The sequence below is a fragment of the Leptodactylus fuscus genome, chromosome 1, assembly GCF_031893055.1.
Source record: "Leptodactylus fuscus isolate aLepFus1 chromosome 1, aLepFus1.hap2, whole genome shotgun sequence".
In the NCBI taxonomy this organism is placed as follows: Eukaryota; Metazoa; Chordata; class Amphibia; order Anura; family Leptodactylidae; genus Leptodactylus; species Leptodactylus fuscus.
In genome coordinates, this window is record NC_134265.1 from 143898256 (window position 1) to 144042434 (window position 144179).

The 144179-nt window shown below is 42.7% G+C and overlaps 1 protein-coding gene across 1 annotated transcript; it reads left to right on the top strand.

Annotated features, from left to right (window-relative positions):
• Positions 1-22464: 22464 nt before the first annotated feature.
• On the top strand, positions 22465-110389 carry LOC142209117 (G-protein coupled receptor 54-like). Its single transcript, XM_075278060.1, has 5 exons — positions 22465-22756; positions 73466-73590; positions 80856-80991; positions 85212-85450; positions 110029-110389. Exons 1-5 carry the CDS (start codon positions 22465-22467, stop codon positions 110377-110379), a joined length of 1143 nt encoding a protein of 380 aa, XP_075134161.1. The 3' UTR covers positions 110380-110389.
• The last annotated feature ends 33790 nt before the right edge of the window (positions 110390-144179 follow it).

Here is a 144179-nt window from a genome sequence, read left to right on the forward strand (position 1 = left end):
GGTTATAAATACCCTCATTTCTTGCTACTGGTATATAGTGCCATTGTCTGACTGGGAATTCAAAGAATATATTGGGGTTACAAATACCCTCATTTCTTGCTACTGCCATATAGTGCCAGTTTCTGACTGGTAATTCAAAGAATATATTGGGGTTACGTGCACCCACAATTTTTGCTACTGGTATATAGTGCCATTGTCTGACTGGGAATTCAAAGAATATATTGGGGTTACAAATACCCTAATTTCTTGCTACTGGTATATAGTGCCATTGTCTGACTGGGAATTCAAAGAATATATTGGGGTTACAAATACCCTCATTTCTTGCTACTGCCATATAGTGCCAGTTTCTGACTGGTAATTCAAAGAATATATTGGGGTTATAAATACCCTCATTTCTTGCTACTGGTATATAGTGCCATTGTCTGACTGGGAATTCAAAGAATATATTGGGGTTACAAATACCCTCATTTCTTGCTACTGCCATATAGTGCCAGTTTCTGACTGGTAATTCAAAGAATATATTGGGGTTATAAATACCCTCATTTCTTGCTACTGGTATATAGTGCCATTGTCTGACTGGGAATTCAAAGAATATATTGGGGTTATAAATACCCTCATTTCTTGCTACTGGTATATAGTGCCATTGTCTGACTGGGAATTCAAAGAATATATTGGGGTTACAAATACCCTCATTTCTTGCTACTGCCATATAGTGCCAGTTTCTGACTGGTAATTCAAAGAATATATTGGGGTTATAAATACCCTCATTTCTTGCTACTGGTATATAGTGCCATTGTCTGACTGGGAATTCAAAGAATATATTGGGGTTACAAATACCCTCATTTCTTGCTACTGCCATATAGTGCCAGTTTCTGACTGGTAATTCAAAGAATATATTGGGGTTACGTGCACCCACAATTTTTGCTACTGGTATATAGTGCCATTGTCTCACTGGGAATTCAAAGAATATATTGGGGTTACAAATACCCTCATTTCTTGCTACTGGTATATAGTGCCATTGTCTGACTGGGAATTCAAAGAATATATTGGGATTATAAATACCCTCATTTCTTGCTACTGGTATATAGTGCCATTGTCTGACTGGGAATTCAAAGAATATATTGGGGTTACAAATACCCTCATTTCTTGCTACTGCCATATAGTGCCAGTTTCTGACTGGGAATTCAAAGAATATATTGGGGTTACAAATACCCTCATTTCTTGCTACTGCCATATAGTGCCAGTTTCTGACTGGTAATTCAAAGAATATATTAGGGTTATAAATACCCTCATTTCTTGCTACTGCCATATAGTGCCAGTTTCTGACTGGTAATTCAAAGAATATATTGGGGTTACATGCACCCACAATTTTTGCTACTGGTATATACTGCCATTGTCTCACTGGGAATTCAAAGAATATATTGGGGTTACAAATACCCTAATTTCTTGCTACTGGTATATAGTGCCATTGTCTGACTGGGAATTCAAAGAATATATTGGGGTTACAAATACCCTCATTTCTTGCTACTGCCATATAGTGCCAGTTTCTGACTGGTAATTCAAAGAATATATTGGGGTTATAAATACCCTCATTTCTTGCTACTGGTATATAGTGCCATTGTCTGACTGGGAATTCAAAGAATATATTGGGGTTACAAATACCCTCATTTCTTGCTACTGCCATATAGTGCCAGTTTCTGACTGGTAATTCAAAGAATATATTGGGGTTACGTGCACCCACAATTTTTGCTACTGGTATATAGTGCCATTGTCTCACTGGGAATTCAAAGAATATATTGGGGTTACAAATACCCTCATTTCTTGCTACTGGTATATAGTGCCATTGTCTGACTGGGAATTCAAAGAATATATTGGGGTTATAAATACCCTCATTTCTTGCTACTGGTATATAGTGCCATTGTCTGACTGGGAATTCAAAGAATATATTGGGGTTACAAATACCCTCATTTCTTGCTACTGCCATATAGTGCCAGTTTCTGACTGGTAATTCAAAGAATATATTGGGGTTACGTGCACCCACAATTTTTGCTACTGGTATATAGTGCCATTGTCTCACTGGGAATTCAAAGAATATATTGGGGTTACAAATACCCTCATTTCTTGCTACTGGTATATAGTGCCATTGTCTGACTGGGAATTCAAAGAATATATTGGGGTTACAAATACCCTCATTTCTTGCTACTGCCATATAGTGCCAGTTTCTGACTGGTAATTCAAAGAATATATTGGGGTTATAAATACCCTCATTTCTTGCTACTGGTATATAGTGCCATTGTCTGACTGGGAATTCAAAGAATATATTGGGGTTATAAATACCCTCATTTCTTGCTACTGGTATATAGTGCCATTGTCTGACTGGGAATTCAAAGAATATATTGGGGTTATAAATACCCTCATTTCTTGCTACTGGTATATAGTGCCATTGTCTGACTGGGAATTCAAAGAATATATTGGGGTTATAAATACCCTCATTTCTTGCTACTGCCATATAGTGCCAGTTTCTGACTGGTAATTCAAAGAATATATTGGGGTTATAAATACCCTCATTTCTTGCTACTGGTATATAGTGCCATTGTCTGACTGGGAATTCAAAGAATATATTGGGGTTACAAATACCCTCATTTCTTGCTACTGCCATATAGTGCCAGTTTCTGACTGGTAATTCAAAGAATATATTGGGGTTACGTGCACCCACAATTTTTGCTACTGGTATATAGTGCCATTGTCTCACTGGGAATTCAAAGAATATATTGGGGTTACAAATACCCTCATTTCTTGCTACTAGTATATAGTGCCATTGTCTGACTGGGAATTCAAAGAATATATTGGGGTTATAAATACCCTCATTTCTTGCTACTGGTATATAGTGCCATTGTCTGACTGGGAATTCAAAGAATATATTGGGGTTACAAATACCCTCATTTCTTGCTACTGCCATATAGTGCCAGTTTCTGACTGGTAATTCAAAGAATATATTGGGGTTATAAATACCCTCATTTCTTGCTACTGCCATATAGTGCCAGTTTCTGACTGGTAATTCAAAGAATATATTGGGGTTACATGCACCCACAATTTTTGCTACTGGTATATACTGCCATTGTCTCACTGGGAATTCAAAGAATATATTGGGGTTACAAATACCCTCATTTCTTGCTACTGGTATATAGTGCCATTGTCTGACTGGGAATTCAAAGAATATATTGGGGTTACAAATACCCTCATTTCTTGCTACTGGTATATAGTGCCATTGTCTGACTGGGAATTCAAAGAATATATTGGGGTTATAAATACCCTCATTTCTTGCTACTGCCATATAGTGCCAGTTTCTGACTGGTAATTCAAAGAATATATTGGGGTTATAAATACCCTCATTTCTTGCTACTGGTATATAGTGCCATTGTCTGACTGGGAATTCAAAGAATATATTGGGGTTACAAATACCCTCATTTCTTGCTACTGCCATATAGTGCCAGTTTCTGACTGGTAATTCAAAGAATATATTGGGGTTACGTGCACCCACAATTTTTGCTACTGGTATATAGTGCCATTGTCTGACTGGGAATTCAAAGAATATATTGGGGTTACAAATACCCTAATTTCTTGCTACTGGTATATAGTGCCATTGTCTGACTGGGAATTCAAAGAATATATTGGGGTTACAAATACCCTCATTTCTTGCTACTGCCATATAGTGCCAGTTTCTGACTGGTAATTCAAAGAATATATTGGGGTTATAAATACCCTCATTTCTTGCTACTGGTATATAGTGCCATTGTCTGACTGGGAATTCAAAGAATATATTGGGGTTACAAATACCCTCATTTCTTGCTACTGCCATATAGTGCCAGTTTCTGACTGGTAATTCAAAGAATATATTGGGGTTACGTGCACCCACAATTTTTGCTACTGGTATATAGTGCCATTGTCTCACTGGGAATTCAAAGAATATATTGGGGTTACAAATACCCTCATTTCTTGCTACTGGTATATAGTGCCATTGTCTGACTGGGAATTCAAAGAATATATTGGGGTTATAAATACCCTCATTTCTTGCTACTGGTATATAGTGCCATTGTCTGACTGGGAATTCAAAGAATATATTGGGGTTACAAATACCCTCATTTCTTGCTACTGCCATATAGTGCCAGTTTCTGACTGGTAATTCAAAGAATATATTGGGGTTATAAATACCCTCATTTCTTGCTACTGCCATATAGTGCCAGTTTCTGACTGGTAATTCAAAGAATATATTGGGGTTACATGCACCCACAATTTTTGCTACTGGTATATAGTGCCATTGTCTCACTGGGAATTCAAAGAATATATTGGGGTTACAAATACCCTCATTTCTTGCTACTGGTATATAGTGCCATTGTCTGACTGGGAATTCAAAGAATATATTGGGGTTACAAATACCCTCATTTCTTGCTACTGGTATATAGTGCCATTGTCTGACTGGGAATTCAAAGAATATATTGGGGTTATAAATACCCTCATTTCTTGCTACTACCATATAGTGCCAGTTTCTGACTGGTAATTCAAAGAATATATTGGGGTTATAAATACCCTCATTTCTTGCTACTGGTATATAGTGCCATTGTCTGACTGGGAATTCAAAGAATATATTGGGGTTACAAATACCCTCATTTCTTGCTACTGCCATATAGTGCCAGTTTCTGACTGGTAATTCAAAGAATATATTGGGGTTACGTGCACCCACAATTTTTTCTACTGGTATATAGTGCCATTGTCTGACTGGGAATTCAAAGAATATATTGGGGTTACAAATACCCTAATTTCTTGCTACTGGTATATAGTGCCATTGTCTGACTGGGAATTCAAAGAATATATTGGGGTTATAAATACCCTCATTTCTTGCTACTGGTATATAGTGCCATTGTCTGACTGGGAATTCAAAGAATATATTGGGGTTACAAATACCCTCATTTCTTGCTACTGCCATATAGTGCCAGTTTCTGACTGGTAATTCAAAGAATATATTGGGGTTACGTGCACCCACAATTTTTGCTACTGGTATATAGTGCCATTGTCTCACTGGGAATTCAAAGAATATATTGGGGTTACAAATACCCTCATTTCTTGCTACTGGTATATAGTGCCATTGTCTGACTGGGAATTCAAAGAATATATTGGGGTTACAAATACCCTCATTTCTTGCTACTGCCATATAGTGCCAGTTTCTGACTGGTAATTCAAAGAATATATTGGGGTTATAAATACCCTCATTTCTTGCTACTGGTATATAGTGCCATTGTCTGACTGGGAATTCAAAGAATATATTGGGGTTATAAATACCCTCATTTCTTGCTACTGGTATATAGTGCCATTGTCTGACTGGGAATTCAAAGAATATATTGGGGTTATAAATACCCTCATTTCTTGCTACTGGTATATAGTGCCATTGTCTGACTGGGAATTCAAAGAATATATTGGGGTTATAAATACCCTCATTTCTTGCTACTGCCATATAGTGCCAGTTTCTGACTGGTAATTCAAAGAATATATTGGGGTTATAAATACCCTCATTTCTTGCTACTGGTATATAGTGCCATTGTCTGACTGGGAATTCAAAGAATATATTGGGGTTACAAATACCCTCATTTCTTGCTACTGCCATATAGTGCCAGTTTCTGACTGGTAATTCAAAGAATATATTGGGGTTACGTGCACCCACAATTTTTGCTACTGGTATATAGTGCCATTGTCTCACTGGGAATTCAAAGAATATATTGGGGTTACAAATACCCTCATTTCTTGCTACTAGTATATAGTGCCATTGTCTGACTGGGAATTCAAAGAATATATTGGGGTTATAAATACCCTCATTTCTTGCTACTGGTATATAGTGCCATTGTCTGACTGGGAATTCAAAGAATATATTGGGGTTACAAATACCCTCATTTCTTGCTACTGCCATATAGTGCCAGTTTCTGACTGGTAATTCAAAGAATATATTGGGGTTATAAATACCCTCATTTCTTGCTACTGCCATATAGTGCCAGTTTCTGACTGGTAATTCAAAGAATATATTGGGGTTACATGCACCCACAATTTTTGCTACTGGTATATACTGCCATTGTCTCACTGGGAATTCAAAGAATATATTGGGGTTACAAATACCCTCATTTCTTGCTACTGGTATATAGTGCCATTGTCTGACTGGGAATTCAAAGAATATATTGGGGTTACAAATACCCTCATTTCTTGCTACTGGTATATAGTGCCATTGTCTGACTGGGAATTCAAAGAATATATTGGGGTTATAAATACCCTCATTTCTTGCTACTGCCATATAGTGCCAGTTTCTGACTGGTAATTCAAAGAATATATTGGGGTTATAAATACCCTCATTTCTTGCTACTGGTATATAGTGCCATTGTCTGACTGGGAATTCAAAGAATATATTGGGGTTACAAATACCCTCATTTCTTGCTACTGCCATATAGTGCCAGTTTCTGACTGGTAATTCAAAGAATATATTGGGGTTACGTGCACCCACAATTTTTGCTACTGGTATATAGTGCCATTGTCTGACTGGGAATTCAAAGAATATATTGGGGTTACAAATACCCTAATTTCTTGCTACTGGTATATAGTGCCATTGTCTGACTGGGAATTCAAAGAATATATTGGGGTTACAAATACCCTCATTTCTTGCTACTGCCATATAGTGCCAGTTTCTGACTGGTAATTCAAAGAATATATTGGGGTTATAAATACCCTCATTTCTTGCTACTGGTATATAGTGCCATTGTCTGACTGGGAATTCAAAGAATATATTGGGGTTACAAATACCCTCATTTCTTGCTACTGCCATATAGTGCCAGTTTCTGACTGGTAATTCAAAGAATATATTGGGGTTACGTGCACCCACAATTTTTGCTACTGGTATATAGTGCCATTGTCTCACTGGGAATTCAAAGAATATATTGGGGTTACAAATACCCTCATTTCTTGCTACTGGTATATAGTGCCATTGTCTGACTGGGAATTCAAAGAATATATTGGGGTTATAAATACCCTCATTTCTTGCTACTGGTATATAGTGCCATTGTCTGACTGGGAATTCAAAGAATATATTGGGGTTACAAATACCCTCATTTCTTGCTACTGCCATATAGTGCCAGTTTCTGACTGGTAATTCAAAGAATATATTGGGGTTATAAATACCCTCATTTCTTGCTACTGCCATATAGTGCCAGTTTCTGACTGGTAATTCAAAGAATATATTGGGGTTACATGCACCCACAATTTTTGCTACTGGTATATAGTGCCATTGTCTCACTGGGAATTCAAAGAATATATTGGGGTTACAAATACCCTCATTTCTTGCTACTGGTATATAGTGCCATTGTCTGACTGGGAATTCAAAGAATATATTGGGGTTACAAATACCCTCATTTCTTGCTACTGGTATATAGTACCATTGTCTGACTGGGAATTCAAAGAATATATTGGGGTTATAAATACCCTCATTTCTTGCTACTGCCATATAGTGCCAGTTTCTGACTGGTAATTCAAAGAATATATTGGGGTTATAAATACCCTCATTTCTTGCTACTGGTATATAGTGCCATTGTCTGACTGGGAATTCAAAGAATATATTGGGGTTACAAATACCCTCATTTCTTGCTACTGCCATATAGTGCCAGTTTCTGACTGGTAATTCAAAGAATATATTGGGGTTACGTGCACCCACAATTTTTGCTACTGGTATATAGTGCCATTGTCTGACTGGGAATTCAAAGAATATATTGGGGTTACAAATACCCTAATTTCTTGCTACTGGTATATAGTGCCATTGTCTGACTGGGAATTCAAAGAATATATTGGGGTTATAAATACCCTCATTTCTTGCTACTGGTATATAGTGCCATTGTCTGACTGGGAATTCAAAGAATATATTGGGGTTACAAATACCCTCATTTCTTGCTACTGCCATATAGTGCCAGTTTCTGACTGGTAATTCAAAGAATATATTGGGGTTACGTGCACCCACAATTTTTGCTACTGGTATATAGTGCCATTGTCTCACTGGGAATTCAAAGAATATATTGGGGTTACAAATACCCTCATTTCTTGCTACTGGTATATAGTGCCATTGTCTGACTGGGAATTCAAAGAATATATTGGGGTTACAAATACCCTCATTTCTTGCTACTGCCATATAGTGCCAGTTTCTGACTGGTAATTCAAAGAATATATTGGGGTTATAAATACCCTCATTTCTTGCTACTGGTATATAGTGCCATTGTCTGACTGGGAATTCAAAGAATATATTGGGGTTATAAATACCCTCATTTTTTGCTACTGGTATATAGTGCCATTGTCTGACTGGGAATTCAAAGAATATATTGGGGTTATAAATACCCTCATTTCTTGCTACTGGTATATAGTGCCATTGTCTGACTGGGAATTCAAAGAATATATTGGGGTTATAAATACCCTCATTTCTTGCTACTGCCATATAGTGCCAGTTTCTGACTGGTAATTCAAAGAATATATTGGGGTTATAAATACCCTCATTTCTTGCTACTGGTATATAGTGCCATTGTCTGACTGGGAATTCAAAGAATATATTGGGGTTACAAATACCCTCATTTCTTGCTACTGCCATATAGTGCCAGTTTCTGACTGGTAATTCAAAGAATATATTGGGGTTACGTGCACCCACAATTTTTGCTACTGGTATATAGTGCCATTGTCTCACTGGGAATTCAAAGAATATATTGGGGTTACAAATACCCTCATTTCTTGCTACTAGTATATAGTGCCATTGTCTGACTGGGAATTCAAAGAATATATTGGGGTTATAAATACCCTCATTTCTTGCTACTGGTATATAGTGCCATTGTCTGACTGGGAATTCAAAGAATATATTGGGGTTACAAATACCCTCATTTCTTGCTACTGCCATATAGTGCCAGTTTCTGACTGGTAATTCAAAGAATATATTGGGGTTATAAATACCCTCATTTCTTGCTACTGCCATATAGTGCCAGTTTCTGACTGGTAATTCAAAGAATATATTGGGGTTACATGCACCCACAATTTTTGCTACTGGTATATACTGCCATTGTCTCACTGGGAATTCAAAGAATATATTGGGGTTACAAATACCCTCATTTCTTGCTACTGGTATATAGTGCCATTGTCTGACTGGGAATTCAAAGAATATATTGGGGTTACAAATACCCTCATTTCTTGCTACTGGTATATAGTGCCATTGTCTGACTGGGAATTCAAAGAATATATTGGGGTTATAAATACCCTCATTTCTTGCTACTGCCATATAGTGCCAGTTTCTGACTGGTAATTCAAAGAATATATTGGGGTTATAAATACCCTCATTTCTTGCTACTGGTATATAGTGCCATTGTCTGACTGGGAATTCAAAGAATATATTGGGGTTACAAATACCCTCATTTCTTGCTACTGCCATATAGTGCCAGTTTCTGACTGGTAATTCAAAGAATATATTGGGGTTACGTGCACCCACAATTTTTGCTACTGGTATATAGTGCCATTGTCTGACTGGGAATTCAAAGAATATATTGGGGTTACAAATACCCTAATTTCTTGCTACTGGTATATAGTGCCATTGTCTGACTGGGAATTCAAAGAATATATTGGGGTTATAAATACCCTCATTTCTTGCTACTGGTATATAGTGCCATTGTCTGACTGGGAATTCAAAGAATATATTGGGGTTACAAATACCCTCATTTCTTGCTACTGCCATATAGTGCCAGTTTCTGACTGGTAATTCAAAGAATATATTGGGGTTACGTGCACCCACAATTTTTGCTACTGGTATATAGTGCCATTGTCTCACTGGGAATTCAAAGAATATATTGGGGTTACAAATACCCTCATTTCTTGCTACTGGTATATAGTGCCATTGTCTGACTAGGAATTCAAAGAATATATTGGGGTTACAAATACCCTCATTTCTTGCTACTGCCATATAGTGCCAGTTTCTGACTGGGAATTCAAAGAATATATTGGGGTTATAAATACCCTCATTTCTTGCTACTGGTATATAGTGCCATTGTCTGACTGGGAATTCAAAGAATATATTGGGGTTATAAATACCCTCATTTCTTGCTACTGGTATATAGTGCCATTGTCTGACTGGGAATTCAAAGAATATATTGGGGTTATAAATACCCTCATTTCTTGCTACTGGTATATAGTGCCATTGTCTGACTGGGAATTCAAAGAATATATTGGGGTTATAAATACCCTCATTTCTTGCTACTGCCATATAGTGCCAGTCTCTGACTGGTAATTCAAAGAATATATTGGGGTTATAAATACCCTCATTTCTTGCTACTGGTATATAGTGCCATTGTCTGACTGGGAATTCAAAGAATATATTGGGGTTACAAATACCCTCATTTCTTGCTACTGCCATATAGTGCCAGTTTCTGACTGGTAATTCAAAGAATATATTGGGGTTATAAATACCCTCATTTCTTGCTACTGGTATATAGTGCCATTGTCTGACTGGGAATTCAAAGAATATATTGGGGTTACAAATACCCTCATTTCTTGCTACTGCCATATAGTGCCAGTTTCTGACTGGTAATTCAAAGAATATATTGGGGTTACGTGCACCCACAATTTTTGCTACTGGTATATAGTGCCATTGTCTCACTGGGAATTCAAAGAATATATTGGGGTTACAAATACCCTCATTTCTTGCTACTGGTATATAGTGCCATTGTCTGACTGGGAATTCAAAGAATATATTGGGGTTACAAATACCCTCATTTCTTGCTACTGCCATATAGTGCCAGTTTCTGACTGGTAATTCAAAGAATATATTGGGGTTATAAATACCCTCATTTCTTGCTACTGGTATATAGTGCCATTGTCTGACTGGGAATTCAAAGAATATATTGGGGTTACAAATACCCTCATTTCTTGCTACTGCCATATAGTGCCAGTTTCTGACTGGTAATTCAAAGAATATATTGGGGTTACGTGCACCCACAATTTTTGCTACTGGTATATAGTGCCATTGTCTGTCTGGGAATTCAAAGAATATATTGGGGTTACAAATACCCTCATTTCTTGCTACTGGTATATAGTGCCATTGTCTGACTGGGAATTCAAAGAATATATTGGGGTTACAAATACCCTCATTTCTTGCTACTGCCACATAGTGCCAGTTTCTGACTGGTAATTCAAAGAATATATTGGGGTTATAAATACCCTCATTTCTTGCTACTGGTATATAGTGCCATTGTCTGACTGGGAATTCAAAGAATATATTGGGGTTACGTGCACCCACAATTTTTGCTACTGGTATATAGTGCCAATTTCTAACTGGGAATTCAAAATGCGCAAGGCTCCCGGAAAGGGACGTGGACGAGGCCGTGGGCGAGGTCGGGGGAATGGTTCTGGGGAGCAAGGTAGCAGTGAAGCCACAGGGCGTCCCGTGCCTACTCCTGTGGGGCAGCAAGTATTGCGCCACTCCACAGTGCCAGGGTTGCTTGCCACATTAACTAAACTGCAGGGTACAAACCTTAGTAGGCCCGAGAACCAGGAACAGGTCTTGCAATGGCTGTCAGAGAACGCTTACAGCACATTGTCCAGCAGCCAGTCAGACTCTGCCTCCTCTCCTCCTATTACCCAACAGTCTTGTCCTCCTTCCTCCCAAAATTCCCAAGCTTCACAGAACAATAACCCCAACTGTCCCTGCTCCCCAGAGCTGTTCTCCGCTCCTTTCATTGTCCCTCAACCTGCCTCTCCACGTCACGATTCCACGAACCTAACAGAGGAGCATCTGTGTCCAGATGCTCAAACACTAGAGTCTCCTCCATCTCCGTTCGATTTGGTGGTGGATGACCAGCAACCCACCCTCCTCGACGATGATGTGACGCAGTTGCCGTCAGGGCATCCAGTTGACCGGCGCATTGTGCGGGAGGAGGAGATGAGACAGGAGTTGGAAGAGGAAGTGGTGGATGATGAGGACACTGACCCGACCTGGACAGGGGGGATGTCAAGCGGGGAAAGTAGTGTGGATGTTGAGGCAGGTGCAGCACCAAAAAGGGTAGCTAGAGGCAGAGGCAGAGGTCAGCAGCTTAGGCGAAGCCAGGCCACACCCGGAATCTCCCAAGATGTTCCAGTTCGTACCCAGCCCCGAAAAACTCCCACCTCGAGGGCACGTTTCTCGAAGGTGTGGAGTTTTTTCAAGGAATGCGACGAGGACAGATATAGTGTTGTCTGCACTATTTACCTCTCGAAATTGATTAGGGGCTCTGAGAAGAGCAACCTGTCCACCACTTCAGTGCGCCGTCATTTGGAATCCAAGCACTGGAATCAGTGGCAGGCAGCAACGGCAGGACAAAGGCCGCCTGCCGTTCACGCCACTGCCTCTGCCACTGCCACTGCTGACTGTGCTGGCGATGCACTCCAGAGGACGAGCCAGGACACCACTTCATCTGCCTCCGCCACTTTGTTGACTTCTCCCTCATCCTCCCCTGTTCCTGTCTTATCTCCTTCTCCTGCACCATCAAAGGCACCATCAGGCGCTTCTTTACAACAACCCACCATCTCTCAGACATTGGAGCGGCGGCAGAAATACACTGCTAACCACCCACACGCGCAAGCCTTGAACGCCAACATCGCTAAACTGCTGGCCCAGGAGATGTTGGCGTTCCGGCTTGTTGAAACTCCCGCCTTCCTGGACCTGATGGCAACTGCGGCACCTCGCTATGCCGTCCCTAGCCGTCACTACTTCTCCCGGTGTGCCGTCCCCGCCTTGCACCAGCACGTGTCACTCAACATCAGGCGGGCCCTTAGTTCCGCGCTTTGCACAAAGGTCCACTTGACCACCGACGCGTGGACAAGTGCATGCGGACAGGGACGCTACATTTCACTGACGGCACACTGGGTGAATGTAGTTGAGGCTGGGACTGCTTCCCAAACTGGCCCGGTGTACCTCGTCTCCCCGCCTAACATTCCTGGCAGGGACACGAGAAGAACACCCCCCTCCTCCTCCTCCTCTACCGCCTCCTCCTCCGCCACCGCCTCCTCCTCCGCCACCGCCTCCTCCTCCGCTGTTAGATTGACCCCAGCTACGAGTTGGAAACGTTGCAGCACTGGCGTTGGTAGACGTCAGCAGGCTGTGCTGAAGCTGATCAGCTTGGGGGACAGACAGCACACTGCCTCCGAGGTGAGGGATGTCGACAGTAGCCGCTGCTAGCTTAAAATCTCTCCAGCAACGCCTGCATGTGCCACAACACCGGCTTTTGTGCGACGTCCCCACATGCTGGAACTCAACGTTTCAGATGTTGAATAGAGTGGTTGAGCAGCAGAGACCTTTGATGGAATACCAGCTACAAAACCCTAGGGTGCCACAAAGTCAGCTGCCTCAGTTTCACATCCATGAGTGGCCATGGATGAGAGACCTTTGTGACATCCTACGGGTCTTTGAGGAGTCCACAAGGAGGGTGAGCTCTGAGGATGCGATGGTGAGCCTTACAATCCCGCTCTTGTGTGTTCTGAGAGAATCCCTGATTGACATCAGGGATAACTCAGATCACACAGAGGAGTTAGGGATAGCATCCGATCCGTCACAGCTGGAGAGTAGGTCCACACATCTGTCCGCTTCACTGCGTTTAATGGAGGAGGAGGAAGAGGAGGAAGAAGAGTTGTCCGATGATGTGATGGTGATACAGGAGGCTTCCGGGCAACTTCGAATCGTCCCATTGTTGCAGCGCGGATGGGTAGACATGGAGGATGAGGAGGAAATGGAGATTGAACTTTCCGGTGGGGCCAGAGGAGTCATGCCAACTAACACTGTGGCAGACATGGCTGAGTTCATGTTGGGGTGCTTTACAACCGACAAGCGTATTGTCAAAATCATGGAGGACAATCAGTACTGGATCTTTGCTATCCTTGACCCTCGGTATAAAAACAACATCTCGTCTTTTATTCCGGTAGAGGGGAGGGCCAATCGCATCAATGCTTGCCACAGGCAATTGGTGCAGAATATGATGGAGATGTTTCCAGCATGTGACGTTGGCGGCAGGGAGGGCAGTTCCTCCAGTAGGCAACCAAGTTCTCACCGGTCCACACAAACGAGGGGCACACTGTCTAAGGTCTGGGACACCTTGATGGCACCCCCTCGCCAAAGTGCCGCCACGGAGGGTCCTAGTGTCACCAGGTGTGAGAAGTATAGGCGCATGTTGCGGGAATACCTTTCCGACCACAGCCCTGTCCTCTCCGACCCCTCTGCGCCCTACACGTATTGGGTGTCGAAGTTGGACCTGTGGCTTGAACTTGCCCTATATGCCTTGGAGGTGCTGTCCTGTCTTGCCGCCAGCGTCCTATCTGAGAGGGTGTTCAGTGCAGCCGGTGGCATCATCACTGACAAGCGCACCCGTCTGTCAGCTGAGAGTGCCGACCGGCTCACTTTGATAAAAATGAACCACCACTGGATAGAGCCTTCATTTTTGTGCCCACCTGTGTAAAGCACCCCAACATGAAACTCCATGTCTGTACTCAACCTCTCCAATTCCTCCGCATCCTCATACTCATCCACCATAAGCGTTGCACAATTCTGCTAATACTAGGCTCCCTCCACCCTGATTTCCCCCAACTCTGCTGGTTAGAGGCTCCCTCCACCCTGATTTCCACCAACTCTGCTGGTTAGAGGCTCCCTCCACCCTGCTTTCCCACAACTCTGCTGGTTAGAGGCTCCCTCCACCCTGCTTTCCCACAACTCTGCTGGTTAGAGGCTCCCTCCACCCTGCTTTCCCACAACTCTGCTGGTTAGAGGCTCCCTCCACCCTGATTTCCACCAACTCTGCTGGTTAGAGGCTCCCGCCACCCTGCTTTCCCACAACTCTGCTGGTTAGAGGCTCCCTCCACCCTGATTTCCACCAACTCTGCTCGTTAGAGGCTCCCTCCACCATGAATTGGTCCAAACTGGGCTGTTTAGCGGCTCCCTCCACCATGAATTGGTCCAAACTGGGGTTTTTAGAGGCTCCCTCCACCATGAATTGGTCCAAACTGGGCTGTTTAGAGGCTCCCTCCACCATGAATTGGTCCAAACTGGGGTTTTTAGAGGCTCCCTCCACCATGAATTGGTCCAAACTGGGCTGGTTAGAGGCTCCCTCCACCATGAATTTGCCCAAACTGGGCTGTTTAGAGGCTCCCTCCACCATGAATTGGTCCAAACTGGGGTTTTTAGAGGCTCCCTCCACCATGAATTGGTCCCAACTGGGGGTTTTTAGAGGCTCCCTCCACCATGAATTTGCCCAAATTGGGCTGTTTAGAGGCTCCCTCCATCATGAATTGGTCCAAACTGGGGTTTTTAGAGGCTCCCTCCACCATGAATTGGTCCAAACTGGGGTTTTTAGAGGCTCCCTCCACCATGAATTGGTCCAAACTGGGGTTTTTAGAGGCTCCCTCCACCATGAATTTGCCCAAACTGGGCTGTTTAGAGGCTCCCTCCACCATGAATTTGTCCAAACTGGGCTGTTTAGAGGCTCCCTCCACCATGAATTGGTCCAAACTGGGGTTTTTAGAGGCTCCCTCCACCATGAATTGGTCCAAACTGGGGTTTTTTAGAGGCTCCCTCCACCATGAATTTGCCCAAACTGGGCTGTTTAGAGGCTCCCTCCACCATGAATTGGTCCAAACTGGGGTTTTTAGAGGCTCCCTCCACCATGAATTTGCCCAAACTGGGCTGTTTAGAGGCTCCCTCCACCATGAATTTGCCCAAACTGAGCTGTTTAGAGGCTCCCTCCACCATGAATTGGTCCAAACTGGGGTTTTTAGAGGCTCCCTCCACCATGAATTGGTCCAAACTGGGGGTTTTTAGAGGCTCTCTCCACCATGAATTTGCCCAAACTGGGCTGTTTAGAGGCTCCCTCCATCATGAATTGGTCCAAACTGGGGTTTTTAGAGGCTCCCTCCACCATGAATTGGTCCAAACTGGGGTTTTTAGAGGCTCCCTCCACCATGAATTTGCCCAAACTGGGCTGTTTAGAGGCTCCCTCCACCATGAATTTGCCCAAACTGGGCTGTTTAGAGGCTCCCTCCACCATGAATTGGTCCAAACTGGGGTTTTTAGAGGCTCCCTCCACCATGAATTGGTCCAAACTGGGGGTTTTTAGAGGCTCCCTCCACCATGAATTTGCCCAAACTGGGCTGTTTAGAGGCTCCCTCCACCATGAATTGGTCCAAACTGGGGTTTTTAGAGGCTCCCTCCACCATGAATTTGCCCAAACTGGGCTGTTTAGAGGCTCCCTCCACCATGAATTTGCCCAAACTGAGCTGTTTAGAGGCTCCCTCCACCATGAATTGGTCCAAACTGGGGTTTTTAGAGGCTCCCTCCACCATGAATTGGTCCAAACTGGGGGTTTTTAGAGGCTCTCTCCACCATGAATTTGCCCAAACTGGGCTGTTTAGAGGCTCCCTCCATCATGAATTGGTCCAAACTGGGGTTTTTAGAGGCTCCCTCCACCATGAATTGGTCCAAACTGGGGTTTTTAGAGGCTCCCTCCACCATGAATTGGTCCAAACTGGGGGTTTTTAGAGGCTCCCTCCACCATGAATTTGCCCAAACTGGGCTGTTTAGAGGCTCCCTCCACCATGAATTTGCCCAAACTGAGCTGTTTAGAGGCTCCCTCCACCATGAATTGGTCCAAACTGGGGTTTTTAGAGGCTCCCTCCACCATGAATTGGTCCAAACTGGGGGTTTTTAGAGGCTCCTTCCACCATGAATTTGCCCAAACTGGGCTGTTTAGAGGCTCCCTCCATCATGAATTGGTCCAAACTGGGGTTTTTAGAGGCTCCCTCCACCATGAATTGGTCCAAACTGGGGTTTTTAGAGGCTCCCTCCACCATGAATTGGTCCAAACTGGGGTTTTTAGAGGCTCCCTCCACCATGAATTTGCCCAAACTGGGCTGTTTAGAGGCTCCCTCCACCATGAATTTGCCCAAACTGGGCTGTTTAGAGGCTCCCTCCACCATGAATTGGTCCAAACTGGGGTTTTTAGAGGCTCCCTCCACCATGAATTGGTCCAAACTGGGGGTTTTTAGAGGCTCCCTCCACCATGAATTTGCCCAAACTGGGCTGTTTAGAGGCTCCCTCCATCATGAATTGGTCCAAACTGGGGTTTTTAGAGGCTCCCTCCACCATGAACTGGTCCAAACTGGGGTTTTTAGAGGCTCCCTCCACCATGAATTTGCCCAAACTGGGCTGTATAGAGGCTCCCTCCACCATGAATTTGCCCAAACTGAGCTGTTTAGAGGCTCCCTCCACCATGAATTGGTCCAAACTGGGGTTTTTAGAGGCTCCCTCCACCATGAATTGGTCCAAACTGGGGGTTTTTAGAGGCTCCCTCCACCATGAATTTGCCCAAACTGGGCTGTTTAGAGGCTCCCTCCATCATGAATTGGTCCAAACTGGGGTTTTTAGAGGCTCCCTCCACCATGAATTGGTCGAAACTGGGGTTTTTAGAGGCTCCCTCCACCATGAATTGGTCCAAACTGGGGTTTTTAGAGGCTCCCTCCACCATGAATTTGCCCAAACTGGGCTGTTTAGAGGCTCCCTCCACCATGAATTTGCCCAAACTGGGCTGTTTAGAGGCTCCCTCCACCATGAATTGGTCCAAACTGGGGTTTTTAGAGGCTCCCTCCACCATGAATTTGCCCAAACTGGGCTGTTTAGAGGCTCCCTCCATCATGAATTGGTCCAAACTGGGGTTTTTAGAGGCTCCCTCCACCATGAATTGGTCCAAACTGGGGTTTTTAGAGGCTCCCTCCACCATGAATTGGTCCAAACTGGGGTTTTTAGAGGCTCCCTCCACCATGAATTGGTCCAAACTGGGGTTTTTAGAGGCTCCCTCCACCATGAATTTGCCCAAACTCTGCTGGTTAGAGGCTCAATCCACCCTGATTTTCAAAACAAATGTTGGTGCCAACCTCAACTTACTACAAGGGCCAAATTCACTGCTGGTGACAAGCTCTCCTCACTGCAAGTGCCAAATACACGTTTCAAGGTGTTTTCCTACTGTCAGAGAGGTGGTATTGAGTGTGTAAAGTGTGTAGTTGTTAGGCTGTGATGTTGGGGTAATAGAGGGTCTTTGGTGTGTTAGATGCCCCCAGACATGCTTTCCCTGCTTTCCCAGTGTCATTCCATAGGTGTTGGCATCATTTCCTGGGGTGTCATAGTGGACTTGGTGACCCTCCAGACACGGATTTGGGTTTCCCCCTTAACGAGTATCTGTTCCCCATAGACTATAATGGGGTTCGAAACCCGTTCGAACACACGAACATTGAGCGGCTGTTCGAATCGAATTTCGAACCTCGAACATTTTAGTGTTCGCTCATCTCTAATAATTAACCCAGACTCTTTAGGGATGTGTATTCTGTATGCTATTATATTATGTTTGTATGCTATTATGATTGTTTGTAGTGTGGTGTGTAAGATGGTGCCAATTTTGATTTTATATCAAATCCAGTGATTTTTGCAGCATTGTATTTACTACTGTCTATTTATATATTTATATACAGTCCTATGAAAAAGTTTGGGCACCCCTATTAATCTTAATCATTTTTAGTTCTAAATATTTTTGCAAAAGGAGGATGTACTAAATATTAATGTCACTTTTCTGTTGAGGTGCCCATATTTTTGCACCGGTCAAATTTTGGTTTAATGCATATTGCGCATTTTCTGTTAGTACAATAAACCTCATTTCAATCCTGAAATATTACTGTGTCCATCAGTTATTAGATATATCAAACTGAAATGGCTGTTGCAAATACCAAAATATTTAGAACTAAAAATGATTAAGATTAATAGGGGTGCCCAAACTTTTTCATAGGACTGTATATGCTAGCATTACCCGCGACTTCTTCCGCGGCCCCCCACCCCCTGCGTGCCCCACCTGCAGTGCTACCTGGGCCCACCTCCACCCCCGCCTTTGCATTGTGGCCGCAGTGGGCCCTTCCAACCCCAGTGCGCCCATGGACCCCCACCTTGCACCCCGCTGGCCCCCCACTTTTTTCCCTATCCGCTCCAACATTCCCTCGCTCCGTTCTCCCTCCTCAACCCACGACCCTGAGCCCACTTCCCACCTCACCCCATGCCCCCTTTCCTCCCCTCCACCCCCCACCCTGTGCCCCGTTTTTGCCATCTCTCTAACCAACCCCCAACCCACACCTGCGAACCCGGCTCCACCCCACCCCGGGCTCCCCGTGCTCTGAGGTTACAGGGGTGCATGGGGTTGGCAGACCGTGCAGCGCAGCTGCTGCGGCCATGCACGGCACAAGTAGACGGGGATCTGTTGGAGTGCGGCACAGTTACCTGTACCCCTTCTGACCTCCGGGGCCCCGGCGGACTCACCGCTCCATGTCGCGCGCTGGGCTCCAGCGATGCCGGCAGGTGCAGCTTTCAGATGCCAGCATGCACGCCAACATTTTCTTCCTGTGAGTGGGTGCACGCCAGCTTGTGGGTCTATAGCTCCGCCCACGCAGTTCCTGGGACAATCGGAGCCCCGCGCATGACGTGGTGACGTCAGTTCAGGTCCTTCAGCCCTGTTTGTTCTGACCGAAAGTCACTGCTGCTGGTGCAGCTGTCTGCAGAATGTGGGGTGAGGCGGCCGCAATCTATGCCAGCTCCATGCTGCCGGCCGGCATTGCGGCGTTGCTCCGAGCCGGGAGCAGCTGCCATTTTCTCTGGTGGAGACTTTGTCAGTGGTGCTGCCCACGCAAGCCCACCAACGTATCAGGCCGCTTGGCTTCCCCTGCGGCCCTCCTCCAGACTGCAGCCAAGCAATCGGAGCCCCGCTGAAAGACTTGTGATGACGTCATCTCAGGTCCTGCAGCGGAGCCGGAGAGCACACAGCACACAGTATCACACATCAGAGGATTAGATACAAAGCTCAGCACACAGTATCACACATCAGAGGATTAGATACACAGCTCAGCACACAGTATCACACACACACATTAGATACACAGCTCAGCACACACCATTACACAGTAGGGGATTAGATACACAACTCAGCACACAGTATTACACATCAAAGGATGAGATACACAGCTCAGAAACACACCAACACACATCAGGGGATTAGGTACACAGCTCAGCACGCTATATCACACATCAGAGGATTAGATACAGAGTTCAGCACACAGTATTACACATCAGAGGATTAGATACACACCTCAGCACACACCAACACATATCAGAGAATTTGATACACAGTTCAGTACACCTCAGAGGATTAGATTCACAGCTCAGCACACACCATCACACATCAGGAGATTAGATACACAGCTCAGCACACACTATCACACATCAGGGGATTAGATACACAACTCAGCATACACCATCACACATCAGAGATTTACTCCAGGTTTCCACAACAACCCAGCCATTTTTCTTCACTGCTGTAGGTCAGTTTTAAAGGGGCATGGCGCTGAGGATGACAACGTTACACAAGGTCACATACACAGCTTTAATCCATCCAACAACCGATCTCAAGTTTTCACTGATATCCAAACTGAGATACACATGATCACATGACGCTTATGAACATATATTCAAACGACAAGCAAAATACACCAGTGTAAAACTGGGCAATTGTTATGGGGTCACTACATAAATAAACAATGAAATTTTCCCGTGCAAAGCCAGGGCTTCCTGCTAGTCTCTTATATGTATTAAAATGAATTTCTGTCGGAATGTCTGTCTGAATTAGTGCCTGTCTGTCTGTTTTTTATGCATGACCAAATAACTCCATCGATCCTCACCAAATTTGGCACACAGGTATATCAGGTGTCTGGGAAAGTTTTAGACCAGGTCTCAGCTCTCTAGGACATACCGTTCCTGAGATACAGTAATCCCGAAACAATGAACTGCAATACAAGCCTGAAAGTCTTTCACTCGTATCTCAACTACCATACACACAGTCACATGTCCCTTATCAGCCAATAGAACCTTGGACCAATGAAAGAACCAATAGAACCTTGGAGGCACTTAGTCCCCACATGCACACAGCTTTACTCCAGGTTTCCATAGGTTTCCATATTTGCTTGTGCTTCAGTGTGTCCCACCACGGTCCACTCCAGAGGCGTCACTGGTTATTCTGGTGGAAGTCACCACCCAACTTGACCGACATGGACACCAGGGACAGGTAAGCATGTTTTAGTATTTTTTTCTTTCCTTGTAAAAATCTTTAATTCCTGGACAACCCCTTTAAGCTATATTAATATGAGTGTTAATAACAGCTGTGTAACGTCCATTTTTTAACAGACATCGCCTGGCAGCATTAAATTCAATGCAAGAGAATGGGGGATATTGTAGTAGACTGTCAAGATATAGGTCATGTTCTATTTTTGTCCATTTTCAAGGACCCCTTCAACTCATGCATGAGGCATCCATGAAAACAGGTGCCCCTCTGATGCTAAACGGCTGTGATAAATAAATGTTTTTCAGTTATTTTGCACCTCAGTTATGTGAACGTAGCCAATCTCAAAGTCAATTAAAGAGAAGTCGAAGAAAAAGATTATAAAAATTGCTTTAGGCCACCTTCACAAGGGAGGAGTCAGTCTGTGAAATATAGACCTGATGTCAGCTATATTTCCCGGATCAACATTGAGTCAAGACTTTGACTTCATGTGGGCATCCTCACCCCGTGTGAAGAGGACATAATGCAGCTAGGGAGAGATCCTCTCCATATAGATGTCGAAACAAAACTCCTGTTTATGCAAATATACTATCCTGTATTTTAACATGTGTTCATACCACCGAAGTGTATTACAAATCCATTTATTGGAACAGAGAACCAAATGGATTGCACAGGAGGTCAAAGTTGGGTATTTCATAAATATGCTATTCTGAATAGTGCTATGACCTCTAATATTTATATTGAAATTAAGAAACACATAATGAAAGAAGATTAAGAATATTATTGCAATTTAGTGCAGTGAATGCTCATCAGGTGCAAGAATACATGAATACCAGCATTTCTTTTTATTTATGAAGACTTAAAGATATTTTTATTGGGTAATGCCAACATAAGTTACCTTTTCTCAAAGAGGTATAGTGCAAGCATTAGGACCCAGAGGAAGCCTTATGCTTGCGCGCTTTTTTTCATCCTCTTCTCAGGCTCAGGCGCTGTGAAGCAATAAGCAAGAAACATGCAATGAAACTTGAGAGAAGGATATACATGATGAAGAGTACCTTCATTTACAAGCTGCAAATCTAGACGGGAAAGAGGAAGAATAATACCCAGACTGACCAGACTTGGCTGCTGGCATATAACTGTGTAACTGTATTACTCTGATATACTGGCTATAAGCAATCAGGTTTACAAGGAATCACTCAACACTTCATGTACTGTGGAAAACGTGGATGTCAAACAGCATTGTTTTCTAACTTTTCTATCAATGAAAGGATCCACAGGAACCCCACTCCCTCCTGAGTGTATGTCAGCCGAAGGAGAATTATCAGTGTACACATGTTTTAATGACTCTGCAGAGGGTCCCCAAAATGACTCTCTGCCTCGCTCCAATAGAACATTGTATGACATGGAACAGACACCCCCTTTGTTGGTGGATGCCTGGTTGGTCCCTCTTTTTTTTGCTCTCATCATGCTGGTGGGACTTATTGGTAATTCATTGGTCATATATGTTATCACCAAACACAAACAGATGAGGACAGTGACTAATTTCTATATTGGTAAGTTGGAAATGTTTAATATGATATATGTTTGCTTTTACTATATAGACTGTTGGCTAATGTGTGTTCAAACATACTTTTGACTGCTAAAGTGCACCTGTAATGAGAGTTGTACTGTAAAGAAGGGGACCTGTAATGAGTGTTGTACTGTAAAGAAGGGGACCTGTAACGAGAGGTGTACTATAAAGAAGGGGACCTGTAATGAAATGTGTACTGGAAAGAAGGGGACCTGTATTGAGAGGTGTACTATAAAGAAGGGGACCTGTAATGAGAGGTGTACTATAAAGAAGGGGACCTGTAATGAGAGGTGTACTGTAAAGAAGGGGACCTGTAATGAGAGGTGTACTGTAAAGAAGGGGACCTGAAATGAGAGGTATCCTGTAAAGAAGGGGACCTGTAAAGAGAGTTGTACTATGAAAAGGGGACCTGAAATGAGAGGTGTACTGTAAAGAAGGGGACCTGTAATGAGAGGTGTACTGTAAAGAAGGGGACCTTTAATGAGAGGTGTACTATAAAGAAAGGGACCTGAAATGAGAGGTGTACTGTAAAGAAGGGGACCTGTAATGAGAGGTGTACTGTAAAGAACGGGACTTGTAATGAGAGGTGTACTGTAAAGAAGGGGACCTGTAACGAGAGGTGTACTGTAAAGAAGGGGACCTGTAATGAGAGGTGCAATATAAAGAAGGGGACCTGTAATGAAATGTGTACTGGAAAAAAGGGGACCTGTATTGAGAGGTGTACTATAAAGAAGGGGACCTGTAATGAGAGGTGTACTATAAAGAAGGGGACCTGTAATGAGAGGTGTAGTGTAAAGAAGGGGACCTGTAATGAGAGGTGTACTATAATGAAGGGGACCTGTAATGAGAGTTGTACTGTAAAGAAGGGGACCTGAAATGAGAGGTGTACTGTAAAGAAGGGGACCTGTAATGAGAGGTGTACTGTAAAGAACGGGACTTGTAATGAGAGGTATACCGAAAAGAACAGGACTTGTAATGAGAGGTGTACTGTAAAGAACGGGATCTGTAATGTGAGGTGTACTGTAAAGAAGAGGACCTGTAATGAGAGGTGTACTGTAAAGAAGGGGATCTGTAATGAGAGGTGTACTGTAAAGAAGGGGACCTGTAATGAAAGGTGTACTGTAAAGAAGGGGACCTTTAATGAGAGGTGTACTATAAAGAAAGGGACCTGTAATGAGAGGTGTACTGTAAAGAAGGGGACCTGTAATGAGAGGTGTACTGTAAAGAAGGGGACCTGTAATGAGAGGTGTACTGTAAAGAATGGGACTTGTAATGAGAGGTGTACTGTAAAGAAGGGGACCTGTAACGAGAGGTGTACTGTAAAGAAGGGGACCTGTAACGAGAAGTGTACTGTAAAGAAGGGGACCTGTAACGAGAGGTGTACTGTAAAGAAGGGGACCTGTAATGAAAGGTGTACTGTAAAGAAGGGGACCTTTAATGAGAGGTGTACTATAAAGAAAGGGACCTGAAATGAGAGGTGTACTGTAAAGAAGGGGACCTGTAATGAGAGGTGTACTGTAAAGAAGGGGACTTGTAATGAGAGGTGTACTGTAAAGAAGGGGACCTGTAACGAGAGGTGTACTGTAAAGAAGGGGACCTGTAACGAGAGGTGTACTGTAAAGAAGGGGACCTGTAATGAGAGGTGTACTGTAAAGAACGGGACTTGTAATGAGAGGTATACTGAAAAGAACGGGACTTGTAATGAGAGATGTACTGTAAAGAAGGGGACCTGTAATGAGAGGTGTACTGTAAAGAAGAGGACCTGTAACGAGAGGTGTACTGTAAAGAAGGGGACCTGTAATGAGAGGTGTACTGTAAAGAAAGGGACTTGTAATGAGAGGTGTACTGTAAAGAACGGGACTTGTAATGAGAGGTATACTGAAAAGAACGGGACTTGTAATGAGAGGTATACTGAAAAGAACGGGACCTGTAATGTGAGGTGTACTGTAAAGAAGAGGACCTGTAATGTGAGGTGTACTGTAAAGAAGAGGACCTGTAATGAGAGGTGTACTGTAAAGAAGGGGACCTGTAATGAGAGGTGTACTATAAAGAAGGGGACCTGTAATGAGAGGTGTACTGTAAAGAACGGGACCTGTAATGAGAGTTGTACTGTAAAGAAGGGGACCTGTAATGAGAGGTGTACTGTAAAGAATGGGACCTGTAATGAGAGGTGTACTATAAAGAAGGGGACCTGTAATGAGAGGTGTACTGTAAAGAAGGGGACCTGTAATGAGAGGTGTACTGTAAAGAACGGGACTTGTAATGAGAGGTGTACTGTAAAGAAGGGGACCTGTAACGAGAGTTGTACTGTAAAGAATGGGACCTGTAATGAGAGGTGTACTGTAAAGAACGGGACTTGTAACGAAAGGTGTACTGTAAAGAAGGGGACCTGTAACGAGAGGTGTACTGTAAAGAAGGGGACCTGTAATGAGAGGTGTACTGTAAAGAACAGGACTTGTAATGAGAGGTGTACTGTAAAGAAGGGGACCTGTAACGAGAGGTGTACTGTAAAGAAGGGGACCTGTAACGAGAGGTGTACTGTAAAGAAGGGGACCTGTAACGAGAGGTGTACTGTAAAGAAGGGGACCTGTAACGAGAGGTGTACTGTAAAGAAGGGGACCTGTAACGAAAGGTGTACTGTAAAGAAGGGGACCTGTAATGAGAGGTGTACTGTAAAGAAGGGGACCTGTAATGAGAGGTGTACTGTAAAAAATGGGACCTGTAATGAGAGGTGTACTATAAAGAAGGGGACCTGTAATGAGAGGTGTACTGTAAAGAAGGGGACCTGTAATGAGAGGTGTACTGTAAAGAAGGGGACCTGTAATGAGAGGTGTACTGTAAAGAAGTGGACCTGTAAGCAGAGCCCAGGATGCTGCATGCTGTTTCTGAGTGATATGTCCCTGTCTCCACTTAGATTAAGACTGGTTTACCGTGCTCCGTATCCTAAACACTGGCTTTAAAGGGGCTCTATCAGCAAAATCATGCTGATAGAGCCCCACATATGTGTGCATAGCCTTTAAAAAGGCTATTCAGGCACTGTAAAAGTTAAATTAAACTACCCCGCCGTTTTAAAATAATAACTTAAAAAAGAATGTTCTCTACTTACGGAACGTGCACCCTGGGCGGGCATTCAGGGTGCGCCATCTTCTTCTTCCCCGCCTCTTCTTCCTCTGACGTCTTCGGGTCCCGTCTTCCTCCGGCGCTTGCTCGCGGACACTGATAAAAAAAAAAATAGCCCGGGCGCATGCGCAGTAGCACGCGGCTTCTACTACGGCTACTGCGCATGCGCCGGGGCTATTTTTTTTTTTATCAGTGTCCGCGAGCAAGCGCCGGAGGAGGACGGGACCCGAAGACGTCAGAGGAAGAAGAGGCGGGGAAGAAGATGAAGACACACCCAGATGCCCGCCCAGAGTGCACGTTCCGTAAGTAGAGAACATTCTTTTTTAGGTTATTATTTTAAAACGGGGGGGTAGTTTAATATAACATTACCGATGCCTGAATAGCCTTTTTAAAGGCTATGCACGCATATGTGGGGCTCTAGCAGCATGATTTTGCTGATAGAGCCCCTTTAAGATCTATATGGTTTTTTTTTTGTTTTTTTTACATTTTGCAGATTTCCATTTAAGAATCACCATATTTATAGAAAGTTTTCCCTAACAGTTAGCAGTGAAAATCGGGAACAAAAAGGTATCCAGACATATACTGACTGTATTCAAAGACTTCTATAGTCTTCCGTACATCTGGCAGGATTCTGTCCTTTGATATATTTGTTACATCACATTGATATATTTTGGCATCAAAGTTTCATATATGTAAAAAATCAGTGCATTCCTATGGAGGACTATATACTATAATTGCATATTGGAAAATCTTGGCAATTTAGTTTAGTAGTTATTTTTCTCCATATATGTTGTCTCAGGTGTTGAAGTAAGATCAGAAAAATAAGCAGATCGCCTGGATTTCCAAGTGCATACAGGTAAAGGACTTCTACTCAATATCATTTGATGAGAGAGATACAGATGAAAGGAATAAAACTCCTTAACCTCTATACACTTGGACATCCAAGAGTGCTGCCTATTTTTTATTTATTTATGGCGGATTATTAGTCTACAACCTCAAGTGTTGTGCACCCACTTCCACTTGGGCCAGCATAAGTGCTGCTCCAGACTTTTTTTTTAATCTATCTGTCTATCTATCTATCTATCTATCTATCTATCTATCTATCTGTCTCCTATCTATCTATCTATCTATCTGTCTCCTATCTATCTATCTATCTATCTATCTATCTCCTATCTATCTATCTATCTATCTATCTATCTATCTATCTATCTATCTATCTATCTATCACAAATGAATGTCATTGTTTGCAAGTGCCAGCGTACTGAAAAATTGCATTTACTGCCATTACTTTTGCGGCCACACAGTACTTCTTTTTATTGCACTAACCTATTAAGGGGCTCAAAATATCAGAGAGACAGTTAAAAGCATAATGAAAGTTGACTAATTAGAATGATTTTACAGATACAAGTTCAATACCATACAATTGAAGATTATTATTATTATTGATTTGTTGGCACTGAATAGTGGCTGCTGGAGTTTTCTTTATTAAATGAGATGCAAGAGATTGTTAAAGATTGTGTCTGGTATTGTTATAGGATAAGCAGACCATTTTTTATCATCTCAGATTATGATTGCACCTTTCAATTACTCCAAAATCTGCCTCCAAAATATTTTTTTCAAATACATTTTAAGGGAAATCTTGGACATTAATCCTCTATACAGACCCTAATCTTCTCCCAAAAAAATGTCCCCTTAACGTGAAACCTGCTGTTTCCCTCCCCTGTCTGCTTACTGTCTATTACCAGATCACAGGAGTTGTCTAGTCTCCATGAAGTTCTGAAAGCCTCTCATAGAAATATAGCTATTGAGGCTTGACAGTGGCAATCTTCAATAGTTATATTATTATTATTATTATTATTATTATTATTGTTTATTTATACAGCATAATTAATTCCATGGTGCTTTACATTTGGGGGTTTACATACAGTACACAAAATATACAGGTAGATATAATACTAACAATGACCATCTGGCACAATAGGGTGGAGGGCCCTGCCCGCAAGGGCTTACAATCTATGAGGGAAGGGGGTTAGAGACAGAAGGTGTGGGTAGAGATTTTTCACATGGCAGTGTGGTGACAGTAGTGTTATTGGAGGTTGTAGGCCTTCCTGAATAGATGAGTCTTCAGGGTCTTCTTGAAGCCTGTGATTGTGGGGGTCAGTCCTATGTGTCTTGGTAAGGAGTTCCAGAGTATGGTGGATGCACGAGAGAAGTCTTGGAGATGGCTGTGTGAAGAGCAGATAAGAGCAGAGCAGAGTAGGAGGTCTTTGGAGGATCTGAGGTTACATGTGGGCAGGTAGCGGGAGTTTAGGTCAGAGATATATGGAGGGGACAGGTTGTGGATGGCTTTGTATGTTAGTGTTAGTAACTTGAACTCTGTTCGCTGGGCAACAGGTAGCCAGTGAAGGGATTGGCAGAGGGAAGTGGACGATGAAGAATGGGGGAAGAGGTGTATTAAGCGAGTAGCACAGTTTAAGGTGGACTGGAGGGGGGCGAGAGTATTCGCTGGGAGGCCATAGAAAACATGGGCTTGAACATGCGACTTGAAGGATAAGTCAGAGTCCAGGGTTATCCCAAGGCAACAGACCTATGTTACAGGGGTAAGTGGGGTTCCATAAACTTTGATAGATGGTTCAAGTAGAGGGGCCATACGAGGTGGGGTGAAGGTGATGAACTCCGTTTTCTCAATGTTGAGTTTGAGAAAGTGGGAGGAGAGAAAGGATGCTATGGCCTCTAAACCCTCTGGAACTCTGGGCAACAGAGAGTTAATGTTTGGTCCAGGGAGATATATTTATATAGCAGTTATATAGCAATTTCCCCAATACAGCAGTATTGCAATCAATGTTACGAGTGATCTAATGATTGCAGCAGCAAGCCACATGGGGGTGCTGAACTCAATTGGGGACATTAGCACTGGGTGTCTACTGTAGAATACAGTGCGTCCGCCATCTTTAAATATCTGGCATCCACCATACTATTACAGTGGATGTTGGGAAGGGGTTAAAAAAAATAAAAAAAATATAGAAATTGAAATTACCCTGTTTTCCTCAGATCATAAAGAAGAATAACTAAACAGAGATAAATATATTAGACATCCCTGAATCTAGCCAGACTGTAAAAATGTAAAAATATTTAAGCCATATGTTCAACACTGTAGAGGAAAAATAATCTAAATAGCCAAATCACTGTTATTTAATCTTGTTAAAAAAAATATAAAGTGATTATAGCACTGCACAAACCCTAAAATTATATACGGTACATAGAAACAAAATTTTTATACCACAAAAAAAAGACCTTACACAGCTCTGAACACAGAAACATAAAAAAAATCTTTACAGTATTAAAATACAACAAAAATATAAATTTGGTATTGCTGTGGTCATACTGAGCTGGGGAATATAAATAACATGTCATTTTTAGTGCATAGTGAACAAAACCTGCAAGAAAATGGAACAAATCTAGATTTTCTCTAATTCCACAAAAGCTAAATAGAGAAAGCACACTAAAAATTCACTTTTATTAACCCCTTAAGGACCAGGCCATTTTTTGGTTTCGCATTTTCGTTTTTCCCTCCTCACATTTCAAGAGCCATAACTTTTTCATTTTTCAGTTCACAGAGTCACATGATAGCTTATTGTTTGCGGGACAAATTGTACTTTGTAATGGCACCATTCAATATGCTGTGCAATGTACTGGGAAGCTGGAAAAAAATTCAGAATGAGGTGCAATTGGAGAAAAAAATGCATTTGCGCCATTTTCTTATGGGTTTAATTTTTACAGCGTTCACTGTTTGGTACAAATGACATGTTACCTGTGTTCTACGTGTCAGTACGAACGCGGTGATACCAAATTTATATAGTATTTGAAATGTTTTGATACTTTTACAAAAAATGCTAAACTTTGCAAAATAGAAAAAAAAAATTGTGTCATCATGTTCTAACACCTGTAACTTTTTCATATTTCCATGTATGGAGCTGGTTGTGGTGTCTCCACCTGATGCATTTCTACTGGTAAAATAAAAACCAGCTCATCAGAGGCTTTTTAATGCAGGCTAAATTGCCTTGTAGCTCAGCATGTCATGCCCTGATAACCGAGATATCTGAAGGGAATGTACAGGGCCGGCTCCAGGTTTTTATGGGCCCTTGGGCGACAGAGCCTCAGTGGGCCCCATTGTAAAGGAGGCGGGGGAGTCGAGACACTGTGCGTCGCAGATGAAGCGAGTGACTTCACGCAGGAGTGTGGCGTCACCAACGCCATACCTCCCAATTTTTAAAGAGTAGAAAGAGGGGCAAAATGTGCTGCACATTTGGCTCCACCCACTTTTATGTTGACTCCGCCCATTCTCATTCATTTATCATGTGCTCCCACACAGTATAATCCTCCTACAGTCACCCGTAAATTATATGCCCCCCTCCATCTCTCCCCCAGTTTCATATACACCCTTCCTCTGCCCCCAGTTTCATGTCCCCCCCTCCATCTCTGTCCCCAGTTTCATCACATTCTCCCCCTTCATCTGCCCACAGTTTCATGTCCCCCGTCTCTGCCCCAGTGTCATGCTGTTCCACCCCCCCATCTGCCCCAGTGTCATACCGTTCCCCCCCTCCCCTTCATTTGCCCCCCAGTTTCATTGGGCCCCCTCCATCTCTGTCCCCAGTTTCATGCCGTTCTCTCCCCACTCCCTTCATCTTCCCCAGTGTCATGCCGTTCCCCCCTTCCCTTCATTTGCCCCCCAGTTTCATGGGCCCCCTTTATTATGTTCCACCTTAATATTTAATACAAAACAAATACTTACACTCACCTTCCATCGCTCCCCCGACGCTCCTCTCTCCGCTCTCTCACTCCATTCACATAGACGATTAAAGCAGGAGCTGTGAGCTCAGTTCCTGCTTTAAAGCTGCGGCCCGGCTTGCGTGTGTAGGCGTGATGTGATGACGTCATCGTGCCTACACGCGCAAGCCGGGCCGCAGCTTTAAAGCAGGAGCTGAGCTCACAGCTCCTGCTTTAATCGCCTATGTATTCAGCTCATCGGCGTCCGTTGGACGGGCTGGGGCGGACAAGTGCCGGGGGGCCCCCAGAGGCTCTGGGGGCCCCAGCACTTGCCTGACTATGCCATGCGCTGACGCCGGCCCTGGGAATGTGCATATGTCAGACGCTACGCCCATTCATAGGCGTTATCAGGCGGTATGGCCAGTGGCCGCCCATCACAACCACCCACTATTCAAGGTCAATTTCAGGATATGCCCCTCATTAATCTCTGGATTGCATCCCCAGTTGTTGGCAGTGTCTAGCTAACATGTCTCCATCACAGATGTTGGTCACAGAGAACTGTAAATCTATAGGAATACTCCTATCACGGAAAGTATATCAGGCAATAGTTTGACAGCTTGTGACATCAGGGAAGCAAAAATTCAGAAAGAACTCCTCAAACCAAACGGGACATGATATGCTGTTACAGCAGGGGTATTGCTGAAGTAATGATTCTTGTTCATATTGTATCATTCATTCTTGGTTGTTTGACTTTCATACAGTGTTTTTACATATATTGTGCAATGCTGGTGCATAGACATTGATATTGTGTGCAGGGCTCTTTAAGTAGTTTTCTCCCATAATTCTCTGTTTCTGTTACTCCTCCCTTCTTGTTGCATCTTCTTCCTGGATATGTGTTATTCAGTCTGTAACCACTGAGCAACCATCTTGTAGAACTGAGAAAGGAATTGTGTTTTGACCGTATGGCATATCATCTCTCAAGGTAAAGACAAATAAACTACCTGAAGCAACTCCATTGCATCTCTCCACATGCAACCTGGGAACGCAGGGAATGAAATGTCAGCGCGTTCTGCTATCTGCCATTAGCTTACATACGGGAATTACAATCTCACATCTTCAGAGATTTCTCTAACATGCATCTGTGGCAGAATAGTCAAAACACAACTTTCTAGTTAAAACAAGCTATATCTGCAGCTCCTGCAGGATCTACAGACAGCCTGCAAGCAAGCACAGTGAGAATACAGCATAATCTGCAGCACGCCACACAGCCTGCAGGTGAGCTCAAAGCTGTCCTCCATCTTGAGCACATGTTCTCCTCACCACAGTGAAATAAGGGGCAGCGCCATCTTTATTGACATTTTCCACACAAAGGCACCATGTCCACAAGGAGCTATGTGGATTCCCCTGTCACTGCATCTGGGACAGTGCATCCTGCTATCAGGGACTCAGATGTGCAGGAAACAGACTCCATGTTTCAGGATGTACAAATTGAGCGATTAAAACGTGTCAGTAAACCCACGCAAAAGATTAGAGAGAACTTTGAAATAACTAAAGAAGAGTTCTGTGATAATCTTGATGAATTATGGCGAAGAACTGAACACTATATAGCAGCGCTCTCACGCCATGACAGTGACGCAGCAAAATTGGTCACCACACTAAACCGCTTATCTGCCGCCTATGAACGCCATCAGCGACTGTCTGCAAAATACGTCACATTCCTGAGTAACGCTGATTTTGATGATGCTATAGCAGAGCTAACTGAGAGGGAGAACCTATTCCAAACGAAAGATGCCGCAGTGAAAAACGCCAGAGATAAGGCAGAACTCCGCATCGCACACCTACAAGAAGTAAGGTCCCATCGGTCTACTTCATCCAAACATACGCTGTCATCCTCCAGATCCTCTCGTTCCAGAAGGTCAGCATTACACGATAAGCTTATTGAGATCCGTGCTGACGCAGAGGAGGCCAGTGTCAGACGGTCCTTTGCTGAGAAGGAAGCAGAAATGGCGCAAAGGCAAGCAGAGGCAAAAGCTGAAATGGCGAAGAAGGAAGCAGAGACAGAAGCTCAACTAAAAATTCTCCAAATGGAAAGGGAGGAAGCAGCTGCCTTAGCCAAGCTAAAGGTTCTTGAACAAGCATTAGATCAAGACGCCGACCTAGACTGCTCCATCCCTGCAGAAGTGGAAGACCCAGCTGACCGCACTGCCAATTATGTGCTGAAGCAATCATCTCCTGCACCGCCTGCTAAGTTACATGCACCAGCACCACTCCAAACCGACTACATGGCTGTGAAGCATCAGATGATGCCACCTATCCAGAGCAAGGTAATTTCCAGCATCACACATGCAGATCCTCCAGAAACTAAACCACAGCTCAACCCTTATGCTACATCATTTCACCCCGATTCATCTCGGCCCCATATGCCAGAGAATTTATACGTCCCAGGGATATCACAAGTTAATCTGGTGACACAAGGTGGGAGATCAGACATGTCGGACTTTGCCAGATATATGATACGCAGGGAGCTGATAAACAATAGTCTCTCAAAGTTCGATGACCATGCTGAGAATTATAGAGCCTGGAAATCCACCTTTGAAGCAGTGATCAGTGATCTTAACCTCACTGCCAAAGAAAAACTTGACTTGCTTGTTAACTGGTTAGGCCCAGATTCTGCAGAACGTATAAAGACATTGAGAGCAGTTCATGCGGGCCACTCAGAGGAAGGTCTTGCTGCGGCATGGGAGAGACTTGAACAGACTTATGGCAGTTCTGAAGCTATAGAAAGTGCCTTATTTAAGAGACTTCATATGTTCCCAAAAATCACCAACAAGGACAGCCGCAAGCTTCAAGATCTGAGCGACCTACTAAAGGAATTAGAGTTAGCCAAAATGGACCCACGTCTGTCAGGTCTGAGTTACCTTGACACATCTCATGGTGTTAATCCAGTGGTATCCAAACTACCATATGGCATGCAAGAAAAATGGGCCGACCTAGGTTCCAGATACAAAAGAGACCACAATGTGTCCTTCCCTCCTTTCTCTTATTTTTCCAGATTTATCAGTGACCAAGCTCGGAAAAAGAATGATCCCAGCTTTGACTTCACAGAATCCTCTCTACCAGCTTCATCATCATGTTCAAGGTATGAAACAAGCAAACGTAGAGACTTAAGGGGAACAGTATCTGTTAGGAAGACAGACGTTCCAATCGCTGCACTCTGCACCACCAAACAGGACACTCCTGTCCTTAAAGATAAAGACCCTAATAGTACGTGCCCTATCCACAAAAGGCCTCATCCCCTGAAAGAGTGTAGAGGACTTAGGGCAAAGACTTTGCAAGAACGCAGAGACATGCTCAAGGAGCTAGGAGTGTGTTACAAGTGTTGTGCTTCTTCAAAACATTTTGCTAAGGACTGTAAGGCTGTCATCAAGTGTACTGAATGCAGTAGCGACAAACATGTCGCAGCCATGCATCCTACTTCTTCATCTGACAACTCACATCCTCAAGCAGCATCTAAAGCCGTCACTGCGCATGGCGGGGAGCCATCGGCTCAAGTTTCAGCTACTACCACTGTCTCCTCCTCCTGCATGGAAGTATGTGGCAAGGATAATGGTCCCAAGTGCTGTGCCAAGGTGTGCTTGGTGAATGTCTACCCAGAAGGGCAATCTGAAAAGGCCATAAGGATGTATGCCATAATAGATGAACAAAGCAACAGGTCTCTAGCAAAGCCTAAGTTCTTCGAGATCTTCGGTATAGAAGGAGAAGCAATACCATACACTCTTAACACTTGTTCTGGTCGCATAGAGACTTCTGGCAGGAGAGCCACTGGATACGTTATCTCTCCAATTAACAGGAATATTCACATATCCCTACCAACGTTAATTGAATGTGACCAGATGCCTGATGATAGGGAAGAAATTCCTACGCCGGAAGCTGCATATCATCATTCCCACTTGAGACACCTGGCTAAGGAGATTCCTCCTATGGATGTGAATGCTGACATCCTGCTCTTGCTCGGAAGAGACATTCTCAGAGTACATAAGGTACGTCAACAATGCAATGGTCCACATGATGCCCCATATGCACAAAGACTTGACTTAGGTTGGGTAATCATTGGCAATGTATGTCAGGATAAGAGTCTCATGTCATCTCAAGTGAACTCCTTTAAAACCTTTGTGCTCAACAATGGACGCACAACCTACTTTAAGCCATGCCTTCATCACTATGAGGCAAAGGAACATCTTCCTAACTTAAAAAGGGCACCAGACATCGTCCCTACACCTTATGACGACTTAGGAGCCACAGTGTTTCACATAACACAAGACGACAACAGAGTAGCTTTATCCATGGAAGATAAAGACTTTATCAAAATAATGGACAGTGAATGCTTCAAAGATCAATCTAACCATTGGGTTGCACCTTTACCCTTTCGGACTGGGAGGGCCAGACTTCCTGACAACCGGGAACAAGCATTATCGAGATTCATCTCCTTGCAACGTACGCTGAGAAACAAGCCTGAGATGAAAGATCACTTTGTGGCATTCATGGAAAGGATATTCCGTAACAATCACGCAGAGCCAGCTCCACCTCTGCAAGAGCATGAAGAATGCTGGTATCTTCCTTCTTTTGGAGTATATCACCCACGAAAACCCAAGCAGATCAGGGTGGTATTCGACTCAAGTGCCAAACATCATGGCGTATCTCTGAATGACGTTCTCCTCACGGGTCCAAACCTGACCAACAACCTGGTAGGGGTGCTAATGAGATTCAGAAAGGAGCCAGTTGCCATTACAGCTGACATTGAGCAAATGTTCCATTGTTTTATTGTACGAGAAGACCACCGGAATTACCTGAGGTTTCTGTGGCACAGAGACAGTGATACCAACAAGGAAATGATTGAATACCGCATGAGAGTGCACGTGTTCGGCAACAGTCCTTCACCTGCGGTTGCAACATATGGCCTACGAAGGACTGCTTCTGATGGTGAATCAGAATTTGGAAAGGATGCCCGTCACTTTGTCGAAAAAGACTTCTACGTGGACGACGCACTCAAGTCCTTGCCCACTGCTGAGGAAGCCATAGACTTGCTGAGAAGGACTCAAGGTATGCTGTCCAGAGCCTGTCTGAGGTTGCATAAAATAGCCTCCAACAGTATTGCTGTCATGAAAGCTTTCCAGCCCAGCGATCATGCCACAGAATTCAGAGACTTAAACCTAGGCATAGACGATCCTCCGGTGCAGAGAAGTCTGGGTTTGAGATGGGACTTGTTAAACGATTCTCTTGGCTTCCAGGTTAATTGTGCAGACAAGCCGTTCACTAAGCGTGGAGTTCTCTCAGTGGTGAATAGCCTGTATGATCCACTGGGATTTGTAGCACCATTGACTGTACAGGGCAAATTCCTACTTAGGCAGCTCTCAGAGACGATTGAGGACTGGGATGCTCCACTGCCACATGACAAGCAGCCAAAGTGGGAGTCCTGGAAAGAATCCCTACATGCCTTGGACAGAACTCACATACCACGTTGCTACACTCCAGCATCTCTCACCACAAGCCAGAGAAGGGAAGTCCACATATTCTCGGATGCATCGACTGAGGCTATCGCAGCTGTTGCCTACTTGAAGGTAATCGACAACCGCACTAAAGCTCATGTTGGATTTCTGTTTGGGAAAGCTAAACTAGCCCCTAAACCTGAACATACGATCCCGAGGCTTGAACTTTGTGGCGCTGTACTGGCTGTAGAGATCGCAGATTTTATACAGTATGAGCTGGACATTCATGTGGACGATGTTCAATTCTATACAGACAGCAAGGTTGTCCTGGGTTACATAAACAACCAGACAAAACGCTTCTACGTCTATGTTAGTAACCGCGTTGAAAGGATTAGGAAATCCTCTAAACCTGAGCAGTGGCACTATGTTCCATCTCATCTCAACCCTGCAGATTGTGCCACCAGACCATCATCGGTCAGTGCCTTTGCTAAATCCTCTTGGTTAACAGGTCCAGAATTCTTGCTGAACGAAGGAAAAGAAACATCTGGTCAAGACGTCTTCAATCTTCAAGATCCTGACAACGATCCTGAGATTCGTCCTGAAGTGAGTACCCTCATCACCAGGTCTGTAAGGAGGTCCGGCCTGGACTGTCACCGCTTTGAACGCTTTTCTAGATGGCTGAAGCTTGTACGCACCATCGCAAGGTTAGTTCACATTGCACAGTGTTTTCACACCAAGAACGATAACTCTGAATGTCATGGTTGGCACATCTGTCACAAGCCCCTCTCTGCAGAAGATATTACACTAAGTGAGAAGTTAGTGATACGTAATGTACAGCAGAGTGCCTTTCACATGGAACTGAAATGTCTCCGTGACAAACTGGACATTCCTAAAAACAGCCCTATTGTCAACTTAAAGCCAGTGATTGACGAACATGGTATGCTAAGGGTAGGTGGTCGCCTGAACAAGGCCGAGTTAGAGACATTTGAAAAGAATCCTCTCATTATTCCTGCTCACCACCATGTTACTACATTGCTCATACGGCATTATCATGAGAAAGTCAAGCATCAGGGCAGACATTTCACTGAGGGAGCTTTAAGAGCTGCAGGCCTGTGGATAGTAGGTGCAAAAAGGCAGATTGCTCGATTAATTCACTACTGTGTGCTATGTCGCAAGTCTAGAGGAAAGTTGCAGCAACAGCAAATGTCTGACTTGCCAGCTGACAGGACCAGCACTGAGCCACCATTTACCTACGTTGGTCTGGATGTTTTTGGGCCATGGACAGTCTCTGCTCGTAGAACCAGAGGTGGTCATGCTGAGAGCAAACGATGGGCAGTGTTATTTACATGCATGAGTGTACGCGCCATACACATTGAAGTTATAGAATCCATGGACACTTCGAGTTTTATCAATGCTTTAAGACGTTTTCTTGCCATCAGAGGACCAGTAAAACAATTGAGATCCGACTGTGGAACCAACTTCACAGGAGCTTGCAGAGAACTGCAAATCAACTCTGAGCCAGTTCAGAACTACTTGGCCGACAACGGTTGTACATGGATCTTTAACCCTCCTCATGCATCTCATATGGGCGGATCATGGGAAAGGATGATAGGCATTACCCGTAAAATACTGGACTGTATGCTTATGGACTCAAACTCCTCTAGGCTCACCCATGAGACTTTAACTACCTTCCTAACCGAGGTCTCCGCTATTGTCAATTCTAGACCTCTTGTTCCCGTATCTGTGGACCCGGATTCTCCTGCTATTCTTACTCCAGCGACTCTCCTCACTCAGAAGCTCGGATCTGTTCCTAGTCCACCTGAAGAACTTTCATCTGGAAACATCTATCGGAAACAGTGGAAACACGTTCAGCATCTGGCCAATTGCTTCTGGAGCAGATGGAAAAAGGAGTATTTGGCTCTTCTTCAAGGACGAAGAAAGTGGCAGCAGGTTAAACCTAACTTACAGGTGGGAGATGTCGTTTTGATGAAGGACCAGAAAGTGGAAAGAAATGCATGGCCTATGGGACTCATCTCAAAAATCTTTCCCAGCGAGGATGGTAGAGTCCGTAAGGTGGAAGTAACCATCACACGACAAGGTGACTCCAAGACATTCATCAGACCTGTATCTGAGACTGTCCTCCTGTTACCTGTCGAGGAATGAGTCAAGCAAAGAACATTGCAAGTACATTGACTCAGTTGACTCGTCACTGGACTATCCCAGGAACAGCGATATACCGTGCATTTGACGCATTCAATATTTTCAACTGTTCCTGAATACATGTTCACAGTTATTGTTATTTTTCCTTGTTTTTGCATTTTGTCTTTCAGGGTTCCAGAATATACCAGATGGACATTTATGTTAAGTAGTGAAATCCAAGGATTTCAGACGGGGAGTATGCTGTTACAGCAGGGGTATTGCTGAAGTAATGATTCTTGTTCATATTGTATCATTCATTCTTGGTTGTTTGACTTTCATACAGTGTTTTTACATATATTGTGCAATGCTGGTGCATAGACATTGATATTGTGTGCAGGGCTCTTTAAGTAGTTTTCTCCCATAATTCTCTGTTTCTGTTACTCCTCCCTTCTTGTTGCATCTTCTTCCTGGATATGTGTTATTCAGTCTGTAACCACTGAGCAACCATCTTGTAGAACTGAGAAAGGAATTGTGTTTTGACCGTATGGCATATCATCTCTCAAGGTAAAGACAAATAAACTACCTGAAGCAACTCCATTGCATCTCTCCACATGCAACCTGGGAACGCAGGGAATGAAATGTCAGCGCGTTCTGCTATCTGCCATTAGCTTACATACGGGAATTACAATCTCACATCTTCAGAGATTTCTCTAACATGCATCTGTGGCAGAATACATGATATTAAGAGCAGATATGAGACTGGTGCTTTCTCACGTTACCACCACTGGTCCCAGTGATGAGGGGGGGCTGCACAAATGTTGGTGTGATTGTTCCCCCAGGGCGCTTCCCCAATACTGTGCTGACTGGTGGTGTTCGGGGCGCCCTGATGTTGTCGGTGCAGAGTCAGACACAGAAACCGTTGTAAGGTTGAAACAGAGAAGAACTTTTACTTAAAACTCTTCCACGTGTGTGGAGGCGCAAATACTTAAACAGTTTCTTCAGTACGCAATAACAGGGTACACCTGGTGACACAGCAAAGTCCTAGGGTACAGGGTAGATTTGATGAAAGGTGTTCTTAGCCCTTTAAATTTCAGTGTTACAGCCCTAAGGTGCATTTGGGTTCCTATTTGGCTCATAGTAGATTGCCCACCACCATACTAGCACACAATATTCCACACTCACTATGTGGTCCTGATAGCTCAGAGTTTCGGGGTGCAATAATCAGGGTGGTGGGTGTTCCACAGGTGTGGCCTAGGCCCCTAGATCCTGTGATACTTGCTATGGAATGTTCTCTCACAGTGTCATGCTGACAAAGTGGTAACACTTGACTTCCTCCAGGGTGATGGCTAGGCAGACAGCGGACAGGATCTTCTGAATAGTTGGAGTATGTCAGTTCTCCAAACTTCCTTGCTCTGACTGGAACTTGAGATACCTGCACTAAGCTTTCTGTTTACATCACAGGACTTCACAATTCCACCATCTTCTCCCTAACTCCACAATTTCCTCACAATCTCCTCACAAACACACTCACACAGGAAGTTCCTGCAGGGGTGTTACTATGGGAACCAGTGATCAGCTGACTCCTCCCCTTTACCCAAGTGATTTTCTTCCATTGGACATTTGGTTACTATTCAATCCTATGGGAGGTGTGATTGTGGGAGACTCAATAGGTGGCGCTGTGTGGTGATATTTAGGGTCCCCTGCTATGTCACACAGGCTGTATAATGCAATACAGTTATACCAGAGATCACCGTCAGCCCAGACACAGCCAGCTCTGGTATTCCAAACACTCCGATGTATCCAAGAACACTACTTCTCTCTCCACCAGCCCTGGTAGAGATTAGCATATGTGGGAGAAAAAGAGCTCCCCATAGCTACTCCCCTGAACTGGTGGTAGATCTAATAGTGGGCAGCGGTGGTGGGTGGCGACTGGCCGTACCTCCTGATGATGTCTATGAGTGGGTGGAGCCTCTGACATTCCCTGCAGTCAGATATCATGGCTGTCAGGACATGACATGCTGAGCTACAAGGCAATTTAGCCTGTGTTGAAAACCTCTGAAGGGCTGTTTTTTTGTATTCCAAGTAGAATTACAATGGTTGGAGTCAGAGTGGAATTGGGTGGGGCTAAAGTCACTTCACATTCTATCCCTCTGTGTTCTTTGAAAGTTGGAAGTTATGATACTGTGGGTGGTTTTATTAATACTGCTGTTTTATATACCAGACCTAATAAAGGTTTCAAAATATTTCTGAAGAGGCTCTGGAGTAGATTTCGATTATAACCTGCCAGAGAAAACTGGGGTCAGTTATAATAGATGTATTTGGCTGAGACGTCCGTGACCCAGCCCACCCTGTTCCATCCACAACCAATTAACATCATAGTGTATGTGCGCCACAATATCATCACAAAACTGTCGTAGACTGATTATGTTCATATGTCCAAATGAAATAGTTAAACTGAAACAGTTTCAAAGTATTCTGTAACAATACCCCCAATAACAATATATCCCCGATAAGGTATAATCAAACTGGGCCCATATCTTGGTGTGGCACCTACAAATGAAAAGCTGGTAACCAAATCCAACTGAACCTTCAAAATAACTTGCCAGTGAACAGAGCCAACAAATGTCACGCTTCATTGCACAACAAAATAGAATTCAAACAACAAAGTAACATTAAATCAAAAGGACACATCGTGTTCTCTGTGCAAAGAGAATAAGGGAGCTTTTAGTAATGGCACTAAGTATTTTTGCTGTTTAGAAGAACTGCTTTCTTTTTGATATAAAGCTTTTGTTGTACAGAAAATTGTGCTACTTTCAAATAGCAATAGGAAGTAATAACATCAGGTATCTGTTCCCACTATCATTATTACAGTTTGTTGCTGTCATCCATCATAGGATTAGAGCAACAATCATTAACGGTAGTAGAGTAACGGACAGCGATGGAGCCCCCTCCATCTGTCTGTTCTCAGCAATATGATGGACATTTTCTTCTTTCTTCCATCATGTCTGTTTAGATTTGTAACAGAAGATAAAGTCCTATAGCCACTACTTTCTCTTCCATCAGAAGAGTAGCATGGACACATAACTGGAATTTTATGTCCTGCTATGTCATTCCATAGTACTTCTTAGAGAAACACTTATGAGGTTCATCATTATCTCTGGGGAATGGCCTGTTAGGGGCTATTGGGAAGAATGGAAATGCTTTAAAGGGGTATTCCCACGTCGCATACTCACCAGTCTTCACTGCTGTAAAATCTTCTTTCTTCCTGGTTTCTTGCGTCATTTGGTGGGCGGGGTTTCATATGCCACCTGCTGTTTAGCTCCGCCCCCAAATTAGTGTGTAGCTCTGCCCACCGCATAGCGTGATCCTATGGGGTGGCTGAAGGGCCTGTGATGTCATCAAAGGTCCTCAAACAACACTATATGCACAATATTGGACTATGAAGTACAGGCAGCAGCAACTCCATTCTGTGTTACATACAGAGACTGCCTGTCTCTGCCATAATGAACGCAATTGAATTAGCTAGCCTAATAACTGGGAGAACAGAAGACGAGTTCAGAAATGAAAGCAGCTCCTCTCCCCTATCTGAGAGCAGGAAGCTAGGAATAGCTAGAAACACAGGCTCGCTCCCGTGCACTTAGCCCCTCCTCCCTCCCCCCTGAGAGCAGGCAGCTACATCACTTGACTTTTGAGCAGATAAGTCAAGGGCTGTGTCAACAATGAATTGAATAAAGTAAGACAGTGGACAAACAAAGCAGTTTTGCTGAAGCAATGTATTTAGGAAAAGTCTTACATCCACATTAACAAACAGTATATATAGGATCCTTGTGATGGGACAACCCCTTTAAGTTGTACCCTGTAATTGTTATTGGAAAATTACTTATCTGTAACTTACTTTTCTCCAATTAAAGAATGTTCTACACAGCCAGTGCTGGTCTTTAGACTTTCTAATGTCTCTTGCACATCAGCTATGCAGGCACTTGCATGGATCTACACTTCTTCAATACTAGGACTCAAATACATGCTTCACTTTGTGCACTATCCATTCTAAGAACTCTTAAAACCTGAAGAAGTGCTATGTACCTCAACTATCTCCTCGCATTGATCTGTTATAGGCTCAGTAGCTGTAGAAGAGGTACCAGCAGCCTGTAAAAAAAAGTATTTGCTTATTTTTGAGTTTCTGTTCATCTTCCCTTCTTTTTTTTAAATGTAGATTGTGAGCTGCACATAGATCTCACAATGTACATTTTTCCCTATCAGTATGTCTTTGGAATATGGGATGGAAATCCACACAAACACGGGGAGAACATACAAACTCCTTGCAGATGGTTTTTGCCCTTGGTGGGATTTGAGCACCAGGACTCCAGCACTGCAGGGCTGCAGTGCTAACCACTGAGCCACTGTGTGGCCCCCATCTTTTTTTTTCACACTTTTGTGATTCCCTCGTGATGGCAAGATGACAATATGTGATAGTGATACTTGTTGCTACATGAGGTTGCTTAATCTACAAATAAGATATAAGAAATAATCTGAGTATTGAGCCCTAAGTATAACAATTCTGAAACATCACATACAGTCTGTACCAGCAATTCCCAAACTGTGAGATGGGGTGAAACGCCTCCCAGTTATTGGTGGAACTCGGGAGGCAATTTTAATAGAAACAACAATATTCTTTATAGGCCTTTTTATGATTTCACCAATTGGTTTAGCAACATAACTGATTTTTTTTTTGCTTACTTTAATGTTCTACTGGGTTCATCTGACACCTTTATAGATAAAATAAGGTAGTTATAACTATTGAAAGGCCTTGGTCTAAACTTTGTGGATAATCACCATAACAACTGCAGTTATTACATGTGACAGACAATACCACAAACCAAAAAAAGTAATATAAGCTAAATTCATCTATAACGAAAACTCAAAAATGTGCCTAAGGGCTCGTTCACATCTGCGTTCTGCTCTCTGTACTGCAGGTTTCCGTTTCCTGCATAAAACAGAGCAGGATACGGAAACCTGCAAGACTCTTTCTCACCCATTCATTTGAATGGGTGAGAAAGCTGTGCAGCCGTGAGCGGCGGTGAGCGTTTTATGCTCTCCGCTGTGAAACCGGGTTTTATAATCCAGACACAGAGTCGGACATGCAGTACTCTGTGTCCGGATTTTAAAAAAAACGGTTTCGCGGCGGAGAGCATAAAACGCTCACCGCCGCTCACGGCCGGACCCGGTCTGTGGTTTCCGTCTTCTGGCATGCAGAAGACAGAAACCACAGAACGGAGACCCTGAACGCAGGTGTGAACCTAGCGTCAGTGCTATAGTTCTAATGTTTGTTTACTTCACAGAAAACTATAAGCCCACTAGAGAAAGCTACAATTAAATAACACAATGGACATGGAGTCTACTTTTCATTGTTACTGTAAAAGCCCCGTGTTCTATTGCAAGGACAGTATCATAACAAAGAAGATTGGCTAAAGAGGCTCAGTAGTCAGAATCACAAATAAAAGGGTCTAATACTGCAGATCAGCTGACAGTATTGCACGATATTATTAAATACAGCATTTCAGCAGATAGTATCACACATGACAGGCTGAGATACAGCGGTTTAGCAGACTGTATCACATGATAGACTTAGACTGTTCAAAACTACACAAAATATTTTGGGTTGTACGGTGCATCGTCCAGTTTCTACAAGGATTATAATGGACTTTCCAGCTTTATTAACTGAATCCTAGTGGAGCCTCCAATGCAGGTATACTGTTATCACTGTGTGTGTATATATATATATATATATATATATATATATATATATATATATATATATACAGTGGGGCAAAAAAGTATTTAGTCAGTCATCAATAGTGCAAGTTCCACCACTTAAAAAGATGAGAGGCGTCTGTAATTTACATCATAGGTAGACCTCAACTATGAGAGACAAAATGAGAAAACAAATCCAGAAAATCACGTTGTCTGATTTTGTAAGAATTTATTTGCAAATTATGGTGGAAAATAAGTAACAAAATTTCATCTCAATACTTTGTTCTCTCTCCTTTGTTGGCAATGACAGAGGTCAAACGTTTTCTGTAAGTCTTAACAAGGTTGGCACACACTGTTGTTGGTATGTTGGCCCATTCCTCCATGCAGATCTCCTCTAGAGCAGTGATGTTTTGGGGCTGTCGCTTGGCAACACGGACTTTCAACTCCCTCCAAAGGTTTTCTATAGGGTTGAGATCTGGAGACTGGCTAGGCCACTCCAGGACCTTGAAATGCTTCTTACAAATCCACTCCTTCGTTGCCCTGGCGGTGTGCTTTGGATCATTGTCATGTTGAAAGACCCAGCCACGTTTCATCCTCAATGCCCTTGCTGATGGAAGGAGGTTTGCACTCAAAATCTCACGATACATGGCCCCATTCATTCTTTCATGTACCCGGATCAGTCGTCCTGGCCCCTTTGCAGAGAAACAGCTCCAAAGCATGATGTTTCCACCCCCATGCTTTACAGTAGGTATGGTGTTTGATGGATGCAACTCAGTATTCTTTTTCCTCCAAACACGAAAAGTTGTGTTTCTACCAAACAGTTCCAGTTTGGTTTCATCAGACCATAGGACATTCTCCCAATACTCTTCTAGATCATCCAAATTCTCTCTAGCAAACTTCAGACGGGCCCGGACATGTACTGGCTTAAGCAGTGGGACACGTCTGGCACTGCAGGATCTGAGTCCCTGGCGGCGTAGTGTGTTACTGATGGTAGGCTTTGTTACATTGGTCCCAGCTCTCTGCAGTTCATTCACTAGGTCCCCCCGCGTTGTTCTGGGATTTTTGCTCACCGTTCTTGTGATCATTTTGACCCACGGGGTGAGATTTTGCGTGGAGCCCCAGAGTGAGGGAGATTATCAGTGGTCTTGTATGTCTTCCATTTTCTAATTATTGCTCCCACAGTTGATTTCTTCAATCCAAGCTGGTTGCCTATTGCAGATTCAGTCTTTCCAACCTGGTGCAGGGCTACAATTTTGTTTCTGGTGTCCTTTGACAGCTCTTTGGTCTTCACCATAGTGGAGTTTGGAGTCTGTTTGAGGGTGTGCACAGGTGTCTTTTTATACTGATAACAAGTTTAAAAAGGTGCCATTACTACAGGTAATGAGTGGAGGAAAGAGGAGACTCTTAAAGAAGAAGTTACAGGTCTGTGAGAGCCAGAAATCTTGATTGTTTGTAGGTGACCAAATACTTATTTTCCACCATAATTTGCAAAAAAATTCTTACAAAATCAGACAATGTGATTTTCTGGATTTGTTTTCTCATTTTGTCTCTCATAGTTGAGGTCTACCTGTGATGTAAATTACAGACGCCTCTCATCTTTTTAAGTGGTGGAACATGCACTATTGGTGACTGACTAAATACTTTTTTGCCCCACTGTATATATATATATATATATATATATATATATATATATATATATATACCGTATTTTTCGGACTATAAGACGCACTTTTTTTCCTCCCAATATGGGAGGAAAATGTGTGTGTGTCTTATAGTCCGAATGCAGCGTGCGCAGCGTCTGTGTCCTGTCTATGAGAATCAAAAGGAGAGCAGCACGGTGCCTGCCTGCTCTGCCCCTCCTTCCATGTCTGTGTCGCGTGTTTGCAGGAGCGAGATATGAGAGGCAGGGAAGTAGGGGCGAGCCAGACAGGTGAAGGAAGCGTGGTTTCAAGCTTGCCGAGAAAACCACACCTCTTTCACCCGTCTGGCTCGTCCCTCCTTCACTGCCTCTCAGATCTGGCTCCGGCAATGAAACCACACAGACAGGGAAGGAGGGGCGGGCCAAACGGGAGGAGGCGTGGTTTTCTCGGCAAGCTTGAAACCACGCCTCCTTCACCCGTCTGGCCCGCCCCTACTTCCCTGCCTGTGTGGCTTCATTGCAGAAGCAAGATCTGAGAGGCAGTGAAGGAGGGACGAGCCAGACAGGTGAAAGAGGTGTGTTTTCAAGTTTGCTTAGAAAACCACACCTCCTTCACCCGTCTGGCCCGCCCCTACTTCCCTGCCTGTGTGGCTTCATTGCAGAAGTGACATCTGAGAGGCAGTGAAGGAGGGACGAGCCAGACAGGTGAAAGAGGTGTGTTTTCAAGTTTGCTTAGAAAACCACACCTCCTTCACCCGTCTGGCCCGCCCCTTTTTCTCTTCTTACATAGCTTCACTGCAGGGTGTCTCTTTCCATCCATGGATGAGATTAGATAGAATAGACAGACAGATAGATAGATAGATAGATAGATAGATAGATAGATAGATAGGATAGATTAGATAGATAGATATGTTCAAATCACCCCCATATCCCTACAATACATATAAAACAAAAACATTACTGTGAAACACATACACATTTGGTATCCCTGTGTCCGAAAGCCCCCGGTTCTATTTACATTGGTGAAATATTATATTATTAGGTTATTAAATATTTCACCAATTTTTTTTCCTTAAAATTTTTTTTTCCCTATTTTCCTCCTCTAAAACCTTAGTGCGTCTTATAGTCAGAAAAATACGGTATATATATATATATATATATATATATATATATATATATATATATATGCATAGGATAAATACAATAGATTTAGATATTAAAAGGAATGTAGATTGTGAGCTCTATGTGGGACAGTGACTAACAATGTCTCTTCAACACTGGAATATGATGGTGCTTTACAGGTAAGATATATCCACATGGTATGAATAAAACAGAGCGCAAAGTGACGACTTCTCTGAAATCCAGATCTTACTTTTCTGAAATAATTCTGCACTATGCTGGGTAGAAATTTTTTCAACAACCTCCAACTTGACAACCTCTGATGTCAAAAATCCTACTTGCCAGTCCCTGTCTTCTTGTTTTATATTTGATTTTTCTGGGGTAGTAATTCAGAATATTTGATAGGGTTCACCACAATAAGTTCATCTATTTCCTCTCTTAAGGAACAATTTGCGTCTGCTCTGATAATGAAAATGAGGCTTAAAGGGATTCTACCACTAAAACAACATTTTTTTCTATTTACCACGTTGGAATAGCCTTAAGAAAGGCTATTCGTCTCCTACCTTGCTCAGTCACCTCCAGCCCGCCGTTCCATAGAAATACCAGTTTTTACTGGTATGCAAATAAGTTCTCTCATAGCAATGGGGGCGGGCCCCAGCGCTCAAACGGCAATGGGGGCATCCCCACTGCTGCCAGAGAACTCTCTCCAGCGACACCTCCATCTTCAACAGCAACCGCGTCTTCTTCCGGCTGGGGTCACACTCCGCTCTTGCGTGCATGTGCAGTACGCTCCTGTAGTTCTCTGTAAAAACCGGTATTTCTACCGAACGGCAGGCTGGAGGCAACTGATAAAGGTAGGAGACGAATAGCCTTTCTTAAGGCTATTCCAACGTGGTAAATAAAAAAAAAAATGTTGTTTTAGTGTTAGAATGCCTTTAAATCTTCTATTGTTGTGAGGAAAGACCAGGGCTCTTGCCTTCTTATTAGATTCTAAAAGCTGGTCCAGGTTTTCTCCAAAAAGTCTCCCAAGTCCAAGTGGGATTGAACATAAATTATATTTTGAGGTTGCCTCTTCAGTCCAAGGCTTCAGCCATATGGCTTGTCTAGCCACATTGGTGACCACTAAATTCTTTGCAGCAATTCATAATGTAGTTAAGCAAAGTCTGCAGCCAGTTTAAGAGCTTAAGGCTGCTCCACTAATTCTTCTCTTGGATGTCTCTCCGTCATTCATCTTGGATGTCTCTCTCCAACTGACTTAACCATAGTCTTAGGACTCTACCAAACAGTTACTGTTGCCATAACAGCTTTAAATAAAGCTGCTAATGAAACATGATTTTTAAAGAAAAATATCAGCTCATTGGATCCTTGAGTAGATATGAATCATCTACCAGAAAAAAAGATTGCTGACTGTTTTTCCCAAGCGTCACATCTAGTTTATAAATGGTTTTAAATCTAGAATGAAGTTCAAATCTTCCGGCTGGAAATTTCCATTGTGTAGTTCAAGACTGGATGCCCAGGAAGGACTGTAGCCTTTCTCTTGGGCAAATAAAACAAACTCTTCCTGTCCTGAGAGGATAAGACAGTTTTCCTGTTTACATATATTTTTAAAAGCAGTAATTCACAAAAGGGAAGCCCAAGAAGGGCAGAATACCTTCTTACTCTGAGGGTCCGGCTTGGCAAGCAAAGCACCCCGACCCTCATAATAATAAAGCTTTAAATACCTATGTCATGAGGGAATTCTCTTGCCGAGATTAAGTCTTGGGGCCCCTTCACATGGAGTATACACTCGCTGATTCTGAACGTGTAACACATTACGTATCAGCGACGTTAAAACAGATCCCATTGCTTTCTATGGAAGCCGGCATACGTGCGCTGCTCATAGAAATGAATGGGCTGCATTTTTCTCTATAGCTTTCAATGTGATACGCGCGTATCACATTGAAAGCTATAGAGAAAAAAGCAGCCCATTCATTTTTATGGGGAGCGCACGTATGCCGGCTCCCATTGAAAGCAATGGGATCTGTTTTAACACTGCTGATACAGAACGTGTTACACGTTCAGAATCAGCGAGTGTATACTCTGTGTGAAGGGGCCCTTGGAGCTTCTCCCTGCCTGCTCCTCCCATTCCTCCACTGAGAGTCTTGCACATGCGCACTAAGCATCGAAGGACATAGTGCTGGCAGACTCGGGATGGAATGGCTGCTATAGCCACATGTTGTAGTAGTCTCAGTGCTTCAGCTCACCAACTAGCTCTGCTAGACTTACTGCAGTTCACTCTTGAAAAGGAAGAACCCCCAGACACATTTACAAGCTATCTATGAGCACCTCAGACATAGTAGGAGTGTGTGAACAAATACTGTGTAATGTCCCGGTACTGCTAGTCCAATTCCCTCTAATAGTCCTTGCAGACCGAGATAGTATGGACATTTTCATATAAGGTAAATATTTACTCCCCCTTCATTCCTTCATTTCTATTTTTCCAGAGCATACTCCATCTTGTGGATGTTTTTGTGAACTACACCTGCCTATACTTTGCCATTGTAATTTGAGTTGTCAGTGTGAAGGTGTGTCCATTATAATCAGGTGACCTTCAGGACCATTCAAGCTCCCTTGATTTGGCCTGGAGGAGGAGTCGAGTTACAGCCCCCTCGAGGGGGGTGGGGGACCTTCTGTCTGCCCCTTTGTGTAGAGACAGCTAGCAGACAGAGCACATGGAGAACTGATAATGGCTGCCCACTATCAGGGTACACCAAGCAGAGATGTCTTCTCCTCTGTTCTCAAGGTCCTTCTCAGAGAGTTTTCCTCTGAAGCTCCAATCTTACAAGCGCTAAAGTTGATGGACTTGTTTTATCCATACATCTGGGACGTCTACATGTATCTCTCTATCCAAGTAAGTCTTTGGGACAAATCTATATTTAAGAAGCCCATAGCTAGTCTAGCAGAAATCGAGAATCTCCCGCTGCTAAGAAAAATTGTATTTGCTATTCTACATACGTGTACCCAGTTGTTGAGGACTAACCCCCTGGATACCGGCCATCTTTACAAATATATACAAGTTTAATACTCAAGCAACTATTAATTAAACTATCCAAAACATTCCTGCTCCAAGCTCCATCACCTGCTTAATTGGACTCTACCTACAAAGATCTCTGTATTGTATGTGAAGAATTCCCCCATATGTACATTGGTATTACTTTGTCCTGCTAGTAAAAAGAGCAACGATTACCCCCGAAGCCTGGTTGTCTGTTGTCATTGTCAGATATCACATGGGGGTGGGTAATCGGGGACATCAAAAAGGGAGATTTTGTGCACATTTGGGACCCAGGGACCCCCTGAAAGTCGGCCACATCGGATATATTACCGTGATACCAGCCCTGGCCTTCCTGAGTGTTGCAACTGTACAATAAAACATGTATTAGAGCAGAAACCCCCCTATGTGCCAACAAGGAAAAAAATGAGGCAAAGTAAAAACACAGAGAAAGTGGAGGTTTGGTTTTTTATATATATAATTAATTATGCTAATTAACTGTCTCATTGATACATAGATGAACCAGTTCGGTATTCCGTTCGGGGGTCCCCATGCGTACTTCCTTGAACGGATTACCAAACACAGATGTGAACCAGGCATCACAGGTAATAAATCACACACACCCATGATTAGCAAACATAGAGAGAAAGAACAGGGAGAGGAATCATGGGAATTCACTGCATGTAAATAACAGTGATACAAGGAAATTCAAGTAAAATAAAGTCAAGAAAAAGCTGCACAAGCGAACAGTGCGTATGTAGTACTGCAGTGGATGTATTTGCAGATCATTTTTGGAAATTGGATAACCCATTTAACTTCAATCCCAGCCACTGCAGCAGGATGGTACCACAATGGGTTAATTGGGAGAAAACAGCAAACAGAGTTTAAGTGGTGTGGAGTGGGGCGCCCAGATGAATCACTCTCGGTGATGGAATAATAACAATACATTTTATTAATATAGTGACAACATACTATGCAGTGCTTTACAAATTGCAGGGTTAAACTACAGACATTATAGAGTAATAAATCAATTTATACAATGGGAGTGAGGACCCTGCTTGCAAGACCTTACAATCTGTGAGGTAGAGGGGGTTACACAAGCAGAGGCGGCATAGGACGTAGAATTGCTTATAGAGTGGACCAGACTTTTTATGATAAAGATTATTATAATTGGACAAATAAAGCTGTTTGAGCCCTCACCAAACAGTGTCTTTATGTGCAGATGGTGCTTGGACATACAAGAGTGCAGACTCATAAGGCACCATTTTCTGTGGGATAAAGGGGAAGTATCGAAAGTGGGGGGTTAGTTTGAAGAAGGATTGCAGAAGGATTTAGAATAGGAACTGTTATAGGTCTGCTTGAAGAGATGTGTCTTAACAATGCACTTGAGGCTGTAGAAGTTAAAGGGATTCTACCACTAACCTAACATTTTTTCTAATTACCACGTCGGAATAGCCGTAAGAAAGGCTATTCATCTCTTACCTTTAGACATGGTGTCTGCGGCGGCGTTCCTTAGAAATACCGGTTTTAACCGGTATGCAAATGAGTTCTCCGCAGCAATGAGGGCGGGCCCCAGCGCTGAAACAGCGATGAGCGCGTCCCCATTGCTGCCCGAGAGCTCTTTCCAGCGCTGCCTCCATCTTCAGCTGCAACCCCGCCTCTTCTGTCTTCCGACACGGTCCAAGTTCCAACGCCTGTGCTGTACGCTCCTGTGTTGAACTACAAGAGCAAGATCGGCCACCCAAAAATGGCCACCGGCAGGTAAGAGACGAATAGCCTTTCTTAAGGCTATTCCGACGTGGTGATTAGAAAAAAAATGTAGTTTAGTGGTAGAATCCCTTTAAAGTTGTGAGTTAATCTGATTGTCTGGGGTTGAGCATTCCAGAGAAGTGGTACAACTAAGGAGAATACCACAATGCACAAATTAATATATTTTGGTCACCTAGTTTCTCCCAAAAATAGCAATAAAAATAGATAAAAAAAATCATACATAAATTAGTAGCAATAAAATCTACAACTTGCCCCATAAGTAAAAAGCCCTGACATATCTCCATCAACAAAACAGTAAAAAAAAAAATTATAGGTATCAGAATATGGTGACCCAAGGAAAATCATTTAGGCAAGGTTCACACTACTGTTTTGATGGTCTGATGGTCAGTTACTGTCCTTTGCCTATAGAATTCAATGTTAAAAAAATAATGGACACTTGCTGTCTGTTTTTTCTAACAGATAGAAAAGTCCCGCATGTAGGATTTTTTTGTCCGCTGGAAAAAAAAAACTGACTTGGTTGTAAACGGACACAAACAGACACTAACGGACACAAGATAAAATCCCGTTGAAATGCATGGAAATTTTAACGGATTTCTGAGTGTCCGTTGCTAAAATCTTTTGACGGACAATAGCTACGGACACTGCTGACGGTCACCAACGATAGTGTGAACACCCCCTTATTTTCAAAAAGTGATGTTTTATTTGTAAAATAAATAATAAAACCAGTAAAATAAGGTATCCCAAAGTTGTCATATTATTTTAATGCAGAATGAACACTGTGAAAATAAAACACAAACAATTATGATAGAATTGTAGGTTTTTCACATAGACCCTGCAAAAATGTTAATAAAAGCCAGTCAAAACATTATCAGCACAGCACAGTGGCTCAGTGGTTAGCACTGTAGCCTTGTAGCGGTGGAGTCTTGGGTTCGAATCCCACCAGGAACAACATCTGTGTGTTCTCCCTGTGTTTGCATGGATTTTCTCCCATACTACAAAAAAAAAAACAACAAAAAAAAAAAACATACTGGTAGGAAAAAATGTACATTGTGAGCCCTATATGGGGCTCACAATCTACAAAAACACCAAAAACATTATTCCAAAATGATGCAAAATGAAAATACAATGCGTCACGCAAAGAATAAGCCCTCATACAGCTATGTTAAAAGGAGTAAAAAAGTTATAAATTTTAGAAGGAGCACGAAGGACAGCATGAAAAGAAGTTGCAGCGCATTAACGTACAAACCTCTCAGTGAACTTAAGTGGTTAAGAAGCAGTTTATCAATGAAGGGCATTAGGTTTGTCTCTAAGTGAAGATTTCATTAATTACCTTGAAGTACTTTTATTGAATCACTTAGATGAATTAATGCAGAACTTCAGAAAACATCTAACATAATATTACAGCTTACAAAAAATGCAACGACTTCAAAGGCCACATTACATGTCTGTGAATGAGGGCTAGTCACATGACTGCTATTTTGATGGTCTGTTGTCATGGACCATCAAAATATAGGTCATGCTCTATTTTTGTCTCTTTTCACAGATCCGTCCATACACCGTAATATATAAGGGATCTGTGAAAATGACCAATTTTCGCTTCCATCATGTGAATATAGGCTAAGTTCCCATGACTGGAGTTGTCTACAAACATTGACAGTGTTCCTAAAACCCTGCTGTATAAAACAGCAGAGACCTCAGGGTCATGGCACCATCTTAGCTCCTGAGTGGGGCCATCTTTAAGTGCTGCCATTTGCTGTACACGTCCACAGGATGTCGGTAGTGGATTAAAGTTTGCTAACCATGCTGTTGTACCATACCCACATTGCTCACATTACATTACCCTTTAGTGCTTACCTATATAAAATTGCTACACACGTGGACAAAATTGTTGGTACCCCTCGTTTAATGAAAGAAAAACCCACGATGGTCACAGAAATAACTTGAATCTGACAAAAGTAATAACTAAACTACATGTTGACAAGCCACAAAGCTTCTGAGAGAATGTCCTATGGACAAAAATCGAAATTTTTGGCAAGGCATATCAGCTCTATTTTCACAGATGTAAAGATGAAGCATATCTTGAAAAGAACACTGTCCCTACTGTAAAACATGGGGGAGACTCTGTTATGTTCTGGGGCTGCTTTGCTATATCTGGCACACGGTGTCTTGAATCTGTGCAGGGTACAATGAAATCTCAAGACTATCAAGGGATTCTAAAGAGAAATGTGCTGCCCAGTGTCAGAATGCTTGGTCTCAGTTGCAGGTTATGGGTCTTGCAACAGGATAATGACCCAAAACACACTACTAAAAACACCCAAGAATGGCTAAGAGGAAAATATTGGACTATTCTGAAGTGGCCTTCTATGAGTCCTGACCTAAATCCTATTGAGCATCTTTGGAAGGAGCTGAAACATGCCATCTGGAAAAGGCACCCTTCAAACCCGAGACAACTGGAGCAGTTTGCTCATGAGGGGTGGGCCAAAATACCTGTTGAGGGGTGCAAAAGTCTCATAGACCATTACAGGAATCGTTTGATTTCAGTGATTGCCTCAAAAGGTTGTGCAACAAAATATTAAGTTACGGGAACCATCATTTCTATCCTGGCCTGTTTCATGAGTTTTTTTTTTTTTTTTTTTAATTCTGTTGAAGTGAAAAGCAATGTCTGACTTTCATTTGTTCATGTTCTTAGAATTTTTAATTATTATTACTTTTTTCAGATTCAAGTTATTTCTGTGACCACTGCGGGTTTTTCTTTCATTATCTGAGGGGTATCAACAATTTTTTTTTTTTTGTTAAATGTAGATTGTGAGCCCCATATAGAGCTCACAATGTACATTTTTCCCTATCAGTATGTCTTTTTTTGGAATATGGGATGGAAATCCATGCAAACACGGGGAGAACATACAAACTCCTAGCAGATGGTTTTATGCCCTTGGCGGGATTTGAACACCAGGACCCAGCGCTGCAAGGCTGCAGTGCTAACCACTGAGCAAACCGTGTGGCCCCTTGGGTATCAACAATTTTGTCCACGTGTGTATGCAAAACCCATAAAGTGCCTCTAAAGTACATTACCCATATATAGAAAATATGACCAAACCTCAATCATTAGTTCCACAAATAGTGTAAGCAGATCATGAGGTATTGTACAGTAACATGTGGATTAGTTATCTCAGTAATAGTGGAAATAGAAGTGGAATAGAAAATGGAAGGATAGTACTCTGTGAATCTGCTAAGCTATATATCCATATACTTCAAAATATTAATGATAGCTATAAGAGCTATTACTGGTAAAATGAAAAGCAATTATTTCTTGTAAATGAAGTTAGATGCTTTTGGACCCATTTCCCCTTTTTAAGTTAGGGAAAAGCCATTGTAAAGAGCTGTCATGCTGGACCATGTAACACTAAATATAATCTGTATCAGCTTTCACTTTTTTGAAAGCATAAGATCCTACCTTCTTCACCCAAGTACAAAAACGTGCAGGATTGGCACACAAATAAGTGCACAAGAATATGGTCTATTGCCAGCCCGAAGCAAGGCCTCCATAAGCATTCCCAAACTGCTAAGCTAAAGGGCCCTGAGATCACTGAGGATCAATTGTTCCACCTTGCAGAAGCTTAATTCCCATCTCAAGGATCCTATTTATTCTACTAGTAAATTCAAGATTTTTCCTAAATGCATTGCTTTAGCACTGCTTGTTTGTTTGCCTGCTATGTTAGATTTCTCTTCCCATTGTTTACATGTCCTGTGATAACCGGTCAGAGGGATGACTCACCATTCTCTGGGGGACTGAGTTCTCTTGCTGTTATGTACAGCTCTGCCATCAGGACAATCAGTTCCGTTAATTTCAGTTTGCTGATAAAGGCTTGGACAGTGCTGTTATCTCTCTCTAAACATAAAGACAACTAGTAATGATGATAAATAATCTCTCATAATAAAGGCGATGTCTATATCTACTTTATATTGTCCTGTTCATCAAACAGTAAAATCTGCCCACCAGCTTGCTGAAGAATACAGGAAGTGAGCAGAAGAGGTAGCAGGCAAAGCTCTTGAGAGAGGGAGATGTGAAAACCCCTTTAAAGAGACCAGTCTTATTTTGGGATTCCGCATGGGCTCTCACTAAAGAACTTACATTTGGTTTTACTCCCCCTTCACAGAAGAAGAGGAAGGAACTTATATTGCCACACAACCTCTCTCCTTAGACCCTGAGAGGGTTCCAGCGTAGTACCATTTCAATCATTCCTATAAAAAAACATGACAGAGGTGAGCGAACAGTGAAAAATTCGAGATTTGATATTCGTTTTGCGTAGAGCCTCAATATTCGACTACTCAATCGAATATTGAATCCCATTATAGTCTATGGGAAAAAATGCTCGTTTCAGGGGAAACCACTATTCGACTAAAGGAGAGTCACCAAATCCACAAATAGCAGGAGGAGAGTGTTTAGGAGAAGCGCTATGCAGTTAAAGCCCACGGACCCCATTATAGTCTATGGGGTCCGTGCGCTTTAACTGCACAGCGCTTGCAGTTGCGCTGATAAAAAGTAAGCTCCCTCATAACAGCAAGCTGCCAGCTCTCCTGACTAGCAAGGACGAGCCTGCTGCAGAACCAGTGTTGATTTGCCGCAGGCTCGTCCTTGCTAGTCAGGTGAGCTGGCAGCTTGCTGTTATGAGGGAGCTTACTTTTTCTCATAAGAATGAATTGACGAGACTGCTGCAGAACCAGCGTTGATTGGCCAGTGTACAGCATTCGGCCAATCAATGCTGGTTCTGCCGGAGGCTCGTCTGTGAGGAAGCGGGGTCTAAGATCGGACCAAAGCAGTCTCCATTGTGGTCTGATTTTAGACTCCGCCTCCTCACAGATGAGCCTCCGGCAGAACCAGCGTTGATTAGCCGAATGCTGTACACTGGCCAATCAACGCTGGTCAATTCATTCCTATGAGAAAAAGTCAGCTCCCTCGTAACAGCAAGCTGCCAGCTCTCCTGACTAGCAAGGACGAGTCTGCTGCAGAACCACCGTTGATTTGCCGAATGCTATACACTGTATAGAATTCGGCCAATCAACGCTGGCTGTGAATCGAATATTTATTGTAAATAGCTAGTAGTATTCGATCGAGTACGAATATTTCGTATACCGTAGTATTCGATCGAATACCTACTTGCTCATCTCTAAAACATGATAATACACACAATAAGAAAACATATGGAATAAATAAGTGTCAGTGCCACCAGATAATAACCTGTCTTCCTTCTGAATGTATAAAAATTCCTTGTTCCAACAGACAGAAGGCCAGACAAATTAGAGTGTACTGAAGTAATAGTGAAAGTAGAAGTGTGTGCAGAAAGCAATGGAACCTCAAGTAGACATTTTCAAACCCCAATAGGGCTTTAAGCACACACACACAATGGGTCCATGCATAACTGATGGGAACGGATACTACCCCTGATTTTAGTCAAAACCAAAGCTATTGAGTGTGATGAACTATTTGTAGTCTGGTAGAATTTTTAAAAGTGCAGTTGTTCAATTGTGTTAGGGAGAGAAGCCTCTCTGGGCATATGCATTTACACATCAAAGAGGAAACTCATGCTCTTGAAAAAGTAGATAACATTTTGTGCAAAGAAGAGGAGAGTCAGTACAAAGGGAAAGGAGAGGTGGTGTTGCCTGCCATCTTGGTTGGCAAGGGCTATGGTTTAAAACAGCACAAGAATCACCCAAACCTGTACGGTACTAATGCCACTGACACCCACCAAATGCACCATAGACTACAATATGCATTTACACATGTCATGCTTTGATGTAAATGATAAAAATATAAGATATATATAGCTATAAGATGTAAGTGTTTTTCAAGTAAAAATGTGAGGGAACATTTTTTCTCATAGACAGCTGTCGCTTGGGTGTGGGGTTGACTTCCTTTGAACAAGTAACAAAGCAAAGACTTTTATAGTCAGTGGGTAAAATGAATTTAAAGGGAAGGGAACAAAATCAATATATGGCCCCTTCAAGGGTAACCTGAGGTTCCTAAGAAGTCATCATTGACAGAAATGTATAATTTAGCCTCTGTACAGTACACAACCACAGTAGTTAGGGGAAGGGGGTAAATTGTAGATGTTCAGTTTATATTCCAATGGTTTCACAAAGATGGTTCATTATTAAATTACAGCCATATTTTACTTTCAGAAACTCACATGTAATAAGATATTTGACCGATAAGTAGTTTCCAAGTATGATAACCTATCACCTCATTATTGCATAATTAGTAAAGGGGATGAATAGTCTAAATTTTATTTTAAGTGTTGACACTATATTGGCACAACATATTGAGAGTCCCAGTGAATATCAACTGCAAAGAGCTGGCAAAAAGAGTGAATGAGGCCATCACAAGGCTGAAAAAAGACTAAAAACCCTATTAGAGAGAAAAAGAAACTTTAAGTGGCCAAATCAGCAATTTAGTATATTCTTTAACCCCTTCCTGATATCCACCATACTATTATGGTGGAGATGGCGACCTCTCTGCTGCAGAGCAGCCACCATAGTTACCAGGTCTCTGCTGTAATGTACAACTGTAATGTCGGCTCCTGCGATCTTGCTGTGTGGGAGCCAGCCTGCAAGAAGTTTTTTTTTTAATTTGGAGAGGGATCCAGCGGACTCTGATTGCAGGCATTAGCTCCGGGTCTCCACTGTACTTTAATCTGCTGCAGCGTGGCCAACATTTTTAAAGACCTGGAATCCGCTGCACTAAAAAAAAATCTGCAACATAAAAGCAGTTTTTAGGCAACATAGGGCCATAGCCTTAAGGAAACAATCTTTAATTTGTTTTTTTGTTTTTTTTGTTTTGTTTTTTTTTTATCAGAGACTCAGCTAGGACTGTACAATGAAAAATGTTAAAGGGGTTGTCCCATCTCAAGGATCCTATCTATTCTGGTAGCTTATGTAAATTGAAGACTTTTCCTAAATAGATTGCTTTAGAAATTCTACTTTCTATGCCTGCAATGTGACTTTATTCCTCCCATTGTGTACACAGCGTTGCTATGACCACAGACCTGGGAGATAGGACAAGTGACATCACTTACTCAGTGCTAGCAGCACACTAGGTTCAGCTAATTGCAGTTTGCTGAAAAAGTCGAGTCTGTTATCTCTTTATGTAAACACACAGATAACACTGAGTCCCTAATCTACAAGCATCTGCATTTTTATCTGATCTGCATTAGTATTGTGATACTTCAGTGTCTGTTCAGCAAGAGGGAGGAGGAGGGGGGGAGTAATACAGGAAGTCAGAAGAAGAGACAACAGATGAACTGCTGAAACAGTGCGATGTGAAATCCTCTTTAAGCTTGTACTCGCCACAAATGTAACAGAAAGTATTGTGGCTGTTCTGACACTGACAAGACATTTATGCTATAACAGATTGTAATGGAGTAGTTTATATTTGAAAAAATAACTTGCAGAATCTTTGCAAGCAGATATTACAGCCTCTGCAGGCAGCAACCAGACGTGTAGATGCGCGTAGTCTATAACAGTTCCAATGAAGTTTTGCAACTTCAATGAAATACAAGGAATTAATGCCTTTGCTTGCCATAAATTACATAACAGCACAGCACATACGAGGGTAGTCTTAAAAGTTTCCGACCTAACTAATAAGACATATTTTCTTCAAATTTATTTTTATTTTTCAAAATAATCTCCTTGTAATTGTATACCCTTCTCCCAGCGATGCTTCCATCTCTTTAACCCATCCAAAAAAATTGTTGGTATCTTTCTCTTCAAAATAGTTGTTCACGAAAGTGATAGCTTCTTCATTTGTCGAAAATCTCTGTCCTCCAAACTCAACTTTTAGTCGAGGGAACAAAAAAAAGTCGCTTGGGGCTAGATCTGGTGAGTAAGGAGAGTGGTCAAACAGTGCATGGATTTTCGCCATAGCAACCGCTGAGGTGTGGGCTGGCGCATTGTCCTCGTGAAACAGAATTTTCTTCTTCTGCAAATGGGGCCGTTTTTCCTCAATTTCCGCTTTCAGCTTGTCAAGTAATGTCACATAGTATGCTCCTGTAATAGTTTTTCCTTTTTCAAGAAAATCTATGAAGATAACTCCCTGACTATCCCAGAAAACACTTGCCATCACTTTCCCAGCCGAAGGAACTGTCTTTGCTTTTTTTTGGAGCCGATTCATCTTTCGCAGTCCACTGTTTTGACTGTGTTTTTGTTTCTGGGGTGTAATGGTGTATCCAAGTTTCATCCACGCTAATTAAACAGCGCCAAAACTCTGATTTATTGCATCTAAACTGCGCCAACAGAGCTTTGCAAATGTTCATCTGAACATGTTTTTGTCCAGAGTGAGCAATTGTGGCACCCAACACGCGGTTAGCTTTCTCATCCCTAAATTTTCAACCAATATGTGGCAAACACGTTCTTTCGATATGCTCATAGCCTCTGCTATCTCTCTAACCTTCATTCAACGGTTCTCTTGCACCATTTGGTGAACTTGAGCAATGTTTTCGTTCGTGGTTTTTGGCCATCCCGAACGTTCATCGTCTACCAAGCTGGTGCGGCCACGTTTAAATTAAGCTGCCCAAAATTTGACCGTGGTACATTATGGTGCGGAGTCCCCGTACACAGCGTCCAACTCATCTATAATTTGCGAAGGCATATTGTCTTTCAAAAACAAAAATCTAATGACAGCTCTATATTCTATTTTATTCATTTTCACAAAATCACTCACTACAACGACTGTCAAAGAAAAACCGCTGGTGCAAAATGGCTCAAATTTTTGTGAGTACATTCTAACGCATGTGTGAACACATTCCCCAACTTTGGTTGATGAGTGTTGCCATCTACATGTGGAGGTCAGAAACTTTTCAGACTACCCTCGTATACTGTGGATAATACTTAAACATCCTAAAATAAACGAAATATTTTTTGTTGCAGAGTTTGCTGCAGTTTTATCTTTAGATCAAACTAGGAATGGATTGCACAGAAGGGAGAAGTATAAGAGATTTTCTATTCCTTCTGTAGCTACTACTAGCAAACAGAGCCTCTGAGATCCAAGCTTCAAATCTCCTTGTGGGACATGCAAAAAGTGAAAAAAAACTAAACAAAAAAAACACAGTAAGTACACACATAATAAAAGGTAAAAAAAAAAAAAAAACTTTTATTTTTTTAAAAAAAGATGTTAGGTATTCCAATGTGTGTATAAGTTCCCACTATCCTAAAAAAGTGTCAATTAATTCTATACGGCACACTCAGTAAAAAAAAAAATGTATACACACATATATATATATATATATATATATATATATATATATATATATGCAAATTAACATATTTTGGTCACTTTGCTTTCCAAATAAATAACAGTAAAATGTGATCAGAAACTCGTACATACCAAATAGTGGTACCAATAAGAAGTACACTTTGCCTCACAATTAAAGAGCCCTTACATATTTCCATCAACAGTACAGTTAAAAAGTTATAGGCGTCAGAATACAGTGACCCCAAGAAAATCATTGAAAGTACAACCTTGTCACGCAAAGAATAAGACCTCACATAGGTATGTCGACAGAAAAATAAGAAAGTTATGAATTTTGGAATAATGCATACACAAAAAAAATTACTGTGTGCACTCTAGTGCTTGCATCCTCATCTGTATAACAGTGGTCTACCAATGCCATCATACTACTCCCAGAAAGCACTGTCTCTTGGTTTCCTTGGTTTCTCATCATCATGCAGCCTGTGCTTCTCCATCTAGTCTCCCTCCTTCTACTAATGTACTTGTGGACGTGCTTTCCCTCTCAGCAAGTTGAGAGTTTTAATTAGCACAAAGAAAAATATAGAAAAATATCTACTCACTTCGGCTATACATAAAGAAAATGAGAACCAACATCTCCTGGGGCTAAAACTGCTTTATGCGATATATATATATATATATATATATATATATATATATATATATATATATATATTTATATATATAATATAGCTAAAATCTGCTTTATTCTTCCATCAAATAGAATGCACAGCAATACAGACTATCTACACAAAGTGTGCCCTCCTCTCTGATGTGTTTCTGAATCACACTCAGTTCTTAAAGGGGCTCTATCATTGGGAAAAGTCATTTTTAACTAAGCACATACTTGCATAGCCGTTAGAAAGGCTACTCTACACCTACCTTTTGTATGTAAATTGCCTCAGTGGTTTTTGAATTAGCCCATTTTTAATCATATGCTAATGAGCTTCCAGCCAGCACAGGAAGTTCCCAGCAGCCTCCTCTCTGCTATTCTCTCCTATCTGTGTGTGCAAACAGGAAGGAGGAAGTCAGCAGCAGCAGCCTGTGCTGTACACATACATAGGAAACAATAGGCAGAGATTGCATGATCAGACTTCTGGGGTGCACCAAGAGGCTAATTAGCATATGAATAAAAACGGGCTCATTCAAAAACCACTAAGGCAATCTACATACTAAAGGTAGGTGTGGAATAGACTTTCTAAAGGCTAAATGACTTTTCCCAATGATAGAGCACCGTTAATCATAGATAGGGAAGGAAAATATGGTAACACCTGAAGTAGGTATGGACAATATTGGAAAGCACCCTTACCAGATGTATATCATATACAAAAACAATAACCAATAATACAGGAAAATAGAATCATTAACTTAGATATCATTTCACTTTAAGAGCGTGAAGGATCACTGTAAGAATAAGAATCCAATATCCTTCTGAAATGAGTAAAGCCATTTTATGTTCCCTCCCTCTAATGGGTCTATTAACCCTTTCTATATCACAGAAGTGGAAACTGGATGAGTTGTCCTGATGGACATAATAAAAATGCTTAGAAACATTAGATGAATTCGTTTCATCACAATTGGTTACCCCATTAAGCTGTTCTCTAATCCTGCCTTTCAGGGGATGGGATGTACAGCCAATGTATGACAGCTTACATAAAACATGTTTTATAAAGGATAAACATAAATGTGGTATTACAATTATTACAATTGATAAACTGATTGCTATTGAGAAATGAAGTACCAATTGGAGGCCAACTCTTTAAAGGGGCTCTATCAGCAAAATCATGCTGATAGAGCCCCACATATGCGTGAACAGCCTTTAAAAAGGCTATTCAGGCACCGTAAAAGTTATATTAAACTACCCCCCAGTTTTAAAATAAAACCCTAAAACAGAATATGATCAACTTACTCATCGTGCACGGTGGGCGGGCATTCAGGGTCCGCCGTCTTCTTCAGCCACGCCTCCTCTTCCAGCGATGTCCTCCGGTCCCGTCTAACTCACGAAATGACATTGATAAAAAATGGCGTGGGCGCATGCGCAGTAGCCGTAGTAGAAGCAGCATGCTACTGGGCATGCAGCCACGCCATTTTTTAACAATGTCAGTTAGCTAGTATATATACCCAAAATGGGTGGTTTCCAATTTTGTCTGTACCAGGAGGTTCCACTTTTTTTTCGTTTGTGATGAGTACACCTATGAGGTCTGCCAATAACAAGCAGCTCACACTCTGCTATGTGCCTGAGCAACATAGGTTCTTGGTTTACAAGTTCCTGCGCAGATTTACTACTTGTGTTCCTGACCTACAGTTGTACAATGTTTGACCTTTTGGTTTCCTAGGACACTGCTTCCCCGCTGCCTGTCCCTGACCCGTGGACTGGATGTCTCTTCCTGTAGATTTCTAGGATAGGAAACAAAAAATCAAACAGAATATGTGATGCCAATGCACAGTGAATGTTTTTATAGCATTTGTGATTAGGAGAAGCTTGCAGTCGTGCAAAACAGCTGTCACACCACTTATCAATATGCTGCATGTTTCTCCTTATGATTTTTACTAGCAGGAGGACCCGGCTTTGAACGGGTATATTTCATTTTTTATTTGCATAAGCATCAAGTGATCATGTGTATCTCAGTATGGATATAATTGAAAAACCTGCCATCCGTTGTTAGCTGGAGTAAGGCTCTGCTACATCTCTACATACACAGCTCTGCTGCATCTCTACATATGCACTGCATACCCAGCTCTGCTACATCTCTTCATAGGCACAGCATACCCAGCTCTGCTACATCTCTGCATACCTGATCAATGTAGGCCTGTGCTGAGATAGTGCCACGCAAAACAAGGGGTGCAAGCCGCCTCCATGAAAAACATGACCACACCATAACACCACCGCCTCCGAATTTTACTGTTGGTACTACACACGCTGGCAGATGATGTTCACCGGGCATTTGCCATACCCACACCCTGCCATCGGATCGCCACATTGTGTACCATGATTCTTCACTCCACACAACGTTTTTCCACTGTTCAATCGTCCAATGTTTACCCTCCTTACACCAAGCGAGGCGTCGTTTGGCATTGACCTGCGTGATGTGTGGCACCCAATCACCTGACCACGTTCGAAGTCTGTGAGTTGCGCGGAGCGCCCCATTCTGCTCTCCCACTATGTCTAATGTCTACTGAGGTCACTGATATGGAGTACCTGGCAGTAGGTGGCAGCAAAATGCACCTAATATGAAAAACGTATGTTTTTGGGGGTGTCTGGATACTTTTGATCACATAGTGTAGGTGGCTGGGAACAGGGAGTGTGACGTCAGCCTAACAGCTTGCGCTAGACAAAGAGAGGTAAAGCAATGTATTGTAAAACACCTCAGTTTGTTTAAGCTACTAGTTCAAAACGGATTTCGCTTCAAAAACCGCCCCTTTACAATGGTGGTCTATGCAGACCGCCGGGCTTCTTTTTTCCACTAGCAGCGGGCTACTGCTAGCATAGAAAAGATGTGACATGTCCTTTCTTCAGGCGGAAGCCGCAGCGCGCTGGACCGCGGCTTCCGCCTAGCGGCAGCACCCTCCTGTGTCGGCTCATTCGTTTGAGTCGGCTACGGAGGGGAAAGCCGCGACCGCGATGGTCGTGGCAGGCAGGTTTTGACCAGAGAGAGACGCGGCTCACCGCTTCTCTCTGTGTCAAAACCCGCGCGGCCCCCAACGTGTGAACTAGCCCTAACTGTATGTGTGGCTTACTTCAGCCATGCAGTCAACACACAGGGCAAAAACAATGGCAGCTGTACACACTGGACTCTCATCGGTTTTTCTGAGTGTTGATTCATAAAAGAAAATAGAATATGTACCAAAAGTTAAAATTTAGATATTTTTCCATTTCATTTAAAAAAATTAACTCATTTACAAATTGATAGTAGTAGCACATCTCAAAAAATGTTGGGACAGGGTTAACAGAAGGCTGGAAAATAAAGTGATAGTAATAAAAACAGCTAGAGGGTCAATGCTCAAATAATTCACGTCTGTAAAAAGAGGCAGAGTCTCTCAGAAGCAAAGCTGGTCAGCAGTTCACCAATCTTTATTTACATAAAAACTACTTCCAGAAATTGTTTAGCAATTTCAGTAAGCTGTTTGGGAATCTAACTGTTCCGCAAAACTCCACAAATTTTTCTCCTTCTCAGATGCCTAAAGACTGTTGCAAAAAGAAGAAAGGATGCTACACAATGGTAGACATGGCCCTGTCCCAACTTTTTTGAGATTTGGTGCTGTCAATTTCTAAATAAATTAATGTTTTCCAATGAAATGGCAAAATAACATCTGGCGTGTTCTATGGTGAATGAAATATAGTTACCACATTATTGTTTTCTTTACATTTTAAACATCATCCCAACTTTTTTGGAATTGAGTTGTACCCTATCTTACCATGATAAAATGATAGAATGGGGTTTTCTAGACTTATAAAATTGATAGCCTATCCTTAAGAAAGTGGGGTAAGACTGTTGGGGGTTCAACTCCCAGCTGCCCAATAATCAGCCAATTGAATGTCCCTTTCATTGTTCATTAGATACATGAGATTTTGTCCATGACTGTACCTAATGTGACAACTCACTGCAACCCGGTCTTATTCAAGTGAATGTATTTTCTCAGATAACATTCTAACCTTAATCACTATGAACTGAGAATGTTTTATGAAGGTCTGATAATTATAATTGCTCCTACTGATGAATCACATCAGCCTGAACTTTCTCCTTTTACTACCTTAGAAATAATTATTTGCAATCATTGTCACATCTATGGCCAGCTTTGGGCTAGAACTGGATAGAATAATATTAATTAGCTATATAAATTGGACATAATTGTGTGGAAAATTATGTGCAAAGAAGATTTTTACCTTCTCGTGATGGAAGTCAATTATGTTTATTACAACAAAATTAGTGTATGTGTCTCTTAAGGAGCACTTAAAAATCATTTCACTGAGCAGTGAACAGCACAGCTACATAAAGGACAAAGCGTGAAATGTAGTACTCAGATAAGAACAAAAACTATGAATAACTAACAAGCAATAATAGAAATCTATTACTGATCAGTTCTCATATTAATACCCTACTGATTCCTGGGCCTCACCAATGGTTAATGTCCAAGCCAAAAAAGGCATCACCAGTTGTTGCCACAATTGCCCTAGTTCTCCTACAGAGTTAGTGCTTCCCCACCATTGCTGCCATAAAAAGTAATTTCTTGTTCCTGTCTCACGTTTTCCTGCATAAAGAGATCTATGATAGATTACTCTCCTGGGACAGAGCACACAGTTGTGGATCTGCTTTACATAATAAGAACCTTTCCTAAAATATTTTTTACAAATGCATAAAGTAATGTAATACACAACTTCAAATAAAAACATAATGCAGAGTAGATACATTGGATGAAAGTTCTGCGTGTAAGATCATACACAGTCCAGTCATATTAATGTGACCACCACCTGCTTTTGACGTCAACGTTAAATAACCAATCACAGAAGGCACGTGTCATCAGCCATCGGGTGCACTCATCATTGTGGAAGGCATGATGGATCAACACAAGTATGCATCTATCCTTGTGGACCATGTTCCTCCCTACATGCGAATTGTTTTTCCTCAGGATGATGGCATCTACCAGCAGGACAATGCCACGTGTCATAAAGCTCGCAGTGTACGTGCGTGGTTCGAGGAGCACCAGGATGAGTTTACCGTACTCCCTTGGCCAGATAATTTCCCAGACTTGAACCAATGGAGAATCTGTGGGACCACCTCGATCGGGTTTTTCTCTCCATGGATGCTCAACCGCGTAACCTAGCACAGCTGACCACGGCACTGGAGTCAGCATGGCTCAACATTCCAGTGAACATCATCATAACATCCCCTCTCTTCCTGTACGTCTCACAGCGGTCCGCTCTGCAAAAAGTGGTTATACTGGATTTTGACAGGTGGTCACATTAATGTGACTGGACTGTGTAGAAAGAGGGAACACAGGGTAGAAGTCTCAGATAGAACAGTTGAGAAAACACAAGTGTAGCAGTAGTGTATTCCTCTCTCCCTACTGCACATGCACACTAAAGCTAGGTTCACACTAGTGTTCGTGTTTCCATCCTATAGGTTTACTTGGGTCCTGAAAATTGGAAAACCCTATCTGCTTAAAAAGTGGTTACCCGCGGAAACCTGCAAACCCTATAGACTATAATGGAGTCCGCCCGATTTTTACCCAGCTTCCGACAAAAATGGCAGAGACGAAAGTCCGCCTATGGTAAGCGGAATGGGGGACGGAGTCTCGTACATGAGGCTCAAATGCTAGTGTGAAACTAGCGTTAGCTGATCTGATTCACATAAGGCCTGGTTCACATCTGCAAACAGTATTCTGTTCAGGAAGTCCGCTTGGGGACCCGCCCCCAACGGAAACCTATACGCATTGACAAGCAGTGAGCAATGAAAGCACATGGGCATACCTCCCAACTTTTGAAGAACCGAAAGAGGGACAAAATGTGCGGTGCGATTAGCGCGCCCCGGCAAATTTAGCCCCACCCACTTTTGTGTTGACTCCGCCCACTCATTAATTTTTCATGTGCCCGCACACAGTATAATCCTCCTACAGTCACCTGTAAATTATATGTCCCCCCTCTATCTCTCCCCCAGTTTCATATACACCCTTCATCTGCCCCCAGTTTCATGTCCCTCTTCCATCTCTGCCCCCAGATTCATGTCCCTCCATCTCTGCCCCCAGATTCATGTCCCCTCCATCTCTGCCCCCAGATTCATGTCCCACATCTCTGCCCCCAGATTCATGTCCCTCCATCTCTGCCCCCAGATTCATGTCCCTCCATCTCTGCCCCCAGATTCATGTCCCCTCCATCTCTGCCCCCAGATTCATGTCCCTCCATCTCTGCCCCCAGATTCATGTCCCTCCATCTCTGCCCCCAGATTCATGTCCCACATCTCTGCCCCCAGATTCATGTCCCTCCATCTCTGCCCCCAGATTCATGTCCCTCCATCTCTGCCCCCAGATTCATGTCCCCTCCATCTCTGCCCCCAGATTCATGTCCCTCCATCTCTGCCCCCAGATTCATGTCCCTCCATCTCTGCCCCCAGATTCATGTCCCTCCATCTCTGCCCCCAGATTCATGTCCCTCCATCTCTGCCCCCAGATTCATGTCCTCTCCATCTCTGCCCCCAGATTCATGTCCCACATCTCTGCCCCCAGATTCCTGTCCCTCCATCTCTGCCCCCAGATTCATGTCCCTCCATCTCTGCCCCCAGATTCATGTCCTCTCCATCTCTGCCCCCAGATTCATGTCCCCACATCTCTGCCCACAGATTCATGTCCCACATCTCTGCCCCCAGATTCATGTCCCACATCTCTGCCCCCAGATTCATGTCCCTCCATCTCTGCCCCCAGATTCATGTCCCCCATCTCTGCCCCCAGATTCATGTCCCCCATCTCTGCCCTCATATTCATGTCCTCTCCATCTCTGCCCCCAGATTCATGTCCCCTCCATCTCTGCCCCCAGATTCATGTCCCTCCATCTCTGCCCCCAGATTCATGTCCCTCCATCTCTGCCCCCAGATTAATGTCCCTCCATCTCTGCTCCCAGATTCATGTCCCTCCATCTCTGCCCCCAAATTCATGTCCTCTCCATCTCTGCCCCCAGATTCATGTCCCCCATCTCTGCCTCCAGATTCATGTCCCCCGTCTCTGCCCTCAGATTCATGTCCTCTCCATCTCTGCCCCCAGATTCATGTCCCCTCCATCTCTGCCCCCAGATTCATGTCCCTCCATCTCTGCCCCCAGATTCATGTCCCTCCATCTCTGCCCCCAGATTCATGTCCCTCCATCTCTGCTCCCAGATTCATGTCCCTCCATCTCTGCCCCCAAATTCATGTCCTCTCCATCTCTGCCCCCAGATTCATGTCCCACATCTCTGCCCCCAGATTCACGTCCCTCCATCTCTGCCCCCAGATTCATGTCCCCCATCTCTGCCCCCAGATTCATGTCCCTCCATCTCTGCCCCCAGATTCATGTCCTCTCCATCTCTGCCCCCAGATTCATGTCCCCACATCTCTGCCCCCAGATTCATGTCCCACATCTCTGCCCCCAGATTCATGTCCCACATCTCTGCCCCCAGATTCATGTCCCTCCATCTCTGCCCCCAGATTCATGTCCCTCCATCTCTGCCCCCAAATTCATGTCCTCTCCATCTCTGCCCCCAGATTCATGTCCCCCATCTCTGCCCCCAGATTCATGTCCCCCATCTCTGCCCTCATATTCATGTCCTCTCCATCTCTGCCCCCAGATTCATGTCCCCCATCTCTGCCCCAATGTCATGCCGTCCTCTCCTTCATCTGCCCCCAGATTCACGTTCCACCTCCACATTAAACTTACCTTCTCCTCCGCTCCCTCGCCGCCGCTCTCGCTGACACATGCAGCTGAAGGAAGGAGCTGACACAGGTCAGCTCCTCGCTTCGCCGCTGCCCGCCTCTCTCCCTGACACACGCGGCTGAAGCTGCTCGCGTGCTCGCTTCGCCGCTGCGTCTCTCTCTCTCGCTGACACATGCGGCTGAAGCGAGGAGCTGACCTGTGTCAGCTCCTCGCTTCGCTGCTGCCGCCGGCTCCTGGCTTGTAGACGCGATGTACAAGCCAGGAGCCGGCAGCAGTGGTGAAGCGAGGAGCTGACACAGGTCAGCTCCTCGCTTCAGCTGCATGTGTCAGCGAGAGAGAGACGCAGCGGCGAAGCGAGCACGCGAGCAGCTTCAGCCGCGTGTGTCAGGGAGAGAGGCGGGCAGCGGCGAAGCGAGGAGCTGACCTGTGTCAGCTCCTTCCTTCAGCCGCATGTGTGTTCAACTCAGATCTGCGTCCTCTGGACGCAGATCTGAGTTGAAATCGGGACATACCTCCCTCCAACCGGGACCGCGGGACATGTCACCCAAATCGGGACTGTCCCGCGGAAATCGGGACGGTTGGGAGGTATGCATGGGGTCCGTGTGTTTTTATAAACTCACCGTTTGTCAATGCGTTCGGCATTCCATTCGGGGGTCCCCAAGCAGACTCCCTGAACGGAATGCCGAACGCAGATGTGAACCAGGTCTTACATACTTAGTTACTTTGTGTTTAATAGGTGCTGGTTTTTGTTTGTTTTTAATAGTTGTATGAATGAGTTATATGTTACTATATTAATTAGTTGATCATTGTAAAAAAACTGCTACGGCTGAAGCCCCATTTAGCGAAACGCAGCAAAAAAACTGCATAATTGACCTGCTTCCATTAGCCATAATCCCATCCACTTTGCAGGTACTGTAAAACACTGTGTTTTCGTAACTATAATGCTGGTGTTTTCCATATATGTTATTTCATAGGTATAATAGAGGAAGCAAGTCTGCAGAGGAAAACTCTGCGAAAATGCAATGAAAAATGCTGTGGGGAAAAACATGATGCATTTCCCCTGCATATTTTAGCTGCGATTCACTAGCCTAAGACTGAGACCCCACGTTGCAGAAATTGCAGTTTTTTCTGTTGTGATTTTGTTACAGTTTTTTGATCCAAAGCCAAGAAAGTCTATAAAAGGAATAGAAAATATATAGGAAGATCTTACACTTCTACCTTCTGATTAATAAACTTAAAAAAACCACAGCAAAATCTGCAACGTGGGGTCTTAGTCTTAAAGTGATTCTACCACTAAAACACTGTTTTGTGTGCTTTAGATGTCTGAATAGCCTTTGGAAAGGCTATTCTTCTCTTACCTTTAGATGTGGCCTCTGCCGCGCCATTCCTTAGAAATACCAGTTTTTGCTGGTATGCTGATGAGTTCTCTGCAGCAATGAGGGCGGGCGCTGCCCGAGAATCCGCTCCAGCGATGCCTTCTTCTTCAGCTGCATCCTCCCCTTTTCTGTCGTCTTCCTTCTTCGTCATCTGTGACGCCTGCTCAGTCGGCTCTGACAGCGAGACACTGGTAGAGCCGACTGCGCATGCCGGCCATATCTTCGAGGCTGCAAAGCAAGACTGCGCAGGCGTCAGAGCTGACAAAGAAGGAAGATGAGAGAGAAGGGGAGAATGCAGCTGAAGAAGAAGGCGTTGCTGGAGCGGGTTCTCGGGCAGCAGAGGGGACGCCCCCATCGCCGTTTGAGTGCTGGGGCCCGCCCTCATTGCTGCGGAGAACTCATTAGCATACTGGTAAAAAACGGTATTTCCAAGGAGCCTTTCTAAAGGCTATTCCGACATCTAAAGCACACAAAACAGTGACATAATGACAACCCATGTCCATATTCAGTCAGGATACATGTAACGGGACCTCTACTACTCAAGAATTGCCCTCATTGAGCCAAAACTGAGAGCCAATATGTTAGAGTGAGTTTCGCTCAGACAGAACTGGCACGTCTATATATTATATAGTCCTTTGCAGGGGCATAACTTGATGGGGTACAGGGGGTTACACCAGGGCCCAGGAGTCTTAGGGGGCCCATAAGCACTGGCATCAGTATTGAGATTGCAGCTTCCATCTGGCCCATAAGCCAAGGAGACCCACAGATTACCCTAACCACACTAAGGTTGATTAAACTCCTTAGTATCCGTAACCATCACTATCAAGACATCACTGTAGGGACGAGGTAGGGGGATCCAGACAAAAGATTGCACCAGGGCCCACAACACTTTAATTACGCCACTGGTTCTTTGAATGACCACCATGAAATGTTTTCATTTTTTTTTGTTTGTAAAGGTCCAAAATTTCAATGGCAAATTATAAAAAATAACTTTAGACATAATGCACATTAACATATTACAGTTCTGTGTGTAAAATATCACAATAGTAATGCTGTGGATCCATAATATAGTCATCATGCATTTTAATGTGATTCCTTATTACACATGTTCCCTCTGGTGTCTGAGACCTTGTCTTGTCTAATTAATATTATATCCTGATACACTCCCCTTTCTCTATATTTAAAATAAGGATAAATAAACATAAACAAATTATACATCCCCATGTTCAAAAACATCTGGCCTACAAATATACAAAAACATTTTTCCCATATGAAGAGCACTGTAATGGGAAAAAATAATCAAAAAAACCAAACCACCATAATTTGGCAATTTTGCGTTCCATCAAATTTTGACTAAAAAGCGATCAAAACATTAGACATTCCCCAAAATACTATAAATAAAAAGTACAGTTGACCCCCAAAAAAGATACCTTATTTATCCCCATAAAGACATCTTATTTATTCCCATAACAGAAATACAAAAAAGTTAGAATAAGGTGAATCCAAGAAATCTATTTTCTTTTGCAAAGTTTTACAGTGTTATATAGGGGCTAAAACGTAAAAAAGAAATCATATAAATTTGGTATCCCCAGAATGATAATGACCATAGAATACAAGCATTATTTTATTTTGACCGCAAAATGAACGCCCTGTATAACAAAGGCTGTAAGAAAGTTGCAAATGCAGTTTTTCTCTAGTTCACCCCCATTCTGAATTTTTACAATTTTTAAGCTCACATATGGTTGTGTAAACGGAAAAACAACAAAGTTATGGAGGTTTGGAAGGTAGGGAGTCAAAAACGAAAATAGAAAAATGCCTGAGACAGGAAGGGGTTAATCAGTCAGAAAATTACGGATTTTCTTATATGGGAATGTTTGGGCCACCCTTTGTGATCCATGCAGGGAAAGAGGACAGGACTCCCATTGAAGTGAATGGGAAGTGTTCGGCAGTCTGCCGTTACTCCGTGTGAATGCCCCCTTAATAGCCTTCACAACACATGTATTAGTGCTATTGAACCCATTTTTCTGTTGGTTTAAAAGGAAGCTGGGATGCAGTATGTAGTTTTTGGCTCCACCACTAGGGGCAGCCACTGCATTAGTCAGTGCCTGAACCTCCGGAGGGCCACTTTGACACAGCTCAATAATGAATTCTATGTCATCTGCCCTCCGCTTTACAATAGAGGTATAACTTTTCATTGTAACCCTGCATGTGGTGATAAGGAGATGAAAGCATACATGGAAACATGGAAAATGAAAAAAAAAATGTATTCTTTTTTTCAAAACGTATTGGACATAAAATGTTGCTCTACAGTACAGTAGGTTATTTTTAGACGTTATGTTCTTGTTAAACCTTGTTTTTCCCAATTAACATTGATCACCTACTCAGACCGCTGTTACATAGACAAAGCATGCCACTCCATAGAAATGTAGCCTTGCCATGGTTGTGTAGGTGAGAAAGAGGGACTTAGGACTCTTCCTATGACTCTTCTATAAAGCTGTTTAACAGAATAACAGACTTATTGCTCATAGTAACCAATTAGAGTGCAGCCCTTGAAGAATAAAAGCTGCGCTCTGCTTGGTTGATATGGCAACAAAAACGGTCTCTACCCACTTATGTGTTTATTCTCATCCAGCAGTATATAATATGAGCACAATATGAGCCTCGCACTTAACCAAAAATTGGCACATCACAAATCTGTGAGACATTTCTTACTGAAAATTATCATCTCACTCTTTTGCGTTCTCGCTCTTTAGAATTTTGAATATTTGTTAGATTTGCAGTTGTAGTAATCCATAGTATGTGAAATCTTTCTTTTCACAGCAAATCTTGCCACAACAGATATAACCTTCCTGGTATGTTGTGTCCCTTTCACTGCAACACTTTATCCACTTCCCAGTTGGATATTTGGAGACATAATGTGCAGAGGAGTGAATTATTTACAACAGGTAAGTGGTCTTCATATAAGCTACTGGGTTTGGGTATGTTCACATAGCAGAATTTGCATTTCGTGTGTGAAAACTTCCGCGCGGCTGGCCGCGACAGGATGCCTGTGCAGTGCACTGGCATCCAGTCGCGGCGTTCCACTCCAGATTAGGCCTGAAGAATGGGCGTAATTAAGAGGGACCCTCACGCCGCGGACGCCGCGGCAGAATCTGTGGCAAGATAGGGCAGCTCGCTTCTTTTTTCCACTACTAGCTAGTGGAAACAGAAGCAAGCAGCTCCCATTGAAGTAAAAGGGAGCCAAGTTTTCCACTTCAAAAAACTCCATGTGAACATACCCTTTTTGTTTTGTTTTAAGACAAATGAAACATTGTAGGATAAAATAAAAAATGGTTCACATATATTATGTAATATATTTTGGGCCTATTTCTTAATAACTGTTCCAAGTACATCAAAAATAAAATAGAATACATATATTTGTCAAAAACATATTTATGCATTTTTAGAAGGGAGAATATTAAAAACCAAAGATGTACATAAAATGGAGACAAAATACCTTACAAAACAGAGATACTAGGTAAGTATGCATATCCATATAACCAATATGTTTAAAGGGCAGTATAAACTTTACATACTCCAAATCAATTCCCCATCCAATAATAATATACGGTACATAGCTGTCTAGAGAAAATACAATAACATACATCATATCATAGAGGATATAAGTAGAGTGCATCACAATAAACTATAAGCATACAGAACAAGGAGCTTCATATGAGGATAACTACAATATAGGGGCTATAGGTTCACTTAAATACCCCGTCTATCCAATCAAAGAGCCAACTTGATATTTTATCTTATTTGGCAATGGAATGAAAAAAGGCCACCAGCATATGAATACACCATCCAGGCGTCAATGGAGAGGAATGTACTCACATATCCCTAAACACACGAGTCAGGCGTTCGTCAATGAAACACTGCTCATATCATATGAAGTCATCGATCAAGAGAGTGGAACTGTGAGAAGCATCAGATTACATCATCATGATGTTCTACTAGCACGTCACCATACACAAATAGGATAAGTGCACAGATCTACCCAGGCCGCCTTCACACTAAAATGCCTACATACCTACCATATAGGCAAATAAAATTCATGGCATATATATGGATATATAATAAAAATAAAACCATTTATTAATTAGAGATGAGCGAACGCTAAAATGTCTGAGGTTCGAAATCCAATTCAAACAGCCGCACACTGTTCGACTGTTCGAACGAATTTCGAACCCCATTATAGTCTATGGGGGGAAATGCTCATTTCAGGGGTACGTAAAATTCGATAACATTATACTTACCAAGTCCACGAGTGACTGTCGGGCTGGATTCTCCTTGAAGTCTTCTCCCGGCGCAGCGCCCCCACGGCGTCTTCCGGCTGGAATTCACTCTGCCTAGACACCTGAGCAGAGCCGAATGCGCATGCGAGGGCATGCCCGCGCATGCGCAGTCGGCTCTGCCTAGGCCGGATGCCTAGGCAGAGTGAATTCCAGCCAGAAGATGCCACGGGGACACTGCATGGAGAAGACTTCTAAAGGTAAGAGAAGAACCAGCGTTGATTGGCAGAATGTATAGCATTCTGCCAAAAAATGCTGGTTCTGCATCGAACCTTAAGCTTCGAACAGCTAGTAGTGTTCGATCGAGTACGAGTATTTCGAATACCGTAGTATTCGATCGAACACCTACTCGATCGAACACTACTCGCTCATCTCTATTATTAATTAAATAAATAGAACAGTGTAAAAGGAAAAAGACTGAAGTGACCGAATGTGAATTGTGTGATAATATGAAAAAATGTATATAATGTGATGAGAATGCAAAAACTAGAGACAAGATAAAAAGAGTTCATTATAGAAGTGGCACAAATATTGCAAATATTACACAAAAGACATAAAGTGCAAATGTGAATAATACTTACAATACAGTAAAATAAATAAGAATCCATAAATCCATAAAAAATACACATATAAATATTTCAAATAAAAGGACTAATTATTGAATGCAATAAAAATCAATTATAACTCAGTTCATTATATATAACAAGTGAAAACAGAGAATGCATAATAAAAATAAGTAATAAATTAATATATTGCAGATAAAAAATGCCCGTGGAATGGCGTCTTCACTGGATGGACCAATCCCATCATTCCCATTTAGACTGAAAGCTGAAGCTATAGAAAAACAGGAAGAAAACAATGTAAATACAATAAGACCACTGGTTAAGCATAGACATTATTACAGGATTAAAAACACACACACAACCCCTCTAAAATAACCGATACCAAAACACAGCAGGCATCGAAAACTAGATCAGAATTACCGTATGTATAAGAAGCAAGGATACAAAAGTAGAGAAAAAAGGAAAAACTAATGTCATTTAGCCCCTTGGAGTAAATGATATCTAACATGTAGAACTACATACATTCTAGTCACATGTCTTTTACACTGGATACAGAGGTAACATCCCTATCATGGGCCACTGAATCCATATAATTGTTTGGACTGAATACCAAAGTAGTGACTGTGGAACAACATGTCATGGAGATTCTTCAATCTCCAGAATATAATCAAACTATGTGGCGTGATATAGCGTCTCAAAATGGGATCACTAATCAAAATTGACTAGAATTTGCTTAAATCTGTCTTGATGTCAAGATCAAAATCCAAAGGTATGAATACTAATAATAATAAAACATAACTTTTAATATTAGAGTTAAAAATAGAGCATAGATATAAAACATGGCCACAGCCGCAACACCTACACAAGTAAGATGGAAATAATAGCCATATATACCATCAACACATTAGAAAATCCTCAAACCTGCAAATTGTCGCTCACCCTGGGTACAATAGGTGTCAGCTACGAACATGGTTAGCAATTGAGGCACTTGTAGGGACAAGGGGCTAAATGGGGGGTAAGAGGAAGGGAGAACAATTCATCGCTCTCCCCAGATCACCCTACAAATAGATAGTAGGCCCTCATTTCTTAACCTCTGAGCCATAGTCTTAAATGCCTGAGTCCCCAAATGGAACCTGAACCTATGCACGCTGAACCCTAACAGGCTATATCTAAGTCAACAAAATCTAAATGGTATGAAAAAATATGCTTATCCCAACGTGCAAGTTTTGCCTCTTACCCCCATTTAGTCCTTTGTCCCTACTGGTGACTCGGCTAACCATCTTCCTTGCTCACACCTATTGGACACCTATTGGATCCATCTTCAACATGATCATGGTAAGACCACTGGTCAACAATTTTCACGATTGATGCTTTATATAAAATAATTGCTATTATTTCCATCTTACTTGTGTGAGTGCTGGCTGTGGCTGTGTTTTATATCTATGCTCTATTTTATCTGTAATATTAAAAGTTAAGTTTTATTATTATTACCTTCACCTTCACCTTTTTGGAAATATATCAGTTGTACAAAAGCTGTCCAATAGGAATACTGTGTATCAATCCAACGAGAGGCAAGGATTTAAAATGTAAAAGTGCATGCACAGCCGTCTCCTTTCTGAAAAGACCTGAACATATATAACATCCCCCATCCACCTGAAATGCAATATCCAAATATTCAATACTAGACTAACTCCACTTATAGGTGAATTTGATGATTTTATAATTCATTTCAGGAGGCCATTAATGTATGTATGTATGTGGATCTTTGGCAACATATAAAACATAGCCATGGATGGATCTACTGGAATGAAAAATCCAAGGTGTTGTTTATTAACCTCTTTCTGCTGTGCGCTGTACTATTACACAGTCGAGAGGACTGGGACCAGATGCCAAAGTTGGAAGATAATCCGACCTCAGGGGATTAACCCTCTGGATGCTGTGATCAATAGCAATCATGGCAGCCGGAGTTGTGGGGGAAAGATCGTCCCCCCCCCCATCGCCCCTTGGACCCCCTGTGATAAGATTGTGGGTTCCAAAGGGTTGCTATGGCAGCCAGGAAGTCTGGCCATGACTTCCTGACTGTCTTTGCATAGTTCCAATAGGAACTATTGTGCAATGTTCTGCAATACTATGATCCCAGCTTTAAGACCCCTTGCGAGACATGTAAAAAGATTAAAAAAAAAAAAATAAATAAAATCACACATTAATAAACAATAAAAAACATTATATTTAAAAATATATAAAATGTAAACAAAAAAATAAACAAAGATGTCAGCTATCCACGTGTGCATATAAATCCAAAAATAGTGTTATTAATTCCGTAAGTTGAATGCCGTAAAAAAAGTTAAAAAATACCGCAATGTGTAAATAATCATATTTTGATCACTCTGCTTTTCCCAAAAAATAAAAGGAAAAATAATCAAAAAGTCATACGTACCAAACATTGGTACAAATAAAAAGTACAACTTGCCGAGCAAATAAAGAGCCCTGACATATCTCCGTCAACGTAACAGTAAAAAAGTTATAGGCATCAGAATACGGTGAGCCTAAGTAAATCATTAATTTTCAAACAGTGATGTTTTATTTGTAAAATTGATTAAAAAAAATAAAATAAAAACCACTATGAACAGGGTATCACTGCCATTGTGACTCGCAGGACAAAGCTGCCATGTCATTTTTAGAGCAGAGCGAATGCTGTAAAAACAAAATTCAAAAATTATGGTAGAATTGTGTGCTATTTCACATTGACCCCCAAAACACATACATAAAAGCTAATCAAAAAATATATATGTACCCCAAAATGGTGACAAATGAAAGTACAACTTGTCGCACAAAGAATAAGCCCTCACATAGCTATATCGGCAGAAAAATAAGAAAGTTATACATTTTGGAAGGAGGAATATGAAAAAAAGTCGCTGATCATTAACGTAAAAACTACCCTGTGCCCTTAAAGGGTTAATAGGATATATTGCAAAGTTTCTTATATTCATCTGTAATATTAATTTATGAAAAGTTGTTATAAACTTGTAGTTATGTTTTAAATAATACGGTCTTAATTAAGTTCCATATGGAGGCATCAATCAGCATAACATGTTAGTGACAAGTCCATATTCTTTTTTATACACAATCCATCGGTCACCCTGCTTTTATGAAAAACTAGGATAATATATATATATATATATATATATATATATATATATATATATATATATATATTAAAATAATTTAAATATTTCTATAGGTGAATATTTCTATGGTTAATAAAGGGACCTTCAAAGCATGGATACATACAGTAAGACTTGAGTATGTTCTTCGGAGGTTTCACTGAAAATAACTTGCCTTGAACAATGAATAAGATAATAGTCTTTAGAAAATATGTCACTCCATTTAGTGCTCTAATGGAAGAACCCTTTATGCGGATAGATCATACAGTATATTCTAGAAAAAGCACATCACTGGACCAATTTATTGAAATTCTTATATACTATGTATCAATATGTCCTTGATCCAAAACCCTTTTAATGCATTCCCTTAACCGAAGCAGGATGCTTTTAATCACTTAGTTATGTGTAATTCATGGAAAATGTATATGGTCCATAAAGTCTAAATAACTAATTCAAGTCCAGCAATTCAAGTGTGACCATTGCTGCCTAAATATTGAAAAAAAAAGTATAGGTCAGTGATGGCGAATCTTTTTGAGTGCCCAAACTGCAACCCAAAACTCACTAAATTATCGCAAAGTTCCAACACAGCAATTTAACCTTAATACTGTGTAGATCCACAATTGTGGACAGTTACGGACCCGCAAAATACAATCATGTATATGGGGCTTTCAATGATACAAACTTTGTCTTAAAAGGTAAAGGTCTCTGCATTTGGCACTTTTGAACAATTAATGTTCACTATTTACATCGCACAGGATCTGTTTTATGATGACCGTGCAATATACTAATATCACATGTCTGCTATAAAACAGATACCGTATGATATAAATAATGAAGGGACCCCAAAAAGTACATTGAGCTCCAACAGTGGCCCTCAAATAGTATTATATACTCCACAGTGGTCCCCACATAGTATTATATGCTCCACAGTTGCTCCCACACAATATTAAATACTCCACAGTAGGCCCCACACACAGTATTATATGCTCCACAGTGGCCTCCACACAGTATCATATGCTCCACAGTGAGCCCCCACACAGTATTATATGCTCCATCACAAAAGTATTAAACATTCCACAGTGGGCCCCGTCAGTATTATATGCTCCACAGTGGCCCCCACACAGTATAGGGTCCACAGTAGGCTCCCTAATAGTATCATATGCTCCACAGTAGGCCCCCACACAGTATTATATACTCAACATTAGGCCCCCACACAGTATTATATGCTCCACAGTAGGCCCCCATGCAATATTATATGCTCCACAGTAAGCCCCCACACAGTAATATATATGCCACAGTAGATCCCCACACAGTATTATATTCTCCACAGTAGGCCCCCACACCGTATTTTATGCTACTTATCCAGTATGCAGTCCCACGAAGGGTGTGCGCCTTCTTCTTCTGACTGCAGGTACTGATGACTTACGTAACTGAGCTTGCATTGGGGCAGAGGTCACACTCTGCAGTCAGCGTAAGCCGCGGTCCCTACACTAACAGCTTTCAGCTGTATGTGCATTTGCACATACATCTGAAAACAGCGATCACTCATTAACGAGGAAACCTGTACTGGATTCCCCGTTACTGAGTAATCAGTGTGTCACTGTGTGTACCAACAGTGTGTGCCTTCTCTGGCACACGTGTCATAGGTTCACCATCACGGTATAGGAAGTTCACAGATGTGAAAAAGCTTTCACCTACACATAGCACTCATCAGAAGATAAGCAGTCACCAGTGCTCTCCTGACTCAATAACTCTACAGTTTCAAACCTCTTTTATCATCAACATTGGCAAAAAAAAATCTGTGTTAGGAATTTCATGACATGGGTCACCAAGCACAATGCCAATAGTTGTATGGAGCAGTGTAGGGCGAGTTTTGTGGAAGAGGGAGAAGGCTATGGAGTTGTTTTCAGGAGTTGGTCTGGGCCCCTTAGTTCCAGTGAAGGGAAATCTAAAAGCCAAGACAACTTTGATGCAAACAGTTTGGGGAAGGTCCATTTCTGTTCCAGCATTACTGTGCTCCAAGGCACAAAGCACAAAATGCAGGTGCTCCAATATTTTTACGCATATATTGTATTTACTAGTTAATATATTGTTATTAAGTTATTATTTCCTTTAACTTGTATGAAAATTGTGTCCATATCTTTTTAAGGTTACAGCCCAGGCAACTTGCATAACTCTTACAGCAATGAGTGTTGACCGCTGCTATGTGACAGTATATCCACTGCAATCCTTGCGTCATCGCACACCTCGCTCAGCCATGGCTGTCAGTCTAGGCATTTGGATAGGTAATACTTATTATAAATTGTTATAATAATGCAGAACCATAACTATGTTTAACAATAACTATTTAAAATGTACCAGGAGGTAAATAACTTGGTAGTAGAGAATAATATTCAGATTATCCATAAAAAATATTCCACTTTGAAGAAAAAAATTAAGTGAACAGTCAGTGGTATCACCTACGTAAAAGAAAAAAAATTGTCTATTGCCCTGAATGTTCCTGACAGTCAGCTGAATTGGAATTTGCTGATACAGTTTTACTATGTTGTGACATGGTAGCCTAAGGACAGTACTAGTACCTGTAGTCAATTAGAGAGTGAATCAGCAGCACAAGCAGCTCAGTGATTTTATCACACCACCTGAGCTGGGACTCAAATGACTGAGACCAAAGTGTAGGACACTATGAGTAAGGACATAATGTCTGAACCATGCAAGTGGTTCCTGCATTGCCACTCTGCTGTGATGGATTAAAGGGATTAGAGAGATTAAAGAGATTCTATCTTTGGGAAAACTCATTTTTAACTAAACAAATATTTGCATAGCCTTTAGAAAGGCTATTCCAGGCATACCTTTTATTTGTTAATCCTCTCAGGCAATTTTGAATTAGCCCGCTTTTATTGATATACTAATTAGCTAATTGGTTCTATTAACAATGAGAGCCCACTGGGAAAGCAGTATTAATATTAGAGTGAAATTTTGGGTTCCGGTGCTCCCTGTGAGGACATATCCAGTAGTTGCCCCATCTATACCCAAATACATTCTGTACTGCATGTCATCCTCTGGGGCCGGGCCCTACAGCTTTACCCTTCATTTTTGAGGACAGTTTTTTGCTGAATATGGGAAAGCAGACTCATCAAAAATCACAGACATGGGTTTCCAGAGCTGTGCCACAGGCAACCATCATGGTTGGGGAAGCCTCACTAGACCATCTTCTAGAAAACTCTCACCTTTCCCCTGACCACTTGGGATCAGACAGTGAAAATTACCAAGACACATGGAGAATTGATTACAAGAAACTAGCTCTTAGTGAAGCTGAAATCTCCTGACTTCCAAGACACCTTGGCGGCTTCGGTCACGAGCTTCTTGCAAACATTACTGACTCAAGTATCCCATTATGGACAATGTCTTAATGAACTAGAGTACTGTCTGTGTACCATGGACTCCAAGGTCATTGCCCGAAGACAAACTCTAACATCTGAAAACAAGGGGTTTCTAACTATATTGGAAGAAACTCAAAAATAGGTTCCACCGCACTAATCTTCACATAAGATTTAAGATGTAAAAGGAAAGAGCTCACCGTAGTGGCCCAGACCATCTACCTCATCAGCCTTCTCGAAAGCAAGCACACCACACTGTACAAGTTCACCTCTGGCATGTTTCTTATGAAGTATCTGGACTTCACTGACAAGCAAAACAATCTTCTGTGCTTTTCAACTATAATAACAAGCTTGAACTCAGGGAGCACAAAATCTTAATCTTCAGGGATTTTTCGTCCTCAAACCCTCCACAGAGCCCTATCCGCATGGCCCCAACAAACCTCAAGATCACTGAGGAAATGAGCAAAACGATCCATGGTTTCCTCCATTTCTGCCACTGTTACGTAGGGATCAATGGCAGGAACCCCAACCAGATATTTGCAGTCAAACCACTGCACTGACTTCACAAGTGACTCCATCAGCTCCCACCTTTTGAGACTTCACAGCTGCTGATGTCTTTTGTAGGGCTTTAACTTGCCATAGACCAGAGTCTCTTGCCCATTCTAACTTGGACTTTTTTTTTTTGTATGCAGTGCCTTATAGATCAGGGAAGTGTTGGGCTCACCAGCCATTTCAAAGAAGGTGGGAGTGCTAATTCTGCTCCAGAAAAACATGACATACTAAGCTATTCACCACAAACATGGCTTGCAAGGGCAGTAGTTCCGAGTTCTCCTCAGATTCCCAACAAAGGAAGTTTTACTATATTTTGTTTATGACTCTAACAGTTAGAATAACACACCATATTATCAGGCTTCCTCCACCAAATTTGACAGATCCTTCAATTTCTCGATGTTACCCCCCCCCCCTTTTCTCTTGTTTGTTCCTCACTCATTTCCACTCATCAAAACCCAGTCCATTGATGTTCACCTCATCACTCCAAATTACCCATTTCCTTTGTTGTACTGTCCACTTTTCATACTCTTTTGCAAACTCCAGTGGATTCAATTTTATGTTTTCTTTTTCTTTTTTTCTTTTGTAGACCATAATTTTCCATTGGATGTATCTCCTGCTGTCCATCGATGTATGTCTAAATTTTTGTCATTTGTCATCTTTTCTTTTGTGTTTGAAATACCAACAAATCTTGTTAAAAAAAAAAAAAAAACCAATATTGGAGGACATTATGGGGAACTACTAATAGAGCGAGCTGGAGTAGCGTTATTTCAATTAGGGGCACTATTGCAAAAGGTGGAATTACTATTCCACCTTTACTATTACTATTGGGGACACAGTGGACTATAGGGAGCACTGTTATAATGTCAAGTGATGACCTGCATTTCAATTGTGTAGGCAGCAGTTGTACTTTAACAGGAAATGTAGTTAGGTAAAATCTGGATTTTCTAGTTTTATCCTCTACATCATACTCTTTCCTATAGTTCTACTAGCCTACTATAATTACGGCCTACTCTTAAGTTTCATAACGATGTTTTAGGAATATAATTGACCTTCAGTTATATTTTTATGCATAAGATGTTTACACTGCTTGAAATTGTACCATAATTTCACAAGTCATTAAATGCCATTTCAGTAGGAGCAAATTACATTGCCAATAATATATTATTTTGTATGGAGGTTTGCAAAGTCTTAATAACATTTTATTGAGGTCACTTATTTCTTCTACTTATATATAGCTGCTCAAGCATTGAAAACAATCTAAGCATTTTATAACAGATGGAGTATAGATGTATATCTTTAAGGGAATTGCTGGAGGAGCAATTCCTCAGTAGTAGTCAGTGAATCCTGGGGGAAGGGGCACGAAAAGACAGTGAGCCCTAAGCCTAACCCCCATCCCTCCCATCCCTGCCTACTTGCCTATCTTGTCCTAAACGACAGGTGACAACTGGGTGGCAAAACCCTACCTAGATATAAGTGACAAGACAAACAGCAACAAAATGGAGGTCAGCTAGTCAAGGGTTTGGTAACAGTCGAGCAACGCAGTACAGAAACGAGATACAAGAGAATAGTCAAAGGTAAAGTCAGAGGTCAATAATATGAGTACAGGTAACAAATCAGCAAGAGTAACAGCCAGCAAGCACAAGGCAATAGCAAGCACCAATGTGAATGTGAGCCAAGAATAAATAAGGAGGAAGAACCCGCCCCAGACCTGATAGGAAGATAGACTGTCAATTACACAGGCAAGGCTAACATTAACTATTAGAGGGGCAGAGGGAAGATTAAGACCAAGGTTAAGAAGATGGATGTGGTGGTAAATCAATTTCCAAGCTGAGGGAATAGGACAGTGTTCACATAGAGCAGCGTAAAACTTTAAGCAAAGAATCCAACTGAACACGGCTCCTGTGCCGTAGCGTGCTAGTGGAGGATGGCCCAGAGACCTGAACAGGCAGAGACATTACAATATCTACGAATATGTATATCTGATCTACCACTGCCTGACTCATTTTAATCCCACAAGTAGACATCAGAATAAAATTATACCACTGACATTTCCTCTTCATATTTATCTCTCTGCCCTTTGACCCGTCTGATAAACATAGAAGATTGATGTGAAAACCATAATGTTTTACTGTAAATGTCAATTAAGAATAATTCTAAATTTTGACCAACAATAACCAGAGAAGTCCATACTAATAAAGGCATCTGTCTCAAAATGGGGATTATTACGATAGTATTTTGACATTCTTTTATAAAGCATTTATTTTGTAATGCTGTCACTTACTATCTTTTATGAAGTGTTGGAATAAGTTCCTTTTAAATGTGTAATATCTCTGTGTAAATCTATAACACATTCTTATTGGTTATTAGCTGTGTGTGGAATGGTATAAAGCTCTCATCTTAGGAAAAATATATATAACCACATTATATGTAACCAGGCGACAATATAGCATGTTTTGTAAACCTACAAGAGTAGAAAGGCATGTAAAGAAATCATTTAATGTCATATAGAAGATATTGGCTTTTGCATTTAATAATTCGATTTGGTTGTGTGACTAACATTCATTCATTTTTTACAGGCTCCTTTGTATTATCCATTCCTTGTGCAACGTACCAAAAACTGAGTACTGGGTACTGGTATGGACCACAGACCTACTGCATAGAGGCTTTTCCAACTGCTGCACATCAAAAAGCCTTCATCTTATATACATTTCTTGCAGTATATCTATTGCCATTGCTAACTATTTGTATATGCTATGCATTCATGCTGAAAAGGATGAGCAAACCTGTTGTGGAGCCCATTGACAACAACTATCAGGTAATACAATGAAGTATGAACAAAGACGTAAACAGCTAAGGGGGCGTTCACACTACCGTCGGTGTCCGACATGTAGTGTCCGCTCCTAGTGTCCGCTCAAAATCTGTCACGGACACTAGGAGCGGACACTAGATGTGTCCGTGACACCTATCATTCACTTGAATGGGCATCGGGTGCGTTCTTTTGCACTCCGTGCCCGTCCTTTCCTGTCCGCAAGAGAAGATGTCCGACTTCTCAAGCGGACAGAGGAACCCTGCATGCAGGGTTTTTCTGTCCGCTTGAGAAGTCGGACATCTTCTCACTAGGAGCAGACACTACATGTCGGACACCGACGGTAGTGTGAACGCTCCCTAACTTTTCTTGGAGGCATTCACAAGTATGGCAGATTTTGTCTTCATTTGACACAATGTATTCAGTTATGGAATAGAGATTCCATTTGTCTTGTCAATGTGAGAAAGCACTGGCTGAATGAAATATGCTCAAACATTTGTTATTAATATAGGAACTAAATCTATAAGAATAAGTGGTTACATAAGTTACATTAAAGGGATTCTACCATTAAAACCCTTTTTTTGTATATAAGACGTCGGAATAGCCTTTACAAAGGCTATTCGTCTCTTACCTTTTGATGTGATCTCCGCCGTGCCGTTCCTTAGAAATACTGGTTTTTCTTGCAGCGATGGGGGCGGGCCCCACTGCTGGAAATGCGATGGGGCGTCCCCACTGCTGCTCGAAAACAGGCTCCAGGGACGCCTGTATCTTCTGCTGAATCCTCCCCTTCTTTCTTCGTCCTTCTTCAGCGTCACCTCCGACGCCTGCGCAGTTGGCTCTCCCAGTGAGACACTAGTAGAGCCGACTGCGCATGCCCATGGCCATAGTTCGGACGCCGCAATTGCTCGCATGCACAGTCGGCTCTACTAGTGTCTCACTGGCAGAGCCAACTGCGCAGGCATCGGAGGTGATGCCGAAGAAAGAAGGGGAGGAGCCAGCAGAAGATAAAGGCGTCGCTGGAGCCTGTTTTCGAGCAGCAGTGGGGACGCCCCCATCGCATTTCCAGCGCTGGGGCCCACCCCCATCACTGTGAGAGAACTAATTTTCATACCGGTAAAAACCGGTATTTCTAAGGAATGGCACGGCGGAGATCACATCTAAAGATAAGAGACAAATAGCCTTTCTAAAGGTTATTCTGACGTCTTATCTACAAAAAAAAGGGTTTTAATGGTAGAATCCCTTTAATGCTTTACAAAAAGAATTATTTACTTTCCTAAAACTTACTTACATTATACCGTATACTCAGTTTTGGATGCCGTGTTACTTTGATAGAGCCCCAGAGGTACCAGTGAAGTGGAATTCCCCAAGAAATTACATTATCAAGGGGCACAACATATTGAACATTGAAATGGCATATTTCTAGAAAAATTGCAATCGGGAGGTACAGAGGCCACCGGAGCATCAGGGACAGGTGAGTATGTTTATTTTTTCACTGCCCCCAGGTGAGTTAAACGTTAAAAGGGTTGTCCATTTTTGCCTGGACAACCCCTTTAACTATCTTCCTTCTGCACCATGATGAAGAGTAAGAAGTGGTTAAACATAGAATCTCTCACCATACTTACATCTTTATATTTGTGATGTTTCCCACCTCATCGTTTTACCTAGGGAACACATCCGACGTAACACTCTAGATTGTTTTGAGCATCTGAAAAGATGAGAATGAGAATTTCTGCATTAAACTTTTGGCTGTACATGAACTGCATGAAATTATAAAGAACAACATTTGATTATCTCTGTCTATAGCCGTGCACTTCGTGTTTCCCTGAACCCTGCAATTATCTTTGCTATTGCGGTGTATATGTGGTTTTCACATTTAGGTCTACTGTGACCCAGACTTTGAAAGGACTTTATCGACTTCTTAGATTCATTCAGTTTCACGTTCGGATTGCTTGGGTCTAAGATTTGTTTCGGTTCGAACAAGTTAGGTATGAGCCACACCTTAAAATTACTTAAAATGTGGTGTATAACACAGTCGGAGTTCCTATGAACCTATCTGTTCAATTTCTAGCTCTCTAAAGCAAATACAGCCAAAGTTATATCAAAGTGAAGTGACATGTATGTCTATGGAAAAATGGATGGTAAGCAGAGGATACGAACTCCGAGGTTAACCATACACTGCGCTGACACAACATTTTAAACATTCCAAAAATGTTTTTTTTATTGGGTAAAAAATGTTTCCCTGTGTTTTTTAGACTTGGTGGTTATATTGCAATAAGCATTTTAAGCAATAGTTTTGTAGAAAAAAACTAGCTGGTTTTGATGACTTGTAAGAACTACAGACTTGTTGTTAGTTAAGAGACAAATTTGTGTCTGTGCGCCACTTAAAAATTATGAAGAACTAGCTTTTACCCGCGACTTCGTCAGCGGTGATTTGAGAATTGGGCGGACACAGACGTGTGAAACTGTAAAAGTGCTTTAAAAAGTTTGGTGGGCTAGCAAATGTGATGTGATGTGTTGTATTGTGTATGTAGTGATACAGACAATGTGATGTGTTGTATTGTGTATGTAGTGATACAGACAATGTGATGTGTTGTATTGTGTATGTAGTGATACAGACAATGTGATGTGTTGTATTGTGTATGTAGTGATACAGACAATGTGATGTGTTGTATTTTGTATGTAGTGATACAGACAATGTGATGTGTTGTATTGTGTATGTAGTGATACAGACAATGTGATGTGTTGTATTGTGTATGTAGTGATACAGACAATGTGATGTGTTGTATTGTGTATGTAGTGATACAGACAATGTGATGTGTTGTATTGTGTATGTTGTGATACAGACAATGTGATGTGTTGTATTGTGTATGTCGTGATACAGACAATGTGATGTGTTGTATTGTGTATGTCGTGATACAGACAATGTGATGTGTTGTATTGTGTATGTAGTGATACAGGATGTGTTATATAGTGGAATGCTATATGTAAATGTGAGTGAGTAGAGTGAGGGCTACTCCTGAGGTGACAGTAAGGAGTGTGCAGGCAGGTTGAGGCAGGAAATGCCAGGCAGTGTGTGTGAGTGTGTATGTAGTGATACAGACAATGTGATGTGTTATGTGAGTGAGTAGAGTGAGGGCTACTCCTGAGGTGACAGTAAGGAGTGTGCAGGCAAGTTGAGGCAGGAAATGCCAGGCAGTGTGTGTGAGTCTATAGCTGGGGCTAGGAGTCCTGCTTTTGTGAGTCTCCTGCTAGGAAGCCATGTTGTTTAGTGGCCCCAAAAGTAGCCTGTGACTCAATCCTAAGGGAAAACTATGTTTGTGGAAAATTGCACGCAAATCCGTCCAGGCGTTTTAGCGTGATTGAGGAACAAACATCCAAACTCACAAACATCCAAACATCCAAACACACAAACTTTCACACTTATAATATTAGTAGGATTGTTGTGGTGGTTGTGACAATATGAGTGTCAATGCAGCATTGAATATTATAATGGACCAGACAGCAGGACATATCTGACTAAGATGTGGTGGCAGTGACAATATGTATGGCAGTGTGGTATTGAATGATATCATGAACTTCTCCTGAGCATCCTTGCGTTGCTCCTGATCCCGTCAACTTCTACTTCAGGTCTGCGGCTGGCGTTACGTATTATATGTATTTGGAAAATGTCATATACTTTTTTTTTTTTTACAATAAAATGTCCCTTTAGCTTCAAAATTTTCATATTTACAAGGAGGAATTGCACCACACGTTTTGTTACTCAATTTCTCCTGAGCACCATAATACCCCATGTGCTGGTACACTGATGTATGGGCACACGGAAGTACTTAAAACAGAAAGAGCGGTAATTGGCTTTTGGAGGACAGATTTTGCTTGAATAGTTTTCCGGTACCATTCCTATTTGCAGAGTCCCCAAGGTGCCAAAACAGTGGAAAACCCAAAAATGTGACCCTATTTTTTTAAACTAGACCCCTCAAGGAATTTATAAAGAGGTATAGTGAATACTTTGACCTTACATGTGTTTCACAGAATTGGACCATGAAAAAAGAAAGCAACATGACCTATGTGACTCCATTTTGTAAACTAGACCACTCAAAGAATTTATCAAGTGGTATAGTAGGCATATGGACCCCACATGTATTACATAAATTTATTTTCCAGAAATTCATGCACAACAGAGGTTGAAAGGCTAATCTGTGCAGAGTACATTAGAGTATAAGGAGGTGATATACCAGGGAAACTAAATTTTATAATTGATAATCCATGGATACGTGGTACAATCTGAAGCAATCCTTCATGTACAGCCCAGGTTTTTCAGCACAGGTGTCACACTGATAAATGGTGTTTTTCCTTTTCCCCCTATTGGAACACACTTTGCACCTTTTTGGGGGTTTTCCTTCTTTCCAGATTGTGGGACTTTACTTGGAAAGTGTTGCTCTGGTACAGTATGGGCACTTTCACTTCCAGAAGTACTGGGGCTCAACACTTCCTGGTCCCTAAATATAAGGGTCCTGATAACTTCCCACTGAAAGTCACTTATAGGTCAGGGTGTAGTCTGGCTTGGGGCTGGTGCTACTGGTTTCATTTATAGGCAGAGGGGTGTTGCGGTTACTATGAATTGTGGTCAGTCAAATACATCTATCCTTATACTAGACCAACAGCATGTTCTAATTGCACACTGCCCTGCTCTCACCCCTTCTGAGGGACTGTACAACCTTTGTCCTAGGGAGGCCTATCTGATTTTTGAGCACTGTCCCACAAGCTGCAGTTCCTCTAGAACTGAGGCACCTAAAAAGTAGGATGCTGGTGTAGAAGTTATCCTCATAGAGGTGATAACCCTCGTCCAGCAGTGGGTGTAGCAAATTCCACACTAATGTGCTACTCCTAGCATTGGGGGGTATTTTGGGGGCTCAGCTCTACTGCCCCTTCCTTCATAACCGTAAAATTGAAAGTGTATCCTGAGCTGCTCTCACATAGATTGTACAGTTGAATGCCATACAGTGCCCTCTTACTGGGCAGGTATTGGCAGGATTAAAGCCTCATTTTGAAACTAGAAACACAGAAGATGTCACACTGAAGTGGTCAATAACTGGCCTGACTTTGAATAGGGGGTTAAAGTTGGGGACATCTTCGGGGGCACTATGCATTATCGTTATAATGCAGAAATTTCATTGACCCGGTAATGGCTATTTGATAGATTGGCGTGTTTTATAAAATATCTGTACTCCAATACTGTCTAATACTTATTTGTTTTTTTTTTACTATTCCCATATGCAGTACAAGACCCCTGAACATTTTCATCTCTGCTGCATTTACAGGGGTAATAGTATGGTGGATGTTGGATATTTAAATATGGCGGTCACTCGGTAGAGACCTGGCACTAGTGCCCTCAGTCAGTGCCCACACTAGTCAAAGGCATTATTCCCCCCCATACCACGGAGCAAGATCTGGGGCTGGCATACCATTGCCATGACAGCCGGAAGGCAGTTGAAAGCTCTCAGGCTTGCCTGCCATTCATTTTTGTTTCACATTGTCTTTTGAATTGTTCACAGGAACACTTCGTAACCCATTTATGCTGGAGGTTGAAATTTTTGAGTTGTGTGCTATGAGGCTGCGGTTCCAATAATCGAACTCTAGGCAGAAACAGGTTAAATCCTTGACCTCCAAATGAGGATAATTTTCCTGCAATCTCATGCAGACTTAGGTTAGTCCATGGAACTGTTTCGGTAAATGTTGTAGTTGTTATTTGAAGAGCGTTTCTAGGTAGCCAATCTTTTATCATTTCAACTGAGGTACCAATTTGGCATAAATTATCTTTTTATATCTAATACGATCCCCACAATGTTATTTCTATCTTATGGGCTTCTATCTACCTTAGGTACATACACCAAAATTGTGGAATCCACTTAAAAGTTGTCTTTAAATTTCTTCAAAGAAACTTCTTTCATTTTTTCAGCTGATCTTTTCAGATGTTTTGCAGCATTTTCCTTTTGAACTTTAAAGGGCCTCTATCAGCAAAATTATGCTGTATGAGCCCCACATATGCGTGAATAGCCTTTAAAATGGCTATTCAGGCACAGCTAATGTCATTTTAAACCTCCCTCCCGTTTTAAAATAAAACCATAAAAATATATATGTAAATCATACCGATCGGGCACACTGGACGGACCTCCATGGTCCAACGTCCTCTTGCTGTCACGCCTTCCTCTTCTTTCTTCTTCCAGCGACGCCCTCCTGTCCTCGCTCTTCCCCGCCTTCATCTTCTTTTTTCTTCCTGAATGAAGACGTTTGCGAGCGTACTGTGCATGCACAATACACTCGTGTAGTTCTAAGGAGTACTTAGATCTACATCAAAAATGGCGCCGGGGCATGTGCAGTAGAGCTCCGGAGGGAGCACTACTGCACATGCGCAGGATTTGAACACAACCCGCGTTAAGAACAGAAGATCAAGGCGGGGAAGAACCAGGTCAGGAGGACATCGCCGGAAGAAGAAAGAATAGGAAGGCGGGATCGAATATGACGTTGGACTGTGTAGAACCGCCCAGGGTGCACGATAGGTATGATTTACAAATATGTTTTTATGATTTTATTTTAAAACGGGGGGGGGGGGGGAGGTTTACAATAAGATTAGCGGTGCCTGAATAGCTTTTTTAAAGGCTATTCACGCATATGTGGGGCTCTTACAGCATAATTTTGCTGATAGAGCCCCTTTAATGTTCTCTTCTTTTTGGCATAAATAGCATACAATTTTCGATCCATTTCCTTCAAGGACTATTGTTGTATTACCTACTCTACATGTAATAATGCTGCTTTACTAAATAAATACTTTTCAGATCTAAACTCTGGACCAAGAGTAAAGAGCTGCAGGTAAGCAGACACCGGGGAGGGAGGGGGTTAATCACTACACAGTGTGGGGTCCAACAATTTTTGGACTACATTCTGTGTAGTGTATAGGATCGTCTTTAAAATCCCAGCTCTGCTTCATCGCCCACTTAATACTGCACACTCAGCTCAACTATTCCGGATGTAGAAGAGCTGGACTGCTAACATTGACAAGCTCTGCACTACACCCAACCATCCCTCCATCTACTCCTCCTGTCACACACATCTCGTATGTAGCAAAGCTCAACACACACTCAGCTCTACTACATCTCTACAACAGAGTGTATAGATGTAGCAGAGCTGAGTGTGTGCTGAGTTCTGTTACACCAGACATGTGTGTGACAGGAGGAGGAGCTGGAGGGATGGTTGGGTGTAGTGCAGAGCTCTTTCATCTCCAGTGTCCGGAGTAGCTGGGCTAACCGCACGGGCTCTGCTATATCTCGCTATAGAAATGCATTGACCAGCGTTGATTGGCCACTGTACGGGCATTCGGCCAATCAACGCTGGTCAATGCATTCCTATGGGAAATAGTTAGCTCCGGCATATCGCAAGCTGACGGGGATCCCGACATAATAAAAGTACTTGATGCCCCTGCTGTCCCAGTTGCTTTCCAGGGTGTTGGCATCATTTCCTGGGGTGTCTTAGTGGACTTAGTGACTCTCCTGAGTCGAACGATGGGATCCCCTGTAGCGAAGCATTTTCTCCAATAGACTATAATGCGGTTCGATATTCGTTCAAATAGTTGAATATTGAGATGCTATTCGTAACGAATATCGAATATCGAACATTTTACTGTTCGCTCATCTCTAGAAATGACCCCACAGAGTTGTTATTTTAACATCTTCCGTGAATTGATCAAATCCCCAGTTTCATCATTTCCCGGCAACATATATATACCTGACTCTCTTACCTGCAGGCGGTCAGACGATTTCACCGTTCATTATGATTTTAATAGCAGCTTTTTTAATCCATTTGTTGAGGAGACGCGTAGGGTTGTGTTGTAGTATCTATGAAGTGGAGTGTTTGTAAGGGTGCTCTGTTGGCTTTATTCCAGTGACCCATTAGCAGATTGTCTGCTTCTCTAACCCCTGTTGGTGTGGCAATAGACCACTAGCCTCAGGAAGGAGGGGGGCACATCATCTGCAATTTGAAGGAGTCCTGGTAATAACATTTCAATAGCCTCTAAGCAAAACGTCTCACTCTTGATTTTGGTGATGGAGTCGAATATATATATATATATATATATATATATATATATATATATATATATATATACAGTGCTATGAAAAAGTTTGGGCACCCCTATTAATCTTAATCATTTTTAGTTCTAAATATTTTGGTGTTTATAACAGCCATTTCAGTTTGATATATCTAATAACTGATGGACACAGTAATATTTCAGGATTGAAATGAGGTTTATTGTACTAACAGAAAATGTGCAATATGCATTAAACCAAAATTTGACCGGTGCAAAAGTATGGGCACCTCAACAGAAAAGTGACATTAATATTTAGTAGATCCTCCTTTTGCAAAGATAACAGCCTCTAGTCGCTTCCTGTAGCTTTTAATCAGTTCCTGGATCCTGGATAAAGGTATTTTGGACAAACAATTCAAGTTCAGTTAAGTTAGATGGTCGCCGAGCATGGACAGCCCGCTTCAAATCATCCCACAGATGTTCAATGATATTCAGGTCTGGGGACTGGGATGGCCATTCCAGAACATTGTAATTGTTCCTCTGCATGAATGCCTGAGGATTTGGAGCGGTGTTTTGGATCATTGTCTTGCTGAAATATCCATCCCCGGCGTAACTTCAACTTCGTCACTGATTCTTGAACATTATTCTCAAGAATCTGCTGATACTGAGTGGAATCCATGCGACCCTCAACTTTAACAAGATTCCCGATGCCGGCATTGGCCACACAGCCCCAAAGCATGATGGAACCTCCACCAAATTTTACAGTGGGTAGCATGTGTTTTTCTTGGAATGCTGTTTCTTTTTGGACGCCATGCATAACGCCTTTTTTTATAACCAAACAACTCAATTTTTGTTTCCAAAATGAAGCTGCCTTGTCCAAATGTGCTTTTTCATACCTCAGGCAACTCTATTTGTGGCGTACGTGCAGAAACGGCTTCTTTCTCATCACTCTCCCATACAGCTTCTATTTGTGCAAAGTGCGCTGTATAGTTGACCGATGCACAGTGACACCATCTGCAGCAAGATGATGCTGCAGCTCTTTGGAGGTGGTCTGTGGATTGTCCTTGACTGTTCTCACCATTCTTCTTCTCTGCCTTTCTGATATTTTTCTTGGCCTGCCACTTCTGGGCTTAACATGAACTGTCCCTGTGGTCTTCCATTTCCTTACTATGTTCCTCACAGTGGAAACTGACAGGTTAAATCTCTGAGACAACTTTTTGTATCCTTCCCCTGAACAACTATGTTGAACAATCTTTGTTTTCAGATCATTTGAGAGTTGTTTTGAGTAGCCCATGATGCCACTCTTCAGAGGAGATTCAAATAGGAGATCAACTTGCAATTGGCCACCTTAAATACCTTTTCTTATGATTGGATACATCTGGCTATGAAGTTCAAAGCTCACTGAGGTTACAAAACCAATTTTGTGCTTCAGTAAGTCAGTAAAAAGTAGTTAGGGGAATTCAAATCAATAAAATGATAAGGGTGCCCATACTTTTGCACCGGTCAAATTTTGGTTTAATGCATATTGCACATTTTCTGTTAGTACAATAAACCTCATTTCAATCCTGAAATATTACTGTGTCCATCAGTTATTAGATATATCAAACTGAAATGGTTGTTGCAAACACCAAAATATTTAGAACAAAAAATGATTAAGATTAATAGGGGTGCCCAAACTTTTTCATAGGACTGTATATACTGTATATACTATGTAGGGAGAGACTAGCTGAACTACTGAATTCCTGCCCCTTACATGTGGTATGTATTAGTCATTCAATACATTCAGCAACCTTTGTGGAGTGAACTGCGGCTTAGATTTGAGGTTGTCAATTGGATTTTACTAGTTTCCACAAGTATTCATGTTTTTTTAGATATCATTTAATAAAGTTTTAGCTTTATGATTTTCTATGGTGGTCTCTCAAAAGGGAAAAGTGTTTTCTCGTCTGTGATTTTTACGTTGGGGAAATAGTATCATTTATCTCAGTGAATTTTAGTTTAACAAGCTAACAAACAATAGCAAACTATTCTAATATACATGTACGGATCATGAAGGTACAAAGTCACAAAAATATAAATAAAAAAATACATCACTATTAATATCTATGCATAATAAATTTATTATCTTTGTAAAGCCTCAAGATGTCATTGGTATTAAATTAAAGATTAAAAAAAAACATTTTGTCATTAAACTAAACACTCCCCCCCCACACACACACACACACAAACACACACACCAACTTTATAAATGACATTCATTATGAAAACTGCTTATTTACCACTATTGCTGGGGCGGTCCCATGACCACTCCAGGCACATCTTCATAATATCCTGTGACATTCCGTTTGGTCGCTTCCGGAAATAGAGCGTCACAGGCTCTATTCCCATCCACCTCCCTTCCTCCAATCCTCTCCTCCCCTCCCGTCCACACGTCTTTGGGGGACTTTGGGGAGCTGCTGGAATCTAAAAGGGGGCTCAGGGGTCTATGGAGTTCTGCTGATATCTAAGGGGAGAGGCCTTTGGGTTGCTGCTGATATCTTCAGGGAGGCAGGGATCCTTGGGGTGCTGCTGGCATGTAATCAGGGGAGGTTTGGGTCCCTGGGGGGCTGCTGCATGTGTCTGTATGGTATCCCTGGGGTATTGATTTTGTATGTGGAGGTTATTTCTTGTGTAAGTTGGGGTTCTGAAGGTGGCTCTGTATGGGGGTCCCTGGGGTGATACCTGTGTGTGTGAGGAGGTGCTGGTGGTGGTCCCTTGGTAATTCCACTTTTGTGCATATTGCGTAGAGTCCGAGGGGTGCTGCCGTGTGGTGTGCGTGTCCCTGGGGTACTACCTTCATGTACGTAGGGGATTCCTGTGGTGTTGCCTGTGTTTGCGTGGGGTTTTATGGTGGTGGTCCCTGGGGTGCTGCCTGTGTATTGGAGGGGTCGGGCCCCTGGGGTCTTGCCACCAGTGGCGTAACTAGGAACGGCAGGGCCCCATGGCAAAATTTTGACATGCCCCCCCACCCCCGCCAAAGACCCTGAACATCTCCCCCATTCCTGCGCTCTCTATTATGTCCCATAGTGACCCCTACATACAGTACTATGCCCCATAGTGCTGTGAATGCACACAGTATTATGCCCCATGGTGGCCCCTACACACAGAATTATGTCCCATAGTGGCCCATACACACAGTATTATGCCCCATTGTGGACACCCATGAACAATTATTATACTCTGGGGTCTTTTCAGACCCCAGAGTATAATAATCGGAGACTGAAGGGGATACCAACATAAAAAATCAATGTTACTTACCTATCCCCAGCTCCACTGCAGTCCTCAGCGGTATCAGCCATCTTCAATGATGTCCGGGACGGCACATGACCCGGGATGCAGGCCCTAGTCATGTGATGTCAGGGAGAGTCACAGAAGCCTGCCCAAAGAGAAGCCTGCCCAGAGAGGTAACATGGTTTTTTATGTTACTTTACCTCCCTTGGACCTCTGATCATTATACTCGGGGGTCTGAAAAGACCCCCGAGTATAATAATGATGTTTGTGGGGCCCGCGGTGTGACTTACCGATCCCAGCCCCTTCCAGGATTGTTAATTAACTCCAGCCGGTAACGGCCTATTAAGAAAATTTAAAAAAACATAGCGGTAGCGGCTGTTGCCGAGCCCCTAATGTCCCGGGCCCTGTGGCAGCCTCTACCCCTGCTACCCCGGTAGTTACACCACTGCTTGCCACCTAAGTGTAGGGAGGAGGAAGGGCTGCCTGCTTTGTGTTGTGGGGGTTGGACGTGGGCTCCAGTCCCTGGAGGACTTCCGGGGGCTGCCGCCTGTATGCTGTTGTGAGCTGAACATTGCGGGGCTGCTACCTATGTGCTGACTTTCACAGAAAGCACCAAGAACTAGAATGGAGTTGTTGTATGGAGGACCTACCTATAGTAACTACAGAATACACTGAGACCATGAACCTACCTATAGTAACTACAGAATACACTGAGACCATGAACCTACCTATAGTAACTACAGAATACACCTGGACCGTGAACCTACCTATAGTAACTACAGAATACACCCGGACCGTGAACCTACCTATAGTAACTACAGAATACACCCGGACCATGAATCTACCTATAGTAACTACAGAATACACCCAGACCGTGAACCTACCTATAGTAACTACAGAATACACTGAGACCATGAACCTACCTATAGTAACTACAGAATACACTGAGACCATGAACCTACCTATAGTAACTACAGAATACACCCAGACCTTGAACCTACCTATAGTAACTACAGAATACACTGAGACCATGAACCTACCTATAGTAACTACAGAATACACCCAGACCGTGAACCTACCTATAGTAACTACAGAATACACTGAGACCATGAACCTACCTATAGTAACTACAGAATACACCAAGACCATGAACCTACCTATAGTAACTACAGAATACACCGAGACCAGGAACCTACCTATAGTAACTACAGAATACGCTCAGACCATGAACCTACCTGTAGTAACTACAGAATAAACCCAGATCATGAACCTACCTATAGTAACTACAGAATACACTGAGACCATGAACCTACCTATAGTAACTACAGAATACACTGAGACCATGAACCTACCTATAGTAACTACAGAATACACTGAGACCATGAACCTACCTATAGTAACTACAGAATACACTGAGACCATGAACCTACCTATAATAACTACAGAATACACTGAGACCATGAACCTACCTATAGTAACTACAGAATACACCCAGACCGTGAACCTACCTATAGTAACTACAGAATACACTGAGACCATGAACCTACCTATAGTAACTACAGAATACACCCGGACCGTGAACCTACCTATAGTAACTACAGAATACACTGAGACCATGAACCTACCTATAGTAACTACAGAATACACCGAGACCAGGAACCTACCTATAGTAACTACAGAATACGCTCAGACCATGAACCTACCTGTAGTAACTACAGAATAAACCCAGATCATGAACCTACCTATAGTAACTACAGAATACACTGAGACCAGGAACCTATTGTACCTGCAGCAACTCCATTTTAGTCAGGTCTGTAGTGAGATGACTACATTGAAGCTGTTTGTAGGGACTAAGGGACTACTAGCCCCACCGGATCAGGGGCCCTTTTGGGAAATCAAATATTCCCATTTGGGACAGTCTAAGCCTGAACCAATCTATAAATGTATGTAATAAGAAAATCCATGCTTGACATGAAAGGGATGTGTCCTGTGGTGCTCTCTATTGCGCTTATTTACAACTATAGCAATCATTATTGTACAGAATAAGCATATGAAAAATGGAAAAGAAGTAGTTGCAATACCAATAGTTTTTTTAAAGAATTTCAATCAGAAAAATGTTATAAGAAATGTGTTTACATTTGTAAATAATAGTAGATATAACATAATAAACACAAGTGTGCTACAAGGGTCAGTTCACAGAGAGGAATTCGCTGCAGATTTGGGGGTGGATTTCGCTCCTGAATCTGGAGCAGATTTCTTCTGAATCCGCTCCCCCATTGTTTTCAATAGGAGGTAGAGATCGCAGTAGGACGCAGAAAAAAGAAGTGCTCTGCTCGATCCTGCTGCGGATTCCGCAGCTCGAGACTCCCTCCTGATTAGGCCCATTTATCTGGAGCGGGGTGCCGCGATGGAATGCTGATGCATTCTATCGGCATCACATCACGGCTAGCCATGTGAAAAAGCCGGCGGCGGAAAATGAAGAGGATTTTTTATTTACATAATCTTTATAATTGCGAACGCGTTCAACTGTGTGATCGGGAAACCATTGGTTACAGTTTTTTTTTTCCCCTTGTATTTTGAAAGGCTTCTTTGCGTTTGTTCACAGCACACAAGATGATAGTAGTACTATGTCCTGGGGAAAAAAATACGGGAAGGTAGGCTGAACAATGTGATGTAGGTGGTCAAATCAAAATGTCTACAAAGCAAAAAGAAAATTGATGAAATCTTGATGTTGTATGCAATATAAGTCATGACAGTATCTATTTATGGATTTTTGTGGTTACTGTGTGACATAAAGGATTTGTTAACTATGGATTAGACATAGAAAACAAAATAATCTTGAAACCGGATTGTGAATTGATGAGATGATGACGGTTATAGACGCTCAGGTCACCGTGACATGAAAAACATCAACTACATTGCCGAGATCAGTATAAACAGGGACATTCAAGCCACAATGACATTGTGTCCATAATGTGAATTAGTTACATCAGGGAAAAGCAAGTTTGGATCTACAGCGGATGTGGAACTACTACTACCAGCATACATATTTCACTTCTATGGTAGTTTATGAGAGAGTTGAACAAGTGTGTGAACTATGACCTGTGGCTTTGCAACATCACATACAGTGTTGGCCAAAAGTATTGGCACCCCTTCAATTCTGTCAGATAATACCGTTTCTTCCAGAAAATGATTGCAAGCACAAAGTCTTTGGCATTAATATCTTCATTTATTTTGCTTGCAATGAAAAAACACAAAAGAGAATGAAAAAAAAGTCAAATCATTGATCATTTTACACAAAACTCCAAAAATGGGCCGGACAAAAGTATTGGCACCCTCAGCCTAATACTTGGTAGCACAACCATTAGACAAAATAACTGTGAACAACCGCTTCCGGTAACCATCAATGAGTTTCTTAAAATGCTCTGCTGGAATTTTAGACCATTCTTCTTTGGCAAACTGCTCCAGGTCCCTGAGATTTGAAGGGTGCCTTCTCCAAACTGCCATCAAGAGATCTCTCCACAGGTGTTCTATGGGATTCAGGTCTGGACTCATTGCTGGCCACTTTACAAGTCTCCAGTGCTTTCTCTCAAACCATTTTCTAGTGCTTTTTGAAGTGTGTTTTGGGTCATTGTCCTGCTGGAAGACCCATGACCTCTGAGGGAGACCCAGCTTTCTCACACTGGGCCCTACATTATGCTGCAAAATTTGTTGGTAGTCTTCAGACCTCATAATGCCATGCAGACGGTCAAGCAGTCCAGTGCCAGAGGCAGCAAAGCAACCCCAAAACATCAGGGAACCTCCACCATGTTTGACTGTAGGGACCGTGTTCTTTTCTTTGAAGGCCTACAGGGTCCTGGAGCCGCAGCTATACCAAGCTGCCTACACACATCACGGAAGAGGCTGCTGCACCCCACACTACACATACAGGTCAGTGCAGCGGGGGGAGGGGGTGTCCCGGGGGAAGTTCCGGGGGGCGTGTCCCAGGGGGGGAGGAGGTGTCCCCAGGGCGGTGTCCCCAGCTTCAGTTTCCCCCGCTGCTGTCTGTGTCCTGTATGAAGAACAGCGAGCTCCGGCGTCAGGTTGCTATGACGCCGGGCCTGCTCTGCTACATAAACGCCGCAGGGAGCAGCACGAGAAGTGTGTGCAGGCAGCCAGCAGACACAGGAGCAGAGGAGAGAGACAAAGGTGAGAGCTACTACACAGGGGACGATGTAGGGGGTGGGGGCAGGGATGGGGGAACATGAGACTGGGGGGCAAGACACTGGGGGCACATGAAGTGAACTGGGGGCAGAGAAGGGGGGACATGAAGCTGGGGGCAGAGATGGGGGTGAAGAAACTGGGAGCAGAGATGGGGGGACAAGATACTGGGGGCAGAGATGGGGGGGACAAGATACTGGGGGCAGAGATGGGGGGACAAGATACTGGGGGCAGAGATGGGGGGACATGAATCTGGAGGAAGAGATGGGGGACATGAATCTGGGGGCAGAAATGGGGGAAGAAACTGGGGGCAGAGATGGGGGGGAAGAAACTGGGGGCAGAGATGGGGGGACATGAAGCTGGGGGCAGAGATAGGGGGGGAAGATACTGGGGGCAGAGATAGGGTGGGGACAACATACTGGGGGCATAGATGGGGGGACAACATACTGAGGGCCGAGATGGGGGGGACTAGATACTGGGGGCCGAGATGAGGGGGGGACAAGATACTGGGGGCAGGCTCACTCTGGCCACAAGTAGAGGGGCGTTGGGGGTTTGCGCAGGCATCAGGGGGCCGCCGCCGAAGTCACGGGTTATAGCTAGTATATATATATATATATATATATATATATATATATATATATATATATATATGTGCGTGTGTTGACAATACTGGATTCATGTATATGCACATATATTGATAGATAAAATGAGTGAGATATACTGGTATATAGACACGTATAAAGGTTTTGAAGGACCTATGACACAAGAGTAATGTAGAAAAACATATGTGTAAAACATATTATCTAAGTCCTTTTTCACACAATGGTAAAACCAGCTATGCTAGACGTTCATTGAATCCATTTTTAATAGATGATTTGACATCTGAGTTATGGCTGTTAAAAAATAATTGGTGAATTGAGTAAAAAAAGACTTCTTATTTTTTATTTATTTAATTTTTTAAGTGCCTATTAAAAATAGATGCTAAACTGATAAGTCCCTGTTCACATCTGCATTTGGCAAATCCATTTGAAATCAGTATTTGACATCTTCAAAAAACTGATTTCAAATGGTCCAGATTAAAACTGTGTGAGGGCGGTTTCACACCAGCGCCCGACCTCCGTTTTGCAGGTTTCCGTGCCCGAGAAACTGGATAGGAGACGAAAACCTGCAGTCAAGTTTCCAAACCCATTCATTTAAATGGGTTTGGAAAGTGTCTGGCCGTGAGCGCCTGTGAGCATTTTGTACTTTGAGCGGCGAAACCGTTTTTCTTTAACCGGACACAAAGTTGAACATGCAGGACTTTGTGTCTGATTTTTAAAAAAACTGTTTCGCCGCGGAGAGCACAAAACGCTCACAGGTGCTCACGGATGGACACTGAAAGTGGAGGCCAGGGCACAGATGTGAATGTGAAAGTTTGTAATCAGTTTTTGACCAGCCAGTTTTTGTTTTGTTTTTTCTCCCCTCTTCTTCATTCTGAGGAGGCGCAAAACGGACACAAACTGATTGCTATCAGTATGTAAGGGCGGGTCCACATCTGCGCCCCGGTTTTCACTTTCAGGTTTCCGTCTTCTGCCTACAAGAGACTGTGAGCGTTTTGTGGTCTCCACAGAGAACCCGTTTTTCTTTAAACCGGACACAAAGTCCTTTGTGTCCAGTTAAAAAAAAACCGTTTTGCCGTGGAGACCACAAAACGCTCATGGGTGGACACTTTGCAAACCCAATCAAAAGGATGGGTTTGAAAAGTGACTGCTGGTTTCCGTCTTCTGTCCAGTGTCTCGGGCAGAAGACGGAAACCTGAAAGCGGAGACCAGGACGCAGGTGTGAACCCGCCCTAATCAATTTCTAATCCATTTTCCATAGTCCTTGATTAAGAAAAAAAAACACCCCATGGATTGGTTGCTGTCCATCTGGAATCCTTATTTTTTGGCCTGGTTTACATCTGCATTCGGTATTCTGTTCAGAAAGTCCGCTTGGGGACCCCCTAATGGAATACCAAATGCATAGACTATAATTGGTTTGTGTGTTTTCTGCGCGGTGTCCGCACGAATCGTGCGAAGAAAAAAGTGCTACTTGCAGCTAACAGTGTTTTAATGCGTTCAGTATTCCATTCGGGGAGTCCATAAGCGGACTCCCCGAACGAAATACTGGACGTAGATGTGAACCAGGCCTTATCCTCATGATTGTCCACAGGGAGAGAGTTCAGCAGGAACGTTGTAGATCTATATATATATATATATATATAGTAGATCTACATATATATCTACAGTAGATCTATATGTAGATCTACTATATCTTGAATGAGCCTATGTGCTTGATTGAGAACAAAGAGTCTGAAAAGGGCAGCTGAGGGTGTAGTGGGTGGGATAGCTAGGGAAACAGGGAGGGGGGAGTGTGTGAGAAAGGGAGAAGAAGTGAGGCGTGATGGAACTTGTGGGAAACAAAGTGCAGGAAGTTATGGATGTAAGCAAACACAGAGGATGCAATGAGCTCACTGAGAACCCAAGAAATCACTCAAAACACTGCTAAAGGTATTTGGTGGCATTTATTAACCCATTAATAGCTCTAAGTTTTTTTGATAAATGACTTTTTGCCCAGAAAACTCTTTAATCATGTTAATTAGAGATGATCGAATATTATTCAAAACTCTAGTTTCAAATACCTCGCTCCATAGGAATGAATGGGAGTGGCTGGCGCGCTGCAGGCACCAGCGGCCGGTGCTTAACCCCTTCGCGTTGGCCGCTCCCATTCATTCCTATGTGAGCAGTGGTATTCAAATCTAGGATTCGAATACTATTCGCTCAACACTAATGTTAATGCATCTGAGGTTAAACAGGTAATGTCTCAATGTAATTAATATTAGATATACATATTAATACATCAAAAGTAAATATACCATCTGAGATATACAAAATAAGCAATTCAGACTAACCTACGGTACCAAAGTATAAATGATTATAAGATAGAATACAATTGGTAACAGTTCAGTCAATATTAGATGATCCAATCTTGATCCACAAAGTCCACTATGTGGTGGTGATCTCCTCAAGTAGCATGTTGAAAATAGGTATGTAATAAGGTGAATAAGGCAAAGAGGTTCTGTATAGCAATATTTGCATAATATAACTAGTCTCCCGGGTAATAAAAGTAGTAGGAACAAAAATATCAGGTAATAAGTTATAGTCTCATTAGTTCTCATGCAAGAAGGGTATCAAAAATTAATAAACCATCACTCATATTGTTCTAAAGGAACTTTAATATGCGTTGCTTAATTTTGTAAATTGTAGTACGTCTAATAGCTCTTTTAAAGAATTTTACATCATTTCAGCATTCAACATCTCTATATTTAATGTTGAAGTGATTTTCCCATCTCAGTGTCTCAACACTCTGCCTGCAGTGTCTGCTTCTCACTTCCTGTACTTCTCTCCCCCCTCCTCCCTCTTGCTGAACGGGACACAGAACACTTAGATAGATCAGATAATATGCAGATGCTTGAACAGAATGGACTCCATGTTATTTGTGTGATTATATAGAGAGAGAACAGACTCAGCTTTATCGGCAAACTGCAATTAGCTGAACGATTGTCCTGACGGCACTAAGTAAGTGACGTCACTTGTCCTATCTCCCAGATCCGTGGTTATAGCAACCAGCATTGTGTAAACAATGGAAGAAATAAGGTCACATACTAGGCAAACAAAGCAGCATTTCTAAAGCAATATATTTAGGAAAAGTCTTCAATTTACATAAGCTACCAGTATAGATAGGATCCTTGAGATAGGAAAACCCCTTTAATAATCTCCTTTTGTAAATACTCAATATTAAGGAGCAGCAAGTCCATGGAGTACTGATATGAGTTTGATATTTGTATACAGTTAGTACAAAACAACTTATCTTGAGAAAATAAATTAAGTCTAATACGCGACCTCTGGGTATACAATGATTTCTATATTCATCCAAGGTTAGCAAATGTAATTGAAAAAGTCATTAGACGTCTAGATTCCAGTTCCAGCTTCTTCCTGAGTTCAAATGATGATGGAGTGGTCAAAAGGCAGCGTTTCCCTCCAGTTCAAGTAAGATTCTCTCCTTATCTTTCTCTGTGTAGGCAAAAACTTGGAACAATTCCACATCCATAACCTCCAAAATAGGAGAATCTTCAACATAATGACTCAAATATATAGTTTTAATGCCAATGATCCAAAAAACAAGTAGAGGCTAGAGCAGTACCTCCGGAGCTACTGCGCACACTCTGGCGCCATTTTTCTCCATGGCAGTGCCGCCGGAGCGTGCGCAGTAGCTCCAGCAGATAACGGGCCCTATTAACTTACCGAACCCCGCACCTGCTCACAGCTGCCTCCACTTCCCCTTCTACGTCCCATATTATGTATGTGGGACCACCTGGATGGCAGAAAGGGAAATGGATATGGCTGTGAGCAGGAGTTGGGTTAGGTAAGTGAGGCTGCGGGCCCACAGAAACAGTATTTGTTGGAGAGACCCCCAAAAAAACTGCTATTATTATAGAAAAAGACCCCGGAGTATAATGACCAGAGGCTCAGGGGAGTTGACCGACCATAAAAAATAATGTTCCACCATTATGCGTCGTGACGCTGGCCTGACCCACATTACTTCTATGCCAACATTGAAGAGGGCCAAAAGCAATAGGGAATGTGCCAGAGAGTGGCACATCACTAGAAGAGGTGAGTAACACTTGTTTTTATGTTTGTCACCTCCCCTGGGTCTCCGATCATTATACTCTGGGGTCTGAAAAGCACTAATCAAAAGACCCTGTATCAAATTATTGTACAGATATCGTTCACAACTTGAAAAGACCAAAAATATATTTGTGAACAGATAAAATAGTATTTTATTCAGGGTATGTAGCCCTCTAGAAAATAAATAGATAATAAAAACGCTTGTGTGGTGTTGTCATTTACGATACACCATAAAGCAGGGTAGTGGTAACTTATTAACCTGCAGTAAGGGAGAAAGAATAGAGATGGCAACTTTGCCAAGCTAGTCTCCTTTACAGCTTACTTACCTGTATTTATGTCCAATTGTAGACAGGTTAGGCAGGGTAAGGCCGGGTTCACACGATGTATTACGGCATGTAATGTGGTACGTAGACGGCGCTGGAGGTTTTGCGGGCCGTATATGCTCCCATTGTTTTCAATGGGAGCCGGTACCATATACGCGGCGCTATTTTGCGGCCGTGATTTTGCGGTGGCCGCAAAATAGCACCGTGTATACGGTATCGGCTTCCATTGAAAACAATGGGCGCGTATACGGCCCGCAAAACCTCCCGCGCCGTCTACGTACCACATTACGTGCCATAATACATCGTGTGAACTCGGCCTAATACAGTACTTAGTATTAGCAGATTCTTGAGAATAATGTTCAAGAATCAGTGACGAAGTTGAAGTTACGCCAGGGATGGATATTTCAGCAAGACAATGATCCAAAACACTGCTCCAAATCGACTCAGGCATTCATGCAGAGGAACAATTACAATGTTCTGGAATGGCCATCCCAGTCCCCAGACCTGAATATCATTGAACATCTGTGGGATGATTTGAAGCGGGCTGTCCATGCTCGGCGACCATGAAACTTAACTGAACTTGAATTGTTTTGTAAAGAGGAATGGTCCAAAATACCTTCATCCAGGATCCAGGAACTGATTAAAAGCTACAGGAAGCGACTAGAGGCTGTTATCTTTGCAAAAGGAGGATCTACTAAATATTAATGTCACTTTTCTGTTGAGGTGCCCATACTTTTGCACCGGTCAAATTTTGGTTTAATGCATATTGCACATTTTCTGTTAGTACAATAAACCTCATTTCAATCCTGAAATATTACTGTGTCCATCAGTTATTAGATATACCAAACTGAAATGGCTGTTGCAAACACCAAAATATTTAGAACTAAAAATGATTAAGATTAATAGGGGTGCCCAAAGTTTTTCATAGGACTGTATGTGGTTTTTGGTTGGATATCGATACTGCTTAAACAAAAAATCCAAATAGATAAACACTGCCACTCACCATGTAATGGATTCCAAAGGGTGCACGACCTTCCAAATCTCTGGACTCCAAAGAGAAAAGCTTTCATGTGAAAATAACAAATTGTTGAGGTCCGCAATGCTTTGGTCCAGTTAAAATTCAACTTTTAATGAATCCTCTTAAAAATCCATAGTAACGTGCATGATATAACAGAAGAAAAGACAAAAAATAAATAAAAAACGCTGACGCGTTTCGAGGTCCCCTACCTCTTAGTCATGGCATAAAAAACAAATAACATTTACTTCCTTATAAACATGTCTGCAGTAATTGGTCCACCTGGGTTTTCCCTTCACAGTATAACCCAAAGAGAGGCAGCACACCAGTCTAATTAATTTTAACCACTTTATCCCCAGCCATCTACATACCAATCCGCAATAATCCATTGTCTTTCACTTTGAATAATACAGTGTAGAGGTAAGGAATGTGGAAAGATATAAAAAGAATATATTAACAGCAAAAATACCATAGACATAGCACTAAATTCAAAAACACATTGATGGTATTCATTGGATCTATAGTACAAATAGACCTTGAATCGCACAATTTCCAATATCTCCTGCCTTGCTATATCCCATTCTTATTTGCCCATCTAGTGCTATTAATACCCAATAACTTTGATTCCTCGGAAGATATTCAGTACACCGTAACTAAACCTGTAACGGTATATCATATAACCCTTACTAAATCGACAAATAATGTAACCTCCGCATGGCATGAAACTAGAGGATGTTACTTACTTTTCGTTGTCTCAAGATTTCACAACTTGCCAACCACCAGTCCGGCAAAACAAAAACATAGGCATATACGTTCCTCATGATAAGATTACGTAGTTACGCTAATCACAAGGTCTAGGGAACACCAATGATATTGAGGATACACCCACAAGGCGGAGTCATATCTTACATTCAACAGATTAGTGCCACTACCCACTGTTCTGTTTGTACATGGTCACATGACTCCAGCAGACCAATGGGCAGTTGGCAAATCTCCTCTATAAGAAAAGAGGAGAAAAGGAAATGAACCTATAATCCAAATAGAAGGACATATATATATCCATCCATACCCGTGGCAAACCACCACCAAAATATGATAGTAGATGAGTACAATGTCCATTAATATATCATATTGAATTAACATTTAGAGAGTACACATATATAAAGGCATGGTACCCATGTCTGAACAATGCCCAATACTCAATAAATGTATGTAAGGTCTGTTCTAATATTGAGACCTGATGGGAATCTACAATTGAATTTCAATATGTAGTATGCCTCTCTTTTTAACAGAACATCTTTTAAATTACCACCCCTAATAGATTGATGTACTTTTTCCAATCCAATGAACCGCATGATAATGGTGCTACCCTCATGTTCCTCCAGAAAATGTCTAGAGGCGCCAGACATATATTCCATCCCCTTCATACAACTATCTCTAACGTGTTCCTTGATCCTAGTACTTAATTTCCTACTTGTGCATCCTATGTAGTCTAAACCACAGAGGACACACCGTATACAATAAATAACACACATAGAGTTGCAATCTAGATGTTCCCTGATTTCCAAGTGAAAGTCTGAAGCATTGCTATATATTTCTTGTGAGGAAATAACCTTAGCGCAAACCTTGCATTTTGGTGAACCACACTTGAAAAAACCTTTTTGTTTTTTATGAATTGTTGGGGTTTCTCTGGGCAGATAACTGGGGGACAATATGTTACCTAATGTTTGGCATCTTTTTTCAACAAACTGTACCCCATTTTCCAATAAGTTACTGGTGATTGGGTCCAATTCGAGAATTGGCAAATTTCTTTTGACCATTTTTTTGATCTCATTAAACTGTGGGCTAAAAGCCGTGCTGAACACCAATTTATTCTCTTTATTACCAGATGTTTGTTTGTCCATAAAAAGCTCATCTCTATTTCTCGATTTCACTTTAACCTCTGCCCTTTGTAACATCCAAGTGAGATAACTGCGTTCCTTGAGTCTAGCTAAAGTAAGGTTACCCAGGATATCAAAATCATCCTCCCTACTGCACGCTCTCCTAGTTCTCGTGAGTTCTCCAACAGGAACTCCTTTCAGAGTGTACAGTGGGTGACAACTATTGCCTCTGAGGATACTATTGCCTGCACTTGGCTTACGGTATAGTGAGGTGTGCACCCTCCCCTCCTCCACATCACCAATCAGCGTAACATCTAAAAAGTCGATGGAAATCCTCTGATATGTAAACGTGAACACGAGCCCGTGTTCATTGCCATTCAGGTAGTCAATGAACTCTGGTATGGGCGCTACATTTCCGACCCACACAATGAGTAGGTCATCAATGTAGCGCCCATACCAGAGAAGAGAGGACACAAAAGGGTTACTGTCAGAAAAGATAAACCTTTCCTCCCAATGAGCGAGGAACAAGTTTGCCAGAGACGGGGAAAACGGGGCACCCATTGGTGCCCCGCAGATCTGTAAATAAAATGCCCCCCCCCCCCCGATACTGCTAGTCTACTCCAAGTCTAGAGTGGAATACAGATAAGTATGATGGGGGGGGGGGGTTGTGGGATAGCATAGGTGATGTTTCCCCTGTCCTGGAAAATTGCTTTACCGGAAGATTGGAAAATGAGCCTGGGGTGGTCACAAGATTGCCTGATGATCTAGGTAAATATAGGTTTTTGGAACACTGAGTAATTTAGTAGGTAGAAAGGAATAGGGTGTTAAGTTTAATTCGTAATTATCTAACTCCTTTAATAGGAGGGTTTTTGCATATCGTGAAATGCATTACTTTTGTAGAGACTACTATTATATATGTCGGTAAATTGTTTAGTATATTATATTATAATAGTATAATTGTTTGGAAGACTGTGCTGATATTTGCTTTTTTTTGTTTTTGGGAAGGAGCAGATCATTTGTTCTAATCCCAAACAATCCTTTGAATAACATATAGCTCTTTGCTTAGCTGCTTCTCATTGAAGTCCTGAAAACCTTTCCTGTTTTTTCTGTTTCCTCCAGGTTCAGCTCTTGGCAGAGAGATCTGAAGCCATACGTGCAAAGATATCCAGGATGGTTGTAGTGATAGTTCTACTCTTCACCATCTGTTGGGGCCCCATTCAACTTTTTATTTTGTTTCAAGCCTTTGATTCAAAATTTCAAAAAAGTTATGAAACCTACAAGCTAAAAATTTTTGCACACTGTATGTGTTATTCCAACTCCTCTGTCAATCCTATTGTGTACGCTTTCATGGGGGCTAACTTCAGAAAGTCATTTAAGAAAGCATTTCCTTTCATATTCAAGCCAAAGGTTGAGTGCATCACTGGTGCAGAGAGGAATAGGGAGATGCACTTTATGTCATCAGGAACCTGAGCAACGCAATAACCACTTCTTAAAAACTGCAGTACGCATTTTGCACTTGTGGTAGCCAAACATATTGAATTCTATGTTTCTGCTGTTTAAGGTTTTATTAGTCGTGTTTGTCTATGTTATGTATATTCTATGCATTGTGAGTATTTTGTTTGTTTGTTTTGAATCTCTAGATTAAATTAATTAATTAATTTATTTATTTAATTAATTAATTTTCTATTTATTTCCATATGTTGTACACAAGACATAATGATAGGAGTAAACTTCATAAAAGCTCTCAAAAATGAATTAATACTGGTGTTTTTATTTACAGTGCCAGCAATTGTACAGAACCACTAACAACACCTGTCCTATACAAAATATAGGGCCAGAAGCAGATAACTCCATCCCATGTATAGCGTCCAAGCGCTGTCACTGCAACTCAGTGCCCGTTGATGTGAATGGGAGCTTGGGGAATGGAGCTCTCTGTTTCTGGCCTAGTGTTGTGCATAAAATGTGCACTGGAAGCCAGATTGTCAAACAGCATCTGACACTGTAAAACCGGTTAAAGTTTAAAGCCCACCTTTCACCACAACCACCAGATGCAAACCTTTGCATCCCTCAGTAGATACTGCTTCATACTAATTTCTCTAGCCCCACCTTTCCTGAGCTAATGGTGCTGTTAGTTTCAGTAACCAGAAACAGCCACATTACCAGAATAACATAAAATAACAGACTGTTAACTTTGGTATAATGCCTAATAAGCAGGGGTTAGTATATACACTCTCTACCAATAAGTATTTGGACACCAAGTAAAGTTCTGTGGAGGTGGAGTTATGGACATGGTTATGGTCATGGTAAACTGAACGCTGACGCCTATTGCACTATTTTAGATAGGACTGTATGGTGAGTCGTTTTTAGGAGGAGGAATTTGAGTCAGTTTCCTGACAAAATTCCTAACCAAAAAAACTCTGTGTGAACTCAGCCTAACAGTGTGCTTCCTACATTACGGCAGTTCTATGGGTCAGAGCAATGTTACTTCCAGGATGACAACGCCAGCTGTCATGTAGCGAGGTTTACCATGGCTTGGTACAGTAACAGTCAGGTTAACCGACTGGACTGGCCTACCCAGAGCTCAGACTTGAACCCTATCGAGCACCTCTGGGACGAGTTGGATCGCCGAACTAAGGGGTGCAGCAGCCGACCATAATCGGTGAAAGAACTTACCTGTCTTCTCCAAGCCGAATGGAATAAAATACCACTAGCCATCATACAAGGACTTGTGGAAAGCCCTGGAGGGTTGAGGATGTAATTGTCGCTCATGCCGCTCAGACCGCAGGTGTACAAATACTTATTGGTAGACAGTGTATATCAAATGATGAAATATAAGATATAACCCATTTAATCCCAAGTGACTAAAGTATTTTAGAAAGCCCTAGTTGTCCAAATTAACATGACTATTACATACCTAACTAATAACATGCAGAATGGATTTTATTTACTCGCTGTTTATTAGGCAACCAGGGTTCCAAATGCTAGACATGATATTCTGAACTCTGGCTTGTCTTTTGAGTAGGGTGTGATTCTTGCCATTATTACAGTATTATACTGGAGTCACACAGGATGAACATGCTGCAGTTTCTGCAAGGGAAATTCTGCAACGTGTTCTTCTGCAAAATCATCCATGTGTAATGAGTGATATCATCTTGAATGTGGAGAAGACCAAGGAAATGACTGTTGATGTGAGAAGAAAATTTAGCTTGATATCTGGTAGAGGAACAAGTGGTATGTTATAAATATCTGGGAATCCATACGGATTATAAATCGGATTGCAGGGTGAATACAGAGAAAGCCTAAAAGAAATCCATGAGTCATATTTATTTCCTGTGGAGATTAAGGTCCTTTAATGTATGCACTAAATTATTATGAATGTTCTATGAGACTGTCTTAGAAAGTTTTTTTGGGGGAAGCAATATGATGGGGGTGAAATCTATGTAAGATGGATGTGAAAAAATTCAATAAATTGTTAAGAATAATGCTGGTGAGTAGTGAGTTCTAAATTCTCTCCTTTTGAGGATATGTTAAAAAAGACAATGACTAGATTTGGGGCTACTGGGGGAAAATGGTGACAACTGATTTTGTTTTTAACCACTTTCCACAGGTGACTCACCGCCTTTAAAACCCCATAACTTTATTTTTCCATTCACAGAGCCATACAAGGGTTTAATGTTTGCGGGACAAATTGTTCTTTATAATGGTATCATTTATTAATCTGTACAATGTGCTGGGAAGCTGGAAAAAAAATTCCAAATGGGGGAGAGAATTGGAGAAAGAGTACATTTGTGTTACAGGCATCATTATGGTGTTCACTCTGCAGCCAAAATCACCTATCATCTGTATTCTATGCTTTGGTACGATTCTGGGGATAACAAATTTATATAGTTTTATTTACATTTTAACCCCTTAACAAATATCTAAAACTTTGCAAAAGAAAATGTTTTCTAAAAGTTGGGACGCATAACACGATGCATAGGGCGTATATTTTTTTTTGCAGTACCAGGTGTTCTTTTTAGTTTTGGAGAATGTCTATTGCTTTGATCAGATTTTTTCCAAATTTTTATCAGACGCAAAACAGTGAAAAAAATGGCAGTTCAACACTTTAGATTTTTTTTTCCCGCTATGATGTTCATAATATAGAAAAAAATATTTTTATAGACATATATACATATTATTATGTTTTTGGACACAAGCATACCTAATCTGTATGTGTTTCCCATTATTGAAGTACTTTTATATGTGGTCTAGGGAAAGATAAGATAATCCTTTAATAGTCCCACAGTGGGGAGATTTCAGCATGTTACAGCAGCATAGTAATACAGATACAGGATAATACACAGTAATATATTACAGAAGCAGACACACATATACTGAGAAGAGAAGATATACTAGGAGTCCATAGCAGCTAAGGAACAGAAGAAGAGAGAAGGAAGACTTCAGAATCATAATCATTATTAGTTTTCTGTGCGGAGTGATCTTCGCTTGGTCTGATGTAGATCAGCCTGATCGCGGTTGGAAGGAAAGACTTGCGAAAGGGGATGATTTGAATTTTTTATATTTTTTTTCCACTTTTTTTATTACACTTATTAAACCCCGTAGGGTTCTTGAACTTTGATCATTAATGCAATACATTGCACAATAATGCATAGAAGTTTGACCCCCAGCGCCGGAAGAAGACGCGTGAAGAGGCAGTTCCTGAAGAAGATGGAGGCAGCGCTGGAGAGAACTCATTTGCATACAGAAGAAAACCGGGATTTCTACCGAATGGCGGACAAGAGAAGACATCTAAAGGTAGGAGAATAGCCTTTCTTAAAGCTATTCCTATGTGTTAGTCACAAAAACCTGCGTTTTAATGATAGGATCCCTTTAACGGAAATGTATAAATCATAGGACTGGTTTTCCATATAAATCCTCCAGAAGTAGTGTGGGAGTGAACCGTGCATTGGGGCAGGCAGTTATGGTCTGTATATGTCAGAATATGATATACATTTATTCCATCCTTGTACTTCTATTGTATATGCATGCGCTTTGCACAGCTCCTGTGTAGTTAGCATTGTTTGATATTATGTGTTGGTAGTTTATGCAACTGTCTTGTTACACTACAGCCTCAGCACCTTTTTATGTGACTTTTCACCATTTTACTTTTCTTTACCGTATATAATTTTATGACTAATATTTAAATAAAGATCTCTATTTTATTGGATTTCATTTGTCTTTTTTCGGTGTTTTGATATTCTATATAGTCAGGGTCACAGAAGTGTACACTGGTTTTCTACACTGTATTTTTAAACAGGTTAATTCAAAGATGGAAAAAGAATGACTATATTCACACCAGAATATGATAAAATAATAAGTGTTTAATAAATGAAAAGAGATATTCGGCTGTGGTCACAAATGATATAATAGCTTGCTGGATGGGGACCCCATTATATATCATGCACTGGTATATACCCATCGTTCGATGACTTCCAGAGGTTCTGGACATCTTTCTTTCTCATGATTCCAGCCAAGACTAATTAAAACAATAGGCATATAGTGAACCTTCTACAGATATATGACAAGAAATACAATTTTTCTCTTCCATCCACGTACAGTGAGATTAGTTACTGTGCCATGGGTGGAAAACTTCTTGATTATATTGTACACTATGGACAAAGGAACATCAAGATCTCAGGAGATGGACTTGTAACTTTGAGATTGCTGATATTTTTCCACAATTTTTGGATTTCACACAGTTCTATTCTCCTCTTTCTGTTCTCCATGCTTAGTATAGTACACACAGACATACGATACAAAGATTGAGTCAAATTCTCTCATTTTTATCTGGTTATGTGTATAACAAAACGTGTAATTGCAATAATTTTCTGGGAGAAAAACTTCATTTTTTAGAAAAATTTCAGGAGTGCCAACACTTATGGCCATGACTGTATATAACCCTCATTGGGAAGCTGCAGGTGCTATTGGTTATGACCGTAAAGATCATCTTGGTTCAACTGCACCACTGCCTACTGAGTTATTCCTGCGCTTACCATCAGGGCCCTTCTGAACACCACCACACAACTCAGTAAGAGAGGATGCCTCTCCAACTGGAAGTGCCCAGAGGATTATACCCACAGTGCCAGAACGGAAGGACCATTATAAGGCAAGTTAAGGGAGCCTTCACATGATGTAACGCTGCTCTCATTCTGATCGTAAAAACACGTTCAGAATGAGCGCGTGAAAAGAAGCTCCCATTGACTTGAATGGGAGCCGGCATACGTGCGCTCCCCATTGAAATCAATGGGAGGCTTTTTTCCCTATGCTTTCAATGTATTATGCGCGTATTTAGTGTATATATATATATATATATATATATATATACTGTATATATATATATTTATATATGTGTGTATATATATATATATATGTATATATATTTACAGATATATTGCTAGGTGCTGATATGTAATAAATAAGATGTCTGTTTTTTTCTGCAGACTTAAAAAATGTATGACACATGGATGGCACAAGGATTAGCTAATGGAAATGCACTAGGACGTACAACATTTTTTTTTATAGCCCTGAAAACAAATTTTACCATTAAATGGATATTTTATATGACTGTGTTTTTTTATCTAGAAACTGTGCAATGTTTGCTGATTTTTGAATTATATTATGCTACATTAACAAACATTGTGGTGATGGTAGACACAAAGAAATGAATGACTATGAAAGCTTGTCACATATTCATTAATACATTCTTATTCATTTCCTATCATTTTGCTGCACACGTATATAAACAACTTTATTACAAATGAGAAAGATTCAAAACAATTATAGTAAGCCATAATGATATTAATTGCTTAACCCATTTTTCATGGCCGCTTTGCACCTAAGGGCATTTGTTTTCACTAGGGTGGAGCCGATCTTGAGATTTCAGGATCGATTTTAAACTCCAATTTCCGATCATTTTCCATTCGAACCCGATCTCGATCCCAATTCCGATCCTAATGCAAGTCAATGGGATTTTTTTTTTTCTAAGATCGTTTTTAAAAGCTAAAAAAAGTTACCCAAAAACACATACATGTTCTTAGAATGCATAAAAAGATCAAGGGAACACTTAAATGGCCATAAAACATTGTTTTTTAATCACTACACAGCGTGGAGTCCAAAAATTGAAGCACATGAGCCTCAGTCATATGAGTGACCTCTCCCCAAGGAAGCATAGGCCTTAAAATAAGTTTTTTTCAGTAGCTGGGAGTCCAAAAATTAAAGCACATGAGCCTCTGAAAATTTGTAACCTAAAAAAAAAAAGTATGTGCAGGAGGAGCTACAGAAAATCAATGAGACATATTGTAACAACATCGATTTCTTTATAATGCCAATGGTGTATTATAGCCCTTCTCAATCCAGGACCTGTTGATCTTTATGAAAGTCAGGCGATCAACATTGTCAGCAGAGAGTCTTGTCCGAAGCTCTGTGACAACACCAACAGCAGTGCTGAACAGTCGTTCTGAGAAGATGCTAGCTGCAGGACAGGAATGTAACCCCAGGGCATACTGGGCAAGTTCAGGCCACATTTCCATCTTTGACACCCAGTAGTCCAGCAGGAAAGACTCTTGTGGTAAGAGGTCTATGTGCGTTTTCATATAGTCTTGCACCTGCAATAAAAAATGCTGTCTCCAGTCTGATACCTCTACATTTAATGTTGGTGTAGTAGGCCTCAACAAAGACAGCCAAGCACTAGCCATTATGCCCAGACTTCCCTTGCAACGGGCTGTGCTTCTGTCTCTGGGACCACGGCATTGTGAAAGGTGTGCAGTAGTTGGAGATGATCTTGACTCACTGCTTTCTGTAGGAAATGTGTCCATTAAGTCGTCCAACAGTTTCTGATAGTACATATCGACATATTGATATCCCTATATGCCTGTGGTGTGATGGAAATGAAGGCCAGAACTTTATCCCTGAAGCAAGGATCAAGTAGGGTTGCCACCCAGGATCTGCAAGCATGTTTTTCACACATTTGTCTTCCAGAAGACAATTTAGCATGAAATTACATGTGTGCCAATGTACCTGGTGGCGATTCATGACTGTCCAACTCATCTAAGCTGACTATAGTCTCTTCTGCATCCCCCCATCCACACACAATGCCTGTTGACTGGGACTGCTGGAATGACTCCTCCTCCGTGACATCAATCTCCTGATCCAAATCCTCCTCATCCTCCTCCTCTGAATAAGTACCCACAGAGGCTATTCGAGTCTGTGACCCAGTCTCCAACCATTGCCTGATCCGCCCAGCCCTGGAGTCATGGTGGCCATGGTGGTCTTCCAAGTCCTGGCTGTCTTCAAAGAAAATATCCTCTTCCTCCTCTGTTGCACATACTTGATTCCTCAAAGTTATGAGGCTGTCCTTCAATGTGCACAAAGTCATGCTGATGCTGATGTTGTTTGCACTGACCACTTTTGTGCAGTATTCCAGACACTGAAGAACCAAATAGACGTCATGCAGTTGTGCCCACTCCACAGCCATAAGATGGAGCTTTAAGGGAGCAACATTTGTACGTCGGGCTCCTCTCGTCATCAAAAGATCAATTACTGCTAGCTTCTGTTCGATAAACCTCTGCAACATATGCAATGTCGAATTCCACCTGGTGAGGACATCACATACAGTCCTATGCAAAAGTTTGGGCACCCCTATTAATCTTAATCATTTTTAGTTCTAAATATTTTGGTGTTTGCAACAGCCATTTTAGTTTGATATATCTAATAACTGATGAACACAGTAATATTTCAGGATTGAAATGAGGTTTATTGTACTAACAGAAAATGTGCAATATGCATTAAACCAAAATTTGACCAGTGCAAAAGTATGGGCACCTCAACAGAAAAGTGACATTAATATTTAGTAGATCCTCCTTTTGCAAAGATAACAGCCTCTAGTCGCTTCCTGTAGCTTTTGATCAGTTCCTGGATCCTGGATGAAGTTATTTTGGACCATTCCTCTTTACAAAACAATTCAAGTTCAGCTAAGTTTGATGGTCGCCGAGCATGGACAGCCCGCTTCAAATCATCCCACAGATGTTCAATGATATTCAGGTCTGGGGACTGGGATGGCCATTCCAGAACATTGTAATTGTTCCTCTGCATGAATTCCTGAGTCGATTTGGAGCAGTGTTTTGGATCATTGTCTTGCTGAAATATCCATCCCCGACGTAACTTCAACTTCATCACTGATTCTTGAACATTATTCTCAAAAATCTGCTGATACTGAGTGGAATCCATGCGACCCTCAACTTTAACAAGATTCCTGGTGCCAGCATTGGCCACATAGCCCCAAAGCATGATGGAACCTCCACCAAATTTTACAGTGGGTAGCAAGTGTTTTTCTTGGAATGCTGTTTTTTTTGGACGCCATGCATAACACCTTTTTGTATGACCAAACAACTCAATCTTTGTTTCATCAGTCCACAGGACCTTCTTCCAAAATGAAGCTGGTTTGTTCAAATGTGCTTTTGCATACCTCAGCCGACTCTGTTTGTGGTGTGCTTGCAGAAACGGCTTCTTTCTCATCACTCTCCCATACAGCTTCTCCTTGTGCAAAGTGCGCTGTATTGTTGACTGATGCACAGTGACACCATCTGCAGCAAGATGATGCTGCAGCTCTTTGGAGGTGATCTGTGGATTGTCCTTGACTGTTCTCACCATTCTTCTTCTCTGCCTTTCTGATATTTTTCTTGGCCTGCCACTTCTGGGCTTAACAAGAACTGTCCCTGTGGTCTTCCATTTCTTTACTATGTTCCTCACAGTGGAAACTGACAGGTTAAATCTCTGAGACAACTTTTTGTATCCTTCCCCTGAACAACTACGTTGAACAATCTTTGTTTTCAAATCATTTGAGAGCGGGCTGTCCATGCTCGGCGACCATCAAACTTAACTGAACTTGAATTGTTTTGTAAAGAGAAATGGTCCAAAATACCTTCATCCAGGATCCAGGAACTGATTAAAAGCTACAGGAAGCGACTAGAGGCTGTTATCTTTGCAAAAGGAGGATCTACTAAATATTAATGTCACTTTTCTGTTGAGGTGCCCATACTTTTGCACCGGTTAAATTTTGGTTTAATGCATATTGCACATTTTCTGTTAGTACTAGAGATGAGCGAACACTAAAATGTTCGAGGTTCGAAATTCGATTCGAACAGCCGCTCAATGTTCGTGTGTTCGAACGGGTTTCGAACCCCATTATAGTCTATGGGGAACAGATACTCGTTAAGGGGGAAACCCAAATCCGTGTCTGGAGGGTCACCAAGTCCACTATGACACCCCAGGAAATGATGCCAACACCTCTGGAATGACACTGGGACAGCAGGGGAAGCATGTCTGGGGGCATCTAACACACCAAAGACCCTCTATTACCCCAACATCACAGCCTAACAACTACACACTTTACACACTCAATACCACCTCTCTGACAGTAGGAAAACACCTTGAAACATGTGTATTTGGCACTTGCAGTGAGGAGAGCTTGTCACCAGCAGTGAATTTGGCCCTTGTAGTAAGTTGAGGTTGGCACCAACATTTGTTTTGAAAATCAGGGTGGATTGAGCCTCTAACCAGCAGAGTTTGGGCAAATTCATGGTGGAGGGAGCCTCTAAACACCCCAGTTTGGGCAAATTCATGGTGGAGGGAGCCTCTAAAAACCCCAGTTTGGACCAATTCATGGTGGAGGGAGCCTCTAACCAGCCCAGTTTGGGCAAATTCATGGTGGAGGGAGCCTCTAACCAGCCCAGTTTGGACCAATTAATGGTGGAGGGAGCCTCTAACCAGCCCAGTTTGGACCAATTAATGGTGGAGGGAGCCTCTAACCAGCCCAGTTTGGACCAATTAATGGTGGAGGGAGCCTCTAACCAGCCCAGTTTGGACCAATTAATGGTGGAGGGAGCCTCTAACCACCCCAGTTTGGACCAATTCATGGTGGAGGGAGCCTCTAAACAGCCAAGTTTGGACCAATTCATGGTGGAGGGAGCCTCTAAAAACCCCAGTTTGGACCAATTCATGGTGGAGGGAGCCTCTAACCAGCCCAGTTTGGGCAAATTCATGGTGGAGGGAGCCTCTAAACAGCCCAGTTTGGGCAAATTCATGGTGGAGGGAGCCTCTAACCAGCCCAGTTTGGACCAATTAATGGTGGAGGGAGCCTCTAACCAGCCCAGTTTGGGCAAATTCATGGTGGAGGGAGCCTCTAAACAGCCCAGTTTGGACCAATTCATGGTGGAGGGAGCCTCTAAAAAACCCAGTTTGGACCAATTCATGGTGGAGGGAGCCTCTAAACAGCCCAGTTTGGGCAAATTCATGGTGGAGGGAGCCTCTAAACAGCCCAGTTTGGGCAAATTCATGGTGGAGGGAGCCTCTAACCAGCCCAGTTTGGACCAATTAATGGTGGAGGGAGCCTCTAAACAGCCAAGTTTTGGGAAATTCATGGTGGAGGGAGCCTCTAACCAGCCCAGTTTGGACCAATTCATGGTGGAGGGAGCCTCTAAACAGCCCAGTTTGGGCAAATTCATGGTGGAGGGAGCCTCTAAAAAACCCAGTTTGGACCAATTCATGGTGGAGGGAGCCTCTAACCAGCCCAGTTTGGACCAATTAATGGTGGAGGGAGCCTCTAAACAGCCAAGTTTGGACCAATTCATGGTGGAGGGAGCCTCTAAAAACCCCAGTTTGGACCAATTCATGGTGGAGGGAGCCTCTAACCAGCCCAGTTTGGGCAAATTCATGGTGGAGGGAGCCTCTAAACAGCCCAGTTTGGGCAAATTCATGGTGGAGGGAGCCTCTAACCAGCCCAGTTTGGACCAATTAATGGTGGAGGGAGCCGCTAAACAGCCCAGTTTGGACCAATTCATGGTGGAGGGAGCCTCTAAAAACCCCAGTTTGGACCAATTCATGGTGGAGGGAGCCTCTAAAAAACCCAGTTTGGACCAATTCATGGTGGAGGGAGCCTCTAACCAGCCCAGTTTGGACCAATTAATGGTGGAGGGAGCCTCTAAACAGCCAAGTTTGGACCAATTCATGGTGGAGGGAGCCTCTAAAAACCCCAGTTTGGACCAATTCATGGTGGAGGGAGCCTCTAACCAGCCCAGTTTGGACCAATTAATGGTGGAGGGAGCCTCTAACCAGCCCAGTTTGGACCAATTAATGGTGGAGGGAGCCTCTAACCACCCCAGTTTGGACCAATTCATGGTGGAGGGAGCCTCTAAACAGCCAAGTTTGGACCAATTCATGGTGGAGGGAGCCTCTAAAAACCCCAGTTTGGACCAATTCATGGTGGAGGGAGCCTCTAACCAGCCCAGTTTGGGCAAATTCATGGTGGAGGGAGCCTCTAAACAGCCCAGTTTGGGCAAATTCATGGTGGAGGGAGCCTCTAACCAGCCCAGTTTGGACCAATTAATGGTGGAGGGAGCCGCTAAACAGCCCAGTTTGGGCAAATTCATGGTGGAGGGAGCCTCTAAACAGCCCAGTTTGGACCAATTCATGGTGGAGGCAGCCTCTAAAAAACCCAGTTTGGACCAATTCATGGTGGAGGGAGCCTCTAAACAGCCCAGTTTGGGCAAATTCATGGTGGAGGGAGCCTCTAAAAAACCCAGTTTGGACCAATTCATGGTGGAGGGAGCCTCTAACCAGCCCAGTTTGGGCAAATTCATGGTGGAGGGAGCCTCTAAACAGCCCAGTTTGGGCAAATTCATGGTGGAGGGAGCCTCTAACCAGCCCAGTTTGGACCAATTAATGGTGGAGGGAGCCGCTAAACAGCCCAGTTTGGGCAAATTCATGGTGGAGGGAGCCTCTAAACAGCCCAGTTTGGACCAATTCATGGTGGAGGGAGCCTCTAAAAAACCCAGTTTGGACCAATTCATGGTGGAGGGAGCCTCTAAACAGCCCAGTTTGGGCAAATTCATGGTGGAGGGAGCCTCTAACCAGCAGAGTTGTGGGAAAGCAGGGTGGAGGGAGCCTCTAACCAGCAGAGTTGGTGGAAATCAGGGTGGAGGGAGCCTCTAACCAGCAGAGTTGGGGGAAATCATGTTGGAGGGAGCCTAGTATTAGCAGAATTGTGCAACGCTTATGGTGGATGAGTATGAGGATGCGGAGGAATTGGAGAGGTTGAGTACAGACATGGAGTTTCATGTTGGGGTGCTTTACACAGGTGGGCACAAAAATGAAGGCTCTATCCAGTGGTGGTTCATTTTTATCAAAGTGAGCCGGTCGGCACTCTCAGCTGACAGACGGGTGCGCTTGTCAGTGATGATGCCACCGGCTGCACTGAACACCCTCTCAGATAGGACGCTGGCGGCAGGACAGGACAGCACCTCCAAGGCATATAGGGCAAGTTCAAGCCACAGGTCCAACTTCGACACCCAATACGTGTAGGGCGCAGAGGGGTCGGAGAGGACAGGGCTGTGGTCGGAAAGGTATTCCCGCAACATGCGCCTATACTTCTCACGCCTGGTGACACTAGGACCCTCCGTGGCGGCACTTTGGCGAGGGGGTGCCATCAAGGTGTCCCAGACCTTAGACAGTGTGCCCCTCGTTTGTGTGGACCGGTGAGAACTTGGTTGCCTACTGGAGGAACTGCCCTCCCTGCCGCCAACGTCACATGCTGGAAACATCTCCATCATATTCTGCACCAATTGCCTGTGGCAAGCATTGATGCGATTGGCCCTCCCCTCTACCGGAATAAAAGACGAGATGTTGTTTTTATACCGGGGGTCAAGGATAGCAAAGATCCAGTACTGGTTGTCCTCCATGATTTTGACAATACGCTTGTCGGTTGTAAAGCACCCCAACATGAACTCAGCCATGTCTGCCACAGTGTTAGTTGGCATGACTCCTCTGGCCCCACCGGAAAGTTCAATCTCCATTTCCTCCTCATCCTCCATGTCTACCCATCCGCGCTGCAACAATGGGACGATTCGAAGTTGCCCGGAAGCCTCCTGTATCACCATCACATCATCGGACAACTCTTCTTCCTCCTCCTCCTCCTCCTCCTCCATTAAACGCAGTGAAGCGGACAGATGTGTGGACCTACTCTCCAGCTGTGACGGATCGGATGCTATCCCTAACTCCTCTGTGTGATCTGAGTTATCCCTGATGTCAATCAGGGATTCTCTCAGAACACACAAGAGCGGGATTGTAAGGCTCACCATCGCATCCTCAGAGCTCACCCTCCTTGTGGACTCCTCAAAGACCCGTAGGATGTCACAAAGGTCTCTCATCCATGGCCACTCATGGATGTGAAACTGAGGCAGCTGACTTTGTGGCACCCTAGGGTTTTGTAGCTGGTATTCCATCAAAGGTCTCTGCTGCTCAACCACTCTATTCAACATCTGAAACGTTGAGTTCCAGCGTGTGGGGACGTCGCACAAAAGCCGGTGTTGTGGCACATGCAGGCGTTGCTGGAGAGATTTTAAGCTAGCAGCGGCTACTGTCGACTTGCGAAAGTGGGCGCACATGCGCCGCACTTTCACCAGTAGCTCTGGAACATTGGGGTAGCTCTTTAGGAAACGTTGCACCACTAGGTTGAAGACGTGGGCCAGGCATGGAACATGTTGGAGTCCGGCAAGCTCCAGAGCTGCTACCAGGTTCCGGCCGTTATCACAAACGACCATGCCTGGGCCCAGGTGCAGCGGCTCAAACCATATTGCCGTCTCATCGAGGAGGGCATCCCTCACCTCGGAGGCAGTGTGCTGTCTGTCCCCCAAGCTGATCAGCTTCAGCACAGCCTGCTGACGTCTACCAACGCCAGTGCTGCAACGTTTCCAACTCGTAGCTGGGGTCAATCTAACAGCGGAGGAGGAGGCGGTGGCGGAGGAGGAGGCGGTGGCGGAGGAGGAGGCGGTAGAGGAGGAGGAGGAGGGGGGTGTTCTTCTCGTGTCCCTGCCAGGAATGTTAGGCGGGGAGACGAGGTACACCGGGCCAGTTTGGGAAGCAGTCCCAGCCTCAACTACATTCACCCAGTGTGCCGTCAGTGAAATGTAGCGTCCCTGTCCGCATGCACTTGTCCACGCGTCGGTGGTCAAGTGGACCTTTGTGCAAAGCGCGGAACTAAGGGCCCGCCTGATGTTGAGTGACACGTGCTGGTGCAAGGCGGGGACGGCACACCGGGAGAAGTAGTGACGGCTAGGGACGGCATAGCGAGGTGCCGCAGTTGCCATCAGGTCCAGGAAGGCGGGAGTTTCAACAAGCCGGAACGCCAACATCTCCTGGGCCAGCAGTTTAGCGATGTTGGCGTTCAAGGCTTGCGCGTGTGGGTGGTTAGCAGTGTATTTCTGCCGCCGCTCCAATGTCTGAGAGATGGTGGGTTGTTGTAAAGAAACGCCTGATGGTGCCTTTGATGGTGCAGGAGAAGGAGATAAGACAGGACCAGGGGAGGATGAGGTAGAAGTCAACAAAGTGGCGGAGGCAGATGAAGTGGTGTCCTGGCTCGTCCTCTGGAGTGCATCGCCAGCACAGTCAGCAGTGGCAGTGGCAGAGGCAGAGGCAGTGGCAGAGGCAGTGGCAGTGGCGTGAACGGCAGGCGGCCTTTGTCCTGCCGTTGCTGCCTGCCACTGATTCCAGTGCTTGGATTCCAAATGACGGCGCATTGAAGTGGTGGACAGGTTGCTCTTCTCAGAGCCCCTAATCAATTTCGAGAGGCAAATTGTGCAGACAACACTATATCTGTCCTCGGCGCATTCCTTGAAAAATCTCCACACCTTCGAGAAACGTGCCCTCGAGGTGGGAGTTTTTCGGGGCTGGGTACGAACTGGAACATCTTGGGAGATTCCGGGTGTGGCCTGGCTTCGCCTAAGCTGCTGACCTCTGCCTCTGCCTCTAGCTACCCTTTTTGGTGCTGCACCTGCCTCAACATCCACACTACTTTCCCCGCTTGACATCCCCCCTGTCCAGGTCGGGTCAGTGTCCTCATCATCCACCACTTCCTCTTCCAACTCCTGTCTCATCTCCTCCTCCCGCACAATGCGCCGGTCAACTGGATGCCCTGACGGCAACTGCGTCACATCATCGTCGATGAGGGTGGGTTGCTGGTCATCCACCACCAAATCGAACGGAGATGGAGGAGACTCTAGTGTTTGAGCATCTGGACACAGATGCTCCTCTGTTAGGTTCGTGGAATCGTGACGTGGAGAGGCAGGTTGAGGGACAATGAAAGGAGCGGAGAACAGCTCTGGGGAGCAGGGACAGTTTGGGTTATTGTTCTGTAAAGCTTCGGAATTTTGGGAGGAAGGAAGACAAGACTGTTGGGTAATAGGAGGAGAGGAGGCAGAGTCTGACTGGCTGCTGGACAATGTGCTGTAAGCGTTCTCTGACAGCCATTGCAAGACCTGTTCCTGGTTCTCGGGCCTACTAAGGTTTGTACCCTGCAGTTTAGTTAATGTGGCAAGCAACCCTGGCACTGTGGAGTGGCGCAATGCTTGCTGCCCCACAGGAGTAGGCACGGGACGCCCTGTGGCTTCACTGCTACCTTGCTCCCCAGAACCATTCCCCCGACCTCGCCCACGGCCTCGTCCACGTCCCTTTCCGGGAGCCTTGCGCATTTTGAATTCCTAGTTAGAAATTGGCACTGTATACCAGTAGTAAAAATTGTGGGTGCACGTAACCCCAATATATTCTTTGAATTCCCAGTCAGACACTGGCACTATATGGCAGTAGCAAGAAATGAGGGTATTTGTATTCCCAATATATTCTTTGAATTCCCAGTCAGACAATGGCACTGTATACCAGTAGTAAAAATTGTGGGTGCACGTAACCCCAATATATTCTTTGAATTACCAGTCAGAAACTGGCACTATATGGCAGTAGCAAGAAATGAGGGTATTTATAACCCCAATATATTCTTTGAATTCCCAGTCAGACAATGGCACTGTATACCAGTAGTAAAAATTGTGGGTGCACGTAACCCCAATATATTCTTTGAATTCCCAGTCAGACACTGGCACTATATGGCAGTAGCAAGAAATGAGGGTATTTGTATTCCCAATATACTCTTTGAATTCCCAGTCAGACAATGGCACTGTATACCAGTAGTAAAAATTGTGGGTGCACGTAACCCCAATATATTCTTTGAATTCCCAGTCAGACACTGGCACTATATGGCAGTAGCAAGAAATGAGGGTATTTGTATTCCCAATATACTCTTTGAATTCCCAGTCAGACAATGGCACTGTATACCAGTAGTAAAAATTGTGGGTGCACGTAACCCCAATATATTCTTTGAATTACCAGTCAGACACTGGCACTATATGGCAGTAGCAAGAAATGAGGGTATTTGTATTCCCAATATATTCTTTGAATTCCCAGTCAGACAATGGCACTGTATACCAGTAGTAAAAATTGTGGGTGTATATAGCCCCAATTCTATTGCTAGGGGACTTGCAGGGTATTTCTGGGGTGAAGGTGGGGGGGCACACCGTTGGAACGGGTATCGGGGTATATATCGGGTATACGGGAATACACTGACAGTGTATTCCATTCAGGATCCTGGGAAAGCTGGGTTGCGGCGATTGAGCCCGTCAGTGCCACGTTACACTGACAAGCTTCTCCCTGGAATTTAGCTCTTACAAGAGCTGTTGGTTGTCTTCTCCTTCCTATCCTAGCCTGTCCCTGCCTACCCAGAATCTAAGCCCTAGCTAGCTGGACGGAAACCTCCGTCCTCGGTGAATTGCAAGCTCAGAATGACGCGAACCTGGGCGGCGCTGTTCTTTTAAATTAGAGGTCACATGTTTTCGGCAGCCAATGGGTTTTGCCTACTTTTCTCAACGTCACCGGTGTCGTAGTTCCTGTCCCACCTACCCTGCGCTGTTATTGGAGCAAAAAAGGCGCCAGGGAAGGTGGGAGGGGAATCGAGTAATGGCGCACTTTACCACGCGGTGTTCGATTCGATTCGAACATGCCGAACAGCCTAATATCCGATCGAACATGAGTTTGATAGAACACTGTTCGCTCATCTCTAGTTAGTACAATAAACCTCATTTCAATTCTGAAATATTACTGTGTCCATCAGTTATTAGATATATCAAAGTGAAATGGCTGTTGCAAACACCAAAATATTTAGAACTAAAAATTATTAAGATTAATAGGGGTGCCCAAACTTTTTCATAGGACTGGATCTAATAACTGATGGACACAGTAATATTTCAGGATTGAAATGAGGTTTATTGTACTAACAGAAAATGCGCAATATGCATTAAACCAAAATTTGACCGGTGCAAAAATATGGGCACCTCAACAGAAAAGTGACATTAATATTTAGTACATCCTCCTTTTGCAAAGATAACAGCCTCTAGTCGCTTCCTGTAGCTTTTAATCAGTTCCTGGATGAAGGTATTTTGGACCATTTCTTTCTACAAAACAATTCAAGTTCAGTTAAGTTTGATGGTCGCCGAACATGGACAGCCCGCTCTCAAATGATCTGAAAACAAAGATTGTTCAACATAGTTGTTCAGGGGAAGGATACAAAACGTTGTCTCAGAGATTTAACCTGTCAGTTTCCACTGTGAGGAACATAGTAAGGAAATGGAAGACCACAGGGACAGTTCTTGTTAAGCCCAGAAGTGGCAGGCCAAGAAAAATATCAGAAAGGCAGAGAAGAAGAATGGTGAGAACAGTCAAGGACAATCCACAGACCACCTCCAAAGAGCTGCAGCATCATCTTGCTGCAGATGGTGTCACTGTGCATCGGTCAACTATACAGCGCACTTTGCACAAATAGAAGCTGTATGGGAGAGTGATGAGAACGAAGCCGTTTCTGCACGTACGCCACAAATAGAGTTGCCTGAGGTATGAAAAAGCACATTTGGACAAGGCAGCTTCATTTTGGAAACAAAAATTGAGTTGTTTGGTTATAAAAAAAAGGCGTTATGCATGGCGTCCAAAAAGAAACAGCATTCCAAGAAAAACACATGCTACCCACTGTAAAATTTGGTGGAGGTTCCATCATGCTTTGGGGCTGTGTGGCCAATGCCGGCATCGGGAATCTTGTTAAAGTTGAGAGTCGCATGGATTCCACTCAGTATCAGCAGATTCTTGAGAATAATGTTCAAGAATCAGTGATGAAGTTGAAGTTACGCCGGGGATGGATATTTCAGCAAGACAATGATCCAAAACACCGCTCCAAATCCTCAGGCATTCATGCAGAGGAACAATTACAATGTTCTGGAATGGCCATCCCAGTCCCCAGACCTGAATATCATTGAACATCTGTGGGATGATTTGAAGCGGGCTGTCCATGCTCGGCGACCATCTAACTTAACTGAACTTGAATTGTTTGTCCAAAATACCTTTATCCAGGATCCAGGAACTGATTAAAAGCTACAGGAAGCGACTAGAGGCTGTTATCTTTGCAAAAGGAGGATCTACTAAATATTAATGTCACTTTTCTGTTGAGGTGCCCATACTTTTGCACCGGTCAAATTTTGGTTTAATGCATATTGCACATTTTCTGTTAGTACAATAAACCTCATTTCAATCCTGAAATATTACTGTGTCCATCAGTTATTAGATATATCAAACTGAAATGGCTGTTGCAAATACCAAAATATTTAGAACTAAAAATGATTAAGATTAATAGGGGTGCCCAAACTTTTTCATAGGACTGTATGAGCCTGTGAATGGGCAAGTGGTGTTTGCACTGAAACTGAGCCATGAGAGCTGAAGCTACCTTGGACCGTCATATATGGGCACACAATGTTCGTACTTTGTCAATCAGGGGTGCAAGATTGGGATAGTGTTTCAAGAACGCTTGCACCACCAAATTAAATACATGAGGCAAGGCAAGGTATATGCGTCAATGGGAACAAATTCAGGGCCGCCACCAAATTTCAACCATTGTCGCAGACTACGTTGCCTATTTTGAGGTCTAGCAGACCAAACCATAACTCAGTTTCAGCAATTATCGTATCTTTGATGTTTTCGGCAGTGTGACTCAAACTAATTAATTTGAGTACTGCTTGCTGCCTTCGCTCGCTAACACGCCAATACAAATGAGGTGCATTTCCAGCCCCATGATTTGGTGGAGGTTCTGGTGTGGAACTCATTCTGTCCCCAGAACTCTCAGGAAATGAAGTTTCAGAATTTGTTGAAGGGGAAGTTGGAACCCCCAATGACTTCTGAATGACCCTCCTTCGTGTTGGAAGAACAGACGACAAACTGCCGTCAACATTTTGACAAGGGTCAAACATGTTGACCCAATGTGCAGTCAGAGATAGGTAGTGGCCCTGCCCATGCTGGCTAGTCCACGTGTCCGTTGTCAAATGCACACATCCACTAACAGATTGCTTTAGGGCACGCTTGATCTGTTGCTTGACATGTTCCTGCAAATCAGGGACCGCCTTTCGTGAAAAGTAATGGCGGCTGGGTACAACATATTGGAGCACAGCATAGGCCATCAGGGAGACAAAAGCCTTTGATTCCGCAAAACGGAAAGGGACCATTTCCAAGGCCAGTAGTTTTGAAATACTGGAGGTAAGCAGCTTAGCACGCTCATGTGTGGCTGGATAGGTTTTTTTCCTTTCCAATACTTGTTGGAGGGTGGGCTGAATATTAGAGCCAGAAAGAGAGGAACATGTTGGAGCAATTGGCATGCGAAATTCAGACGTCGCTCTTTGGCCAGTGGTTCCTGTAACTGTTTTAAGCCAATTGCTTGACTGTTGCTCAGCACTGCTGCCTGGCGCACATGACGTTGGTGTGTTCGTGGCACTGGCATTGGAAAAGTAAGTGGAAGAACTCGCCAAAGCTCGTGGTGGATCAGCGTTCACAGGCACATCCCTGTCTTTACTTTCTTGTTTATTATACATTTTAAAAAGTGATGGGTGTACAGATTTCAAATGCCTAGGCGTAGCATTTGTATTGAAGTGCCTAGTGTCCTTTCCTCGGTTAAGTGACTGCTTGCAAGTCTTGCAGATCACCCTCGTTGGGTCATTTTCATCTTTGGTGAAATATAACCAAGCAGTTTGTTTGGAGCCTTTCTTTTTTTGCATTAGCACTTTTAGGTGCTTTGGGTAGCAGAGTGCCAGCAGGAGAAGCGTTTACTGGTGTGCGTGTTATAACTGGGATTTGTGCATTAATTGGATGACGCTTTGGTGGCACTGGCAAACGAACTTGAACCTCATCATCAGAACTAGTTCCCTGATCCTCTTCACGTGTTTTGTCAACATAGTCATCATCCACTGGCTCTTGTGAACAATCTTCCACACTAACACATGGACTGGCCTGGATGCTGGTAAAGGCAGCCACATCTGGAATTAGTTTTTCATCTTCGTCAGATGACAGCAGTATGTCTGTGAACTTGGACATTGAATGATCAAATAATGCAGCTTCTTCCAAATTTGTTGGACAGGTTAATTTAGAAGGGGGTGAACTGGATCCCCATTGAACATTTTGAACAGCAGATGACCCAAAGCTTCGTTCAGTGGAATATGAGGAGGAAGTCCATCCAGAAGAAGATGCTTCAATATATGAAGTAATTAGTTGTCTGTGGACTGGCTTATCAGCATTCAGAATACCGGATTCGCCACACACACGCAATGCTGACGCCTGTTTTTTCCCTTTCACGGCAGGTGGTTGAGCACTGGCCAGAGCACCTCTGTTGGGTCCTTTTCCTTTTTTAGTTTTGGGGGGCATGTTTTTTTTAATAAAATAGTAACTTTCAAGTGATAAAGCAGTTTTTATTTAGCTGAGTGACTGGAGAGTTCCGCTTTTTGATGGGAACAGCCTCTCTGTTTTTTAGAAAAAAAACGTAAATTTTCCTTTTTTTAAAAAAAGGTGAATATAGTTTGACGACAGAGCTGCCTATTGGATGTAGACAGCCACTGGTTTTCAGAAATGAACGGATGCCTTTTTGTGAAAGGTACCGTATTTTTCGGACTATAAGACGCACCTAGGTTTTAGAGGAGGAAAATAGGGGAAAAAAATTTTGAAGCAAAAAATGGTAAAATATTTAATATATGGGAGTTGTAGTTTTGTAACAGCTGCAAGGCCACATTGACAGGTGACCTGCAGCTGTACGGGGATGCATAGAGTGGTTTTTTTTGCGGGGCCAGATGTACTTTTTAGTTATACCATTTTGGGGAATATCTATTGCTTAGATCACCTTGTATTGAAAAAAAACCCGGTGGTTTATGATATATGATTTTCTACTTTTATATATATTCTAGGGAAAGGAGGTGATTTAGAACTTTTATTTATTTCATTTTTTTATTATATATTTTTAAAGCTTTTTTTTTTTTTTTACTATTTTATTCCCACCTCGGGGGCTTGAACCTGCAGTCACTTGGTTGCAAGTCCCATAGACGGCAATACAACAGTTGTATTGCCGTCTATGGGACATTCTGTATATTAGAATTACGGCTGGTCATAGACCCAGCCGCAATACTAATATAGCAGTGACAAGCCTGGGAGCCTTCATTAGGCTCCCGGCTGTCACCCGAACAGGTCGGCTCCTGCGATATCGCCGCGCAGGAGCCGGCCTGCAACTTCACAGGTATGGGGCTGGTGGGGACCGGCCCTGGGGGAGAAGGGGCTGCCAATACAGACCCGGCATCCACTGTACTAGAGAGGCGGATGCCAGCATGGGATAGACGCTGGCACAGGTGCCGGGGCCTGAGACATCGCTACGCTCCTCTGCCCTGCATGAAGCCAGCAGCGGGGGGACGGAGGAGCGGAATAGCATCGCCCCTGCCGCTGCTGGCTTCATGCAGGGCAGAGGAGCGCAGCGATGTCTTAGGCCCCGGCGTCTATCCCTCGCTGGCATCCTCCTCTCTATTACAGCGGATGCCAGGCGCCACATTCGGACTATAAGATGCACCCTTCTTTTCCCCCCAAATGTGTGGGGGGGGGGGAAAGTGCGTCTTATAGTCCGAAAAATACGGTATATATAAATCTGAGGACAGAGCTGCCTATTGGATATGGACAGCCACTGGTTGTCAGAAATGAACGGATGCCTTTTTGTGAAAGGTATATATATATATATATATATATATATATATATATATATCCCTCATGCATTGTAGTGTAAGGAGGGATCAATGACAATGTAGAAAAATAGAGCATGACCTATATTTTGATGTTCCATGGCGCAGACCCATACCGCCCAACTTTCTAAGCAGAGAAAGAGGGACAGAATGTGTATCGCGCAAGATGGATTTCTCTATCCATCTTCCCGATTATAGAATCCCCTAAAACCGACAACTGCAACTGCCTTGTTCTACCTACACTACCGTCCCTGTCCCCCCACACTACTAGCGGGACTGAAATCCTGGCCATTAGAGAGAGCAGTATCCGCAAGGGCTGCCATTTCTGACACTGATATTCCTCACATCATGCCCCAACTTGGGAATTTTTTTTGGATGAACAGAAACAGGAGTGGTCTTCCTTTTCTTTGATCCTTTTACTCCCTTTCTCTGTATTAACCCAGGTCTTTGGCTGGTCTTCCTGATGTCTCTTCAGGTCTCCAACCTCCATATCTAACTCACTGACTGCTTGCTCAGTGATCATGCTCTATTCAAGGTTGTTGACCTCAGTGTTGCATTCTACTCTTTCAAAATTGAGCTTCCAGATGGGCAACATGCTCAGATCTGCCACAGTGGTATTCACCCTGAACTCTTGCTCCAGTACTTCATACTACACTAGCTAAACAGAACAGATAACCTAACTATACGTGTAGCTTACTTCCAGCCACATGAACAAACCAGGTGCAATATAGTCTCACCAGACTCAGTGTTACAGGACAGAACCATATATCTCCTTTCACCTCATGGAACTGCAATGGAATACAGGAGGTGCGGCCTTTTTCTGGCCCAGTAATGAACCAAGGATCTACACCTGGGCTGAGGCCTACTCCAGATCTGCGCTGGACCACACATGTGTCAGAAACCTGGGGCTGATATATCTGGACTCCAGCACTCTGCCTGTCACCTTCTCACAATACATATAACATACGGTACTGTTCACTGAAGTAAAAGGGCCAAGCTTGCTAGCCATTATCCAAATTACAACAAACAGTAAAGTAGTTAAATAAAGTAAGTTACTTACAGGAATGTTCACTCCTGCTCTTCAACTTCCCTTTTTAACTCCGCATAGCGTGCAGCCACTTAGTGAAGCAAGCCCAGAGTAAGTGTTTGTTTGTTTTTTTTTAATTGGTGGTTATGTTTTTTTTACGTTTTCTATGTCACAATACTTCTATTAATATATAAATATAAATCCTGTAATATTCTTTCTGATATACTAGAGTAATAGACTGACACTTGCCAATTCTGTAAGGGTTTTCTTTGCAGCAGCTAACTTATTTATATCACAGACAAGACAGATAGTATTAGAAAAGAAGCTAACCCTTCTAGACATGACCGAAGTAAACCAATCACTGCATTCACTATTGACAATGGTCAACGTCAAGGCATACCTACTTACCTCATGCTCCAACCTGATTTCAACTGTCTTTCTGTTATTAGTTTTCTATTTTTCAGGTGAATCTAAAGTACTTTAGCTTAGTGGTTAGAAATTGGATTATGTTAGATTCTGTATGGATTAAAGTGCCCTAGAGGTAGATTCATAGACCTTCCATTGAATATCAGAAGAAGATTTAGAGCCTGAGTTGTGTAGGAAATGAATGCTAATGAGTAACCTAAAAAAATATATATTATATATTAGATATATATTATATATAGGGCCAGCTCCAGGTTTTTATGGGCCCTTGGGCGACAGAGCCTCAGTGGGCCCACTTGTGGAGGAGGCGGGGGAGTCGGGACACTGCACGTCGCAGATGAAGCGAGTGACATCACGCAGGAGTGTGGCGTCACCAACGCCATACCTCCCAACTCTTGAAGAGTGGCAGCAAATTTAGCTCTGCCTACTTTCATGTTGACTCCGCCCATTCTCATTCATTTTTCGTGTCTTCCCACACAGTATAATCCTCCTACAGTCATCCTTAAATTATATGCCCCCCCTCCATCTCTCCCCCAGTTTCATATACACCCTTCCTCTGCCCCCAGTTTCATGTCCCCCCTCCATCTCTGTCCCCAGTTTCATGCCGTTCTCCCCCTTCTTCTGCCCACAGTTTCTTGTCCCCCCATCTCTGCCCCAGTGTCATGCCGTTCCCCCCCTTCATCTGCCCCAGTGTCATGCCGTTCTCCCCCCCTCATCTGCCCCAGTGTCATGCCATTCTCCCCTCCCTTCATCTGCCCCAATGTCATGCCATTCCCCCCTTCACCTGCCCCAGTGTCATGCCATTCTCCCCTCCCTTCATCTGCCCCAGTGTCATGCCATTCTCCCCTCCCTTCATCTGCCCCAGTGTCATGCCGTTCTCCCCCCCTCATCTGCCCCAGTGTCATGCCATTCTCCCCCCCCCTCATCTGCCTCAGTGTCATGCCGTTCCCCCCCCCCCCCCAATCTGCCCCAGTGTCATGCCGTTCCCCCCCCTCCCCTTCATGGGCCCCCTTCATTATGTTCCACCTTAATGTTTGACACAAAAAAAAAAAAAAAAAACACTTACACTCACCTTCCATCGCTTCCCCGACGCTCCTCTCTCTGCTCTCACGCCATTCACATAGTTGTAGGCGTGATGTGACGTCATCACATTGCGCCTACACACGCCGAAGCCAGGCCACAGCGTTAAAGCAGGAGTTGAGCTGTCACAGCTACTGCTTTAATCGCCTATGTATTCAGCTCATCGGCGTCCGTCGGACGCTGATGAGCTGAAATAGGGACAGGCAAGTGCTGGGGCGGGCAAGTGCCGGGGGCCCCCAGAGGCTCTGTGGGCCCCCGGCACTTGCCCGACTACGCCGTGCGCTGACGCCGGCCCTATATATATAAATATATATATATATTTCTCTACAGTTTAATAAGTGGGGATGGGAATAGCAGAATAGCAGATAAGGTCTTTCTTCCAGCAGTAAGCAAGTCCCCTGCAACAAGAAGGATGCCTTCTGGTGGGAGCAAATAACCCTGTTAAAAACAGGAGAAAATATTGGTCTGGTGATGGTTAAGAGCAATGTATGAAACAATTGTCAATTCAATGTCCAAAAGCATTATCCTGTAGGCAGTGGCGTAACTACTGCCGTAGCAGCAGAGGCAGCTGCCACAGGACCCAGGGCATTAGGGGCCCGACGACAGCCACTACCGCTGCGCTTTTTTCTTAATAGGTCATTACCTGCTGGAGTTACTGCAGCTGGTAATGGGCTCTATTTACTTACTGATCCTGCCTGGCTGGGCTGGGATCGGTAAGCGACACTGCGGGCCCCACAAAGACTATCATTATACTCGGGGGTTTTTGCAGACCCCGAGTATAATGATCGGAGGCCGGAGAGAGCTAAGAAACATAAGAAACACTGTTACTTACCTCTCCATGATCCGGGCAGGCTTCAGGCCTAGTTGTCTGACGTCTCTGACATCACATGAACACGGCCTGTGTCCCGGGTCATGTGACGTTCGACATCCTTGAAGAAGGACGACAGCAGACAACTGCAGCGGAGACAGGGAACAGGTAAGTAACGGTGGTTTTTATATGTTTTTATTTCCCCTGGGTCTCCGATTATTATACTCTGGGGTCTGAAAAGACCCCAGAGTATAATAATTGTTTATGGGTGTCCACAGTGGAGCATAATACTGTGTGCAGGGGCCACTATGGGGGATAATACTGTGTGCAGGGGCCACTAAGGGACATAATACTGTGTGCAGGGGCCACTAAGGGCATAATAGAACACGCAGAAATGCGGAGGAGGGGGTTGGTCGAGGTGTTCGGCGTCGGTCGGGGGAGGGGCCCCGTGTCAAAAGTTCGCCATGGGGCCCCGCCATTCGTAATTACGCCACTGCCTGTAAGGTCTGCCACTTCCTGCAAGAAAAAAAAAGGTGATTTTTCATGAAAGCATTAAGGACACATCTGCAGTTCTTGGTAGAACATACTTAGAAGATAAGAATCCTTTAATAGTCCCACCGTGGGGAAATTTTGGTGTGTTACAGTAGCATGATAATACGGATACTGGATAATAACAGTAATATATTACAGAAGGAGACACACGTAAGCTGAGGGAAAAAAAACACTAGTAATCAATAGAAGCTAAGGAAGAAAAGAAAGAAGACTTCAGAATCATTTAACTCTCTCTCTTCGCTTGGTCTGATGTAGATTATACAGCCTGACCGCAGTTGGAAGGAAGGACCTGCGATAGCGCTCCTTCTCACACTTACAGTGAAGCAATCGGTCACTAACAGTGCTGGCAAGGTCTCATACATGGGGTGGGATTTATTCTTCCACATGGAGCTCACCACAGACAGTATCCTTCTGTCACCCACCACCTGTACTGGGTCCAGGGGGGCTCCCCAGGACAGAGCTGGCCCTTCTAACCAGCCAGAGAAGTCCATTTCTGTCCCTGGTTGATATACTGCTCCCCCAGCAGGCCACACCGAAAAAGATGGCTGAAGCAACCACAGAGTTGAAAAAGGCCCTAAGAAGTGTCCCCTGGACTCCGAAGGCCCTCAGCCTCCTGAGCCGGTAGAGCCTCAGAAAGTCTTGGTCTTAAACAGGAATCTTTTTTTTTTTGTTTAATCAAAGTTTATTGGGTTTTATACTTTAACAATAACATAACTCCATACAGAGAAGTAGAAAGAACAATCATCTAGTTCACTGGAGTAACAATATCAGACAAAACAGACATAAGTGTAACATATAATAGTTCAACAGAGAAACAGCGATCTGATAAAGTGTTAAATAGGTAGATAATGGATTATACAACAATGCATAGAACTTAGAGTCAAAGTAAATGTACATCAGTTGCATATGTGAAAAGCATAAAATCTTGCTTTGCAGGCAGCAGTAGGTTAAGTAGGAGGTTAAATAGCAAGCAATAATTGGTTATAGAACAAAGGGAAATAGAGTAAGAGGGGGGGGGGTGAGGGGTAAGGGTTCCTTTGCCAAAATTAGTTGCTGGCTCTCTTCCACCACCTAGACCAAATTTTCAAATACCTATCATGGGCCCCTTCTTTCCAGCTAACTAATTCCTCAAAGCGTGCCAGTTGACACACTTTTTCGAACCATAGTTGTACTGTTGGGGGAGTGCTGTCCAACCAAAAAAGGGGAATAAGTGATTTCGCTGTGCCTATCAGATTGAACCAAAGATCCAGCTTATGTCCACTCAATAAACCAAATGGTCCAGTGAGGAGAGCACTATCTGGGAAGAGAGGTATCGTAACATTCAGAATTCTATTTATCTGGGTCTCAATGTCCTGCCAAAAGGGTTGTATCAGGTCGCAGCTCCACCATATGTGTAACATCGTACCCTTGGATTGGTGACATCTCCAACATGCATCTGAATCCTTCAAACCATGACGGTATAGCCAGTCGGGTGTGCGATACCATCTGGTGACAATTTTATAGTGGAGTTCCTGCAACCTAACACACCTGGAGCGACCATGTGAGTGTCATAGTATATAATTCGTGTCGTCCTCTGAAAAGGTGAGTGTTAGCTCTTTTTCCCAAGCATCTATAAAAGGAGGTTTAGCTCCATCCATATCACGTGTCAACATTGCTTTACAGGTTGCCAATCTCCTTTGAGAAGGCAAGAGAGATACCATACCCTTTTCAAAAGGAGTAAGAGTTCTACAAGGAGAAGCTGAGCTCATGATTCTCTTCATTGTGCTCTGGAATCGGGCAAACAACAGAAAATTGATAGGGATCTGTGGAAGCATAGCCTGTAAGGCTTGTTGGGAGATCGGTGAGTTATTTTCGATCAAGTCTTTTAGCCGTTTGTACTGCAAAGCATGCCAAAGAGTGAGACATATGACATCCATTGTGCTAGTTGTATAGCTTTATAATAAATATACATGTCAGGGAGTGCTAAGCCTCCCTCAGACTTCCTCCTGATGAGAAGAGAATATGATAACCTAGGTGTCTTATGTCTCCATAGATAAGTAGAAAAGAGCCTTTTCAATGACTGGAAGAAGCTTTTCTCCAGGTAGATAGGTAGCATCCTTAACACATATAGAATTTTTGGTACAATGTACATTTGTAATAAATTCCGTCTACCTAGCCAGGATAGATAAGGTAAGTCATAGTTTTGTAGTATCGATTTAATATCCTTGAGTAGGGGAATATAGTTCAATTCAAAGACAAGTCGCGCATCAAAAGGCTATTGAACCCCCAGGTACCTTATGGACTTCTCTTTCCACAAGAATGGAGCTAATCCCTTCAAATGGGGAATTTGTGTTGTCGGGATTGAGATATTTAGTATCTCCGATTTGTTCTCGTTAATTTTATAATTAGAAAGGGCACCATATTCTATGATGAGAGATTGCAACGCTGGTAATGCTTGTGCTGGATTGGACAAAAGAAAAAGGACATTGTCCGCAAATGCCATCGTCTGAATAAATTTGCTACCTACCGAAAAACCTTGGATCGTAGGGTTCTGACGGACTGCGTGAAGGAAGGTCTCCAAGGTCAGGACGAATAGGGTCGGGGATAATGGGCATCCCTGTCTAGTACCGTTCGAAATATCAAAATAGTCCGACAAAGAGCCATTAATCTTCAGTCTGGCGTGGGGCTGTGCATAAAGCGAGAGAATTGCCTGTATAAAGAGGGTTGGGATACCGAATTTTGCGAGGGCCATCGACATATATTTCCAATTTACTCGGTCGAATGCCTTTTCGGCATCGACACTCAAGAGAAGAAGTGGGCGACTCGACTTTTTGGCTAATTCAATAATGTGGAGCAGTTTGGAGGTATTTACTCTGCCTTCTCTGTTCTTAACAAAACCTACTTGTTCTTCAGCTATTAACTTTGGGACAAGATCTCTTAAACGGTTTGCCAATAACTTGGCCCATACCTTCAAATCAAAGTTTAAAAGGGAAATTGGTCTATAGTTACTGCATTGTGTCGAGTCCTTTCCCTCTTTGTGTATAAGTGTAATGTGTGCCTCTTGGGTTTGTCGCATCATGGGACAACCTTGGAGTAAAGCCGAGCAAAAATCAGTTAAATGAGGTAGCAATTGCGGGAGAAATGTGTTATAATAAAGAGAAGTAAGCCCATCAGGGCCTGGACTTTTGCCACTCGGGAAGCTCAAAACAGAGGATCTCACTTCCTCAACTGTGATAGGTAGTAATAATTTAGCCTGGTCTTCCTCTGTAAGAGAAGGAAGGGCTATATCCTTTAAGAAGTCGTGTATATGTTGCGCGTCCGCGGTTGGAGTCTGAGCTCGTGTCTCGTGATCCAAGTTATAAAGAGAGGAATAATAGGCATGAAATGCGCTAGCAATACCGGGAGTATCATGTACTAAAGTACCATCTTGTCATCTAATTGCGGCGATATGTGCTCTTTCCCTTTCTTTCCTTAGCATTGAAGATGAGCCTGCCTCCTTAATTGCCGTGGGCATATAGGCGTGCTTTTGAACGTAAAATGGCTTTAGCGGCTGAAGCATTTAACATCTGTTTAAGTTTCTCTCTAAGAATAGTTAGATTATCATGTGCAAGAGAATATGTCTGTCTTTTCTGAAGCCTCTCAAGGGAGGCGATATGTGACATTAAGGTATCTATCTCTTTCTGCTTCTCTTTTTTCAGGGCAGTGGCTTTCGCAATTAGCAGACCCCTGATGTACAGCTTGTGCGCCTCCCAGAGCAGCATATGTGAAGTGTCAGGTAAGCTATTAATTGTGAAGAATGAATCTAATTCTTCTGCAATATGTTGTTTAACATCTGGATTCGATAGCAATGTTTCGTTTAACCTCCATGTCCACGCTTTAGGCGTGAGGTCTGGGAGGGTGAAAGAGGTGGATATAGGAGCATGATCTGAAATGCTTATAACACCAATCCGTGAGTCAGTCACAAATTGGGATAGTGACTTGGAGCACAACACATAATCCAGTCGTTAGTGCGAATTATGTGGATTAGAGAAAAAGGTGAAATCTTTCTCTGTGGGGTGCAACAGTCTCCAGGAATCCAATACATTGAGTTCTTGTAATTTTAAGTGTAGACGCCGAATAGCTTTTTGCGACATTGTGGATCTCGCAACCGATGAATCTAACAGTGGGTCTAACAAAACATTTAAATCCCCTCCAAGAATAACTTCACCTTCAGCAAAGTGGGAGAGATCATGATTAGGGGCATACAAGGACGCTAAGGTGACTGGACGGTTTGTCATCCGTCCTTTGATAAAGACAGCTCTGCCTTCCGCATCTGCATACTGTTGGGAGAAAACAAATGGAAGTGACTTTCTCAGCGCAATTGCTACACCTTTAGAAGCAGATACAGAATGTGAGGAATAATACCATCTATCATAAACATATTTGTAAGGCTTAGGTACATTCGAAGCCTTAAAGTGCGTTTCTTGTAACATTAATATGTCAGCTTTCAGTTTTTTGGACAATGTCATAATCCAATGCCTTTTATTTGGGGAGTTCATCCAATTGACATAGAACGATGTCACCGCTATAGTAGGTGGAGGAGACATAGTCAGGTACACAATACAGCAAGTCAGTAGAAGAATCTATACATTCCGGGGGGGGGGGGGAGGGGGAGGGAAAGAGATAAGAGAGAACGTAGAGTACGACTGCAATAGAAGTCTAATCAAAGTAATTAGGAGATGATCTCAAGTGAGAGCAATACTTGTACTTAACCTTCAGCAAAGAAAAAATACGGTTCTATGCAAAACTAGAGTAAGTAAACAAACCTAGCAACAGTGAACAAGTGCGGGAAAGAGTAAGTCCTGATCGGATGAAGGACTTTGGGCCGTCCAATATAAACATGAAACAATAGCGTGAGAAATAAACCCACCGATAAACATGGGATAAACATAGAACAGGTTGAGTATATGTAAATGGCCAATATGTCCATACCGGAATATTAACCTGACCGAAAATAATTTCACATAACTAAATTAGCACATAGCGTCTTCGATATGAACGCGTCTGAAGGAAAGGTCCAATAAAAGCAACAAAGCTCAAATAAAATGATCCTAGACCAGAATGACGACTGCCTTCAAGATTTCTTGATGGACGTAATCTACAGCACACGTCCTTTGAGAAGAGACTTTTTCGATTTTGGCGAGCGATACTTAGAAGTTTCTGACCAGGTAGGGAGAGCAGGGAGTGGAGAGATGGAATCCATGCCCTGTGAAGGCAGCCACGATGGAATATCTAATGGTTCTATATCCAGGAGAGACCAAACAGCTGCTAGATCTTGTGGGGTATGTACTACCACCCGCCTGCCGCCTTGCAGAATGGCAATCCCGAAAGGGTAAAGCCATGCATACTGTATATTTTGGGATCTGAGCTCGTCTAATAGGGGTTTGAGGATCCTCCGTTTCGCCAAAACCAATGGTGCTATGTCTTGGTATATAGAAACCTCCGTACCATCGATAGAAACCTGTTCCTTACCTCTCGCTACAGACAAAATAGCGTGCGTGTCCTGAAAGGAGAGGAGGCCGCAAATGATATCTCGGGGAAGATCCCCCTGGCGTGGCTTAGGACGCAGTGCCCTATGGATTTTTTCTATGATCACCTTAGCAGCCCTCTCAGGGCCCAGGAGCTCTGCAAAAAGACCAGCCGCCATCTTGGGTAAGTCTTCTGGCAAATAGGTTTCAGGTACCCCCTTAAGGCGTAAGTTCTTTCTGCGGCTACGATTCTCCTGGTCTTCAATAAGCAGGAGGGAGCGATCAAGAAGCTCCCTATGTTGCTGCAGATGTTCCGATACAGTCTCTGAATGATCCCGAACAGCCGTGTGTGTGTCCTCCAGAGCATGAACCCTGTTAGCCGTTGACTTCATCTCCTCCTTAATTTCAGCTAGTTCTGTCATAACGGGACTTAAAGCTTTAGATAGAGCTTTTTCTAGTGTTTTGTATAAAAAGTTACGGGCGATTTGAGTGTTCCCTTGGTCCGTACGCTCACCGTCTGTCATGCTCTCCATTTCAGACTCGTCACCGGATTCCTGTTCCTGAAGCGACTCCAGCGCCATCTTAGGAGGGCCGCGTGGTGAGTGAAAATTCTTCTTTTTAAGAAAACGCTGCATGTCCCCCTGCTGCTTGGACAATCTGGGGGTGCCTGGGGTGTCCCCCTGTCTGTCCTTGCTGGATTTTACCATGTTTGGGCGGTGGGTTCAGTCAAGACGGCCTCACAAAGTCCTAATAGTGTGGAGCTCTAGTGATAAGCAACCACCATGTTCCGCGGTCAGGCTCCGCCCCCCTTAAACAGGAATCTTATAGTTAACTATTAGGAATTTTGGGGTCCATGTAATAGTTTAGTTTAATATACTACCCAAAGTTAATTCCTCTAAATGAATTTTGTTTCTTCCTTTACCATCCCCACCCCACTGCAAGAGTGGTAAAGTGTGGGCTCGAAATAATATATGTCTAAGAATTTATTAAAAATAAAAAAAAGCAGTTTCTACCTTATTAGCCAGTTGAAAAAATGCAGTATTGCCCTCAATAGTATTAACAAAATAGCACACTTGCAGTTCTAATCCCTTTCAATGGTTAACTAAAATAAAAGATATTGCAAGGCTACACAGCTCTCTTCATCAGGCATGGTACAATAAAGCATTTAAAGAAACAAATTTGTGTTTATGCTGGGGAAATAGGTCAGCCTGGGTAAAGTCTCATTGCCACTCTATTAACCCTTTCCCAACATTCACCGTACTATTACTGTGGATGTCGAGTATTTAAATATGGCTGACACTTATACCGTGGAGACCCAGTGATCGTAGGATTTAAACCTAGTAAAACTTTGATCAAACATAAGTGAGGTGCCATTTTCCTAGCTTGTGGGTCCTGAGAAAGAGACAAGGGGTAACTGATTTGTTACGAAGACAGCTAGAAGCCTATTGATGGTTCCAAGGCTCTGTTATCAGATAGATTCAATTACAGGCTTAGTTTTTGTCTGAAAATTCCCAGTCTACAGAAATATAAAATATATATTTTTCCATAAGACAAACTGTTTTGTCTCCAATAAAAATTTGGATAAAGTTATCAAAACAATGAACATTCCCCAAAATGGTTAAAAAAAAAAAAAAAAAAAAAAGTTACCTTACGTATGGATATGGCAACTCCAAGAAATGTTTTTCTTTCAAAGTTTGGGATATTTTTAAAGGGTTAACACACACGCAAAAAAAACTATATAAATTTGGTTTCAACGTAATCATACATAACATGTTATATTGTCAAATTAAGCCTCATACAGTTCTGTGAAAGGAAAAAAAAAATTTTAAATGATGGCTTTTGAAAGGTAGGAAGTAAATATTGAAGATCCAAAAATGACTGTCGGAGGGGATTAAAGAAAAAAATTAAACATCTCCTTATGGCTAAACATTTCTGCTTTCCTGAACATAGCATGACAAACTTGAAGGCATTGATAGTTAAAGACCATTTCAAAACCGAAAAAGACAGAAGATACTTTACACAGGACTGAATTTATTCCAGAAGTTTTATGCTCTACTACATACCTATTCTAAGAGTTATATAGATTCTAAGGAATCCATTACATAGATAGTGGGGCAATTAACTCTGTGAACATCAATTTAGAGAGAATAAAACCTTCCCACTGCTTATCTGGGAACTAATAAAGAAGTCAACCTCCAAGTTCATTTTCAAGTGTTTATTTACCATTATTACTTCAATTGTCTTATCTTTTGTGTATATATTTGTGTTATGCTTTTTTATGCCATGCCTGGTGAAGAGACCCGAGTAGTCTTAAAAGCTTGCCTTGTAACATCTTTTATTTCATTTAGCCATTAAAACATAAACTTTTATTCATGTTTTTTCATAAAATCATAGTGCAGATGAAGGGAACATATTTTGTAATGCACTTCACTTAAGAAAAGTGCCTGTATGGTAAACAGTACCTCTAGTTATAAATAACTCTCATAAATGAATAGTACTTGTTGCTATAATAAACTTTAAGGAAAATGTTTGTTTTGTACCGTGTTAGCCAGTGGGTAGGAAGTATAAAAAACAAAAAACTTGAGAGTCTTCAGTAGTTGATACCGTTTTTAATGGCTAACTCATAATGATGACAGATTACAACATTTCAAAGGTCTCGGCTTCTTCTTCAGGTAGATCTAAAAACAATTTCTGAAGAATGTATATTTATGTACAAAAGGTCACTAGGAGTAGAATTTTAGGAGGGAGGGGGGAAGGGGGAAAGAAGCTTATTGGTATGTACAAGTAAACAATTCCACAGTTCCCATGTTCTTATCAGTTCACAGACTGTTTTTATGGCTGGATCAGTTCAGTGATTTCTGTAGGATGCCATGAACCCATGTGACAGATTCATCCCTTTCTCC

Excerpts from the sequence above, each read along its gene's own strand:
- LOC142209117 (XM_075278060.1), top strand. The coding sequence starts at position 22,465 with ATGAAAGGATCCACAGGAACCCCACTCCCTCCTGAGTGTATGTCAGCC. Across the intron at positions 73,591-80,855 it reads GAGTGAATTATTTACAACAG|GTTACAGCCCAGGCAACTTG; the intron begins GTAAGTGGTCTT and ends TATCTTTTTAAG. Across the intron at positions 85,451-110,028 it reads CCATTGACAACAACTATCAG|GTTCAGCTCTTGGCAGAGAG; the intron begins GTAATACAATGA and ends TGTTTCCTCCAG.